General features: G+C 44.2%; 4 protein-coding genes across 10 annotated transcripts; 2 read left to right on the top strand and 2 right to left on the bottom strand.

Moving 5' to 3' along the window:
- Positions 1-1855: 1855 nt before the first annotated feature.
- SPATA6L (spermatogenesis associated 6 like) lies at positions 1856-53816 on the bottom strand. 6 transcript variants are annotated; one of them, XM_039230827.1, is made up of 14 exons: positions 53678-53815; positions 49437-49574; positions 46426-46474; positions 43051-43092; positions 31031-31155; positions 22777-22854; positions 18947-19186; positions 15965-16067; positions 12399-12433; positions 12141-12182; positions 11432-11628; positions 7852-7945; positions 6362-6464; positions 2001-2082 (listed from the first exon to the last, which is right to left on the bottom strand). In XM_039230827.1, exons 1-13 carry the CDS (start codon positions 53714-53716, stop codon positions 6375-6377), a joined length of 1272 nt encoding a protein of 423 aa, XP_039086758.1. In that variant the 5' UTR covers positions 53717-53815; the 3' UTR covers positions 2001-2082; positions 6362-6374. The 6 variants fall into 6 exon arrangements, with proteins under 6 accessions (XP_039086760.1, XP_039086758.1, XP_039086764.1 ...); XM_039230833.1 differs by lacking the exon at positions 53678-53815 and adding an exon at positions 50211-50256; XM_039230831.1 differs by lacking the exon at positions 53678-53815 and adding an exon at positions 49669-49738.
- PLPP6 (phospholipid phosphatase 6) lies at positions 49844-51971 on the top strand. The gene is made up of 2 exons (XM_039230834.1): positions 49844-51244; positions 51508-51971. The coding sequence occupies exon 1, from the start codon at positions 49893-49895 to the stop codon at positions 50766-50768; it is 876 nt and encodes a 291-aa protein (XP_039086765.1). The 5' UTR covers positions 49844-49892; the 3' UTR covers positions 50769-51244; positions 51508-51971.
- Positions 53817-65980: 12164 nt separating the features above from the next.
- On the top strand, positions 65981-90987 carry CDC37L1 (cell division cycle 37 like 1). The gene is made up of 7 exons (XM_039230854.1): positions 65981-66264; positions 70410-70691; positions 73774-73867; positions 80545-80660; positions 81032-81154; positions 85332-85496; positions 89358-90987. Exons 1-7 carry the CDS (start codon positions 66133-66135, stop codon positions 89457-89459), a joined length of 1014 nt encoding a protein of 337 aa, XP_039086785.1. The 5' UTR covers positions 65981-66132; the 3' UTR covers positions 89460-90987.
- A 3366-nt stretch (positions 90988-94353) lies between these two features.
- Positions 94354-110315, bottom strand: AK3 (adenylate kinase 3). 2 transcript variants are annotated; one of them, XM_039230809.1, is made up of 5 exons: positions 110072-110315; positions 102085-102204; positions 100967-101139; positions 100049-100167; positions 94354-96086 (listed from the first exon to the last, which is right to left on the bottom strand). In XM_039230809.1, exons 1-5 carry the CDS (start codon positions 110220-110222, stop codon positions 95966-95968), a joined length of 684 nt encoding a protein of 227 aa, XP_039086740.1. In that variant the 5' UTR covers positions 110223-110315; the 3' UTR covers positions 94354-95965. The 2 variants fall into 2 exon arrangements, with proteins under 2 accessions (XP_039086740.1, XP_039086741.1); XM_039230810.1 differs by lacking the exon at positions 110072-110315 and adding an exon at positions 109737-109974.
- Between the last annotated feature and the right edge of the window lie 33005 nt (positions 110316-143320).

The raw sequence follows: 143320 nt of genomic DNA on the forward strand, positions 1-143320 counted from the left end.
TCTCTTCTCCGGCTTTCAGCCAAGAAAAGGCCTATGTGTTACATAAAGCATTTCGTTGACCTTTGGGAAACAGCCAACGTGCTGAAAATGACGCCCGCTTCTGTGTCCTGGGGGTGTCCGAGACTTAGAGCTGTCAGTTTGTTATTTTGACATCTCAGGAGTCATCAGAAAGGAAAAACAGTGTGTCACACAGAGGCTGTAGCCCAGTCCTCAGAAAAGGACCACTTACAAAGCGTGTGAATAGCTGGAGGAAATCAGTTCCAGAGAATTGGTAGCTCAAGACGGTATCATTCGGTTTTTCTGAAATGGTTTGAGAAAGACTCCTTGATTCCATTCAAGGATAAGATCTTGGGGGTGCGTTGGTGGTTCAGTGGGTTAAGCGTCCACCTTCGGCTCAGGTCGTGATCTCACAGTTCGTGAGTTCGAGCCCCATGTTGGGCCTCTGTACTGACAGCTCAGAGCCCGGAGCCTGTTTCAGATTCTGTGTCTCTCTCTCTGCCCCTCCCCCACTCACGCTCTGTCTCTATCTCTCAAAGATAAACATTAAAAAAATTTTGTTAAATATTCAATGCCCATTCTTAAAGTTGTTTTGTTTTCAAATCAATCTTTTTTCTCAGCTAACTGTATTGCTTAAATTATTCTTATTTTACCCTTTTATTTCTCAAGGAATTATTTCCATTTTAAGGAATCATATTGTGGCCAGGATTGCACTTGAGGTGTTTTGCTGTTGGAGCTTATAATAATGTGAATAATTCTGTGACGGATTGGGACTTCTTTGGGAAGATGTGTGTCATCAAATATGATACAAATTCCCTCCTGTCTTGTGTCAGTTTATCATTCCCATTTTGACTTCGCAACTGCAGATTTGTCAAAGCCTGGACCGTAGTTTACAAGCAGGCTTGATGGGCTCTTGGTTTGCAGAGGCCTCTGGGAAAATCCGCTTGGTGGAGCCTGGGCCCTCCAGGCAAAAGCCACCCTACAAAGAAGTATTTTCCCTAAGGGCATCTGGCTGACCCAAAGTTAGCTGAAACTACAGACCCTGCATTATAAATAAGATTTTAAAAATGAGGGTGTACACATAGGCTTAACATAGAAGAGGGCGGTTGGTTTTACACGCGTAACTGGAGAAAATAGCAGCTTCCTCTAGCTCAAGTAAAATGTACATCAAGAAGGGAAGGAGGGGAGGAGGCAGATATGGAAGGAGGGGGAAGGAAGGAAAAATGTTAAGAACTTTTCAAGAGGGGCACCTGGGTGGTTCATTTGGGTAAGCATTCAACTCCAGATTTTGGCTCAGGTCATGATCTCACAGTTCGTGACTGCGAGCCCCATGTCGGGCTCTGCACTGATGGTACGGAGCCTGCTGGGGATTCTCAATGGGAGGGGATTCTCTCCCCGCCCCCCCCAAAATAAACTAAAAAAAAAACTTTCCAAGAACACGTCGGCTGCCACAAATGAGGAGCACCTGCAAGGGCATCGGGTGCTGTTCGAATCCTCCAGGCACACCCTCCAAATAAAAAGCACCTGCCACCCCACCTCGGCTATTTTCAAGTCCAAGCTCAAAACAACCACATACAGGGGTTCCTGGGCGGCTCACTCAGTTAAGTGTCTGACTTCGGCTCAGGTCATGATCTCACGGTTTGTGGGTTCAAGCCTCACGTCAGGCTCTGTGCTGACAGCTCAGAGCCTTGAGCCTGTTTTAGATTCTGTATCTCCCTCTCTCTCTGACCCTCCCCTGCTCACGCTGTCTCTCTCTCTCTCTCTCTCTCATAAATAAATAAAAAACATTATTTAAAAAGAAGATTCAAAACAAGCACATACACAGGCATATCACAAACTTTCCAGCTGGACAAGGAAATAGGAGCCCCACACAAGGAACACTTTAATCAACGACTCTTACCGAAGTACAGAAGACTGAGCACAGGGTTTGATGTAAAGGGGGTGAGACACTGGTGATTCCATACACATAACAAACACTGTCGTGCATTTCTTTCAAACGGCGTGTCAGTGGACTCGATGAGTGAGTTCGTGATGCTCCTCCAGCTTCCCCTGTGAAATTGGAAACGTCACACACCGCATGTGGCCCTGAGAGAAAGGGAGATGATTAGCACCAAGGAGAAGAAGGCGATTTCACTCGATCCTAATCTAGGCATGTAGCTCTTCCTGAGACCACTTGGTGTCCGAGCCCCCTCGCCATCCCTGCAGGGGGAGGCGACGTGAGGTAACCTGACAGAGCAGCTGCGTGACCTTGGGCGGGTTACCTGACTTCTCTGCGTCCCATCAGGATGATGAAAAGCCGAGGTTCTGCCTCTCAGTGTTCCGGTAAGGAGTGAGCACTGTCCTTGGCACATAGCCAATGTGCAGAAACTGAGCTGAACTGTTAAACGTGCCCCAATCAATTCTACTCTATGGCGCAGGAACATGTATTTGAGCACAGAGAGAGTCAGCACAGGACTGGGGGTGTTCCAACCCCCACCCCCCCCAAGCCGCTTGCAGGATTCCCAATCCTGAATGTTCATCAGGATCTCCCAAAGAACATTTATAACAATACCTATTCCAGGCACCACCCAGAGATTCCAATTCGATTGGCCCAGGGTGGGGCCAAGGCATCAGATTTTTTTCAGAGCCCCCCAGGTGATTCTGACGCTGAGGACCGCTGACCCAGTGATGTGGGTGCACAGTCACTGCCTGTGTGGTCCGTCAGACCGACAAGACCAGAGGTGTGTCATTATCCATTGCACCAGTCCCCTTAAGCCACCAGATAACACGTCCCTCCGAAGCTGGTGACTGAACCAGGGAGAGGGGGCCCCCCAAGGTTGGAGATGAAGGGGCCCCTGTGACAGGGAGTAAACTGACTCCTGCCCACCCAGTGTAGACAAAGTGAGGCTGAAAGCTGTACCAGCCACTGACTCAGGGCCTGGAGGCCTAGTGAGCTGAGGCGGATCCGAAGCAGAAGCCAGCATTTTAATTCATTTTTGTCCTTTTTTTGTCTCTTGTTTTATTTCCATTTTGCTATTCTTTGTTTTTAACATTTATTTTTGAGAGAGAAAGAGAGAGAGGAAAATTGCCAGAGAGAGAGGGAGAGAGAATTCCAAGCAGGCTCCAAGCTGTCAGAGCAGAGCCTGACATGGGGCTCGATCTCATGAACTGCGAGACCATGACCTGAGCTGAAATCAAGAGTCGGACGCTTAACCGACTGAGCCACCCAGACGCCCCTGCTATTCTGTAATTTCAGAGGGGTTTTTGTGCTCCCGTTCTTGTCTGCGTCTGAGGATATGAGGCCCGCCCTCTGGCTGGCAGCATTCCCTGTGGACTGGCCTCACTCTGGACCAGCCATCATGCTGGAACATTCCGTGGGCCAGAGTTGGTGCCGCCTGGTCCGTCTCCATCCCCTTCCTTGGAGGGTTTTCACAAGGAAAACTGACTATGACACGTGGCTGTGGGAATGAGGTGCTAAGTGGATGTTCCTTTGGGAGCACAGGCAGCGGCCTGAGGGGACCTGGGGGACCAGGAAGGTCCCGGGCGACGGCCCTGTCACCTCGCCCTTGAAAGTGGAGTCTCAAGGTGCACGTGCCAGACGCGGGCAGTCAGCTCCCGCACTTGGTAAAGACTGAGACACAGAGACGACCTTGTCTTCCCAGAGAATGAGGGGTAGTTGGGGAGGGGGTAGTCGGAGAGGGGGTGGGGAGGGGTGTACGGGATGGGCTTTTGTTTTTTGTGGGGGGTTTTTGGTGGCAAAATTCACATAACACAAAATTTTATGTTCATGGTTTATACAATTTTAACCATTTTAAAATATACAAGGGATCATCTGTTTTCTACCAAAAGTACCAAGTCGCAAGTCATCCAGAATAAGGAGAAATAGATGTACTCTAACCCCTCCACCCAATTCGTCTGCCCGTTCCTTTGTCAGACAACTGGATTCACTGTTTCTGGGTCAAGAATCACCGACCCTTTTGTGGAAGGAGGCTACGGTTTCATTTCTCCCAGCCTTGAGATCGCTTGGAACCCGGGGGGTGGGGGGGCGGGGGGCAGCTGATCAACAGCAGAGGAGTGGAAGTGGCGAGGGCAGGCAGTAAGAATTGGGGCTCCAAGCAGGAGACGGTCCCTGAGGAAGGCAAGGCTGGGGACAAGCAGAGGAAGCCCACGGGGTCTTCTGCGGATGCTCCTCTCTGGACTGTCTTCCTGACCCACGGCGGGGACTCTAGCGTCCCATTTTAGTGGCCTGATCTTGCCTGTTTGGATCCTCCCTAGATTCACTGAGATACTCAGCATCCTTGTAATACATGCCCTGTTTGCTTCAGATGAGCCAAGGTCACCTGTGTTTCTCTGCACCCATGACCACTTTCACTGACACAGCCTCCTGGACCCCCGCCTCCCCAGGAGTGCGTGACTCGAACAGCGGGGGTGACAGAGAGTGGAATGGAGCTCTTCCCAGAAGGCCTAGGAGAATATTCCAACCCACTGGGTGGGAGCTCGTGTTGAGAAGGAAGCCTATTTTCCTTTTTTTTTTTTTTTTAAAGTAAACTCTACCCCCAACATGAGGCTCAAACTCATGACCCCAAGATTAAGAGTCGCAAGCTCTACCAGACTGAGCCACCCAGGCGCCCCAAGGAAACCCACTTTCCAAGAAGCTACTCATTTTGTTTTCTTTCCTTCGCTCTCTCCCCTCCCATCAGCATCCACATATCAGCTGATTTTATGGAACTTGGTGTCACCCATGTTGAAAGCCGACACAACTTGGCATTCGGTAATTATGTGGGCCCTGTTCCCGTGGTGGTAATTACGTGGGCCCTGTTCTGTATAACTGCCTAATAAATGCCGAGATGATGATTTCGGCAACTGCAGAGTCAGTGGCCCAGAATCCATCCTTTAATCTGCCAAGCAGAACGTTCTGAGGTAGAAGCTTGGAGAATGGGCTATTACTGAGCTGCTGTCCCCACTTCTTGGTGCTAAAGGCGGTGAGTCCTGGCCAGCCCGGGGAGTGGGGGGGGGGGGGGGGCAAGGCGATTTGTGCCCTAAGGCGTGAGTGACCCTCGAGCCAGATTTTCTGGAACTCAACTACAGTGAAAACCTAAGATATCATCCCACAAGCCTTTATGGTTTAAAAAGACTCAGAATTATTTTGATGCTGCTAGGATGCCAGGGACTACATAACACCTCCACATAGGATCCTCGAGAGAGATGTTCAAGGGCACTGTCCCCAGACTCTGCTCGGATTTCCAAGGGCTCTGCTCTTTCTCCCCAGGGCTCCTCTATCACACACTCTAGGTTTGTGGAGGTCACAGAATGTAATGGTTTTAAGGCATGATTGCGGAAGCCAGACTACCCAGGTTCGTATTCCTAGCCACGCCATTCACCGGCCATCTGACCTTGAGCTCAGCACCTAACCTCCCTGTGTCTCAGTTTCCCTATCTGTGAAATGGGACTAATGACAGAACCCACTTCACAGGGTTGCTGTGAGAATTAGACGTTCACTCATCTAATGCAAGGTGTTCGGACCAGTTCCTGGCACACAGGAGCCACTTCATGAGGAAGAGCTATTCTAATTGTAGGCCCAGCTAGCAAAGGAAAAGAAGAGAATTCACTCCACCATACGGCCAACTACTCACCATATACCTGCATCCCAGCATTGCCTCGTCACCTCATTCAACACACACTCATAAAGGGATCCTTAGCCGGCCCCAGCCACAGTGGAAGGTGATCTGATACAAGCATGGCTGCAGGGTGGTGGTGTGGAGGGTAGGCGCCTGCTCAGGGCACACACCTGCTACACGTAGTTGAATTCATCTATGTTAAATGGGCTTCCACTGTCAGGTGCCAAGGTCTGGCTATAAAACAGTGAGCAAGAGAGAGTCCCCGACCTTGGGAAGATTTCATGCAAGTAAGAAGGGGCAATCAACCCTTTATAAAACAATCAACCCATATAAAAATATACCAGCAAATTGTGTCATGCTTTATGAAAGAAAAGTGCAGAGTGCTGAAAGGGTATCCTTTGATACCTTTATTGGTCATGAGACCGAAGGATAAATAGCAGTGACCCAAGCAGGGTCAGGAAGCAGTATTCTAGATGGAGGGCAACATGTGCAAAGACCCTGTGGCCGGAAGAGGACCTAGAGCTAAAAGAGGTACCATTAAATAAGAGGGTGGGAGAGAGGGGAGAGAAAGAGAGACAGAGACAGAGACAGACAGGGCTATAGCAACCACAGACCTGCGCTGTGGTTCTACTGCGTGGAAGAAGAATGTGGTTCTTAGGTCTCCGCCCCGCCTCCTGTCCACCACATTTTCTAGTTACTTCATGTTGACAGCGGGAAATTATCTAAGCACATCAAAATAAGAAACAGCACTTAAGCTGCTCACTTACATAAGACAACAGCTTAAAAATATCTCTGTTCCTGCACTGGGTATTGCTTCAGCGGGTAACTTGGTCTTTCAAGGATATACTTTGTTTCAGAGATAGGATATTCCTATAACAAAAACAAGCCCAGCAATTGCATTAATCAGAGTGTCATATAGATCAATTACCCAGACGTGTGCTTCTGCATGGAAGAGGCTGGGGGAGTGGGGGGGGGGGGGAGCTAGGTGACTCAGACCATGAAGCAAAGGATTCCTGACCTCAGCTCAGGTCTTGATCTCAGGGTCATGAGTTCAAACCCCCGCACTGGGCTCACACTGGACACGAAGCCTACTTTTAAAAAAAAGGAAAAGAAAAGAGGCCCGTGGCCCACGCATGCCCCGTACATGGGGTTTACTACATACGTAAATACATACAGATACTTTCTTCTTTTTTCCCTTCTTTTTCTTCCCCTCCCTTCCTCCCTTCCTTTCCTTCTTTTTGCATTCTGAAGGGATTCCCTTCCTTGAAAAGATTGGAAATAACAAAGCAAAACCAATGACTTTGCCGAGAGGAAGCAAAGTAATTCACAACCTTCTCCATGAAAATCAATATCCATCTATTTATTTTTTTATTTAAAATTTTTAATTTACTTTTGAGAAAGAGAGAGAGAGAGAGAGCATGAGCTGGGGAGGGACAGCGAGAGAGGGAGACCCAGAATCTTATGTAAGCTTAAGGCTCTGTGCTGAGCCTCAGCTCAAGTCTGACACAGGGATCGAACCCACAAACCGCGAGATCATGACCTGAGCCTAAGCTGGATGCTTAACCGGCTGAGCCACTAGGTGCTGTAATATTCATTTATGAGTGATGCCCTATCAATCTAGAATATGCCAGTGTGTACATAACTCAAGATGACCACTTCAACTACTACATGGTGTCTGGGGCACTGCCGACCTCTCACTGGAATTATTTTGAAATGGCGACAGGCCGCGTAGCTCGTGGCTGCACCCTGCAGTAGACAGAGTACTGGGTATATCTGTCTATGGGTTAGAAACATGCCCCACGCCCCAGAAGTCAAACAGCCAAAACATTTTATTAACTTTTAACATTTTCCCCCAAACCACAGTCTGCCCTGGGCTCAGATTCCTGTGCACGGTCCACGGGGCTGTGCTTGGGGTCAGTGAGGGGTCCTCCCTCCGTCCTTGAAAGGACCCTGCTCCCCCGTGATGCAGGACCTCTGCCTGCTGCATGCTGAGCTGCAAAGTAGCTGCTTCTCATGGATCAGATGGAACCTCCCGTGTCTCTTCCTCAGGGAAGCCCACCTTGATTCCCAACCACGTCAATAGCCCCTTTTGGACGCTCTCAGGACACCATGTACCCTCCTTGGTAAGTGTCACAATTTTACATTTATTTCTACAATTACTGGATTAATGTCTGTCTCCCCCACACCTCCTCAGAGACTGTAACCCCCCAGTTCCCATGTTACTTTGTCAGCGATTTTGTTTTCTCAGAAGCCCTACCTTGTTCAGGTGTTGCTGAGCTCTGTGGGCTGTCAGGAGGCTGCACACCCTTTCGTGGATCTTCCTCCATGTGGACTGAGAATAAAGGTGGAATCTACCCAGAAAATGAAACAGGTGGGAGTGTTAGGCAGCTTCTAAAAAGGATACGTAGAGCACAGAACACTGACACTTACAGCTTAACAGTAAGAAAAAGCAGTAACAGTATCCATAGTGTGGTTTCGGTGTCTTTGTCAACCCCTATGCATAAGATACACGGTGGCGAATAAAAACCACCACAGTGTGGAGAACGCCTGTGTTTGGGGGCGTGGCTCTGAGGGATTCTTTTCTTCTTTGTACTTTACCACCCATTTCAGATATTTCACTAAAGAATAAATCCTGCTTTCACGTTGAAAAATTTAATCTGCCAATGTTTAACACGAAACGTAATCCCAATTGTTTTCCACCACAAGGATTTTTTTTAATGTTTATTTATTTTGAGGGAGAGAGCGTGCGTGCATGCGCATGTGAGCAGGGAAGGGACAGAGAGACAGACAGAGAGGAAGAGAGAGAGAGAATCCCAAGCAGGCTCCGCTGTCAGTGCAGAGGCCAACACAGGGCTCGAACACATGAATGATGAGATTATGACCTGAGCCAAAATCAAGAGTCAGACACTTAACTGACTGACTGAGCTACTCAGGCGCCCAGGAATTTATTGCTTATCTCATTTACTTTAGGCTGTGCGGACCCAAACTTAATCACATACCTTAGGATGCCTTTAAGTTCCTCACATAGGATGCATTTTCCCCCTTCCACATCCACCAGCACTGCTCCATAGGCCTGGAATGCTGCCACTCCCACCCGATCCCCAGTATCTCAGCAAAGTCTCCCCTAAGCCCCCTCCTGTAGAGGAAGTCACCTCCCCCATTACATGCACTTCGAGTCCATTTATCCATCATTCATAGCACTTCACCCAGTGACATTTTGTCATTATTACGTTAATCTCTGAAATTGGCAGAGTTGGGGGTGGGGGCAGGGTGCCTGAGTGGCTCAGTCAGTTAAGTGTCAGACTGGCTCAGGTCATCATCTGACAGTTCGTGGGTTCAAGGCCCACATAGGGCTCTGTGCTGACAACTCGGAGCCTAGAGCCTGCTTCAGAATCTGGGTCTCCCTCTCTTTCTGCTCCTCCCCTGCTTGTGCTCATTCTCTCTCTCTCTCAAAAATAATAAACGTTAAAAAAAAAAAATCTATGCTAGGGTTAAAAGAAAAGCACAAACACTGTTCTCTAAAAATTCCTAAAGAAATTTAGCAATATGTTGAAATCATTCTCTTTAATTAATGTATAATAAACACTGGACACTCCTGGGAAACCAAATGGCCTTTCCATGACTGTGTTGTCCTTTGTCACAGTTGACCATGGCCTTATTTACAAACTCATAGTCCAATGAGTTACAAAGTTCTCCATTTAGAGTGACTCTGGGCACATAGAATTTGCTGATTCATCAGAGGTTGAGGATAAAAATCTGATCTACACCCCAATGTCCTAACTCCTGAGAATGAACTTGAAAAAGCTCCTCACTGCCTTCCCACAAAGCCTAAACTCCTTAGCTTGGCTTCCACGGTCCCTTGGACCCTCAGCCTTGGCACCCACCATTCCCCCACGCTGCTCTAACTTCTAGAAGCTGCCAGTGTGCCCTGTGGCTTCTCACCTCCAATCCCTCCCCTCCATTAACTCTACCAGAATCTAATCCCCTCCCTTCAAAGCCCACATGGGAAACACCACCACCTCCATGAAGCATTCCTTCCTCGTCCTTCATACTCTGATAGCATTTGGTCTACACTATTCTCCAAGTCCTGCCTTGTAGAAAGCTCTCTGCATACATGTTTGTTTTTTACATCCTCTGCTAAGTTGCAAGTTCTCAGAGATCAGGACAAAGGTCTTGAATGTTAGCATTTCCAGGGGCACCTGGGTGGCTCAGTCGGTTAAGCATCTGACTTCAGCTCAGGTCAGGGTCTCATAGTTTGTGAGTTCAAGCCCTGCATCAAACTCTGGGCTGACAAAACAGAGCCTGCTTGGGATTCCTTCTGTGTCACTCATTCCCCCCCCCCCCCCACCGCTCGCTCGTGTTCTCTCTCTCTCTCAAAAATAAATAAATAAACATTTTAAAAAACAATAATAAAGTAAATCCTAGGGATGTAATGGAGAGCATGGCAACTATAGTTAATACATTATTGCATATTTAAAAGTTGCTGAGAGAATAAGCCTCCAGAGTTCCCACCACAGGAAAAAAATATCTGTAACCGTGTATGGTGACGGGTGTATACTGGATTTATTGTGGTGAGCATTTTGTGCTCTATACAAACAGAAACAAGATGTTGTACGCCTGAGACTAATATAATGCCATATGTCAATTATTCATTTTTTAAAACTGTCTTAAAAATATTATCTACAGTGCCACTTCCAGTGTAAGGTGACCACACTGTCCTGGTTTGCTAGGGAGTAAAGTGTTTCCCAGAATGCAGGACATTAAGAGGCAAAGTCAGGGGCGCCTGGGTGGCTCAGTTGGTTAAGCATCTGACTTCAGCTCAGGTCATGATCTCATGGTTCATGAGTTTGAGCCCCGCGTCGGGCTCTGTGCTGATGGCTAGCTCAGAGCCTGGAGACTGCTTCAAATTCTGTGTCTCCCTCTCTCTCTGCCCCTTCCCTGCTCTCTCTCTCTCCCTCTCTCTCTCTCAAAAATAAATAAACATTAAAAAAAAAAAAAAGAGCCAAAGTCGGAATTGTCCCAGGCCAACTGGATAGATGGTCACCGTACTAGAGAATATGATTTGGAAAATAGTTTCTTCTCTCAATTTTGGGCCTGCCTACCAGATATGTGAAATTGTGGGGGGTTTTATTATTTGTGACAATCATATAAATAAACCCAGAAAAACATGTCTAGAAAGAGAAAAAATATGCCTACATGTTGATATTTCCTATCTTTGAGTGGCAGGACTATGGGTGATTTTTTTCACCCCTTTTTGTTTTTCTGGAATTTCCCAACTTTCTATAGTGAGCACTTTTGTAATGCTGAAATCAAATTCCTGGGGTGCCTGGGTGGCTCAGTCGGCTGGGTGTGTGACTTCAGCTCAGATCATGATCTCAGGGTTTGTGGGTTTGAGCCCCACGTAGGGATCGGTGCTGACAGCTCAGAGCCTGGACCTGCTTTGGATTCTGCGTCTCCCTCTCTCTCCACCCCTCCCCCGCTCACACTCTGTCTCTCACTCTCTCTCAAAAATAAACAAACATTTAACAATTTTATTAAAAAATAATAAAGAAATCAAACTCTTGAGGGTTTAAACTTACAAAAGATAAAAATGGATAAACAGTATGTATGTCGAGTGAGCTATCTGTCCCATTTTCAACATACATTCTGAGAGATGCTGTCCACAGGCAAGAGAAAAGGCTCAATCCTTCCTTCTGGGAAAATTTGAAAAGAAACAGTGATTTTTCATATCACCAGCTGAACCCTCCTAAGGAAGCAAACTGATGACGTGACCAGCCTGTACTCCCACTAAACCACAACACACTCTTCAAGCAAACAGACGGGTGCTGGCCGCCGACCTTTCTCGAAGAAGGGGCTGATCCAGAAGACGACCGGACGATCTGGAATGCTGGTAGGTGGCAGAGGAAGCTTCCGGGTGGAAATCGGCATCTCCTTGGTTACTGTAACTGGGTGACGGTTTTCCGAACATACTTGAATCTGAAGCTGATGGTGATTCTTTCCTTAAAATAATCCGTTCATCTGGCTCTTTGATAACCTAAGTGACAATGCATATTATTCCTTAGTTGTAATTTTGCTTTCAGTTTGCTTAATTTAGAGCCGGGGGTGGGTGGGATGAGGAAGGGGCAAGCTAAGTGAGGACATGCCCCCAATGAGCTCCTGCAGTTACAGAGCAGCAGAAGCAGGCGATACTAGAAACAAAATGCTCAGGAGTCAAGGTCAAAGGAAAGAGAACCAAAATTCTCCACGTTTGGTGTATATTAACAAGCCACAATAAACTCATGCTCTGGGCTTTGATTTGAGAGGATACAGGATTATCATGTTTGGTAAAGATACAATTTTTTAAATAAAAAATTTAAAGGCCATGGCATCAAAAGCTCAGTAGACTCCATTTGTCTGCCTACATCTATTTTCATGTTGTAACACAGAAGTGTGAGCCCTTCACCTTGACAAACCAAACTTCAAGAGCAAGTGGTTTACCACCTCTATGTATTATTAAAAGTATTTGATTGGAAAAAAAAAAAAAAACAAAGCAAAAAAAATACCTACTGGTAAAGTAGGTACCGGGGCCTTCGACGTTGGTGATTCGTTCTACAAATGGAAAGAGCTTATATGAGGGGAACAAAGCCACCAATCCAAAGCGTACACGGTGGCGCCTGGGCGGCTCTTAAATTCTAGTGAAACTATAGCAATTCCACAAGCAGCACTTGCTAGAAATATCCCTTCCACCCCACATCGGGGAACGCACAAGAACCGACGTCGGAAGCTGGAAATAAATCATTTCACAAATGCTACTTCTACAATTACCTTTATGTTAGCGGCAAGGCTGTCAAGAGAAGCAGCTAGAAGAAAGAGGAACAGGTGTTTCAGTGACTCATTTTTACCAGTAACCCCTAAAATTGTTGTTAGGTTTCTTCCACAGCAGCACAAAACGATGACACTTGAATGAATTATTAAAGAATCTAAGTGCTCCCTTGTAAATGACACTGTCAACTTTTATGCGTCCCTTGAGTCACAGCAATACTTCCTCGGAGGTTTTCTGCCCTCTTGAGGTCCAGTGAAGTTATATGATTAATGACAGCACACAGGGACGTGGAAAGGGCAAAGGAGGGTCTAAGGTGAAGCAGTTAGCTCAGTAATCCTCACGCAGCCTGGAAAACAAAACTCAGATTTGCCCAATTGCCCAGAGCCGAAAAGAAAACCATGTGACTCTCATATAACATCCATATACTCTGCCTCTTCTGCCATTCCCTCCACATTTGGCCTACGTGGAGATCCTATTTATGCACAAGTCACCGGCATACTTGTCCACGGTAGACGCGAATGTTAAATGGAGACAATGAATAAACAAGAGCTTGGGAAAACTTATCGCAGGAAAGGGTAAGTCATTAGGATCAGCCTAAGCCATCAGGAGTCAGCAGGTAGACCGCGCGCCAGGGGATGGTAAGAATGACTAGAAGTGCAGTAATACATACACACAGGCTAAATCAAGACTAAGTTGGATTCCTCCAAATTCAGGGAAAAAATGCTTTTGGAATGAGTATTTGCAAGTCTATCCCAAGGACACCGTGGTTTCCCCGCCCTGTGCAGCGACAAGGGCTTTTCGTGGATTCCTAACGTCCCTCGGCCACTGGCAATAAGAAGGAAGATACGAAAAGGGCCTTTTATTTATTTATTATTTAAATGTTTTTCTTTATTTCTAGGAGAGAAAGAGAGAGACAGCGTGAGCAGGGGAGGGTCAGAGAGAGAAGGAGTCACAGACTGAAACAGGCTCCAGGCTCTGAGCTGGCAGTCAGCACAGAGCCCGACGCGGGGCCCGAACCCACGAACCGCGAGATCATGACCTAAGCGAAAGTCGGACGCTTAACCGACTAAGCCACCCAGGCGCCCCCGAAAAGGGCCTTTTAAAGACTGGTAATCGTCACATCCCCCCCGCATGCACATGTGTGTGTGTGTGTGTGTGTGTGTGTGACTATCTCGTCCCAGCTCTCCCCGCTGAGCAGGGAGCAGCCAATACTAATGGCCTATCATCTTGCTTCTCCAAGTGCAGCCATGCACCAGCCGTGTCGTTATTACCAGGAAGCTCGTAAGAGAAGAAGGCTCCCAGGCCGCACCCCAGCCCTCCTGAATCAGAATCTACAGTTTAGTAAGAGTCCCAGGTGATTCAAAGGCACATTCAAGTGTGAGAAGCCGCTGCTTTGTTCTGCCTCAGGCCTGGATGAATGAGCTTAGGGTGACCTAAGCCAAGGTCTGGCTTGGGACCTCCAGGGATTGGAAGGGTCTGAGAGCCCAGAGGTCTGAACTTCTTCTCTAAAGGCAGGTGTGCCTTGCACACTCTGGAACTTCTCTGGAACCTCAGTTCTCCACCCTCCAGGATTAAGAAGACAAAGAGATGGGGCGCCTGGGTGGCTTAGTCGGTTAAGCATTTGACTTTCACTTAGGTCATGATCTCGCGGTTCGTGGGTTCGAGCCCCACATCGGGCTCTGTGCTGACAGCCAGCTCAGAGCCTGGAGCCTGCTTCAGAGTCTGTGACTCCCTCTCTCTCTGACCCTCCCCTGCTCACGCTGTCTCTCTCTCTCCTAGAAATAAAAAGAAACTTAAAAAAATTAAAAAATTAAAAAAAAAAAGACAAAGAGGCCGATACCATGTGATGCGTGAGAGTCCTGTGGTGACTGCGCCAGCATTAAGCCCAATGCGTCCCCGCCGGGAAAGGACACTTGCCATTGCCCGATCCCACGGTAATAGGGAAGGCAGTTGCAGCTTTTATAGGCTACGCGGGTGATTTTCAATCCAAAAGACTTAAATTAAATGTCAGAGGTGATAAAGCACTTTCTGCTTCAAACCCTGCACTCTGTCCTTGGCTGGCTGCTAACAGTCACCGTGAATCACTAAAAGACTCTGTGCAGCCACTTAAAAGTGTAAGCCGTTAAGCCTAAAATAGGGAACGTGTTGTCAGGGATGGCCTGGGTCCAGTTCCACCAGGAGTCAAGAAAATAGGCCAGCATTGCTAGCCGAAGAATTTTTATCAGGTGCAGGAATGGATGGATTTCACTGCCGTGACCTTCGGGGCTGACACATCACAAGGTAAATGCCACCAAGAGACACATTAACTCACCGACTCTCAACATTTGGTTCGGGGACCTCCCCGGGGCTCACCGACACCTTCCGGGAAATCTGCAAAGCCAGAACTGTTCTCATAATACTAAGGCGCAAGTTGTCTTTCTCTCAGTCTCTCACGAGGGAATTTTCCAAAAGCTACATAATGTGTCATGACATCACCACTCCACGCGGCTAACGGAACATGTGCTCGTTATATGCCCGTGTTTTAACAAATGTCTCTGTTTCAGTTTCTAATATGCTAACTATTAATAGATATCATCCACATAAACAAAAGCTCTTTGGGGTCCTCAACAGTATTTAAGAATGCAAAAGGGTCCTGGGGCACCTGGGGGTTCAGTCGGGTAAGTGTCCGATTTCAGCTTATGATCTCACATCTGGTGGGTTCAAGCCCGGCGCGGGGCTCTGTGCTGACAGCTCAGAGCCTGGAGTCTGCTTCAGATTCGGCGTCTCCCTCTCTCTCTCTGCCCCTCCCCTGCTCATGCTGTGTCTCTGTTTCTCTCAAAAATAAATGAACATAGAAAAAATGTTTTTGAAGAATGCAAAAGGGTCCTGACAGCTCCAGGTGAGACTCTCTGCTTTAATGGCTTCAGGTCAAGCTGGTGCCCCTCTTGCTGACCTGGCATCTTGTAAAGCAAATCCTTGATCTCCACCAATCCGCCCCGCCCCCCGCTCTTTCCCATCTAGAGAAATGGCGAGCCTCCTGGGTCAGCTGTGTGCCGTGCACACCAGGACAACCCCCCGCTCCTCTGGCCCTGGGCCAGGCCCAGGGCACAGCTGCTGATGGTGCCACTCAGAGCATCTCCTTCAACAGCCGGGGGACCAGGAAGGGGACACTTCTCCCCGGCCTCTGCTCTGGGGGAGCAAACTCCCTTCCCTGCAAACTCCACAGCTGGATGGCACCTGACAATTAGGCAAAAGAGTTTCTAAAGAAACTTTGGATACTTCAGAATGAAAGAAGATTTAGGGGGCGCCTGCGTGGCTCCGTCAGTTGAGCATCTGACTCTTGGTCATGATCTCATGGTTTATGGGTTCGAGCCCCACATCGGGTTCTGTGCTGACAGTGCGGAGCCTGCTTGGGGGTCTCTCTCTCTCTCTCTCTCTCTCTCACTCTCTCTCTCCCCCACCTCGTGCTGTCTCTCTCAAAATAAATAAACATTAAAGAGAGAGAGAAAAAAAAAGAAAGATTTAGAAGGAGGATGCATTCCTTCCTACCGGGGAATATATAGGAGTAACAAACAAGAAACTCCAGTACCTCTTCTCCCTGGAAAAGGTGAGTTTGAAAACTTGGATCTTCTCCTAGACTTCCGGGACGGAAGCTCTGACATATTCTCACCAAAAGGCTTTGCACTGTCCACCTGAAAGAAAGGAAAGAAATCAGATTTGAGCCCACCATAGCTTGTGTTACCCCCTCCTCAATTACCTGAATGCCTTTCTCCCCTTAATCGTGGGCCACGCAGGTAAGAAGAGAAGGTTGGGGGGAGGCGCCTAAGGGGCTCAGTCAGCTGAGCATCCGACTTCGGCTCAGGTCATGATCTCACGGTTCATGAATTTGAGCCCCCCCTCCGGCTCTGTGCTGACAGCTAGGAGCCTGGAGCTGCTTCGGATTCTGTGTCTCCCTCTCTCTCTGCCCCTCCCCTGCTCGTGCTTTCTCTCTCTCAAAAAGTAAATAAACATTAAAAATTTTTTAAAAATAATTTTAAAAGAAGAAGAGAAGGTTGGGAACAAGTTATCCCAACAAAGGAAGCCGTTTGTCCTATCTTTGCTGAGGCTTCAACAGGAAGGTATGGGCTAAATCTTAGCACCCAGAAAAGAGTAAGTGAAGTTTATTTTGAAATCTTTCAAAACAGGACAGTTTCATGTTACTAAACAGGGGGCAGTGCTGGCCTAGGTAGGGTCCTCCTGAAATCGGGATTACCACAAGGTGACATTTCAGCCTTCCCCATGCCCTTCCAATCAGAATGTATGTACCCTTAAAAAAAAAAAAGAAGAATAGTGGCAGCCACATTATTTTAATTAAGGTGACCTTATTATCCTCAGTTGGACAACATAATCTGTAAACAGGTCCAAACACTTGAAATACAGAACTCTTCCAGAATTCTTCGGGCATAGAGTTGCTGGATTTTTTTTTTTATCTTGCTTGTTTGTCATTTTTTTTTAATTTCAAGAAGGCAGGTTATAATGTTATCTTCATTCTACTTTCAGAATTATATTGATTAGAATTTACTGTCTTCATGACATTAAGTCCTCTAAATTTTAATGCTCCTGCGTAAAGAAACGTCATTTGCCATCAGGAAGCCTGACTACATAAAAGAGTTCCTACATATAAAGCATTTAGAAAAGAACTTGTACATGGTAGAGGCTGCACAAGTATTTGTTAAATAAAATAAATACCAAGGGGCTCCTGAATGGCTCAGTCGGTTAAGCATCCAACTTCGGCTCAGGTCATGATCTCACAGTTTGTGGGTTTGAGCCCCGCGTTGGGCTCTATGCTGACAGCTCAGAGCCTGGAGCCTGCTTCGGATTCTGTATCTCCCTCTCTCTCTGACCCTCCCCTGCTCACGCTGCCTCTCTCAAAAAAAAAAAAAAAAAAAGAAAACCAGCAAGTTTTATTCCCTACGAAATCTACAAGATTTTAAGATTATATAGCCCAAAGCATCTCGACTACAGCTGTATTTCACAAAATGTATTTCAAGTGAAATGAAGCAGACTGTCCAATAAACTCAGTTCAACAATATGTAAAGATTGGTTGCTAGGTTTTTACCATTTTTACCCAGGTTACCATGAGTTAACCCCAGGTGCTCTAGCCAAGTACCATCTCTGTTATACCTTCAAACCTGCTCTGCGCACAGTCACCTCAATCAGTAGCATGATGACTTCGGGGTTGGCCACGCTTTCATATCTTTTTTTTTTTTTTTTTGTGAGAGAGAGCACGCTTGAGCAGGAGAGAGGCGCAGAGGGAGAGAGAGATAGAGAAAGAGACAGACAGAGAATCCCAAGCAGGTTTGACATGAGGCTCGATCCCACGACCCTGGGATCATGACCTGAGGTGAAATTGAGATTCAAAAGCTTAACCAACTGAGCCACCCAGGTGCCCCCTCACACCTATGTCTCATGCACCAACATCATCACCAGTGACTTCTTTAAGCCAAGTTATCAATTTGACGGTAATATCGACAGTTAAGTATTAGGAGTTTGAACGACTCTGGGAGAATAAATCATTAACTAGAATGTGGAATAAAGAATATGAAATAATGCAGGAAAAGCTTTTAATGTAGTATTGACCAAATATATTGAGAAACCAATCGGTATATACAGTATAATTATAACTTTGTGGAAAAAATAAAACCTTATGAACATTTAAAAAGTGAAAGAAAATGTTTCTTTTATTACACTGGTAGCTTATAATCTTTTTTAAATTTCTATATTTTCCATTACTTTAAAATTTTTTAATGTTTATTTGAGACAGACAGAACATGAGCGGGGGAGGGGCAGAGAGAGAGGGAAACACAGAATCCAAAACAGGCTCCAGGCTCTGAGCTGTCAGCACAGAGCCCGACACGGGGCTCGAACCCACGAATCGTGAGATCATAACCTGAGCTGAAGTGGGATGCTTAACTGACGGAGCCACCCAGGCACCCCTCCATTACTTTTATAGCAGTCAAAACAATTTAAGGAGGCTATGTAAGCTGCTGTGATTAAATTCCCCGCTACTTCCTGAGGGCTAATCCTAAGAAAGCTTTCATTAAGGGCTTTGAGTAGGGCACATCATTGCTCCTTCCTGCAGACTCGTTTTTCCTGCTTTTTAAAGTAAAAACAACATCATTTTTAAAACTCGGGCCGTTTTCTTTAAAACTGATGAAGCCTCAGTTTGCAATGGGGACAGAGCACATGTTGGCCTTCGTTATATGTCTTCTACCGCTGTCGCCTGGCTGATTCTTCTGGATAATGTCAGGTTGTCACATGCAGGCATCATCCTGTATTAATAATTTCCAAAAATTAAAAATAGGGATGACTGACATTTATTGAGCAAGTCCTCTGCACGAGACATCGTCGTATGGCTTTCCTGACAATGACTCCAGGAAGCAAACTGCATTTAATCACAGGTACGATTCAATTTGAATTCCTTCTTTATTTAATATTATAACCCATTTGGCTTTCTGGCCCGACCTTCGCATAGTCTGCCCTCATTCGTACCTTCACCCCTCCGAACTCAGAAAAATGATTTTAGGCTCACATGTCTAACTACAAATGGGGGTTTGCTTTCCCTGGAGATTCTGAAATTGTTTCTGAGGCTCGGTTGAGCCGGCTGGTCCTGGAGGAAGCGTCTGGAGGGGCAGGGCGAGGGGGCCCGGGATTGCGTGCTTTGGGGCACTCGGTTGAGATTACTGTCCTTTGGCTTCATCCTCATGTTATGTAAGGGGAAGATTGGCCCCTGTGATGTAGATAAAGGCTTTCTTGATTTGTCTCTTTCTTCCTGAAACCAAGAAGAAACAATGTTTTTACAAATGAACACAGAGAAAAAAGAAGAAAAATCCAACCAGAATATAACTGTATTTAATTGAACTTGGCTTAAATAAACTAGAAGAGTGAACATCTCAGATTTGCAAAACAGGAACTTAGAAAGGGTAGTATTTCTACTTAGCTTTTCTTCACTTCAGCTTAACATCACTAGTATTTATAACTCACTAGTGTAATATCTTTCAATCAATAACGGTGACATTTATTTGTATCGGGGAGAAAGTTGGGGGCACCTGGGTGGCTCCGTCGGTTGAGGGTCTGACTCTAGATTTTGGCTCAGGTCATGATCTCGCAGTTTGTGGGTGTGAGCCCTGTAGACAGGCTCTGCGCTAACAGCAGGGAGCCTGCTTGGGATTCTCTCTCTCTCTCTCTCTCTCTGCCCCTCCCTCCTCTACCTCACTCTCAAAATAAATAAACAATAAAAAAAAAAGAAGAAAGTTGGAAGGTATCAGACACTTCTCCCCTATCACAGATACATGACTGACAGAGACGGAGATAAAGAGAGAGAAATGGAATCCGACACACACCCCACTCCAGCAATTCCACATCAAGGGATTTATTATAAGGAAATGATTACGGCTATGTGTATAGCTACAAACATTCTTATAACCGTTCAAAACAGAAGTCAGCTGTACTGGTGAGGAAGCAATTTGCTCTCTGCTCCGAACCCACCTTGCTCGAATACTCCGCTAGGCGGCGCTGCGGCAAACCCCGTGTGCTTTCCTAGCCGCTCCGGCAGGCGCCACCGCTAGAGGGCGCCGGGGAGGCTGCAAGCCAGGAAGGGGAAGCCAGGCTCCCAAGCCCAGGGCTGCCTTGCATTGCTGTCAATGTCACCCCAGTCACCACCCTTCACCTTCCGAGTGCCAGAGGGGCCAGGTTTATCGTGTTCCTCCCACAACCCCAGCGCTAGCCTCCTGCGCCCCACTCCCACCTTCCAGCACCAGCTGGCCAGAGTCCTCCCTCAGGGCTCTGGGACTTGGGGCCCAGGGCCCTTCCCCTTCAAGGTCCTGGGTCACCAGCGGCGAGTGGTGTCCGTCACACAGGTCTGCACTGTCCTGCCTCTGGATTCCTGAGGAAGCACCCAGGAAGCCGGCCCTCCCCAGGTCTGGGTCCCACTGCTGTTGCGTTTGGTCTCCTCCTCAGGCTTCTATGGTCTCTATGACTCCATTGCTTCCCTTTGTTCCTCCAGCCCTAGGGCTGGAAGCCGCTTCCTAAAGTTCCCACATCTGTCACTTCGATGTCCCTTTCACCCCTGAGTCCTTCAACCCGTTTGTCCTGTGACTTCATTTAAAAAAAATTTTTTTTTAATGTTTTATTTATTTTTGAGAGAGAGAGAGAGAGACAGTGTGAGCAGGAGAGGGTCAGAGAGAGAGGGAGTCACAGACTGAAACAAGCTCCAGGCTCCAAGCTGGCAGTCAGCACAGAGCCCGACGCGGGGCTCGAATCCATGAACTGTGAGATCATGACCTGAGCCGAAGTCGGACACTTAACCAACTGAGCCATCCAGGCGCCCCTGTCCTTTTACTTTAAAACATTAAATCTTTTGGAGCGGCTGGGTAGGTCAGTGGGTTGAGTGTCCAACTCTTGATTTCGCCTCTGGTCATGATATCACGGTTCATGAGTTCAAGTCCCATGTTGGGCCCTTCGCTGACAGCGTGGAGCGTGCTTGGGATTCTCTCCCTTCCTCTGCCTCTCCCCCGCCCACACAGGTGCCCGTGCTCTCTCTCCCTCTCTCTCAAAATATAAATAAACTTCAAAAAAAAAATAAAAGATTTAACCCCTTTACTAAAATAACATGTGCAGTATGTTTTCCTGACTACTGTATCAGTGAAGAGCCCAATAACAGGAAAATGGCCAATTTACAGTACTTCTGTATAACGGACTCTGATGAAGCCATGAAACACTGCCTGGTGTAAGAATACTTAAGGACGTGAGGAACATGCTCATGGCATATTAGGTGGAAAAGGAAAGATGCAAAATAATATGCAGTATACCATGATCTCAATCTTCTAACATTAAAATCGTGTGTGTGTGTGTGTGTGTGTGTGTATGTACAGAAGAATATGCTCAAAAAAAGAAGTCATGCTCATCTCTAGATAATGACAGGCAATTTTTATTTTATACCTTTTGCTTATCTGTATTTTCTAATTTTCTGAAATAAATGCTTTTGTTATAAGAAAAAAAAACAATAAAAGCTATTACTTTAAAAAGGTAACATTTGGGGTGCCTGGGTGGCTCAGTTGGTTAAGCATCGAACTTCAGCTCAGATCAATATCTTGCACTCTGTGAGTTCAAGCCCCATGTCTGGCTCTGTGCTGACAGCTTGGAGCCTGGAGCCTGCCTCAGATTCTGTGTCTCCCTTCCTCTGCCTTTCCCCTGCTTGTGCTCTGTCTCTGTCTCTCTCTTTCAAAAATAAACATTAAAAATTTTTAAAATAATAATAAATAAAAAGTTACCACGTAAAGACCTATATTAGGAGATAAAAGCAAAATTAAAATGGTGGAGTGGAAAAGAAAGATAAATTGAAAATGATCACCTTGCACCTGTATCAGCCTGGAAAAAAATAGTGGGTAAATAAGGAAACGGGGACACCTGGTGGCTCAGTTGGTAAAGCATCCAACTCTTGATTTCAGCTCTGGCCACGACCTCATGGTTTGTGAGTTCAAGCCCTGCATGGGGCTCTGCACTGACAGCATAGAGCTTGCTTGGGATTCTCTCTCTCTCCCTTTCTGTCCCTCCCCCACTCATGCTGTCTCTTTCAAAATAAATAATCTTTTTTTTTAAAAATAAAGAAAACCTAAAAAGCAGCTAATGACTTCCTTAAAACTAATCACTGGCCTCCCATTATATGAGTTATGATGCCCAGAGGATGGATGTATTTGCACAGATTAGTGACCCTTTTCATTCAGTAACCCCTTAAACCACAGCCTACATTTTCAAGGATTTTCCAGGATGTCCGCCAAGATTTGGGATGACAAGCAAAGGAAAGCTTTACAAATTACATTCAGTCATGCTTCAGATTGTTCTAGAAAGGGTTTTAAATGATTAAAAATTATGAGCAATAAGGTAAAAGAAACAGCAAAAGCAAGGATGATGGGGGAAATCGGGGCTGAACAAGAGAGTGAAACAGAGGTGGTGTTCCAGAATGCCCCAGGACCTTCATGGACACCAGAGATGGCCCCAAATGCAGCTTGGGGCACCAGCCTCAGCAAAACAGGGAAGGAACACTCATGTTGAGAAGATCAAGAGCAAAAGTCATGAAACACTAGCAAAAAGGCTAACTAGCCTACTGATGTCAAACTTGTGCTTTTAGCTTTTGTATCGCTTTTCTATCTGCTCCTCCACACACCATGAGGAATACATGTCAGACACGGTTTAATAGGACAGGCTGAACCGTCCAAATATAGAAATTCAAACCCAGCCATGAGTCTCCAGGTTTCTATTCACCCAGTTGCATCTAAACTTGGTAACCGAGTTTGAGCTGAGAAAAAAATCTGTGGAGAATATTCCTGACAGATCTACCACTGGCTTCTTGATTATACTTACAAGAAATCTGTTTCTAGGCAGGAACACGCATTCTCTGATGGCTGTCCTTGTGGCAAACTCTATTTTGGGAGCAATGCCCTAAAAATGAAGTAGCATAAAAGCAGCAAATAAATTACTGGAAACAGATCCTTTGCCCATCCCATTCTAACTTGAAACCATGTAAGAACCTAATTACTCTTTTGTGTAGATGGCATAGCCCATACATATCACCTAAAATATTCATATGGGGCACCCGGGTGGCTCTGTACGTTAGGCATCCGATTCTTGGCTTTGGCTCAGGTCACCATCTCACAGTTTCTAGATGGAGCCCTGTGTCAGGATCTGCACTGACAGAGCGGACCCTGCTTGGGATTTTCTCTCTCTCCCTCTCTCTATGCCCCTCCACCGTTCATGCTCATACTCTCTCTCTCAAAATAAAGAAACATAAAAAAAAAAGTCTTAATAAAATAAAAATAAAATATATATGTAACAAATATATATGCAATGGAGTATTATCCAGTGTTAAAAAAGAAGGCAATCGTGCCATTTGTGACAACATATAAGAATCTAAAGCGCATTACGTTAAGTGAAATAAGCCAGACAAAGAGAGACAAATATGGTGTGTTACTTCTACGTGGAATCAAAAATCATCAGACTCATAGAAGCAGAGATTAGAATGTCACTTGCCAGGGGCTGGAGGCTGGGGGAAGTGGGGAGATGTTGGTCACAGGGTACAAAGTTTCAGTTAGTTATACAAGCTGAACAAGTTCTGGAGATGATCTGATGGACAGCAATGTAACTATAGTTAATAGTATTGTATTTTTGAAAGTTTCTTTTTTTTAAATGTTATTCATTTTTTAGGGGCGCCTGGGAGGCTCAGTCGGTTAAGCGGCCGACTTTGGCACAGGTCATGATCTCACAGTTTGTGGGTTCGAGCCTGGTGTCGGGCTCTGTGCTGACTGCTAGCTCAGAGCCTGGAGCCTGTTTCAGATTCTGTGTCTCCCTCTCTCTCTGATCCTCCCTGCTCACGCTGCCTCTCTCTCTCAGAAATAAATAAGACATTTAAAAAAATTCTTTAAAAAATATTATTCATTTTTGAGAGAGAGACAGAGACATAGTGTGATTGGGGAAGGGGCAGAGCGAGAGGGAGACACAGAACCCGAAGCAGCTCCAGGCTCTGAGCTGTCAGCACAGAACCCAACACGGGCCTCAAACTCACGAACCATAAGATCATGACCTGAGCCAAACTGGGATGCTTAACAAACTGAACCACCCAGGTGCCCCTATATTTGAAATTTTCTAAGAGGGTAGATCTTAATTGTTCTCAGAAAGGAAGGGAGGAAGGAAGGAAGAAAGAGAGGGAGAAAGGAAAGACCAAACTAGTAATAATAAGTGATGCATAAGTTAATTAGCCTGACTGTGGCACTTAACTTCACAGTGTATATCAAAACATCCAGTTGTGCACCTTAAATGTATACAATTTTTATTTGTTGATTATAATACAGCAGGAAAGCGAAAAAATAAAATATACGCATAAGAAGAAGTACCACACACTACGTACCACCTATCACGTGCGAGGCCCTGACCCATCCAGTCCTCACAACAGCCCCGTGAGGTGGCTCCTGATAGTCTCCACCTTGTAAATGAGTAATCTAAGACACAGAAAGTTTAAGTGACCTCCCGCTAGCGATGGCAGAGCTGGTCCCTGAACCCAGGCATTCTGGCTCCAGTGTCCACGCCCTTAGTTACTCTATTGAAAACACTGAACCACAGGGGTGACTGGGCAGCTCAGTCGGTTAAGCATCTGACGACGACTCAGGTCATGATCTCATGGTTCAGGTTTGTGGGTTCAGGCCCACAAGGGGCTCTGTGCTGACACCTCAGAGCCTGGAGCCTGCTTCAGATTGTGTGTGTGTGTGTGTGTGTGTGTGTGTGTGTGTGTGTGTGTCTGCCCCTCACCTGCTCATGCTCCGTCACTCTGTCTCTCTCAAAAAGTGAATAAACATTTAGGGGCGCCTGGGTGGCTTAGTCGGTTAAGCGTCCGACTTTCGCTTAGGTCATGATCTCGCGGTTCGTGGGTTCGAGCCCCGCGACGGGCTCTGTGCTGACTGCCAGCTCAGAGCCTGGAGGTAGTTTCAGAGTCTGTGTCTCCCTCTCTCTCTGACCCTCCCCTGCTCGCGCTGTCTCTCTCTCTGTCCTAGAAATAAATAAAAATATTTTTTAAAAAAAGTGAATAAACATTTAAAAATTTTTTTTGAAATAAAAATAAAATAATAAAATAAAACACTGAACCAAAGGGGCGCCTGAGTGGCTCAGTCAGTTAAGCGTCTGACTTCAGCTCAGGTCTTGATTCCACAGTCTGTGAGTTCAAGCCCTGCATCGGGCTCTGTGCTGACAGCTCAGAGCCTTGAACCTGCTTGGGATTTTGTGTCTCCCTCTCTCTCTGCCCCTCCCCTGCTCATGCTCTGTCTCTGTTTCTCTCAAAAATAAACAAACATTAAAACACTGAACCACAGAACTGAGTGAGATTATCTAGGAGGTGGGATAGAGGTTCTCCTTCCCTGCCCACTTGCTTTGAAAAATGTGATTCGTATCTTATACCAAATATTGATGCTCATTAGCTCTATTTCCAAACTCTCCATTTTGTTTCATGGGTTGACACTTTTTTTTTTTGGATCTGTGCCATACTGAACACTACACACACACACATGCACACACATGCACACACTCAGTAATAACAAGGAAGAGAGTACTCATGCGTACAATCACATGCGCGACTCTCACAGGCATTGTTCTAAGTGAAAGGAGCCAGCCTCCAAAGGGTGCAGACCATGATCTTCTGAAAAAGACGCAGCTACAGTGATGGAGAAGAGAGCAGGGAGACGGGGGGTGTACGGGGGAGGAGGCACCCATAAAGGGATAAGGGCAGGGAGATGGGGGGGTGATGGAAGAGTTCCATGTCCTGATCATGGTGGTGCTTTCACAAACCTATACACGTGTTAAAATCCAAATAACTGCACATCAAGAAAATCAGTTTTGCTGCAAGGTCATTTAAAAAAAACAAGTATCCGGGCACCTGGCTAGCTCAGTCGGTGGAGCATGCGACTTCTGATCTTGGGGTTGTGAGCTGGAGCCCCATGCTGGGTGTACAGATTACTTGAAAATAAAATCTTTAATTAATAAACAAATAAGCAAATAAAATTAAAATGCCATTATCCTTCTTTAAAAAAACTAAGGCTTTAGAGAGACAGAAAGCCATTGTCCCAAGGTCCCACCGCTTCTATTTTTTTTAATTTTTTTTTTTTTTAGTGTTTTATTTATTTTTGAGAGAGAGAGAGAGACAGCGCGAGCAGGGGAGGGTCAGAGAGAGAGGGAGTCACAGAATCCGAAATAGGCTCCAGGCTCTGAGCTGGCTGTCAGCACAGAGCCTGATGCGGGGCTCGAACCCACGAACCGTGGGATCAGGACCTGAGCCAAAGTGAGATGAGTACCTGATGAGCCCCCCAGGCGCCCCCCGGTCCCACGGCTTCTAAATGGCAGAACAGGTACAGGACCCCGCCGGGACTGAGTTACAGTATCCCGGGTGTCCTCAGGGACTCACCTGCAGCCGCCACGCGCCCCCCCCCCCCCAACAAGACCCTCCGCTCTTCCCTCCCCCGCACCACCACCTGGCCGCGTCTTCCTTGTCCTGGGTGTGCTTTCCCTGCTTCCCTCCTGTCCAAGCCCCCCCCCCCCACTGTCTCCCAAAGCCCGTCGTCGCCCTAGCGCCTCCAGGCTGTGACGGCTCGTGTCCACGGCCTAACACACGGGGGGTGGGACACAGCCATGTCCCATTTTACACGTGAGGGAACGAGCTCGGAGACGTCAAGTCCGTCCACGGTGACACAGCTGGGAATCCGTGGGGCCAGGGGTCCGCTCGTGTGCTGGACGTGGATTCACTCCCGGGCACATGCGCTCCTCTTGTGCACAGAACGCGTCCTCACCGCCACAGCCTACATCCTCAGCATCTTTCCTTTTTTCCTTTTTGCTCTGCCTCTAGAATGCGGAATGCCCATACAAGCGGCAGGCCTGGACCCGAGACTCAAGGTTTCTGGGCTTGCAAGCCCATGAGCCCGATTGCTGCAGAGTCAGGAAATCGGGGGCGGGGGGTGTCTGGCAAACGGCGACCCGCGCAGCCTCACCTCTGGCTGGGACACTGCCCACATGAAGAGGAGAGTTGGGGAAACGCCAAGGTCCACAGCGCTATCGGTTGGAATCACGAGACCTCAGGTGTGTGCCAAACTCAAGTCCCCCGGGGCCCGGCCGTCGGAGCCCGAACGAGTCCCCACGTGAGCCACAGACTTGTGCAGTTTTTCACGGCCTCACAAGGAGGCAGTGTCATCCCTTGAATGACAGTTTAATAAACTACAACAGCTCACGATTCCCGTGAACCTAACCATACGCCAGGTGGAATGCTAGACACCGTACATACATCTAAACACTACACGGGAACACTATTATCCATCCATTTCACAGCTGGGAAGCTAAGGTACACAGAGATTAAGCAATTTACCCAAAGTCACAGTCACTGAGTGACCAAGCTGGGACTGAACCCAAATGACCCGAGTCCACACTTTGCACACGTGGCTGCTTAGCAGGACTTCAAACCGCTGGTCCGCTTTGCCTGGAGAGGAGGAGAGGCGCCCCAGCAGCAAGGAATCCACACCTCGTAACACAGTCCTGTTCACCTCCTATAACCTCCAGACCTGACACTGACTGGCAGATAATAAGGAGGAATGTATTTTCTTGTTCTCAGCAGCACTGATTTTCGCGTGATAGTTTAGAGCTGAAATTCACAGGCTCTATCTTGTCCATTTCCCTTAGCAAGAGGATGAGGGCAATGGTGGCTAGGTCAAAAAATGGATTCAACAGTACAAGGTTTCTAGAATCACAGCACTAAAGAAAAAATGAAATTATTAACTAGAAGTTAATGATGAAGAAATAATATTCTTTCTGCTTACTGTACAAATTCAGTCTCCCCCTAACAAGAAAACAACTTATATTTTAAAAAAAATTCTTGGGGTGCCTGGGTGGATTAGTCAGTTAAGTGTCTGACTCTTAATTTCAGCTCAGGTCATGACCTCACAGTTTGTGAGTTTGAGCCCCAAGTCGAGCTCTGGGCTCTCTGTTTGGGATTCTCTCTCTGCCTCTTCCACTGCCCCTCCCCCCTCAAAAATAAATAAACTTAAAAAAATTGTTGAGGCACCTGGGTAGCTCAGTTGGTAGAGCATGTGACTCTTGATCTCGGGATCATGAGTTCAGGCCCCACACTGGGCATAAAGCTCAATTTAAAAACATTTTTTTTAAATAAAATAAAACAAAGAGTGCCTTGGTGACTCTTTTGGTTGAGTATCCAACTCTTGATATCAGTTCAGGTCATGATCCCCGGGTTGTGAAATTAAGCCCTGTGTCAGACTCTGCACTGAGCATGGAGCCTGCTTGGGATTCTCTCTCTCTCTCTCTCTCTCTCTCTCTCTCACTTCCCCTCCTCTCTCTCAAAATAAATAAATTTTAAAAATATAAAAATAAAATTAAGTTAAAAAACAAACAATTCTTGACCTCAGCAGAAAAAGTGGGGAGAAAAAGCTGTTAAGGTATCAAATAAAATAAAACGAAATACAGAAATACAAAGAAAAAGTCACATTTTAGTGGAGGAAATAAATCTACTTCTTAACGAATTAACAACTTAGAGAAAATAAGTGAATGATTTGCCTGACCCACACACGTAATTCACACTCAAGTTCTATGATATAAATTTAGAGAAAGTGGACAACGGGAAATAAACATGGGAGAATTAGCATCTCACAGTAACCAGGAGTGTGCAAACTTTGAAGTCCGACAGGCGAGCATGCTCCATTATTCATCAGCCATGTGTCTTTGAGCACATTCTTTTTTATTTTTTGTAAAGGTTATTTAATTATTTTGAGAGAGACAGCGTGAGCAGGGGAGAGGCAGAGAGAGAGAGAGGATCCCAAGCAGGCTGTACACCGTCAGCACAGAGCCTGATACGGGGCTCGAACTCACAAAACTGTGAGATCACGACCTGAGCCAAAACCAAGAGTTAGACCTTTAACTGACTGAGCCAGCCAGGTGCCCCTCTTCAAGAACATTCTTAAACTCTCTATGCCACTTTCCACATCCGTAAAATGAGGAAAAGAATAGTGGTCACCTTGCAGGGTCAAGGAGGATTGAACGAGATACCACGTAACAGACTCAGCACAGCACCTGGCATCTAGTGAGTGTGCACTGAATGTCCGCTATCATTAAACCTGGGGCAACTGGTGTTATGTTACTTTATAACATTTGAGAGAAACTGAGCTCCTCTATCTTTTCACAAATTGTTTAAAACACAGTTTCATTAACTTCACTGATACTCTACCTCTAATGTGTGATGATTCTCCCCTGTGGTTTTAAAGCCCTTTCTCTACATTTATGAATAACTGTAAACACAACTTCCCATACATTCTTCTTCGTACTTATGCGCATAAAGTTAAACAGAGACAACACGGGGTGCCTGGGTGGCTTAGTCGGTTAAGCGTCCGACTTTCGCTTGGGTCATGATCTCGCGGTTCGTGGGTTCAAGCCCCGCGTCGGGCTCTGTGCTGACTGCCAGCTCAGAGCCTGGAGCCTATTTCAGAGTCTGTATCTCCCTCTCTCTCTGACCCTCCCCTGCTCACACTGTCTCTCTCTCTCTCCTAGAAATAAATAAAAATATAAAAAAATAATAATAATAAATAAATAAACAGAGACAACACTTGGGAAAATATAAGAACGTGTGTTTCTCTGCGTCTCAACACTCAGCTGGATACCAGCCCAGTGTTTGTGGATGGCTTTTATTTAATAGAAAACTCAGGCAAACCGAAGTTAACGTAAAGAGTATCCCTCACGTGATTCTCACCAGTTTTATCCTTTCAACTCCTGAAGGGAAATACGCCAATAACTCAATATAATAAAGGCAAGCGTTGTCATGAGTACGATGGATATAAGTGATATACAAAGAGTATCTCTGAGGGGAAAAAAATGGTGTCAGTGATATTCACCAAACCCTCAAAGATTATGGAGAGTTAGAGTTATGGGCATTAGCAATTCTGATGAAGACAACTTTTGATGAATGTTTGCTGTTTGAAGTATTAGAGCTAGAAGTTCTGGATCATAAACATCACAGAAACAAGGGTCCCGTGTTCTGTATATTCTACGCAGTATTCTCAGAAAAATGGGAGGCAATAACATTTTATTAAATTATAATAACAGAGATTCGTGGAGGAGTGACAGAAAGACTGAGTATTAAAGATGCTTTTTATCACCCATAAAGATGCGGCCCTCACAACAGAGGCCATCCAAGAAACCAGAATGTTGAGAAAGCTGTCCCAGCTGCTGCAGAGTTAGAAACTATCACAGGTACCATCAGAATGAATATTTTGAATTTGGGTTCAGGTCATGCCCCCCAAACAGACTGTCATCTGAATAACTACTGTGTCTTTTAAGATCCTTCAGTAATGTCACTGTGAACCTCTGTCTCTTTCCCTTTCCTGTAAGTGGAGACTGTGATATCTGCCTTGGCTGATGCAAGAGCTCTGAGGAAAATAACTATCTTATGAAGAACCAAAAGCTCAAAATAAAAACTCTATTTTGCTTTCATTATTACTCTGAAAGCAATGGTTACAATTCAATAAACTGGTCTAGGGGTGTTTGGGTGGTTCAGTTGGTCAAGTGTCTGACTTCAGCTCAGGTCATGATCTCGCGGTTCATGAGTTCAAGCCCCCCATCAGGTTCTGTGCTGACAGCTCCAAGTCTAGAGCCTGCTTCCGATTCTGTATCTCCCTCTCTCTCTCTGCCCCTCCCCTGCTTGCACTCTGTCTCTTTCTCTCTCTCAAAAATAAATAAAACATTTAATAAATAAATAAATAAACTGGTATCAAATCTTTCAGTTAGTCTGCATTCAGAGAATGTAGAAAAGCGTCCTTATAAGTATGTGACAGTGTGACTATGGCAATGATTTAGCCTGGCTAGGTAAGACCCCCACCCCTGAGATCAGTAGTGGGAATCAGTGTAAGTTGGTATTTTGAATGGGGCTTCTGAACAGGGCTGCTAAACACAACAAGGGAAATAAGCCAGATGGAAGTGACCTGCCCAAGTCCAAGTCCAAGATGGAAGTGACCAACCCCCATCGGAAACAAAATGTCCAGGTCCCAAGAATCTCTCCCAACAGAAGTCCAGCTGGGCACGAATCACTTACTGGAAAACCTGCAAATGTCTTCATGAGCACCTCCCTGTACATCCCAGGGAGAGAAGGGGTCAGCTTGGGCTCAGGGAAGAGAAAATCTCGTGTGTTTTCTTCATAGCAGGCCAACTCTTCCCACGCTAGAATGAAAGGAGAAAAGCCATAGTAGATTTACATCCTGAAAATGATCTACGTCCTTGAGTTTAACAAAATGAAAGCTCAGACAGGCGATGGCAGACATAAAAACTCAGATAAGAACTCAGATAAAAACAGACATTGTGGGGGCCCCTGGGTGGCTCAAGTCAGTTAAGCGTCCGACTTTAGCTCAGGTCATGATCTCGCGGTTTGTGAGTTCAACACCCTGTCGGGCTGTGTGCTGACAGCTCAGAGCCTGGAGTCTGCTTCAGATTCTGTGTCTCCCTCTCTCTCTGCCCCTCTCCCACTCAAACTCTGTCTCTCTCAAAAATAACAAATAAACATTAAAAAAAATAAGCATTTTGATCAAAGCACCTCTTATTTAAGAGGTGGACTAGAACAGACTTCTACTAGTTCTTATGTCATGGATAAATTTCAAAACCCTCCCAAACTCATAAAAGAGAGGGAGAAAAATATCTACAGGATCACTCCATGTAACAGAACATAGAGAAAAGTCTCTTTTCATCCATCTGTCTGTCCCTCTATCCATGCATCCAGCCACCCTTTCCTTCTACAATGTTTTCTAAGGAGCACTTTGGGCCACGTCCTAGGGACAGAAAAGGAGCCAAGCAGGCAGCGCCCTGCTCAACAGAGCTCACGGCGTAGACTAGGGCTCAGCATGTCCTCTGATGCAGATGTATCCTGATGGCCCACAGCACAGCCAAAGCTGTGGCCCTTACTTAGCACGGCTGGTAGCAGCCTCGGGGACTCTTCCAAAATTTGTGGGGACATTTCATGGGCCGGAGTCCAAGGGGCCAGGGTCAAGGCACTGCAGCGCTCCAGACTCTTGTAAACAACATTCTAATGTCGTAACAGACAATCTTCTAGGCGAGAAGCCGTTTTATAATTAGCGGAGCCTGGAACTTCACTGCTACATGTCAACGGAAAGCACTTTCTTTGCACGATTTTAAAATACACTGAATTTTCAGGAATGCAGGTACCATGTGAATTAAGGGACAACTGTACTTGGCTGTGTTTGGGTCTTTACTGAGCCCCTGCTGGCATTTTGAAAATCATGCCACATCTAAATACTTCCTTATGCCCAGCGTTTATGTATTGATACACATTCCGTTTTATTTGCAACCATTTTCCTTTAATTTCTCCCTGCGTGCAGGGATTTGTTTAAGTTGGTTATATTAAGCACAGTTTTATTTCCGTATGGCGAAAGGGATGCTACCAAACACTCACTACCAAAAGAAGATCTTGGGGCTAAGACAACCGAGAATCACTGAGCGAAGGATGGAGAAGCCACCCTCTGAACACTCCTTGTCTACACAGCAGGTACAACACAAGAGGTTCAGACTAAGTAAGAGTGGCCCCTGTACGGAGTACTGCCAAAAAAGAAGCTACAGTCAACGAGGTAGCTTTACTGTTTGGAGACTGCCATTCTGTTTGTGAGAAGTCTGATGAGGGTGGATTTCTGCCACATCAATGGTAGAAAACACCTGATGTTATCGAGTAGGATGGATTAATTTCTTCCTACCTATTCTTTAATATGAATGTTTGGGGGGCGTCTAGGTGGCTCAGTTGGTTAAGTGTCTGACCTCAGCTCAGGTCATGAACTCGCAGTCTGTGAGATTGAGCCCCGCATCAGACTCTGTGCTGACAGCTCAGAGCCTGGAGCCTGCTTCAGATTCTCTGTCTCCTTCCCCCTCTGCCCCTCCCCTGCTCATGATCTGTCTCTCTCTCTCTCTCTCTCTCTCTCTCTCTCTCTCTCTCTCTCTCTCTCTCAAAAATAAATAAAACCTAGGGGCGCCTGGGTGGCTCAATCGGTTAAGCATACAACTTTGACTCAGGTCGTGATCTTACTGTTCAGGAGTTTGAGCCTCGCATCGGGCTCTGTGCTGACAGCTCAGAGCCTGGAGCCTCCTTTGGATTCTGTTTCCCTCTCTCTCTGCTCCACCCCTGCTTGCACTCTGTCTCTCAAAAATGAATAACCATTTAAAAAAATAAAAAATAAAATAAATGAATAAATAAAACCTTTTTTAAAAACTAATGCTAACTAAATAAATATGAATGTTCAGGTTCTACATAAGGATCCACGTGCAGAAAGAACACGTCCGACGGCTTTCATCGTAAGATCATGTTTCCTCGCCCTTCCCCTCTCGGACGTGCTCCGGCCACAACGGATTGATGGTGTCTCTCCCCCTCCTCTGCCACGTCCTTCCTCCGCCTGGGCTGTTCCTTCCAAAATATCCTTTCTTCCTTCCCATCCGGTTGAGGTCCCCTTCATCGTTCAAGCTCGGCTTTCAATGTCTCCTCATGTCTCCAAGGTATCCGGTCCAAAACAGAACCTTGATTTTCCCCCCACAAATAAGCTCTCCCTGAGTTTCCCTTCCGAGGAGCCGGGACCACGTGCTTGAGCCACACATCCAGGCTTTTCCCTCGATTCCACTCCTTCGCTGCTCACGTTAACCCATTAGCCAGTCCCGTCGGCTCCATCCCCGAAGCAAAGCGGCAGTCTGTCTCCCTTCTCCATCCTTCCAGCCACTACCTGGTCCCAGCCGCGCGGCCTCCGTCCCGGCCACAGCCACGGCCCCCAAGCTGGTCTCTCTGCTTCCGTTCCTGCCACACTCACCCCTGTCCTCCACGCGGCGCGATGTTAGGAACACATCAGACGGCGCCTTTCCCCCCCTGCACACCGTCCAGCGGGCTTCTCATCACACTAGGACGCAGCCTAAGCATCTTACTCTGGCCTTCAAGGCTCCTCGGTCATCCCACGTCCCCCACCGCCCTTCCCGCTGCCCCTCAAACACACCAAGCTCGCCTCTACCTTAAACGTTCGCCCCTATAATGTTCCTTCCCCGGGTCTCCGCGTGGCCGGCCCCCTCCTATCTAATCATGGGCCTCGGCTGAAATTCCGTCTGTTAGAAAGGCAGTATTGCCCTTGGGACCTGCAGCCCATTAGGTACCACCAAGCAGGCTTCATTCGGGCACGTGTTTCTGATCTGTTTCCATCAACGCGCCATGGAGGCAGTGCCTGTCTGCCGTGTTCCTCTCTCTATCCCTGGCAGGGCTGTGCCCAGACAGGGGTGAATGCGGGGCAGTTGGCGGGAGCGGGCCCAGCCTCACCTGGAGAGGGGCCATCGGTCAGCGTCTCCCATAGGTCCCTTGGGATGCCATTAAAGAGAGACATTTTAAAACTGTGTTTCGGTGGCAGTCAGAACAGAGTGGTAAAGTGCGGCCTCCCGGGACTGCCCCCAAGTGCGTGCCTGGTCACAGCGGACACTTGCTAAGTGCTTCCTGAGGGGATGCTCGTGAAGACCGACATGGGGTGATGTAAGGCCCTGCTTATTATAGTAGCTGCTCAGTTAGCAGTAATCACCCTCTCTGAGACTCCGTTTCCACCACCATGAGAAAAGGGTGGAAAATTCTCTGAGGGGCGCATGGGGGGGGTTGGGTAAGCAGCCAACTCTTGATCTCAGCTCAGGTCTTGATCCTGATCAGGGTCTTGATCTCAGGGTTGTGAGTTCAAGCCCCGTGGTGGATTCCACACTGGGCATGAAGCCTGCTTAAAAAAACATTTTCTTCCCAATTTTCACTGTTCATTCATTTCTGAATCGTATCTTTTCAATTGTTTCAATTTCTTTTCATTCATACGTTGAAGAAATACGCGTAGAGAATGTACCGTGTGCCAGGAGTCCCAGACCCTGCATGTACACTAGCGAACAAAATGGGTCCTATTCCTGTCCTCCTGGGGTTTACAGTCTACAAGTGTTAAACAATTGTACAAACAAGTGTACAAGGTACATTGACGATGGAGAGAAAGGATGGGAGGCAGCGCAAGGCGGGCACAATCCCAAGATCCATCTTAGGATCAATCATTTACCAGTCTCATCCTGGCCACCTGTTTTAAGCAGTGCTCCTTTGACAGTGCTCCCAGTGAGGGGCATGACTTCCCCACCTCTGCCGGCGAAACAGACGTCCTTCAGTCTGAGGTCTCACAAGTGCCACCTGAAAATGGGAAGTGATGTGACAGTCTCCTCATCCACCACTAGCAGCGAAACCCAGCTTTCTACTGAGGGCCACGGTGCGGTGGGTAAGATCCGTGTCCGGCAGCCACAGCTGCTCCAAACCCCGGCCTCCCCGTTTACCAGCTGTGGGACGAGGAGCACAGGCCGTAACCCCCTACCTCCAGGCTCCTCAGAGCACACGGACATCACCTGCTATTATCATGACTACCCCGTGACAGCCACCCAGTAGAGACCCCAGTGCCATCCTGGTCTCTGGACGTCACGTGTTTTCCGCCACGTGCTCCTGCTGGGAACACCTGCGTGCGTGGCTGGTACGATGCCTTACACACTGGCTGTTCTTTTCTCCTTTCATCGGCGTTTGGCTAGCTCTTGTCACCGCATCCAAAATGACAGCTGCCACGTCACCACTTGCACTCAGCAAGAATGAAGATAAAAGTAAGAGGCCAGAGGACTGGAGGCATGCTCATCTACTGCCTTTGGAATCACAGGAATGAAGAAATTGGAGAAGAGATAGAAAGCTGATGTGCCTCAGTTCTCTCCCTGGTTTGATCATATTCTAGAGTCCTAACTGCCACGCAGTGTAAAATTGTCGGCACACCCACGGGATGTGCAAGCAAGAGCCGAGGTTATACACAGGCTGAGCGATACTCATAGGCCACATGATATGTCTGAAGGAAATCCGTGTTCTGATAGGCTAATGGCACTGACAAGGACATCATCAATGGCGTCAATGAAAAACCTCTCCCCTAAAAAGGAAAAAGAGGACTTCAAGGAAAAAAAAATTCTTTTGAGAGAAAGCAAGAGCAGGGGAGAAGGGCAGAGGGGGAGAGAGAGAATCTCAGGCAGGCTCCACGCCCAGTGCAGAACCTGACATGGGGCTCAATCCCATGACCCTAGGATCTTGGCTTGAGCTGAAATCAAGAGTTGGACGCTCAACCAACTGAACCACCCAGGTGCCCCCAAAATTAATCATTTTCATAACAATATTGTTCTGAAAATCTAACACAGCACACCAGAACTGACAGCGTGCTTCCTATTATGGAGTCTTGTCTGACCCCTTCACTCCTGATAAGGAAACTGAGGCTCTGTGAATAGAAGACACTCATGATGCCACACAGCAAAGCAGGAATCCAAAACCATATTTTCTGAGGCAGGAGTTCTGTTCTTGCTGATGCCTAGTAACCACCACTACAAAGTATAAAACCAGACTCGGATTGAGGAAACAGGTGCCCACTAACATGGCATTTTACAACTGGACTGAATACAGATGACTTATCCCAGAGAAGACGTTTTCTCTCTAAGAGATCGGTAAAAAGAAAGCTCCCAGTCCAACAGGATTACACTGCTGCCCCCTGTGTCCATTCGCTTTTTTCCCAGCTTTGTAAACAACCAGAGGAATCAAGGGCTTCGAAGTCACATCTTCGGACCTCTTCATTCTTCAGCAGTAAAGCTGTATGTAAATCTAAGGTACTTGTATCATTAACACATGGTCATAATATGTTTTTTGACGATAAGTGTGTTTGAAAGTAATGTGAGGGGCGCCTGGGTGGCTTAGTCGTTTGAGCGTCCGACTTTCGCTTAGGTCATGATCTCGCGGTTCGTGGGTTCGAGCCCCGCGTCGGGCTCTGTGCTGACTGCCGGCTCGGAGCCTGGAGCCTGTTTCAGTCTGTGACTCCCTCTCTCTCTGACCCTCCCCTGCTCATGCTGTCTCTCTCTCTCTCTCCTAGAAATAAATAAAACATTAAAAAATTTAAAAAAAAAAAAAAAGAAAGTAATGTGAATAAATATCAAACCATAAGGGGCGCCTGGGTGGCTCAGTCAGGTAAGCGTCTGACTTCGGCTCAGGTCATGATCTCACAGTCCATGAGTTGGAGCCCAGCACTGGGCTCTGTGCTGACAGCTCGGAGCCTGGAGCCTGCCTTGGATTCTGTGTCTCCCTCTCTCTCCGCCCCTCCCTGCCTTGTGCTCTGTCTCTCTCTCTCAAAAATAAACAAACATTAAATTTTCTTTTAAAAACACAAACAATAAAATAACATCTACAGCAAAATGAAATGGTAACAATTCAGCCAAGTGAAGGGTTGGTCCCTGTGAACATGAATGTGACCTATGTGACCCCACAGTGCAGCCTACATGACACAAATCATTTTACTTAATTATCTGCTCTCAAGACCCAGCAGAGCAAAAGGGCTCACAATGACCCTGGCACCACTGGTGTGATCCCGGGGAGCACACCCTCAATGAACACGATGTACATATTAATGGATCCATTTGTAATGCATCTGAAGCTGAGTGAAATTGTTTTGAGCAATTCTAATTTAATTCCACTAAAATTGCAGTCTGAAATTGAAGGACTATAGACAAAAGGAAAACAAGTATAATACAGCCTCCACTTTGTATCTGAGTAACTTCTGAGCTACAGCCAGTATGCATGCACCCGGCCTCAATATTCTCCAATCATCATGGCTTTGAACTATTCTTGCAGATAGATTTCTGGTCATGTGGAAATACATGGTTGGGGCATCTGGAGGGCTCAGTAGGCTAAGCATCTGACTCTTGATTTTGGCTCAGGTCATGATCCCAGGGCCGTGGGATGGAGTCCCACACCAGGCTCTGTGCTGAGCGAGGAGCCTGCTTGAGCTATTCTCTCTCTCTCTGCCCCTCTCCCATTTTCATGTTCTCTCTCGAAATAAAAAAAAGAAACATATGGCAATCTAAGATACACCAAACTTGAAAAAGCAAGTTGCAGAATATGTATATTCAATGAATATATATCCTGAATATACATATAATAAATGCGGGATATTTATAGTACATGTATGTATACATATGTATATATCCTTTTTAGGTTTTTAAATGTATTACATATACTAAATACATTTTAAAACATCCAAAAAGAAAATTATTAGTAATTGTTGTCAGGAGCTGTTGATGAATGTGGCTTTTGACTTTTTATTTTATATAACTTTGTGTTAGTTTAATTTTTACAGTGAGAGTATGTAGATATTGGGTTATTTTTTTTTTTTTAATGCATGTAGAATTAAGTAAGGTCAAAATGGGTCTGCTTCTATTTTATTAACATACTGAAATATAACTTGCCAGTTAGCATTGATACATAGTTGAACAAAAAACTAGGTCAAATAAGGAAAAAAAAAAACCTATGGAAAAAAATGCAATGCCCTGATTTTAGCCTGTCACTTTAGGCTGAAAAACATTCAGTAAGAATTTCTGGAAGCAGGGAAGAGGCACCTCCGGGCTTCCTTCTCTTCTGTCTACCTAAGTAAGCCCCTAACACACAGGGGAGTTCCCGTCCTCAGATCCACGGAGAGTGGGGCTCTTCTCTGTTTTCAAGGCCTGCCTCTACCAGCAAATCAAGATGCAGAAGAAAGAGCCACAGATTTCTGGGTCAGCTCCACCCCTCCGGGCCTTGATCTGCCCCAGGCAGGGCCACCCCGTGCACAACTGTGATCCTCATAAAAGCCTCCATGGCTTTAGCTCAGGAATCTGCCAGGTTCGCATTCCTTCCCTCATGCTTTCTTGAGAAGAAGAAAAATTCAAACAGTAACATATCAGAACATACAAAGAAACAGGGAAATACATATGCAGTAAGCATAACTTATTAAAAACTTTGGTAGGGGCGCCTGAGTGGCTCACTCGGTTAAGCGTCGACCTCGGCTCTCACCGTTAGTGGGTTCGAGCCCTGTGTCAGGCTCTGTGCTAAATGCTTGCTTAGAGCCTGAAGCCTCCTTCAGATTCTGTGTCTCCTTCTCTCTCTGACCCTCCCCACTCATGCTCTGTCTCACTCTCTCTCTCAAAAAATAAATAAATGTAAATAAAAAATAAAAAATAAATAAAAATTTTAAAAAGTCTATTAAGATTAAAAAAAACTTTGGTGAATATATCGGGAATTTATACCAAACGCAATGTGAACATCCAGGCATCATTTCATAAGTAATCACAGCTCACTGAAAGTCATGTTATACAGAGGAGAAGAAAAAAAACAAATCATGAGAAAATGGAAATTTTTTAAGAAGTAAATTTTAAATCTGAGGTTGTCACAAATAACATCTACACAAAAGAAGGGGCCAGAAAATATTCTTTACTTTAAAGAAATTATTATATACTTTGCAAACACAGTTAATTCAAACGATAATATCCAGCATTAGCTAGGAGACGGGCGGTGGGCATCCCATACACACTGCTGAATTCAGGAATTACAAAAGTTTGGTGGCGATCAGTTTACTACCAGGTTACAGATGTGGATGGATGGTTTAGTCGAGTCTTCGCTTATCCATGGGGAATTACGTGCCGAGGCCCCCGCAGCAGATAGTATTGAATCCTACATACACTGTGTTTTTCCCTATACATACATACCTATGATAAAGTTTAATGTATAAACTAGGCATAGTTGGGGGCACTTGGGTGGCTCAGTGGGTTAAGCATCCGACTTTGGCTCAGGTCATGATCTTGCAGTTCATGGGCTCGAGTCCCACATCGGGCTCTGTGCTGACAGCTCAGAGCCTGGAGCCGGCTTTGGATTCTGTGTCTCCCTCTCTCTCTCTCTGCCCCTTCCCTGCTCTCTCTCTCTGTCTCTCAAAAATAAATAACATTAAAAAAAATTTAAAAAAAAAAATTTTTTTTTAATAAATTAGGTGTAGTTAGAGATTCACAACAATAGCCAATGATAAAATAGAATAATCATAACAACACACGGTGATAAAAGTTATGTGAATACGATCTCTCACAAAATATCTTTTTTTTAATGTTTATTTATTTGAGAGAAAGAGAGCACAGAAGGGAGAGACAGAGAGTGAGGAAGACAGAGGATCCAAAGTGGGCTGTGTGCTGACAGCGGGGCTCGAACTCACAAACCGTGAGATCATGACCTGAGCTGAAGTCAGACACTTAACTGGCTGAGCCCCCCGGGCGCCTGTCTTGCAAAATATCTTGCTGTCCTGTACTTATCCTTCTTGTGATAATGTGATTTGGATTTGAAAAAATGCCTCCGTAATGAGATGGAGCGAGGTGAACGGCGGAGCAGTCAGGACTCAGGGCTGGGCTGCTGCTGACACTCTGACTGCTTCCAGACAACGGCCGTGGTAGGTGACCGAAACCACAAGAAGCAAAACCGCGGGTGAGAGGGGACTACTGTCCTTCTATTCTTTACATATGTACCAAGAGAAAAAAATTATTGTTTTTTATTTTTGAGAGAGAATGAGTACAATCAGGGGAGGGACAGAAAGAGAGGGGGACTGAGGATCCAAAGCAGGCTCTGCGCTGATAGCACAGAGCCCGATGTGGAGCTCAAACTCACAAACCATGAGATCACGACCTGAGCTGAAGTCAGATGCTTAACCGACTAAGCCACCCAGGAAGCCCTAGAAAAAATAATTTTTATAAATATAGGAAAGACAAGGAAAACCTACATGTTCAACAATATCATTTGAAAGATAATTAGAACATTCTGGAAAAACACATAGCTAACCTTAACCCTAACCCTAACAACAATACACAGGTAAAAAGCAAAACCCCAAATACTATGTCCCTACTGCTTAGAGACTTCTAAGGACACATAAGTAAATTAATGGATTCTTTAATACCATTAAAAATAATGATGTACATCTATGCTTTTAGAAATGACAATACAGGGGCGCCTGGGTGGCTTAGTTGGTTAAGTGTCCGACTTTCGCTTAGGTCATGATCTCACGGTTCGTGGGTTCGAGCCCCGCGTCGGGCTCTGTGCTGACTGCCAGCTCAGAGCCTGGAGCCTGTTTCAGTCTGTGACTCCCTCTCTCTCTGACCCTCCCCTGCTCACGCTGTCTCTCTCTCTCTCCTAGAAATAAATAAAAATAAAAAATAAAAAAAAAAGAAAGAAATGACAATACAACACTGATGTGTGATAGAGGGAAGCCAATAAGAGAAGAAAATGTATGTGACACTATTACATAGAAATTCCATATCTAGGTGCTCTTCTGTCCAGAGACAAATATCAAGAAACATGTTCACTGAATTATAAATAGAGGTTTTCTCATCATTTTGGAATGCTTTTTGCAACAAGTCAAACCATAAAGCTATTTTCATTTTTGGAAAAGAAAAGGCAAAAAACAGTAGATCAGAAAAGAATTAGAAATGTTCCTGAGTTTTAATGTTTATTTATTTTTGAGAGAGAGAGCAAGCGAGGGAGGGAGGGGTGCAGAGAGAGGGAGACACCGAATTCGAAGATGGTTCCAGGCTCCGAGCTGTCAGCACAGAGCCAGACACAGAGCTCGAACTCATGAGCTGTGAATCATGACCTGAGCCAAAGTCGGACACTTAACCAACTGAGCCACCCAGGTGCCTCCTAAGTTTTAAATATTCTCTCATTCTCTCTCTCTCTGTCTGTCTCTCTGTCTGTCTCTAATTCTTTTTGGATCTTTGCTGGCAAGAACTGTCTGTCTGTCTGTCTCTCTCTCTCTCCCTCTCTCTCTCACACACACACACACACACACGACTAAAATCACCAGGTAACCAGCCACACTGAGAAACTAGGTATGAGAAGTGATGCCACGATGTATAAGCTCAGGTCAGGCGTCCTGCCATTCAAGACACACAGGAGGCAAAGGCCCCACAGAGTGGCTTCCTCCTAAAGTCTCATGATTCTGGCAAGAACTGTTTCCATAAAAGGGTCAGATAGTAAATATTTTTAGACTTTGCAGACCGCATGGTCATAAATACTCTCAACTCCAGCATAAACAAAGGCAGCCACAGACAACATTGAAATAAATGAGCATGGCCAATGAAATGTGAATTTTACATAAATTTCACATCACTAAACACTCATATTTAAAAACTTTTTTTCCAACTCTTCAAACCTCCAAGAACCAAAGACAGTTTGGCAGTTCCTTAAAAAGTTAAACACAGAGGTGCCGTATGACACAGATACTCTGCTCCTAGGTATAAATCCTGAAAACACATACTCACACAACAACTTGTACGTGAATGATGACAGCAGTGTTATTCATAATATTCAAAAAGTGGAAACAACCCATCAACCAACAAATGGATAAACAAACTTTGACGTGTCCATATAAAAGCACATGACGCACCCAAAACAAGAAACGAAGTAATGCTGACAGGCTACAAGGTGGGTGGATCTTGAAAACACACACAGTGGAAGAAGCCAGACACCAAAGGCCACATATCGTTTGATTCCATTTATGCTAAATTTCCAGAATAGGCAAAGCCAGAGAGAAAATAGACTAGTGGTGGCCAGGGCTGTGGGAAGAGGGAATGAAGAGTGACTATTAATGACTACAATGGGGGTTTCTTTGAGATAATAAAAATATTCTGGAAGAAGACAGTGGTGATGGTTGCAGACTTTGTGAAGACACTAAATCAACTGAGTTGTACACTTGACAATAGTGAGGTTTAGCGTACATGAATTAAATATACAGTATATGAATCTCAATGTGTGAAAATATAGAAATTTAGTTCACGAGTCGCACAAAACAACCCGTGCGCTGGATTTGGCCTGGAACCTCCAGTTTGCAAGCCCTGTTCTAGCGTCTAACACAGAAGATAGTTTCGGGTTCGCCAACAAAGTCAAAGGCAAAAACTTGAAAGAAACTGAGCCATGCTTTTCTTATTTGATGATGATTAAAGTTATTAAAAAATGGAAAGCCAAAGCACCTTTAAGTTATGCTTACTGCCACCAGACCCGTAAAGTTACTTCTCTGAGAATGGACAAAATTCAACAGACAGGTAGGGGCTGGGGGAGAAGTGAGTGTTCTAGAAAGCACGACTTGTAAACACCAGTCCCCATTCTGTCGTGCCAAAATCCCTTCAAAATTAAAACGAGCTGATTTAGAAACACATTTACTGGCACATTACCTGGAGATACTAGCTGTATCAATTCAAACCTGGTTAGGAAACCTAAAATAGAAAAAATGAGATTTTAATACTTTAGAAAATTGCCAGAGTTTTTCATAATTGCTAAGTTTAAAGCTGCTATAACATCCCATTTACAATAATAATAATAATAATAATAATGCCATACCAACAAAGATTCAGGTATTTCTAGAACCAGTAATCCAAGGCATAGAGTGAGAGTAACTAAGTTATAAAAATAACATTTTGTGCCCTGAAATGTATTGATGACAGGGATGTAATATTTTCTCTCTTAAAAATGTATTCATAAATCACTGCCATAAAAATCAACTTCTCATTTAAAACATTCAAAATCCAACTCTTGTCCATTAACCTATACAAGTTTATCATGCTTAAAACAGTATGCTCTCTAACAATATAAATGAAACATAAAATATAACACTTTTTATACTCCCTGAGCCCAAAGCATATTAATAGTGAATCCATGTACAAAATCTATAAGGACAAGAATAAAATTCAAATATTAAAGTAACTTAAATGGTATAACAATAAAAAAATCAATAAAGATAATTCCCCCAAATTATAGAAGTGAAGACATTTAAAAATAGACAATAATGATGGCAATTATAGACAATGATAGGTACTAATCTATATTATATACTTGAAAGTTGCTGAGAGTAGGCCTTTAATGTTCTCACCACAAGAAAACAAATGGTAGTTACGTGATGTGATGAGTGTGTTAGCTAATGCTGTGGTACTGATTCTGCAATACCTAAGTATATCTAATCCACATGTTACATACCTTACACTGACATAATGTGATACGTGAATTATGTCTCAAAAAAGCTGGAAGTCTATCTACAAGAAAAGTAAAATTCTCCCTTTGGAGACTTATGAAAAGCATGTGAGTGCATGAGGACTGAATTTTAAATGCCAAGAAACTGACAGGTAAGACAGTTTGTAATTTTAGGTTTTCCAAGTAGGACAATAGTAATGTTAAGTCCTTCATTTGTCTCAGGCTCTAAATTCCTTACGTTCAGTGAGTTCTCACTATATCCCATGTTCATGGATTGGAAGACTTAATATTGTTCAGAAGGAACCATTCCTCAAATTGATCTACAGGTTCAGTGCAACCCCTATCATCATCCTAGCTGGCTCCTTTGCAGAAACTGACAGGCTGATCCTAAAATTCATACGGAAACCAGGAAAATCCAGATAGCAAAAACTGCCTTGGAAAGAAGATATAAGGTGGAGGACTCACATTTCCTGATTTCAAAACTTACTTACAAAGTTACAGTACTCAAGATTGTATGTTACCGGATCCACAGAATAGAATAGAGAGTCCAAAAACACCCCGCATATTTAGAGTCAATTGATCTTCAACAAACGTGTCAAGACTATTCAATTGGGGGAAGATACTCTTATCCACAAATGAGACCAGGACAGCTGGATACCCAGATGCAAAAGAATGAAGCTGGACCCCTACCTCATGCTATTTACAAAAGTCAACTTAATATGTGTGATAGGACTAAATATGAAAGCTAAAACTATAAAACATCAAAAGCTCAAGTAACAAAAGGAAAACAGATAAAACAGAATTCATCAAAATTAAAAATGTTTGTGTTTCAAAGAACACCGTCAAGAAAATGAAAAGATAATGGAAGAAAGAATGGGATTTGTATCTACAATACACAAAGAACTCAATACATTACAATTTTGTAATATATTACAACTCAATAGTAAAAAGCCAAATAATCCAATTAAAATATAAGCAAAAGCTCTGAATACACATTTCTCCAAATAACATATACAAATAGTATAAGCACATGAAAAATAAGCACATGAAAAAAATGCTCAACATCATCAAAACCACAATGAGATTTCACTCATGCCCACAAGAAAGGCCACCAATCATAAGGACAGGTAATAAGCGTTGACCAGGATGTAGAGAAATGGATCCCTCAAACATTGCTGGTGGGATGTAAAATGACACAGTTGCTTCGGTCAAGTTTCTCCAAAGATTAAAAAGAATTACCAGACGACCCAGTACTTCCACTCCAAGGTATAGACACAAGAGAAATGGAAACACATGTCCACACAAACACACACACAAAAACTTGTACACAAGGATTCACATCAACATCATTTGTCATAACCCAAACATGAAGACAACTCAAATGAATAAACAAAATGTGGCATGCCATACCATGGAACACTACTTGGCCACAAAAAGAAATGAAGTACTGACACATGCTATAGCAAAGATGAATCTTGAAAACATGCTAAGTGAAAGAAGCCAGTCACAAAGGACCACATATTATATAATTCCACTTATATGAAATATCCAGCATAAGCAAATCTATAGAGACAGAAATATTGGTTAGTAGTTGTCTAGGGCTGGGAGTGATAAGGAAGCATGGGTTTAAGGTTTCTTTCTATGTTGATAAAAATATCCTAACATTAATTATGGTGATGTTTGCAAACTGGTGCAGCCACTCTGGAAAACGGTATGGAGGTTCCTCAAAAAGTCAAAACTAGAGCTACCCTATGACCCAGCAACTGCACTACCAGGTATTTACCCAAGGGATAAAGGTGTGCTGTTTTGAAGGGGCACATGCACCCCAATGGTTATAGCAGCGCTAATGACAATAGCCAAAGTATGGAAAGAGCCCAAACTTCCATCAATAGATGAGAGGATAAAGGAGATGTGGTACATATATACAATGGAATATTACTCGGCAATCAAAAAGAATGAAATCTTGCCATTTGCAACTACGTGGATGGAACTAGAGGGTGTTATGCTAAGTGAAATTAGTCAGAGAAACACAAATATTATATGACTTCATCCATATGAGGAATTTAAGGTACAAAACAGCTGAACATAAGAGAAGGGAAACAAAATTAATATAAAAACAGGGAGAGGGACAAAACATAAAAGACTCTTAAATTTAGAGAACAAAACAGGGTTGCTGGAGGGGTTGTGGGAGGGGGGATGGGCTGAATGGGTGAGGGGCATTAAGGAATCTACTCCTGAAATCATTGTTGTACTATATGCTAACTACTTGGATGTAAATTTAGAAATTAATTAATTAGTTAATTATTTTAAAAATTATGGTGGTTACATAACTGTATGAAGATACAAAAACCATTACATTGAAATATATAAACAAACAAGTGTACCATCCACTAAATCCTATCTCTATCTAGACAAGGGTTTGTAACAGAATCAAAAACATGATTCATATTTGATATAGACTCTCTTGGATATGAATATGAATCAAAATGGAAATGTCACAACTTAGAATACAGAGTTTTCTATCTGCACACACACAATTACAAGCACCTGATGGTTTTTTGTTTTGTTTTAAGAGTACCTACTTTCTAAAATTTCTGCTACAGCCCCAGGATCTATTGCATTTTCAAATACCTGCAGGGGGAAAAATGGTGAAAATAAATTTTCAAAGATTAATATATGCTTATAGGAACTGTAGATTATATTTTCCCAAACAATTAACACATGTCAATTCCAGCCATACAGTATGTTAAAATTCAACAGGAGTATCTTTAACGAGTATGTGGTTAAAAGTTCAACAAATGACGGGGCGCCTGGGTGGCTTAGTCGGTTAAGCGTCCGACTTTCGCTTAGGTCATGATCTCGCGGTTCATGGGTTCGAGCCCCGCGTCGGCCTCTGTGCTGACTGCCGGCTCAGAGCCTGGAGCCTGTTTCAGTCTGTGACTCCCTCTCTCTCTGACCCTCCCCTGCTCACGCTGTCTCTCTCTCTCTCCTAGAAATAAATAAAACATTAAAAAAATTTAAAAAAAAAAGTTCAACAAATGACTACAGAATGAGAATAAACACAATACCAAGTACAAGGAAAATGTGAGTTAGCTGACTCTACCACATGCTCAAAATGTCATCAACTTGACCTAGCCTTACAGTTTATTGCTAAAAGCACATCTGGCATCAACCTCAAAGAGTCTTGCTTAAGTATCTAGAAAAACATTCTGCATACCATGGACACTCATTAAGTGATGTTAACTGAATAAACGACTCTAGCAATTGGTTGTGATAAACAGGAATCTAAGTACAAATTCTATCTATGTGTAACACAAAAGGAAACCTATGCACTAGCAGTACACTCCTACAGAATCCAAAATAACAAGAGAGAGGGAGAGCCTCATAAGTTTAAAGTATATCATAAAGCACAAGACAAACGTTGTGATATCTGTCGAGCCAATGCCAAATCTGCTTATCTTGTCCTTGAGCTAAATGTCTGGGACAGGACTGAAATTAAAAGCATCCCACGCCCCTCTCCCTAAACTCTGGAAGCCTGCACGAAACAAAAGTTTTAAGCAGAGTTTGGTTTCAGGCACTACTGTTCTGATTCAAATGGTATTTAAACATAAGCCAGGTTAAAATCTGCTCTGGATTCAAAGCCAGGTCTGCTTTTAACTACAAAAGTGGAGGCTATCCCCTATAATCCATTTTTGCCTTCCTGACCTAGATGTATCAAGCAAATGTGGGTGAGGGTTTTTTTCCCCCAAAACTATTTCAATAATGGCATCCCTTCACTTCATCTATGTCTAAGGATTTTCTCAAGTATGACCATGGGAAGTAAATGATCAACGTAAACTGTTCAAACACAATGTCTCATACATTCCTTATGAGTAGTTTATTTATCCAAATGTTTTGGAGCATTCAATTCTGGGTTACACAGAAGGTCCAAAGACGAGAAAATGTTTCTTCCACCTGCTGCACACGTTTGCAGCCAGACAAGGGAACAAATGCAAGAAAGCTGGAATATTCTGAACCCAAACAGCTCACACACGAGGGTTCAGATTTTTAAATAACCACATGTTACAGAAAGAAACATGGTCCATGATACATGCTTGACCAGCACTCTCCAAGGTACTGCTTTGCAACGGGGGTGGGGGAAGGGTGGGGAGGGCATCTAGAGTCTGGTGTGTCTGAAGCTCATCTTCCTTTTCTACATGTCAGGGATGTTGGACTCGATGACCTCCAAGTTCATTTACAGAATTATCATTCTGTGCTTCTCTGATTTTGTATCCTTGGGCTTCTTATAAAAAGATTTTTAAAGTCTTCTAGAGAAGCAAACTTGATAAACTAAAAAGGAAATTCTTAGGGGAAAGAATAGACTGGATTTTCACCATCCACTTCCTACCACTACTAATATCTAGTAGAAGTAGGTTCCTTCCGATCCTGACTATACGTTCCAAGGTAATAGCCATTTATTCCTCTCTTATCTTATTTAACCAGTTTGGTAGACTCTATCTAAATAAACAAGCCGTAATTTACAAAAATATTATCTACAGCCCTAGCCTTTTGGAAAATCAATCCTCATCTCGTCTCCCATTCTCAGATGGAAACAGGTCATTTTCTGGGCAGCATAATCCAGACCTTTACAAGGGATGGGCTCTAGCCTGGAGCCTACCCATATTTATCCTGTCTCTCAAAGAAGCAGCTCAGTGATATTGTTTTGAGGGGAAATCATTAGATTCGTCAAGGTTAAAACTGATTTCACCTCCAAATTCCAAAACAAAAACTTCCAAAGGACAGCCAATGATTCATAGTAATGAACTTAATATTCTAAACTGAAGTGGGAAGCAGGTTGATAAATGTTCTATTAATATCATGTTCATATTCATTGGAATGAAACCTAGCCTTTATCACTGTAGCTAAATAAACCAGGTATGACCTAAGAATACTCACAGGCTTGTTTTGTTACAGGACTTCAGGCACAGGTTTTACTAATTGGAATCTAGTTTTTTCATTATTTCTCCAAGTCTACCAAAGTTTGTTTCCAAGGTCTAGTAACTTACTGATAATCCCTGTCATAAATGTAATGCAACTGCCTCTAACACCTCCAAGAACATTCAGAAAATGTGCTCTGCTCCAGTTAGAAAAATGCCACGGGAGTTCCAAGAATAGAAAACATCCACCAGGGTATTGAGCGCTAGGTTGACAGCACTTGGCTCAGACCTGCACTGCAAAAGCTAGTCCTCCAACTATGGTGTCGCACTGTGCTGAGGCGGCTTCAAGTCCTTTTTATTTTGTTTTTATTTTTTTTATTTATTTCTGGGAGAGAGAGAGACAGCGTGAGCAGGGGAGGGTCAGAGAGAGAGGGAGTCACAGACTGAAACAGGCTCCAGGCTCTGAGCTGGCAGTCAGCACAGAGCCCGACGCGGGGCTCGAACCCACGAACTGTGAGATCGTGACCTGAGCCGAAGTCGGATGCTTAACCGACTAAGCCACTCAGGCGCCCCAGTTTTTAAAAGAAAATGTACAAAATAACTTAATAAGAACCGTGCTCTTCATCAGACGGCAACATTTAAATTTCTCCGTTTCGCCGCGAGAAAGTCAAGATCACCTTTTCAAACCTCATGCTCTGCTGAATCACAATAGGGAACAGCGAAGGAAAGCAGTCAGTCTCCAGGTACTGATTCAGGAGGTACACCCCAAGGTACACATCTTGCTTGTCGGGAAGGAACACCCCTGGACAAGAAATCTTAAAAAGAAAGAAAAGGGAGTAGAGAACAGGGTTTGTTTTGTTTCGTGTTTGAACGGGAGCGCTGGTTCCCGCCCCGTCACCTGTCACACACCTGCACCTTCCTCGCCCGCGGCCTCCTTCCCCAAGTGCAACTTCCGGCTTCCTCCCACGTCCGGCCAGGTGTCACAACCGTCCTCCCGCCGGCCCCGCGCCCCGCCCCTTGCCCCGCCCCTCGCCCCGCCCCCCGGGGATGGCCGTGCGGAAGCGGAAGAGGCTGCAGGGCCGCGAGCCGCGCGCTAGGCCGGTCGGGCGCCGGGGTCCGGGCCCCCCGCCGCGATGCCGAGCCCCCGCAGGAACGCGGACGGACGCCCGCTGGCCGCCCCCGCCTCGAGCAGCAGCAGCCCCGGCAGCCCGGCCCGCGGCGGCGGCGGCAGGTTCGAGTTCCAGTCGCTGCTCAGCAGCCGCGCGCCGGGCTTGGACCCCGCCTGCGGCCGGCTCCGCGCGCCCGAGAGCCCGGTGCACCGCCGCGGCTCCTTCCCGCTGGCCGGGGCGGGCCCCCCGCAGGCGCCCCCGGCCGCGCTGCCCGACGACGACCGCATGGACCTGAACCCGTCGTTCCTGGGCATCGCCCTGCGCTCCCTGCTGGCCATCGACCTGTGGCTGTCCAAGAAGCTGGGGGTGTGCGCCGGGGAGAGCTCGTCCTGGGGCAGCATGCGGCCCCTGATGAAGCTGCTGGAGATCTCGGGCCACGGCATCCTCTGGCTGCTGGGCACCCTCTACTGCCTCTCCAGGAGCGACAGCTGGGCCGGGCGCGAGGTGCTCATGAACCTGCTCTTCGCCCTGCTGTTGGACCTGCTGCTGGTGACCCTGATCAAGGGGCTGGTGCGCAGGCGCCGCCCGGCCCACAACCAGATGGACATGTTTGTCACCCTCTCGGTGGACAAGTACTCCTTCCCCTCGGGCCATGCCACCAGGGCCGCCCTGGTGTCCCGGTTCATCCTGAACCACTTGGTGCTGGCCATCCCGCTGAGGGTGCTGGTGGTACTGTGGGCTTTCATCTTGGGCCTCTCCAGGGTCATGCTGGGGCGGCACAATGTCACCGACGTGGCTTTTGGCTTTTTTCTGGGCTACACGCAGTACAGCATCGTGGACTATTGCTGGCTTTCGCCGCACACTGCCCCGGTCCTCTTCCTGCTGTGGAACCAGCAATGACACCGGCTCATTCATCAGGGCACCAGGAGATGGAAGGTTTCCACGTGTGACCATGTGACAAAAACCAGCAGCTACTCCTGCTCTCCCCTTTAAGGACATTTCAGGCTTCTTCTGAGATTTCAGGTGTCATACCATCTTGACGGCTTGCTAGGCCAGAGAACGTGCTGGCCATCAGGACCACAGCCATATAACAGCCGAAAAAAAGGCAAAAAAAAAAAAAAAAAACACCTCTCTATTATATATTTATTCAACAATGATTTATATCTCCAGGACAACTGCAAAGAAAACAAGCTGGGGTGATTATAATATTGCTGTTTTTAAAAGTTGACATCAGTAAATTCTGTGTTTTGTAGTTATCCTGTAACTCAACGTATCACCTGTAAAGTGAACTTCGTGGAAAAAAAGCAAAACATGGTCTTCATTCTGTAAATGTACATGCAGATGAGCCACCTACTAAGCCTAGTTCTTCTCCTGAGGTAGATTTTAGACAGCATTTTAAGAGTCTAAGACATAAGTTTTTCTTACTGAATCCCTGAAAATCTGTTGCCACAGTATCTTCTTAATCCTGATTTTCTTGATAAGCTTTTTTAGTTGATCGTCTCTTCCATCTTTGTGGATTGGGGAGCGAGAAGAGAGATTACAGTATATATCGTTCTTTCCTTTCCCTCTACGTTCTCAAAAAATCTTTAAATAGGTGTTTATTTCCCAGTACTCTCTAACAGTACCTTTTTGCATTCAGAGAACAAGCCAAGAACTTACTTGAAGAAGCAGCACTTAATGTAGATATGGGCATATCTACAGTGCCCATGGAAAAAGATGGGACTGTGACCAAATGCTTAACTCTGTTGACAACAAATAGCATGGCATGAGACAGGGCAGAAGAACTCATTGAGGACGTCAGCAGCTGAGAGTCTGGGCATGGGCTTACCATGTATATGTCAGTGGGCCACTCTGGCCGGAAATGGGACTGTTCTGCCCATTACCTCTACTGATAAAGAATGATGCTTCTGTACTAAGGTAACAAAATAGGAAAATAACTCGATTCTTTGCAGTGCAAGGGCATAAACTTTCTCATATGTACCACAAGGATGACCCTGTATAGTATAGTTTTTCATATGGAATTCCATTTCCCCGTGTACAGCACACTTTAGGTAACAGTATTTGACTTGAAACTCATCAGGGGAGCCCCCTGCTATACCAGGCACAGGCTCTGATTGGGTGGAAGTGTGAACTTTCTGAGTGTGAGAGGCACACTTAAAGAGGAACTCCTCAGAGTAAAATAAAGTCCTTTGCATCCCCACAACATCCTGAACACGGACTACCTCTTCTCTCACTGAATCAGCCCAACTGTAAAGCTCTAAGTGGTTTGCTTTATTGTTTAATCTTAGAGAGGTCTTTGTTTCAATCCAACAATATTCAGGCCAGCTATTTTTAGAAGCAATGACATTTATTGCCTTTTGCAGTGTTCTTAAGTCTCAATATTGAGGGCTCAAAGCTAGGCTTATCTTCTGCTCCCTGGTTATACTTCTGGAATTCCACATTTCACTTGTTCGGACCAGACTCTGCAGGCTTTTAAAGCACAGATCAATTCAACTGACGTTCCTTGAAGCACTCTAAGTACTGTAGAGTAGAAAACTGATTTTACTGTAATCATACACTGAGGAATGCTTTTTAAAAATTAAAATAAAATTAACCAGTAATGTTTGAATGAAGCGAGATGGAAACTTGCTTCATTTTTGCCTTGATGAGCAGGAAGGCTGATTTATCACTTAGCTCCTCAAGAATTCCTTCCTCTTACTGCAAAGTTTTGAGAGTTGGCACTTGCTGTAGCACAGTTGATAAGAGTCTGGTCCTATTTGCTCTTAGCAAAATGGGACAAATCCAGGAAATTTTTTTCTTCTGGATCTGCAGTATGATGAAACTGTAGCACCTGCCACTTGTATGGAGGCTGACAGATCTTCCATGGCCATAACCTGACTGCACTGTGTTTGTAAATCACGGCCAGCGGAGACGCCCTTACAACTGACAGGCAAAGCTGCCTGACGGTCTGTCACCAACTTCAGATGGAAGGATTGGAAAATACAAGCTGAATTAAAAGAAATGCCTGATCTCAAACAGGAACAATGCAGTCACTCTGCCACAGCACCTCACTTAAGTAGGATTCAGTGGACAATTATAAAACAAGTGTTGGTTGATTGACTTCCCTTTTGGAATTAGCAAGCTAGAGCCATCTCTAGGGGAGATACCTTAGAATTTATTCAGTTGGTTCATAGAGGTGGCAAATTATCAGGAAGTCATTGGGCTTTATGAAATTAAACTCTTCCCTTCTTATTTAAAGGAAGGTGTTTTGTTTTTAATTCTTTCACAAATCTTTATCCTGGAAAAAAAATAAAATTCTTCTTGGACTTAATGCAAGGTTATTATTATTATTTTAATTTTAGAGAGCGCACGCAGGTAGGGGAGAGGGGCAGAGGGAGAAAGAGAATCTTAAGCAGTCTCCTCGCCAAGCACAGAGACTACAGGGGACTCCATCCTATGACCCTGGGATCATGACCTCAGTGAAAAGCCAAGAGTCAAACATTCAACCAACTGAGCCACCCAGGCGTCCCCGTTAAAGTAACAGAAAATTTTAGGCTAAAGCTAAGTCCTTGGCGGGGGGGGGGGGGGGGGGGGGGGGGGGGGGGGGGGGGGGTGGAGTTGGAAGGGGCTGGGCTGAATTAAAACTTAAGAAGTCAGGGAAGACCAATGTAGAGGATCTTAAGGACAGAGAGGTACGATCTGGCCCAAAAGACAATGATGTGTGTGGTGGTGAGGTGGGTAGAGGTGGTGAAAATGATCAGGACCATTTCGGAACCCTGGGCAGAGACTGGAATCTGGGGCACGAGTGGAGGTCGGTCGACTTCTCTTACCGCCCGGATCTGGAGTTCCACCACCACCTCCAGAGGCATGGTCCCCTGCGTGGGCGAAAAGCACTGGAATGAAAAGATCCTTTTGTGCTGAGCCTTGGACAGATTTTTCTTACTTTAGCTCAATCCCGAGGGCAAACGTTCCCAGCAGCTTCCCCAGGCCCTTTATCCCCTGGGTCCCCCCCCATCCGTCCCCCCGCCTCCGCCCCAGCCCAGGTCCCTCCCACCGGGATGGGTCTCACACTGCGCGAGCCGGAGCCAGAGCTTCCAGAAGGCGGACGCGTCGCGTTGCCATGAACGCTCCGACGCGCAACCTTCCACGGGAACGCGTGCGGAGGCTCTGCGCATGCGTGCGCGCCCCCGCGGCCGGGTCGGAAGGCGGCGCGCGCCCGAGGCGGGCTTCCCGGGCTTCCCGGGCTGGGCGCTGGCGGGAGCGAGACCCCGAGACCCCGAGACCCCGAGACCCCGAGACCCCGAGACCCCGTCGGTGCAGGCTCGGCGGCTGGGTCTGGAGCCGCCGAAAGAGCCGCAGGTTCCTTTCCCCCGACCTTTTCCATCACCTCCCTTTATGTCCCCATCGCTGTGTTAAAAATGTTCAGAGTCCATTCTGAAAGGGGAATATGAGCATTAGCTCTCTGATCATTTAAGTGCTACCCATTTTTAGTAGCTCTATGACTCTCAAGCCCCAGAATTTCATTAACAGTTCAATCCATAGAGTAGCCTGTCCCGAAAGGTGCTCCCTTGCTTATGAAATGTTATGTCCTTACGTTTGGTTTGGAAAACATGGCCCCCTTCAATAATAAGAAATTAACACGTGTGCTTATTAGAAATACAAGGATAATTCCCAAAGAGGTTTAAACCTTTGGTTACCCATGTTAGCCGCAATAGAATTATTTGTCAGTCTCTCTTTTCCGGCGTTTACTTCACCTGAGGCACGCAGGGAATTACATGCTCTCCCAGTGGGAGAGGGCCGCACCTTAGAAACCATCCGAGTGGGCAGGCAGGGCAGAGGTTAAGCACCAGTAGGGGAAATTGCATTTCTGTCCAGTCACTGTATTTCATAGACAAAAACAAAGGAAAGGAGGAGGGAGTGGCTGCTTCTGGCCAATGCTGTCCCTGGAAAGAAATCTTCAATTGTGATGAGTCATTTATTACTAAACTTTTGGAGACGTATGCCGTTGCAGAAATGCAAGTGCGCATGAGTGTCCTGAGACCAGAGATAGGCATTCGCTTTGGTAACTGGAGTTCCTTTCCCAGAAACAGAGACTCCGTAGGATGAAGGAGGGTATGTTACGCCCTTATCCAGTCCTTGTTGACCTCTGTCTGCATGCCAGGAAACACGCCGCGTGTGCTTGGGTCCCTGCAACATCCAGAGAACTGATTTGTTGGCTCAGGACAGTGAGCCGGCACCCAGGCTAGAGCCTGTGCCAACTCAGGAACACGAACTATGTTGACCCGTCACAGGTAAGTCACCACCACTAATGCTAAGTCATCAAGGAGAGCAACAACCAAAACAGATGAATAAATAAGATGGATAAGTGAGATGAAATAAATAGATGAATAAATGAGGGGACAGAGACACAATGGCAGGGAGGAATCAATCTTTACTGAGAATCTGCAAAGCGCTAGGCACATTGCATATGCTCATTCATTTTATCTCCACATTAACTCTTGGAGGAAGGTAATTCTTGTACAGATGCAGGATCTGAGGCCAAACAGCTTTTCCCCCAAGGTCACACAGCAAAAGGGAAACAGCCACCCTTGAATCCAGGTGTGCCCTGCCACGTCACTGCCCCTGTGGCATAGAAATCCTGTTGATCTCGACAGACACACTGTCCTCTCCTGTGTTCTTACTGGTCTTAATTGGAGTCTGCTTGCTTGGCTCCTAGAATACAGCCCTTTTCTGGTTTCCCTTCAACTCTCTGGCCATTCTTTCTCTCTGTTCATCTTCCTCTGCCTGGCTATGCAATGTTTCCAGGTCCTTTACATAATCTATGCCCTTTACCTGGGGTGACATACAATATACATATGGGTAAACACATGTATGCAGATTTACATATCTCACCCAGGCCTTCTGACGAGGAATCTCACTACTATATATTTATATTTATACTTATATTTATATTTATTTATCTCCTCTTTGTAGCAGCTGCCACAATAGCAGTTTCACATTTGTTCCTGTGATTGTTATTTACCTCCATAAACTGTGCACTTTGCCTGGCTAAGGGTTTGTATTCTAAATACCTAGCTTAGTAGATGCTCAGTAAATAGCTCTAAAGAGATGTTAACTGCAGAGCTGGTCCAGCCAGTCTGTTGAGTTCAAGGTATGTGGGGGAGGGGGTTCCCACTTGTTGGAGGAGGTCACCAAGAGGAAGGGACCACTGGCTGACCCGCAGGCTGGACCAGGGCAACTGGAAGCTCCTCATCCCCCTCCACCATCCTGGGAGTGTACATTCTACCCACCATTCCCGCAAGCGGGAGTTATTTCAAGAACACAGGCGTTGAGAGAGCAAAATGCTGATGGTAAATGTGTCTGAACCCAGTTCCAGCCTCTAAATAAACTTCTAGTTTCTGGTGGGCGGGTGAGACATCTACTCATCTGGTGGCCGCCCAAGACAAGCCTCCTGTGTGAGTTCCCCGGCTTATTCAAACTGCCAGCTACTCACCCTGTGTGGCCTGCCTCCTCCCTCAGTCTCCTCCATATCTGGGAGCCACTTTCAGATTTCACCCAGGGAAGCTCCGAGTTTGGGAACCAACACCACATTGGGGCAGACTAACTAGCACTTTGTAGCTGGCACTTTTTTTTTTTTTTACAATTTGTCTTTATTTTTGATATACAAAGAGAGAGAGAGAGAGAGCAAGGGAGGGGCAGAGAGAGAGGGAGACACAGAATCCGAAGCAGGCGCCAGGCTCCGAGCTGTCAGCACAGAGCCCGACGCGGGGCTCGAACCCAAGAACTCTGAGATCATGACCACTTTTTTTTTTTTTTTACAATTTGTCTTTATTTTTGATATACAAAGAGAGAGAGAGAGAGCAAGGGAGGGGCAGAGAGAGAGGGAGACACAGAATCCGAAGCAGGCGCCAGGCTCTGAGCTGTCAGCACAGAGCCCGACGCGGGGCTCGAACCCAAGAACTCTGAGATCACGACCTGAGCCGAAGTTGAACCGAGAGGTCATAACCAACTGAGCCACCCCGGTGCCCCCTTTGTAGCTAGCTCTTTGCAGTTTCTCAATAAAGATTGATTCCTCTCTTCTATTATGCTAGCTACTTCTGCTAGTCTGTCGTGGAGGTTTATCAACTGAATTGATGAGGAATATTTATACTCTGTTAATTTCCCCCACTGTGGTCACCTGAGCTACCATGGAGATGTGGAAGTTTCTGTCATGCATAGTGCCTCTGTCCCGTCTTGCAGAGTAGTTCATCATCGAGACTGCCACCTTGGTGACAGAAAACAAATCCCACTGAACCACTTCTATCCCCACAGTGTTTCTGTGCTGCAGGCTGGTCAGTAGTGATATCAGCACTGCAGAAATGACACATCAGCACATCCTGCTCACATCCTGGCCGCTGCCAAAAAAAAAAAAAAAAAAAAAAAAAATTGGCACATGTCCCAAATGGGAATTTTCCAAAGAGTTAATTAGCAAAGAACAAAGGTGTAACAGATAATTATGGTTGCAAATTTTCCATTTAACTAAACACATGAATTACAGGACACTAAATCGTAAACATTCCTCAAATAATGTAGAAAGGAGTATTCATATGGAGAAGGGAACTGTATATGTTTAAAAAAAGGCTCTAACCTCAGGGATGTTGGTAGGAGTATAAATACATATTATGCATTAATTTTCTATAGTTGTTGTAACAAATTACCACAAATTTAATGGCTTAAAACCACAAATTTATTATTTGTTACTAATAGTTTTGTGGGTCAGAAATCCAACCCTGATCTCATAGGGCTAAAAGCAAAGCTAAAAGCCAGGCTGCATTCCTTGTCTTTTTCATTTCCTTGTTTTTCCAGCTTCTGGGGTCACCTGCATTGCTTGGCTCCTAGCTCCCTTCTTCCATCTTCAACGCCAGCAAATTTGAGCTAACTCCTTCCATGCTGCCATCTCTTTGGTTCTCTCTTCCACTTTTAGGGATCTTTGTGGTTACTTTGGGCCCATCCAGATAACCTAGGATAATTCCCCTATCTTTGTTTTCATGTTCATTTATTTATTTTTGAGAGAAAGAAATAGGGCATGCAGAGGAAGGGCTGGGGGGGGAGGGAGAGAGAGAGAGAGAGAGAGAGAGAGAGAGAGAGAGAGGATCCTAAGCAGGCTTCACGCTGTCAGCACAGAGCCCGGTGCAGTTCCACAAACCTTGAGATCATGATCTGAGCCAAAATCAAGGGCCAGATGCTCAATGGACTGAGTCACCCACCAGCCCTGATAACTTCCCTGTCTTAAGATCTTGATTAGCAACCTTAATTCCATCTTAATTCCCATTTGCCATGGAAGGTAACATATTCATAGGTTCCAAGAATTAGGACGGGGATATCTTTGGGAGCTGTTCTTCTGTCTACCACGTATAACCTCTCTGGAGAGCACTTTGTAAATGTCTGAAAAATTTTCATTTGACTCAGCAATTCTACTGCTAGGAATTGGTGGGTATGGATATATTTTCACACACACACACAAATACACTGCAGCATTATTTGGAGTTTAAAAAAAAAGATACTGGGGGTGCCTGGATGGCTCAATTGCTTGAGCATCCAACTTTTGATTTCAGCTCAGGGCATGATCCCAGGGTCATGGGATCGAGCCCAGCATCAGGATCCATGCTGAGCATGAAGCCTACTTAAGATTCTCTATCTCCATGCTGAGCATGAAGCCTCCTTAAGATTTTCTCTCTCTCTCTCAATCTCTGTACCTCTCTCCCCCACTCGTACTCTCTAAAATAAAAAATAATAGGGGCGCCTGGGTGGCTCATTCGGTTAAGTGCCCGACTTCAGCTCAGGTCATGATCTCGCAGTTTGTGGGTTCAAGCCCCACGTTGGGCTCTGTGCTGACAGCTAGCTCAGAGCCTGGAGGCTGCTTCGGATTCTGTGTCTCCCTCTCTCTCTGACCCTCCCCTGCTCACGCTATCTCTCTCTCTCTCTCTCTCTCAGAAATAAAAAAAATAAAACATAAACATAAAAAAAAATTTTTAAAATAATAAAATAAAATAAAAAATAATAAAAAAGATACTGGAAACCACCTAAATGTTCATTATGTAGGGACATATTCAATCAATTACGGTTAAGCCTCAAGATGGAATATTATGCAGTACGGACAAAGAATGAATCAGAGCTTCACATCCCAGCTAAATACTCCCTAAAATATAGAACTACGGGGGCAAAAAGCATTGAGCAAAAAATGTGTGGAATATGATGCCATTTGGAAGAGACAGGGCATATATGTACATACAGGCTTAGAATATTCCTGAAAGGATACACGAGAAACAGCTAATAGTAGATGCCTCTAGGGAGGGGACCTGGAATAGAGAGAGAAGGAACTTCCTTTTTAATGACTATCCTGAGGTATTGTTTTAAAATAGTTTTGCCAAGTATTTGCATTATCTAGCTCAAAAAGGAAAACAAATTAAAACAGGTAGAAAACATAAAACAATAAGAAGGCTAAATCTGGCTACATTAGGAGGACCAGGAACTGGATTCTTCAGCTCTCTGGGCTGCATCATACATACTGCATGTCAAGGAAACATCCACCCAGGTGGCTCTTCTGCTTCCAGCGCAGGATGTCTTCTCTGGCAGTCCCTGGCTGTCTCAAGGGTCCTACAGCTCCTGAAATGATGGACAACTTTTCCTTCGTGTGCGTATATGCATTTCTCTGGAAAGAGGCTGTAGTTTTTCTCAGAGTCAATCTGGAAGGGATGGAGTTAGTCAAACCAGGTTTTAGAATCCGTGTCCCACCCTCCATCCCGCCGTCAGTTCCTTGCACAGTAAAAAGAAGGGCCACCAGGTTATCTGACCGGGCAGCAGATAAGGAAAAAGGGGCTCTTCTCTCCAGAACATTCATGCCCACTTATTAGAGCAAAGTGTCTCTCTGAGGGCAGCTCTATTCAATAACAAGAGGAAAAGGCCTCCAAAGTCCTATTCTGGGCCATTAGTTTATGGGTGGACTCAGATCCATTCATTAGGCCTACATTCTTTTGATACAGTGAATTATTCATTAGCAAATGTGAATAACACCAGCAGATCGAGTTTCCAAAGTGAGTTGTTCATTTGTGAGAAATGCCTGAAAAGAAGAAAAGATCCTAGTATTCGAGAAACAATCTGGATTATTTCGGTAAAGATGCACTTTTGGATCACTGATTTTTTTTTAAAACACAGACCCAACCTCAAGACCCAAGAAATAATTGTTTTATATCTGCCTTCTCTAAAAGCTTTCTCTGAAATGCTAACAGTTTAGTTTTCTTACAGTTTGATAGACGAGAAAAGTTTACCTTCCTAACTTTTACTATGAATGTATAACAAAGCTCAGTGAACTATATGCTGGGCCCTTTCCTCGAGTCTCAGAAACTGCATAAAGATGACGTTTACATTTTTTAAAAAGTTAAAGAATGCACTGATTAATCGTCACTGAAAGTGACATCATGTCTCCCTATGTGATTCGTAGAAAGCACCTTATGCCAAGAAAGCTAATGTTGAATCTAATCAAGCCATTTGGGCCGCATTGTCTAATAAAATTGCCACATATAGCTATTTAAGTTTAAATTAACTAAAACTAAATAAAACTTAAAATTCTATTCCTTACTCACACTAGTCACATGTAAAGTGCTCAATAGACACATGTGGCTAGTGGCTACTATACTGGACAAGGCAAGTAGAATATTTCCAGCATCACAGAAACTTCTATTGAACAGTGTTGCTTTAGAGCTAACTTAACTTATTAAAGGAAATATGGGAGGGAGGATAGAGAAACATGTTTGTGACAATACAAGGAAGCAAACAGATATATGTGGAACATGGGACATTCTATAGGACAACTGATCCAGTTAGTCTACAACAAGTCAATGACATTGAGGAAGGAAAAAAAAAAAAAAAGGAAAGGGTCAGGGGATATGCTCTAGATTAAAAAAATATACTTCAGAAATCTGACAACCAAATGTAACGTGGACTTCATTGGGACCTTGATTCAAACAAACCAACTTAAAGAGAATATTTGAGACTATTAGGAAAATTTGATTCTGGTATGGTCATTGGATGATACCAAGTCATTAATTTTGACAGGTATGATAATGTTCCTGTGTTGATGTAAGGCAAATATCAACATTGTTTAGAGATGCATATTAAAAGTATGCAGTAGTAGGGGCGCCTGGATGGCTCAGTCTGTTAAGCGTAGGACTTCAGGTCAGGTCATGATCTCACAGTTTGTGAGTTCAAGCCCCGTGTCAGGCTCTGTACCGACAGCTCAGAGCTTGGAGCCTGTTACAGATTCTGTGCCTCCTTCTCTCTCTGCCCCTCCCCCCCACTTGTGCTCTCTCTCCCTCAAAAAAAATATTAAAAAAATAATAAAGTATGTACTAGTAAAATGATCTGATGTCTAAGATTTTGTTTTCAAATTCTCCAGCAAATGAATAAAATGAACGGATAAAGCAAATGTAGCAAAGTCTTCATAATTGTTAATGTGAGTGATGGATATATCGTGGTTATCATAATTCTATATTTTTGTGTATAAAAATATTCATAACAATTTAAAGATATTTAACATACACTTAAATAAGAAAAGTGATCATATCCTTATGTGAGCCTCTTTCTGTCCTAAAATAACCCATCAAGAGGATTCTTAGTGGCATCACAATGAAATGCCCTACAGTAGAATGCTCACATACACTTAAAGAGAAAACAGGGTGGATCCATTTACCTCAAATGCAGATATGAAAATTACTGAGGTGTATAATACTTTACAAGTAATTCAGAGGGAAACCCACTTAAAGAAAAAAGAAGCACTGTATGATAAGAATAGTGGCCTTTGCATAAACATACAGAACAGGAGCTGGCAATTTGAGTATTTCTTTAAGTGCACATACTTCTCCAGAATTTTCCCCAAGTATCAGGAAAGCTTTCAAGGAAGGAATTAGATCGCAATTGAACAGCTTTTAACAATCTTGAAGTCATTTGGGATCTGGACTTGCACATGGGATCTATTTCACAAACTTTATTAGAGTTTATGAATCAGATTCATATGTTACTCTTTGGCTTCTACTTTGATTCACTGACTTTTGTAGGCTCAGTACTTATTTACTACCACACAAACTCTTCCACGAGGCCTGCCCTTGGGCATTCTGGACTACACAGTCCATATCCTTGCATTTTAAAGTAATTTCTTTTCAAGAAAAACTAATTTGCTCCTTTGAGTTTCAGCTGACTGGTTCCAAGTCCATGGGGGCAGTAGGCTAATTATGACCCAAAGCAGTTTCCAAGGAATTACATTTATTATCCAATATAAGAAAGCAGAAAAGAGTTTGATTTAGTTCCAAGACTTGTAAAATGTACCCACTCTTAGGATGAGCACTGGGTGTTATATGTAAACCAACTTGACAATAAACTATTAAAAAAATAAATAAACAAATAAAATGTACCCACTGAACCTGGGCACGGGATTTAGGCGCCAAAGTCAGCAATGGCTAAGATGATGTCATTATATCCACCCTTTCTTCCCCTACCAAAATACACCCCGCTTCATTCCTTTTTCTCCCTCTTCTGTCTTTATCTAATTCTACACCTTTCCTCTTATCCTTGTTTCCGTTCACTCATCCCTCATGCATCTGTTCAACGCCCATTTATTGAATACCTACTATATGCTAGGTACTGTTCAGGACAACGAATGTACAGTGGTGAACAAGAAAGAGTCTATGTCTTTGTGGGCTTTATATTCTAGTGGAGGATGAAATATAATAAGTGAACATAAGATAATAACAGCATGATAAGTACTAGGCAGGAATTTGGGAGTTGGGAGTGAGAGAGAAGGTGATAGCTTAGAGAGGGAATAAGAACCTAATTTGGACCTAGTGGACAGATCAGCCTCTCTAAGGGTACGACATTTGATCTAAGACCTAAAAAGAAAAGCATGACTGCTAGCTGGACTTTTAGGTACTAGAGAAAAAATATCCCAGTGATGGGAACAACAAATGTAAAGGGCCATGAGTCAGGGAGGGAATGGATATGTTTGAGAAACTGAAAGGAGGCCAATGAGCATACTAAGAGAGAGCTGGGCGGGGGGCAGAAGGGATTAAGAGGTGACGCTGAAGAGGTAGCTGGCATTAGATTACATGGGAACTCAAAGTTATAGCAGACAACGTGATTGCCTACCTAATAGCCATAAGACCTCTTCCTTGCTAACGGAGCCCCAGTTTTACTAGGGTGGCAATGGATCTAGTTCTGAGGAATGAATCATAATTTATTTAAGCCAGTTCTGGACAATGAGCTATAAGGGGAAATCACTGGAAGCTTCTGAGAAACATTTTATGTCTAATAGTAGAGCCACAAGTAAATAAAGCTGTTTGCTGCCTCGCTCTTCCTGTATTGGCTGTTGTCATGTTTTGATGTGATGTACAGAGCTGTGGCAGCCATCTTGCACCATGACAGGCCTGGGAATGAGGGTCAACAGACTTGGGATGGTGCAAAGCATAGAAAGAACTGGAGTCCTTGATGACATCGCCAAACCTCTAAGCCAATCCAGAGAACACCTATCTTCACCCTTTTTTGTTAAATAGAAAATAACTCTCCTTATGGTTTAAGTTTCCGTTAGCTGGGGTTTCTGTTATTTGTGCTGAAAGCCCTTAAATGAGACAGCAGGGGTGTGGCACCATGTGATTTATAGACACATACTTTCAAATCTCTTTGGCAACTGTGTGAAGAGATTTGTAAGGAGCAAAAATGAAACAGAGGCATCAAAGACTAGATAAGAGTACTAGTAGTGTATAGTGGTCCTGAGGAAGGACCATGGTGTCCTGGGCTAGGGAGGAAGCATGACAGCTGGAGAGTAGGCAGATTCAAGAGGTGTGTGAGGGAAACAATAACAAGATTTGCCGTTGGTTCACGTATGGGAGGCGAGAGAGGGGATGAATTAAAGCCGCCCTCTTTTGGAATTGGTGGTAGTGCTGCTTATTGATATGGAGAAGATAGGAAGAAGTTTGGGGAAGGAGCGGTATCAAGAGAGGCTTTTTAAAGGAAATGTTAAATTTAAGATGTGCATTCAAAGGGAGATGTCAAGTCAGCAAGCAGACATATGAGTCTGAAATACTGGGGTTAGGTCAGGGCTTGAATTTCAACTAGGGAGTTGTCAATACACAGATGTTATTTAAAGCCCCAGGAACAGACAAGGTTCTCTCCACTAGCCAAAATATGAGGAACTTTAAAATTAGAGGTCATTTAGAAGGGGAAGAGACTGCCAAAAAGCCTGAGAAGTAGTGAGAAAATAAGAGGAAAACCAATAATAACAATACCTAACAGTTATATTGAGCTCACCTTAAAATTTTTTTTTAATATTTTTTTGTTTTGTTTTTGAGACTGAGAGAGACAGAGCATGAGCGGGGGAGGGTAGAGAGAGGAAGACACAGAATTCCAAGCAGGCTCCAGGCTCTGAGCTGTCAGCACAGAGCCCGACACCGGGCTCAAACTTACAAACTGTGAGATCACGACCTGGGCTGTATTCCTATGCTTAACCGACTGAGCCACCCAGGCACCCCTATATTGAGCTTACTTTTTTTTTTAATATTTTTTATTTATTTCTAGGAGAGAGGGAGACAGCGTGAGCAGGGGAGGGTCAGAGAGAGAGGGAGTCACAGACAAACAGGCTGACCTAAAGGAAAGTCGGACGCTTAACCGACTAAGCCACCCAGGCGCCCCTGAGCTTACTTTAAGCCAGGCACTGCTCAAAGCACTTTGTGCCTTCATGGAAACAGAGAAAAAAAAGTGTTCTCCCTTTCTTCCTCCCTGTTTTCTCCTCTGGCTTTTTCTAACCCAAAAGGTTTAGGGACAGTGCTTCTCAACTTTTATTTGAAATTATTAACGTATATATGCACTGAAAAATATCCAAACAGCTTAACATAGGAAAGCCAAAAATGAAAAGCAAAGAAACTCAGAAACGTTCCTCCCAGCCTCACCCACCATCATTAACAATTCTTGAAAAAAAACCAATTCTTGTTTACCCTCCAGGACAGAGATCACACAAATTGGACCATTCTCTTGAAAGGTATATATAGATATGCACACAAGTATATAATACTGGAAGTTTTTTAACTCCCCACATTTGTATATTTGTATGCACTGTATCAGTACATACTTATCTACTCTTTTTAAAGACTGATAATAGTATTGTATTAATATACTATAATTTAAGTTCCTCTATTGATGGGTAATTAGATTGTTTCCTGGTTTTTTTCCCTTGCCACGTACATAGACACACACACACACACACGGAATGCTGCAATAAACATCTTGGTAGATAAATCATTGGGTACTGGACCAAAATAACAACTGGATAATTCCCTGGTAGTGAAATTGCTGAGTCAAAGCCCTTAAGCCACTGACATTGTCAAACTACCCTCTCCAAAAAGGTTACACAAATCACATGCTTTTTGAACAAGCATTTCCTCACATCTTGTCAGCACTCGGTATCGACCAACTTCAAAGTTCGTCGATCTGTGAGATGGAAAAAAATGGCGTCTCGTTTTTATCTGGGTCTCTGTGGTACGGGTGCTACCCAAACACGCTTTTACGTTAGGCCCCCTGATCACAGCTCGTCTCCTAAAAATGTGTGACGTGGGCCCGCGGCGGGTGTCTCCTCGTCTTCAGGCCCCGGAGAGAGAACCAGAACACAGGCTTCGCGCCCCGCCCTCGTCCTCGTCAGCCGCCCTTCCTCGGCAACTTGATCGTCCACGCTCTCCTCCTCCCGGCCACGCTTCGCCCAACTCACGACGCTTGGCTCTGCTTTTCCAAATTCTCCCCCATTTTCCGCCCCCCCCCTTGCTTCGGAACTGCTAGTTTGCAGACCCACGTGGAGAAAGGAGCTGCCGTCTGCCCGCCACTCGCGAAGGGGACAGGGCACGTCGCGGTGTCCGGGACAGTAGGCCACAACTAAACACTTCGTGCCCCGCAACGCCCTCGGGGCTCCGCCGGCAGCGCCCGAAGGTTTCAGAGAACGCGGTCTTCACCGAGAAGCGCGGGGCCAGCCCCTTCACGCACGCCCGGAACCTGCCCCCGCCCCACCCCCAGCAGGAAGTGACGTATCCAAGCCAGGCCGTCTTCTTCCGCCGTCCGCGGCCCAGGCCTGCGCGGGGTGTGCGTCGGCACCGCGGCCGGCAGAGGCATTCTGGGTAACGGCCCCGGCCGGCTGGGGCTGCTGGCTCCGCGCAGCAGGTTCCGCTCACGCCAAGTCGGTTGGCAGTGGCGGGTCTAGGGCTGGGGGCAGCCGGACATGGAGCAGCCGTGGCCGCCGCCGGGACCGTGGAGCCTCCCTCGGGCGGAGGGTGAGGCGGAGGAAGAGAGTGACTTGGACGTGTCCCCCAGCTCGCCCCGCTGCCCGCAACTGCCGGGCGGCGGCGCCCAGGTGAGAGGGGTCCCGCGTTCGGGCGGGGGAAGCGGCGTGTGATGGGGAGGCGCCGGCCTGGGGAGCGGTGCGGCCCTGCCCTGCGACCCTCCCTGTGCCCTGTTCCGCGTCCCCATCTCACCCCCGGGGGTCAGGGGCTTGATGTCATCCCACGGCTATTGTAGCATCTTCTTGAGGGCTTTAAGAAGAGCTGGCCATACATTCCCTATCTCCACCTCCACGCACAGCTTTTTACCTTGGCTCTTGGCTAATTTCATCCCATCCTGGGGAGACGTCCTGGCTCCCCCCCCCCCCGCGCCCAGCACCCAGATTTGGGGCGGCTAACGCTCTAACGTTGACCCTTTGTCTCCTCGTGCGTGTTTTTATCCGAGCACTTTATTCTCCGGAAGGCTCTATTACTTGTGCATACTTCATAGTTAGCATTGAATGGTTGGTTGTGTTTCAATAGTTCACTGAGCTCCTGACTTTATACAGATTTAGGATCCGGTTTCACTGACTTTGGACATCTGCATAAATTCCGTACAACCTCGCTTTGGAGGGTGGTGTAAATCTGTCGCATTAATGTGACCATTTCCCCCCTCCTGTTATGTTTTTAGTTTTGCTCCACATCATTCTCCAGCGAAAACATACAGGCGCACGTTTGCTGTTTTCTTCGGAGTTCTTCCTCAGATTCCTGGTGCTACTTGTGGTTTTCAATCCTGCCTTCTTCCCTCTGAAACTTACCCAAACGATGTACCATTTAGGATTTTTTTCTGGGTCCTATCTTAGGGAGTGTTTACATACTCATCACCTTGTCCTGGTTTCTCTCCTAATCTGGGTGTGTTTTGGAAGAATAGTTCAGGAACACAGACTAAATAAACACTCACATCCAGAGAAACGGGTTATAGATGTGCCTACTTTCCAGGCTTCTTGCAAAGCGGGGTCCCTGAGAGCTTCACTGAATTACCAGCTTTTCTCTAGGCTCATCCTGCTGACTGTTGGTGAAGATGAGTTACTGAAATCATGTGCTAATAAGTGTAAGGTCCTGTGCCCTGCACACTGCGTTAGTTGGCTTCACGGAGAAAAATGCTGTTTCATAACCCCAGACTGTACTTGGGCCAGCCAGTCTCTGGGAAGGTGCAAGACCTTTTTTAGGAGGACAGAATGGGAGTCGGTAGGTTAGCAGTCACCCCCTAATTATGAATCGTTAGTGTCATCTTTATATACGAAATGTGTTCTCTGAGCATATAATGAATGTGTTACGGAGGGGGAGGAATGAATAGCAGCTGCTCTTGTCAGTTTTGAAGGCATATGGAGAGAATAAAAGGTCTCCAGAATTTCAGCGCCTTGTGGTTGAATCACAGAAGTAACCTAAGATAAACTCTGAACTTTTATTATCTGTGAGGGGTGCCTGGCTGGCTCAATCGGAGGAGCATGCGACTCTTGATCTCTGGGTCGTGGGTTTGAGCCCCATCTTGGGTGTAGAGATTATTTTTTTTTTAATTTTTTTTTTAATGTTTTATTTATTTCTAGGAGAGAGAGAGAGAGACAGCATGAGCAGGGGAGGGCCAGAGAGAGAGGGAGTCACAGACTGAAACAGGCTCCAGGCTCTGAGCCGGCAGTCAGCACAGAGCCCGACGCGGGGCTCGAACCCACGAACCGCGAGATCGTGACCTAAGCGAAAGTCGGACGCTCAACCGACTAAGCCACCCAGGCGCACCGGGTGTAGAGATTATTAAATAAACTTGAAAATATCTGTATATTAACTTTTTACTTGTGCACTTGGAATTAGAAGCTTATTTAGCTGGAGGTAATTTTGTAAGTAAACAGGTTTACCTTCTTCATTAGATGTGATTTCTCTGAGACTCTATAGCTACTTAGTGGCGGAATTAAAACTAGCACCCACTTCTGACTCCTGCTACAATGTTTTTTCCTACCTGCTGCACTTCCCATCCTGTGATGTAATGTAAAACCATAAGGCAGAAACTACCTTTGGTGTTAACATTTCGCAAAGTGTCTAATTCTAAATATGTCCACGTGTTTATAACCAACTTACTTGTAACTTGCTGGCCTTAGGACTTAAATTTTTGGATCGGAATATTTGGAAAGAATGAAATGTTAAATTAAAAGTATAAGCATTTTAATAATTTTTTCAAAAACAGCTCCGATTTAATTTTACCAGACATGGGGAATCTAGACATCTTCATGTCATATGTGATGTACATTCTGAGATCCAATTAAACTGAAAGGCAATTCAGGATTTAGAGATCCGGTTTGAGCATTTTTAATTGTAAAGTGATATTAGTAAACCTAATGCCAGCAGTTCCTTTTTTGAATTTATGTTCATTAAAATATACTCATTTTAATGGTCCCCTAAAACCTCAATATATTCACAGGTAAAATATGACCTTTTTTTTTCTTTTTTTAATCATCTCAGTGCATGTTGGATAGTTTGCTCAGATGCCAGATGTTGTCTGTGTAGTCTGTGGAGAAGAATGTAAACATGAATCATTTTTAGAATTTGGAAATAAGATTTCTGTGTTTGATTTGAAACCTGAATATTTGCTCCCACATAATTTGAAAATGCAGGGTATTTCCATTTGTCCGTATGCCTTTCTTAGAATACTTTTGTCTTTTCTTTTTAAATAAATTTTATATAGCTTCATTTTTCTCCGCCCCCCCCCCCTTTTCTTTTTTCTTGGTTGATTAGGACCTTGTGGTAAGGGGGCTCAAAACCCACTAAAATGAGTAAATAAAACCTGAATAGCAACAATGTCCATATTTGCTGCAGTAGAAATCTAAGACTCTGCTCAAAAGTAAAGACCTTCAGTGCTATTTGCCTCAGTATTTTTGCCACCACTAGTCTGTTACAAGAAGTGAAGAAACCATTTATTCATCTAAGATTTATGGAATTTTAGCCCTTGAGAAGCTGATAGTTGAGTAGACAATTAAGCATAATATTGTGTGAAAACACCACTAAGAAGCATGCAGACCTTGGGTGGGAAAGGAAGGAGTTAGAGAAAATTTAAGGAAGTGATGCCAGAATCTGGAATGGAGATAGGAGTTGGGGGGTGCAGGGTTGCCACACTGAAAGGGGTGGGGGACAGAAAGAGTAAGCAGACCAGGAGAGTCACTGGAACTGAGTCTACAGAGATAGTAGGAAGTGAGATCGTGAAGGACTGTATTTGTGCTTTATCCCAGGACTCTTAGGAATGAGTAAAGTGATCAGATTTGGTTTTTGGAAAGATAACTCCATGTCTTGTAGAGTAGAGATGACTTTCAGATAAGAAAGGCTGTATTTATATAGTTGAGGTTTGAAATTATTAGGACTTGATTAGTGATGCAGATGAGGGAACAGATCAAAGTAAAGTTGTTCTGAATACGTCGTTTGAAATTGGTCTGCATTTTGGCTGAGAAGTCAAAGAGCGTAGCTTCAGCTTTTGTTTTATAGAGCTGAGGAATATAAGGAATTAAACACTCACTGAAGTGCCTTACATGTAGTGGTTCGGTAAATATTATAACTAATTACTGTTGCTTCTGAGTGGAACAGTCATCAGGGTGGACCAGTTTTGTTGTTGTTGTTGTTTTAAAATAACTTTGCCTATTTTGACTAGGATTAAGTTAAAGACTATCTATCTGTGTGATAGAATCTGTTATAAATAGAAATTCCCAGTAAGAACTTCTCAGATCACCACGGTTTGAGATAATACAAAAAGAAAATAGAAACCAAGAAGGGATTACTTCTAAATAAGAGGTTCTTTGCAGTAAAGAGCTTCTAGAACAACACTCTAAAAATCTGGTTTTCGGCCTGCTGTAAGGTGATGAACTAGATTTAAGCTGTTGTTCTCAATATTGTGCTGTTTCAGGACTCGGAAGCTATAAATCAAATGTTTCTTGAGCACCAGCTATATGCAGAACATTGTGCTAATTTTCAGGCTTTTTGCTGCTGTTAGTTGTCAAGGGAGTGGTACAGATTAACAAAGGAGCTTAGACTCCAGCTGATGAAAGAAAGCCTGTGATAGAAAAGTGTAATTGCATACACAGGGGCAGAGTACCTGTGTACCAAAAACACCATACAGAAGTCCTTGACCAAAAGAAAATAGAGTCACACTGCACAAACATATCCATTGCCTTCTTGGTTTCTTACAATATTGTTTTGTATCCAGATGTATAGCCATGGAATTGAATTGGCTTGCCAAAAGCAGAAAGAGTTTGTCAAGAGCTCTGTGGCGTGCAAATGGAATCTCGCGGAAGCTCAGCAGAAACTTGGTAGCCTAGCCCTGCATAACTCGGAGTCCTTGGATCAGGAACATGCCAAAGCACAAACAGCAGTATCAGAGCTGAAGCAACGTGAGGAAGAGTGGCGGCAGAAAGAAGAGGCTCTCATACAGAGAGAGAGAATGTGTCTGTGGAACATGGATGCCATTAGCAAGGATGTTTTTAATAAGGTAAGACTCTTGATTGGATCGTAATGAAAGAAGAAACTGAGTGTTGGTACAGACAGGTTGTGCACACCTGGTAACAAAGCAGCAGAATGCTGTGAATTGCGTACAGTTTTGACAGCTGATGAAAGTGTTGGTTACAGGGAACCTGTGTCCCCAGTAGTGTCAAATGTGCGTGGTCGTGACGTGACTGTGTGGCACTGGGTATGAAGCGTAGCGCACTGACTGTAAGCGTCAACTCTGGAATCACACTGCCTCAGAATCTCCGCTTTGTCACATGCTGCTGGCTTTGTGACCTTGGGCAAGTCACTTACCCTCTGTAAGCCTCAGCTTCCTCGGTGGTAAAGGGTGGGATGAAGACTGAATATGGTAATGCCTTAAAAGCCCATAGGATAGGGCCTGGCATATGGTACCGCTCAGATGTTACGAGAGCTTTCTGCTGTTCTGTCGGCTTGCTGTCCGCTTTGTAACACTAATGTGTAGATACTGGATTTATTAAGTAGCCTTTTCACTGTTACTTACCAGTGTGTATTTAGTAACCCGAAGGTAGTAATCCATAATCCAGATTGAGCGTTTCCAGCGTTACCGAGAGGACTAGTACAGTACTTTGCCATGTTAGTAGTTATTAAGAGTAGTGTTCTGTTTCTCCCTGGAGTATGTAGGCTTTATTCTTTGACTATTGTGTCTGAAGAAAAAATGGGCAATGAAATTCATTTTTACTCATCGGTAAAGTAGTACTTCTTTTTCTTTGTACTAAACTTAACTCTTAAAGCTTCAGGGATGGACGGCTCTTTCTTGTGTAAGTCCATATTCACTTTATTTTTAACCATCATTACTCTCGATTCTCAGTCTGTAACACTATTTGTTTCTGTGCCAGCAGCCGCTCTCAGCCTCCCCTCTGAAGCACTTTTAATTTCCTTCCCCGAGACCAGCCCTAGTTCTACTGCAGCAGGTCATACACACAGGTTAAGTGCACACCAGTAGTTCAGTCAGTGCCTTATTACATTGAGAAAAATTGTGTGAGTGCAACATGCTTATTAAAAAAAAAAAAAACAAGGGTGCCTGAGTGGCTCAGTCAGGCATCTGACTTGATTTCGGCTCAGATCATGATCTCATGGTCGTGAGATGGTGCCCTGCATTAGGCTCTGTGCTGGGCATGGAGCCTGCTTGGGATTCTGTCTCTCTCTTTCTGTCACTCTCTCCCTCTGTCTCTCTCCCCCCTCCTCCTCCCTTTCCCCTCCCCCCTCTCCCCCCTCCCCTCCCCCTTCCCCTCTCTCCTCCTCCCTCTCCCTTTCCCCCTCCCTCCCCTCCCCCTTTCCCCTCTCCCCCTCCACCTCCCCCTTTCCCTCTCCCCCCTCCCCCTTTCCCTCTTCCCCCTCCCCCTTTCCCTCTCCCCCTCCCTCTCCTCCTCTCCCCCTCCCCCGCCTTCCCTCCTCCCCATTTCCCCCTCCTCTCATGCCCACCTCCCCCCATCCTCCCCTCAAAAAAATTTAAAAACAAAACAATACACAAGTATGTAAAATAGAATTGAAAGGCTTCCTTCACTTCCAGTTTCATTTCCCCAGAGGTAAGCACTGTTAATAGTAAATTGTATCCTTCTAGACTTTTTATGTATTCATGCCAGTATATATTTATTTACCCCCCAACACACACCAAGATCATTCTTTATCTGAATGATTCACATACCTGTGTGTTTATATATATTGTTCTAAGAGGTGTGTCTTCATGGCACTTACTTTATTTCTGGTTTGCGTTTATGCACCGTAACTATTAAATAATTTTTTTCTTTTAGAGGGAATGGTCAAAGCAGTGTTTCTTAGTTTTACAAAGTTAATGTCTCCAAACACAGTGGTCACAAAGAAAAAATTTTCATTTGTCTCTGCTATTAATTGATTTTTTTGTTTGTTTTGTGGTTTTTTTTGAACTTGGGTTATAACATAGCCTACATTTATACCACAGATTAATTAGGATTATCTTTATGTTCCAGTCATTTGCTCAAAACCGTACATTGATTTTGTCTGGGAGCTTGAGACTTGAGAGGACCGGTCTAGACCTGTGCTGTCCAGCTCGCTAGCCACATGCGCTATTGCGTGCTTGGTGTGGGGCTAGTGAGACCTGCTGGAAGTGAAAAGTACATACCAGATTCTGATAACTTAGTACCAAAAAGAATAAAATATTTCATTAATAATTTTTTTTGTCTTGCTTTCCTGTTGAAATCATAAGTTGGGTATGTTGGGTTAAATATGTTATTAATTTCATCTGTTTCTTTTTGCTTTTTAATGTGGCATTATAATAGAAAACTTTATATTTATGACGTGGATTATATTTCTGTTGGACAGTGCTAGTCTAGATGGCAGGCTATATAAAAGAAAAATGCTTTTATTTTGAAACATAAATTTGTGTGCTTTCAGATTATAAACTGGCAGAGAGCTGGATTGCAATGTTCATTTTTGGCAGTAATGATCTCGAGGTTTAAATGTGATCACAGAATGTTCTGAGAAACTGTCCTGCCAGTTTTTCTGGCTAGATAAAAACTTCATCTTGATCTGCTTTATGCCTTATTTAATTGAATAAGCACTTCCTTAATAAAAATTTGTACTTGATTTCAGAATCAAATTGTTTGGCTTTTCCTAAGAAAAGTTTACAACAAAGGGTCTATTTTAGGCTTATGTCTTAGCAAAGAAGTTATATCAGATATACTTTATTGGCTATATGCTTTGAAAAAGTTTCTTTCCAGCAAGAACTCCAAAGATTCGACTAGAGTTGCAAATATTTAATGGGAATAAATAATGCAAAATGTATATTCGTGTAAAGGATCTCTCTGTGCTTTAAAAGGGAATTTTTTGTATGATTTCTAAAATTCTATAATTTTCACACACGTTTTTAAAAACCTGATGAAACTCTAGTACAGAAAATTTTAACTTTTTAATCGAGTTTAACAGATAAGTTTAATGATATAATATCAATATAATATTGTACCATCTCTTTATAGTGTTTATAAGAAGGATTGCTAGGCATTCGGTATCTGAGAAAGAAGACTCAGGCAGTATATAAAGTGTGATTTTAACCTTAAGATTTTTTTCCTTAGAGTTTTATTAATCAAGATAAAAGAAAAGAAATAGAAGATGAAGATAAATCAAAATCATTTATGCAGAAATATGAACAAAAAATCAGACATTTTGGTAAGTCTACTGCTTAGTTTCCTTCTTTTATAAAGTGGTATCATAAATATGTATACAAAAAGTATATTTATTAAAATGGGAACCAAAAAGAATATAAGTGACAAAGCTCTGTTTGGGTAGCCACCGTTGGCGCAGTTGTATGGCTCTTGTTTTAGACTTTTTTTTTTTTTTTTTGATAATAAGTTGACAGCAAACTAAGTTGTGAAGAGAAGCAAAATTCAGTCTGTTACTATGTATTGCTCCCCTCTAAGACCTAGTCTTTGTTTACTCCAGAGCCTCTTTCCCTTTTCCAACTGGTCTTTGCTTTTTCTCTTTTTCCCTCTTTGCCTCCATGGTTATTTTATGGTGATACGGTTAGCACTCATTATTTTGAGGTTTTAGAAGAATTGCTATATAATTCTATATAATGCAGATCCTTCAGCTGCTACTCAGATAAATAGAGGAATAGAAATATATATACGGAATACTGAGAATGAGTTTTCCCTGTTGAGGAAAAACAGCGGGCTTGGGGTCGATGTGAGGACCTCGCCCAGGAGGTGAAATCTGAGCTAGACTGAAGAAGGTCCCCATGTAGATGAGGGCGCGGCGGCGGGCGCAGAGTCTGGACATGGCACGGGGCGCCGCGCAGGCAGGGTGCCGCTCCCGGGGAGAGAGTGCTTCCCTAGTAATGTGTTAATTTAGTAAACGTAGTTTTCGTTTGTAATATGTTAATAAGCTTATTAAGTGACACTTGGAAATATGTTTCCAAAGGTGGTTTTTTTCCCCTAAGTATTAAGAATTTCGTTCATCCTTCAGTTAGTTATGTTAAAACAGTGGCTACAACTTTGGATTTCCCCCCCCTTTTATGTAGTTTATTCATAAAGGATTCATTTTTCTCTTTTTTAAAAAGAGAAAGTAGGCTGTGTATTCGAATTAAGTCAAGAATAGAACCTGAAGAAATGAACAGAGTTTACTTTTTAAAATTTTGTTAACGAGTCTTAGTTGTGCTACTATTTGCCACTGCCTCCTGGAGTCCTTGCTTCCTAGGCCTGGGTGTCCCGCAGCGTGTCGGAGGGTCGCAGCCTTCGAGCTGCTCTCATCCAGACGGCACCCCGGCTGCTTTGGAGCCATGAGAGACCTATTGCTGCAGAACAGTTCCCTCACTGCTGCTGTAAACGGAGTACTTTAATAAGAAGCGGTTTTGCGTGGGAAATAACCCAGCCTCACGGGGTGTAACCCATCTGGCACTACAACTATTTGAGTCTTCAGTAAGACACATAACCATTCCATGACACCTGCTTCAGGGTGGGGATCTTTATAGGACCAGTGAATTTCACGAGCCTGTTGTCTTCATGTCTTTTGTTGCGGAATGAATCTCTGGGTCAGGAAATAATGTGGTGTGGGCAGTAAGTCACTGAGTAGGACTGCAGATCCCTAGAAACATGGATAGAAGGTAGAAGCATGGCACTGCCACGCACTGTTTCTGCTCCTGGCGGTTTAGGTGTTGGGAGGCTGCCCTGGAATATCCTTAATGGGGAGACCCCGTGCCATTGAATGTCTGCATAATGTCAGGCGTGCCAGGGAGACCGCTGCATTTATAAAGCTTATGCAAGCAGGGAGGCGGCTGAGGAAAAAGGCTGACTTGACATCACACGTAGAGGACTAGTAAGGAGGGGTTTTGCCGTTGCCTGTTGGGTCTTCCCAACACTAGTGGTGTTGGGTGTCTCATCCCGTAACACTAACCAGAGCCTTATTGTCTTCAGAGCCAACCAGACCTCATAGCTACTCCCAGGTTCACACTGTGCCTGTTTCTTAATGCAGATGTACACTGGCTTTTTCCTTGGAGGAGATATCCTACTTGCCACAGCTCCTTGGTCCCTAGAAATGTTAGTGAGGCAGTAGGCTCCCAAATTTTTCACATGTTTTTTCCTCCTTTCCGGCCTGCTTGTATCTTACCAGGACATCTGGGATACCTGCCGCTTCCGGCTCACCAGGTTCCGTCAGTCTGAAGCGGACCAGCTGGCACGCATGCGGGATGATGGGTGGTGGATGTCCCTGTGGACTGAATGGTGCACAGAGCAGACAGGAGCTTAGGCAACACAGTGAAAGTTTAATGTTGTTCCCGCTGGGCGCAAGCAAATGTTTGTGGTGCTCTGTGCTTATTATGGTGGAGGGGAAAGCATTTGTCAGAATTAGGACTGCATTGATAACACTTCTTCGAAGTAAGCACATCTGGAATAGCAGCTGTAATTAAAGCTTCCAGCAGAGGCTTTCCAAACTTGGGTTGCATTCCCAACTCTTGGAAGGCATGGGCCTGAGAGCCACAGGCCTGTGAGTGGCTCCAGGGCCTGACACTGGTACTTCTCTGCGGTTTCACGTGTGCTTAACATTTCCATCATGCTATTTGTTGACTGTCTTACTTATGTGACTTTACCATCTAATGATAAATGGTACAGCCACATCGTGGAGTATTTTTAAGCAATGAAATCTTGGATTTCCCCCCTACATTTGTATCTAATTTATTAATTTAGTTAATTCATGTTTTTTTAATATAAAATACCAATTTAGCAACAGAGTCTGTTTTCTTTTCAGTTTCACAGAAGTTTTATTCCACATCCTGTGCATCTTTGATCTCATTTTCTTTGTGATTATCAGAGCTGCTTTTTGATGATCTAACACAGTTTCTCATGGCACATCATCTGTTCACCTCCAGCCACAGTTAGCTGGGATTTAACATTTTTGAATCTGCGTAGGATGGTGTCAATGGAATTTTTACTGAAAGCTGTAAATGTTTGCATAAATACTATGACGGGATCTTTCTCATTTGTATTGAAGGTAGATATTCCATCTCCTCAGTGTAAGCACTTACATACTGCTTTTCAAAACCACATTGATATCCTCCTTTTTGAAAAACATTTAATATATTTTTTTAATTTTTTAAATGTTTTATTTATTTCTGAAAGGGAGAGAGAGGGACAGCATAAGGAGGGGAGGGTCAGAGAGAGAGAGGGAGACACAGAATCTGAAGCAGGCTCCAGGCTCTAAGCTGTCAGCACAGAGCCCAGCGCGGGGCTCGAACCCACGAACCGTGAGATCATGACCTAAGCTGAAGTCGGAGGCTTAACCGACTGAGCCACTCAGGCGCCTTGAAAAACATTTATTATTAAAAACTCCTGAACAGAACGTGGTGTGAAATGAATAGAAAACTAATATGCATGATATGATTCTAATTTTTTTTTTTTTTTAATTTTAAGTGTTTATTTTTGAGAGAGAGATAGACCGCACGAGCAGGGAGTGGGGAGGGTCAGAGAGAGGGAGACACGGAATCCGAAGCCGCTCCGGGTTCTGAGCTGTCAGCACAGAGCCCGACGCAGGGCTCAAGCCCAGGAACTATGGGATCGTGGCCTGAGCTGAAGTCGGACACTTGACCGACTGAACCACCCAGGTGCCTAATTTTATTCCTTTAAGTCATTAAAAATTAAGCCCCGGGGACCCTGGGTGGCTCAGTCCGTTAACTGTACGACTCTTGATCTCAGTTCAGGTATTGATACCAGGGTCATGAGTTCAAGCCCTGCGTTGGGCTCTGCACTGGGCATGAAGCCTACTTTAAAAAATCCCAGGGGCGCCTGGGTGGCTTAGTCGGTTGAGCGTCCGACTTTCGCTTAGGTCATGATATCACGGTTCGTGGGTTCGAGCCCCATGTCGGGCTCTTTGCTGACTGCCAGCTCAGAGCCTGGAGCCTGTTTCAGTCTGTGACTCCCTCTCTCTCTGACCCTCCCCTGCTCACGCTGTCTCTCTCCTAGAAATAAATAAAAAAAAAAACATTAAAAAAATTAAAAAAAAAAAAAAAAATCCCAGAAAATACATTAGAGGGTTAACATTCACATTAATAATCTCTTGTAGGATTGCAGATGGTTTTTCTGGATTTTTCAAATTCTTCACAATGAATATACATCATTTTTATAACATGAAAAAATATTTTTAAAGGGTTTATCCTAAGAATTCGAGGATGCCTTAACATTGCAAAATTTATTAATATGATTCATTATATTAACAGTTTATAATAGTATAACCATAAGACTTGGTGATCAGTTTGATGTGGGAGGAATGGAAATGTCTAGAGGAATTTCTAGAATTCTTGAGTGGGTGACATGGAGCCTCCCAAGCATTGCAGATGGCAGGGAGAGAAAAATGGGTTTGATTTCAAATAAGATGAGTTTATGTGCAAACGTGTAGGTAGAAATCTCTGGTGGTAGGTGATTGGAAATTCAGGAGATCTGGGGCTCAGGAAATACAGAAAAAGAGGTTATTTAACTTTCATTGAGAAATTCACAACCTTGTTGGGATGTTTTTAGCACTAGGAAAATCATTAGTAAACTTTGAAGGATTCAAATCTGTTATTGTATAAGTATAATGCAAAGAGAAAAGGGAAATCAGTAAGGTCGTGTGTATTACGTGACCATTTTAGGAATCAGGTGGAATATTGAGAGCTGATGGATGGCTTGGGATTTAGATGTTCAGGAAAATACATAGGTGAAAGCACATAATTAAAGTATTTTAATTCATCAAAATAAAGTTTTTCAAGCATTCAGAGATTGGTTGGCCAGTTGAAATGACTATATTAGTCTTCACCAAAGTATTTAATATTTGCTGAAAGAATGAATGTGCCCTTTTGTGTTGTTACTGCCTAGTATGTCCCCTCTTGTCAGGCACTGTCCCAAATGCTTCATGTGTATTAACTCATTTAATTCTCAACAGAAAATCTCTGAGTGAGATACTGTTTTTAGCCCTATGTTACGGAAAAGGAAAAGGAGGCATAGAGCTAGCCAAGGCATAGGAGGGGTTAAGGCCAGAATCCGGACCTAGGCCGTTGGTTTCTAGAGTCAGCTTGCTTCAGTTGCCATGAGAGATTGTGCTACTCTGTTGTTTATTAGTTTGTTTGCAAATTCCAGAATACCCTTATCGTAATTTCAGTTGTGTGGTTCCACTACAGCCATTGATTTTCTTGAAGTATTTTGTTCATAAAATTTCACACTCTTTCCACAAAGGTGTGTATGAACTCCTGTAACCTGACGTCTCAATTTCATGATAATCAGTATGCATTTTTAAAATCAAATGATGATAGGTATTTCTCAGATAAAGAAAAGCTGTGGTCAACCTCGAGTGTTAATTTTGTCTTAGGTATTAAATGGATAGTTTGAAATTTTTAACATTTAATGACACCCTCGTGATCCCTATAAATGTTACTCACCATTTCATATTATCCTTTCTCTAAAAGAAACCAAAATGGATAGGATTTGGGTGGCTCAGTAACTCACGATGCTGCCATGGAGAAGTAAACAGAAGCAGTGCTCTCTGTGTGGATGGTGGGTAGAGTTGAAAATACCTCTTCAGGACTGTAACAAAGCTAGCGCAAAACTGCTTCATAGGATTTATTTTATGGCCTCAAGTGTAGGAAATAAGGATTATGCTTTCTTTAGCTCTGACCTTCAGAAGTTATTAGACTCTTTAACTGTAGCTTGAGTAGTAGTTTTAAGTAACTTTCAAAATCATTGTTTCTCAGAATTTAAAATGCCCTAAACACTATATCCGAAGCATTGGGAAAATACTTTATAAAGCTTATGAAACTCTTTATGAGAGATGCTTCCTCACTTTTTTTTTTAATGAGAAAAATTAATCATTTATTGTCAGTTGATTCCCATGTGTTGCTAAATGTGTGTTTGTCAATAAGACATTTGTCCTCAGTTTTGTTCTTATTTGTGTTCTAATGTGGAACTTTAATATATAGAAGTTCAGTTTGTATCTAGAGGAAAGATTTCACTGCCAAACTTGAGACCACATTCTAAGATTTCCATAATGATTCAGTGACATACAGACTTCTTTGGATGAGTCTTAACAGTCTAAAGCTAACATTGTTATACTTAATTTATTCAAGTGTAAAACTCACTGGACAAAATTAAAAGCTGAACGCTCCACTGGTTCCATGATGGTATTGACTTTGGACCACATTGCTTGTTCATTTGGATAAAGATAAAGATACACCTTTAGTGGAATTTGGATTAGCTTGGTATTTTGAAGCAAAATGGCATCTGCTTTCAAGTATGCTTAACTAACTAAAAGGTTTTATTTTCTGTGTGTTATAAACATGACTAAATGGTTAAAGTATGTTTAGTATTATAGTAACCACTGGATTGATTTTCTGTGCTGTCTACATTTGGCGTTATCAATTTAGACATTTTTTTAATAAATTAGAGATATTGTGGTTTTTCACATTTATTACGTCTTTGTTTGCTAAGTACAGTTTCTTGAGGTTTTGCTTTCTTTTCCATGTTTCTAATAGGAAAATTTGTATTCTGTGAGTAAATAATACCGAGTGTCTTGAAATCACATGTGCTTACTTCAGCTTAGGATGACTAGCTACCTCAGTTTGCCTGGAACTTCAGGCATTCCTCAGACGCAGCATCTTTGGCTTTAAATCAGTCACCCTATTTTAACCTAATTATTTGAAATAAAACTTTCTGTGAATTTTGGAAGCTATATCCAATATATTGGGTATTGCTTTAAGAGTTTTATCCTTGTTTGCTCTTTTACCATAACATATTGCTGTAGTAATATGAATTGTCTTTAATCATTTTAAAATATAATTTCTTTGTTTATAAGAGTGTTTGACAATTGTGATTTAATCCTTTATTTTACAGGTATGTTGAGTCGATGGGATGATAGTCAGAGATTTTTGTCTGACCATCCACACCTTGTATGTGAAGAAACTGCTAAATATCTTATTTTATGGTGTTTTCATCTAGAAGCCGAACAGGTATTATGTGAACCTTGAGTTTCTGGGAACCTTAATGAAATTCTGGTATACTTCTTTTGTTTTTTGTTTTTTTATGTTACTTCCTTTAAATTGAAAACAGGAAAATTATAAAATGGAATTACAATTTTTTGTCTTTAGATCTACTTGAGTTTACTGTGGGGATGTTTATGGTTGCTTTAGTTAGCATATGGAAACTTTTCCAGTAGGCAAGTTTTGCCGCCTCATTTCTTTGTTCCCATATGCCTAGTTGAACCTATTTGAAAATCATGTTTTAACCTATTCGAAAATCATGTTTTAAAATCCAGATAGTAAGCACAATATCAAATATATTTCCAGAGGTATTTCTTGGTAATTTTAATGTCTGTTTTCAGAAAGGGGCTCTAATGGAACAAGTAGCACATCAAGCTGTTGTAATGCAGTTTATTATGGAAATGGCCAAAAACTGTAATGTGGACCCAAGAGGGTGTTTTCGTTTATTTTTCCAGAAAGCCAAAGTAAGTAGCTATTTAATGTTTTTAAATGGGAAGATTAAGGGGCTCCTGGGTGGCTGAGTCAGTTGAGCATCTGACTTTAGCTCAGGTCATGATCTCACAGTTCGTGAGTTGGAGCCTGCTTTGAATTCCGTGTCTCCCTCTGTTTCTGCCGCTCCCCAGCTCACACTCTGTCTCTGTCTCTGTCTCTCTCTCAGCAATACTAAAAATAAATGAATGGCAAAGTTAAGTCTTAGCTGAGACTTCTTTGGTCTGTATACATCAAAGGAAGCCATCCAACCAGAATGCAACAGGCTAAACCCTATAGATTTTCTAGTGGGGAAAAAATTACATTGCTGATTTCATGCTAATTTAAACTTAAGGGAGCTCTATAAAAGGCTGTCTACACTGCAGCGTACACTTGTTCAAATGAATATTTGTGTTCAGGAAAATTAGAGTGCTGTATCGTTTAGTCAGCCAGTAAGTATTGACTGCCTACGAATGCAAGGACTGCAGCTTATGATGCTGAGAATATAGTGTGGGTACAGTATCCTCCGTGTATATAAACTCACAGTTTAACAAAAATAAACTAAAAAAAAAGAACTCACAGTTAAAGAGAAATTACTTTTATAATGGAAAAAAACAGAAACAACCTAAAACTTAACGACTAGAGGAATGGATAAAAACAGTCTGTGGTACATAAAATATTATGCAGACCTTAAAATTCTGTTTAAGGGTTGCCTGGGTGGCTCAGTCAGTTAAGCGTCTGACTTCGGCTCAGGTCATGATCTCGCAGTTTGTGGGTTCGAGCCCCACATCGGGCTCTGTGCTGACAGCTAGCTCAGAGCCTGGAGCCTCCTTCAGATTCTGTATCTCCCTCTCTCTCTGACCCTCCCCTGCTCATGCTGTCTCTCTCTCTCTCTCTCAGAAATAAACATTAAAAAAATAAATAAAATAAAATTCTGTTTAAGAATTTTTAATGATCTGAAGAAATGCTTTGCTGAAAATCAAAAGAAGTTCTATGTATTGGCCATATTAAAGAAAAATAGACACGTCTAGAAAGATTAAATACCATTTCACACTCATCAGATTAGTAATGACTGAAAAGTTGTACAAGAACAACAGTAAGAATTCACATTCACTCTCATAGAGGTATAAATTGGTGCGTCCGCTGTGGAAAACTTGCTAGTCGAGTTGAACAAGTGCTGGCTCCTGGCCGTGCTCCTCGGCATGGAGGCTAGAGGGCAGCTTTCCCGGCTGGGGTCCCAGGGCCTGTGTCTGCAGGGCCTGGCTGCGGGAGGCCTGGAGTCAACGCTGCTTTCCTGGTGACACGGACGTGTTGCTTGTTACAGGAGCAGATGTGGGACTCCAGCTGTCTTCTGTTCAGTCACACTTGTCACTAAATACTTTTGTTTCAGAAATAGGGTTGTTTTTTTTTATAAAAGTATTATAAATGTTAACATGTAATGAGTTTGTTATCATATTTTAGATAAGATTTTTTTTTAATTCCTGGGTTTTCATTGCTAACACAGTGAACACTGACAAATAATAGCCCACATAAATAGGAGCTCCTTGGGTTCCTCAATTTTTTCAACAGTGTGAAGGGAGTGGGGGTCCTGAAACCATAAAGTTTGAGAACTGCTGCCCTTGAGAAACACTCTCCATGTGCCCCACATACCTAATGTTCAGGGGAGAATTGTTCATGGCAGCGAAAGCCTGGGAGCAACTAAGTGTCTCTTGACAGTAGAGGGAATAAACTGGGGGATATTCATTTGGTAAAATATTAACCAGCATCACCGTGGATGAACAAGCAAGAATATGGGGGAAGAGAAAAGTCACAGAATGATATATCCAGTATCTTTTAAAAATATTTTATATTTTTTATAAAGTTCCAAAACAATCAGAACTGAACAGTATGCTATTGAAGGATACATGTGTAAGCAGTAAAACCACAGAGGCAAAGGAGTGACTGAAGAAGAAAGTCACATTACTGGTAACCTCAGAGAAGGGAAAAGGAACACTCTTGGGAACTGATTTGTAAGATGCTAGTAATGATCCACTTCCTAATTTCTTTGGGTACATAGTGGGATTTTGTTCCATAAACTACATACGCATTTAACATGCTTTTTTGTATATATGATACATTTCAGTATACACAATTAGATGTTAGAAGGAAATATACCAAAAGTTTAACTTTGATTATACTTGGATGGGAGAATTATAAGTGATTTCCATTTTCTTTTTTATATACTACAGTGAACATATTTTCTTTTATAAACAGGGGAAAATGTATTAAGTTAAATGTATTAAGTTTTAATGTATCAGAGTGATAGTAGCTCTACCTTAAGTGCTCTAAACTTTTCTAAAGTGCAGCCTAAGTGGAAAAACTTCCCCAAACGGTAGATTTTTAATGAGTAAATGATGGAGTTGGCATTTTAGTTATGCTTCTGATGACTACTCTAAATTTCACTTGACACATAAGTATAATAGAAGCCATACTTTCTTTTTTGCCTTACATTATTGGTTATGCTTGGACTAGTGCTTGTTAATAGAATAATGGAATATAGCCAAACTGTGTCTATCCTTTGAAATTTACTTTGTCAAAATAGAACTGAAAAGTCTTTAATCTTAGCACTGTGTTGTTCATAATTTTTTAAAATTAAGGAATAACTAGCTTTCTTAGAGTGCTTGCTTTGTGCCAGGTACTATTCTTATAACTTTACATGGATTAGCTCGTTAAATCCTCCTAAGATTTTATGAGGGTTATTATTTCTATTTTACAAGCTAGGAAAGTAGCATAGAGAAATGAAGCAAGCGACCCATGGGTTACTTACAGCAAAAATCAGTCCAGTCTCTCCAGACCTAAATGCCTAGGCCTTAGGCACGCAGTATAGCCAGCCGTTGTGCCACTTGGTTCCTTGAATAGCTAGCTGCATAGCCATTTGAGAAGGGGCACCTCTGGATATGTAGGCTAATGTCCTGGGTGTCCAAACAAGTGCCATTTATTGATTAAGGTGAAATGCTATAATTAAGGAAATGGCTGTTAAATTCATAAAAAGAGAAAATGGCAGCACAAAATGTTGTCTGCATGGTTAGTATGGATATAATGTTAATAACGAGTCCACATGGGGGCGCCTGGGTGGCTTAGTCGGTTAAGTGTCCAACTTTCGCTTAGGTCATGATCTCGCGGTTCGTGGGTTCGGGCCCCGCGTCGGGCTCTGTGCTGACTGCCAGCTCAGAGCCTGGAGCCTTTCAGTCTGTGACTCCCTCTCTCTCTGACCCTCCCCTGCTCACGCTGTCTCTCTCTCTCTCTCCTAGAAATAAATAAAAACATTAAAAAAAATTTAAAAAAAAATAACAAGTCCACATGACCTAGACGGCATTAAAGAAAAAATAGCATTCCACACAAATGGGCCCAGGGATATCATGGGATGATAGTTTGACAAAATCTGTTCCATCATCGGAGCTTAAAGCCTAAAGTCCTGTTAGTGTAGAGGAGACCTAAGTGGAGGCTACTGCCAATTAGGTGTTTTACATCAGAATCTTGCTTGTTTTGTGTACATGATTGGAGGGAGTTTCCCTCCTGCAACGTAGTATTCATACTTTTTTCTCTCCATAACATTGAAAAGGTATTTGCTTCACTAAAACACTAAGGTATTTCCATAATGGAGGTGAATATTGAATTTTACTTGGTTTTCATGGTTTTACAAATAGGGAGTATAGAGATGGAGGGTTACTATAGACAGTTATTTTATAACTTTATTATAATTTATAATAGTTATAATTACTATAAACAGTGAATAGTGCCCCATCATTAATTGATGGAGAATTAGGAGGTTTTAAGACTAGCCCTTGGTTGTTGTTGGCAGTGGGAAGGAAGAGAATGAATGTGACAGGTTCAATGAGGCGTGCTGTGGATCCTGTCAAGAGTCAAGAAATATCAAGAGTACCTACTTTCTTTTATTATATTTGTGTGTGTGTGCACGTGTGTTGTTTATATTGCTGGCGCAGAGGGAGATGGAGGAAATCAATCCTTAGTATTCACAGATTTGACAGGGATCTTGGTGGTTTCTCCATAAATTTAAACTGTTCACCTTATCTTTACTTTCTCCACTTTAGATCTGATATATGTTTGTTAAAATTTACTGTGTGGTCTGGAAGTCTTAAAAAACACAGTTCATGGTCTTTTTGTGTTTTCTAGGCAGAGGAAGAAGGTTATTTTGAAGCATTCAAAAATGAACTTGAAGCTTTCAAGTCAAGAGTCAGACTTTATTCTCAATCACCAAGTTTTCAACCTATGACAGTTCAGAATCATGTTCCCCATTCTGGTGTTGGATCTATAGGTTCATTAGAATCCTTACCACAAGTAAGTTGGAAAAGTAAATACTTTATAAATTTATTAGTTCACATGATTTTTGTTCTTTTGGACTATTCTTACATGTAATATATGAGATCATTATAAATATTGTTGCCTCAAAAGAGAACTCTCATCTCGTGCTATGTTTTGTCACTAGATTTCTTCTCTCTTTTGGGTATTTAGACACTAAATTCCACTTCTTTAAGTATAGAAGAGTTGAGTTGTACCTAAGCATTGTTTATTTTGCTTTGTTTTGTTTGGGTGGTGAGGGGAGAGAATATCCCAGGAGGCTCCACGCTGTCCATGCAGAGCCTGACATAGGGCTGAGTCTCACGACCTGTGAGATCATGACCCAAGCCAAAATCAAGAGTCGGACATTTAACCGACTGAGCCACCCAGGCCCCCGTACCTAAGTGTTCTTAAGGGCAAGTGTTGCCTATTGGTCATCTCAGTCCTCAACGTCTTAAGGTGGCTCCTGAGGACACCTCATTCTCAGTAGAACTGTGCCGTGAGGAGCTTCTTAGGACAAATTAGCTTCAGAGCATACGTAAGCGGCAACCAAGGTGATTTGTTACACGAGTGTATTTAATATTATCTTAAGTGTTGGCGTTGCCTGTCAAACATAACGTGTTTAGTACATTAATGCACCTTATGCTAAGCTGCTCTTTCTAGTAATATTCCACAGCTGTCTGGGCCTCTGATGTGAGATCAAGATCAAGTTGTGTGTCTAGCATGAAAGATTTATGTCAGAAGGAGAGGTTAGACCACTCGTTTGTTTGATACTATGGATTACAGTTTTAAGTTCCCACGACAAAATCGCCGCCTCTGCTGATTTTAGTGGCATTTTAATTGAGCCCAGTCATCTCTCCTGTCTAGACCCCAAGATTCTAAAACCAGCTTTAGTCAGCTTAGTCTGTTGCCTGCATAGTGGAAAGGGAAGTCTCATTCAGAAGACACCGTGACGAGAGCCCTGTAGTTTTAAATCTCAAAAGAGGTAGGAATTGAGATTTTCAATATCTGTGTCTATAACTCTATAATTTCACCATTTCACTTACATCAATTGAAGGCCAAAGTGACAGTTTAAGGAAAACAGATGATAATATTCAACCAGAAATAATAGTTCTCAAGGATAGAAATAATCAAGGTCTTGATTTTTACGTAAGTAGTAATGCTGTCTCCTGGTTAGATATAGAAACAATATTCCCGCCTCTGTCCTACAGAGTGTATCTTCATGTCTTTAAATATGGTAATGATTTTCTCTTCTAGTCTTTGAGAAATCGTCCACAGCTGAGTAGTCTTTCCAAGGGAATTCTATGACTGTAGGCCACTGCCAAGTCCAATACATGAATCTCTTAAAATTAAGATATCACATAATGAGTACAAAGGAGAAAAGAGTTCGAGGGATGTCTTTGGTTCTAAACATAAGAGAGAAAAGATCAAGGCGCCTGGGTGGCTCAGTTGGTTGAGCGGCTGACTTTAGCTCAGGTCATGATCTCGTGGTTTGTGGGTTCGAGGCCCGCATTGGGCTCTGTGCTGGCACCTCAGAGCCTGGAGCCTGCTTCTGATCTGTGTCTCCCCCTCTCTTTCTGCACCTCCCCCACTTGCACACTCTTCTCTCTCTCAAAAATAATAAACATTAAAAAATTTTATTTAAAAAAAAGAGGGAAAAGATCTACATTAAAACAGAACAGGCCTGTATCATCAGAGAGCTGCTTCTGGTGCTGAGACAACTAAGTTCTTATCACAGATATCAGTAGCATCTGAGGTCTGCTGCTAAGCACCCCTTGCTGTCACATTTGTAAGGTGCAGGGGCTGGGATTATACAGTTTTGACACTTTTAAATGGCTGATATTATCAGGGTTGTTCAGCCTTAATTCATCTGGGCTAACAGACTCTTCCTCATGGTTGGAAAAGTTGAGCATCTTGGGCTAATCCTCCTGAGGGAGGGAAGGGCTGTGTAAAGTTTCAGCTAGATGCGCAGAGGACTGTCAGCTGGTTGAGGGAAAACTTTTGGAAGAAAAGCGTACCATAATGATGATATCCCATTTTTATTGTATCAGTTTGTAGATTGCAAAACGCTTTTGTACGTTGTTTCATTTAATCTTCTCAAAGCCCTGTGCTTCGGATTCATTTGTTTTTATGGATGAGTGAACGGAAGCCCATGGAGTTGGAGCAGTCTGCCTGAGTCAGTCAGTAGCCGGTGCAGCTGATCGCTCAGGTCTGGGTCTCTGTCCCCTGCACTCACGCACCTGCACGCTGGACACAGGACACATAGGCCCCATCACTGGGACGAGGGTGTATGTGCTGGGAATGCTGCTCGAGGAGCATACGGGGCAGTCCGTTCAGTTTGAGTTTGGATTAGGTTTTCGTAAGTGTCCTCATAGGTTTTACACTCCCTGGGGAGATGCGTAGCGAGTCGTGGAGGAACGCCCTCCTGTCCAGTCTTGGTAGAGTAAGTGGAAGCTCCGTTCTGAGGGCCTTTGGAATTGCGCTTGCGTTGTCAGGAAAGGTCTTAGCTCTGTTTCTTTGGAGAATGGGATAAAGTAATGAAAGTTAAGTAATTGTTTATAAAACTTAAATTTGGGTAACGCTTTAGCTTTCTATTTTTTTTTTCAGTTGGAACAATCTTGTGACATAAGTCACATGCCCTCATCCTTAGTTTTGAGAGAACTAAGCCAAGGCCTCTTAGAGGTGTTGTGACAGTTACCTTGGGTTTTTCCTGTAGACCAGCTTTTAACCTTACTACGTTGTGCTAAGTTTCTCTTTCAGGACTGCGTTGCATTAGGTGGTGGAGGCAGGGCTCGAGCTGAGGTCCAGCGTCCCTCAGTCTTCCGACCTCAGCTGTTTGTGCCGCTGCCTTCATCAGGACTGGATTGGGAACAGTCTAACTTCTGGCTAGCTTTCTGACTCTTAAAATAATGGAATCACACGTATTGTACTTGATTAAGAGGATCTTTTGAAAATCCTGCCTCCTTATGAGATGGGAAGGTTTAAGGCATCTATCCCTTTGGGCTATTTTCCTCATTGGTGTTCATTAAATAAGCAGATGAAACTGGGTGGTGACGTGGCAAAACGCGGAGTAGCTGACAGACGTTCAGAACAACTGAATAGATAAAGTGGAATTCTTAGGGAAGAATTTCCTAAAGTGCTGGGTCTTTAAGGGCTTATGTCCCTAGTCATGGTGCTTTAACAAATACCAGTTTTGTTTTTGCATTTATTAAGTAAGGTTTTCTTCTTAGCTTTAGAAATGGACAGAATATTGAGGAGTTAAAAAAATCAAAATTAAAATGTTCTTTTATTCTCAGTTTTTAATATGTGGATCTAAGTACCTCTTAGAAGGTTAGGAATTTCTCATTTGAGTTTGTTTCTAACCTTTGAAAAACCAAAATACACTCTGAAGGTAACTATAACTTTTACTCAGTAATTGTTATTTTTTCCTTATTTAAGTGTTTTGCATTTTTAATATTTACTGTGGTAATTAGATTGTAATCTTGAAAACGCATTGCTGACTCATCATATTTATCTTTTAAATTATCAGTAGCTTTGTACATATAATTATATGAAAGATGTACCCTTATATGACTAAATAATTTAAATTGCACCATTTTGTTAAAAGGAAAAAAAGTTTATTACATTTCTGTTTTTAACATGTATCATTCCATCTTTGCCACATCCTCTTTGAATGGTCCTGTTTTTTTCTTTTATCTTCATGGGTTTCCACCTAAGTTTGACTTCAGAGTCCATTTTCTTTCCCACATAGTTCACTACACTGCAGACATCTAGACAGTGTGAAACTGAGCATGTAGTTGCATATCCTGACGTAAAACTGGTTATCATGCATGGTTTCTTCCCTCTGGTTTTGTTTTCCAGAATCCAGATTATCTTCAGTATTCTGTCAGTACAGCTCTTTGCAGTTTAAACTCAGTGGTACATAAAGAAGATGATGAATCCAAAATGATGGACACTGTATGATTTGGTTAAGACTGCTGAGGCCAAGTGCTATTTTGTTACAAGAAAGGAAGAACTTGGCTATTTTCTTGACACTTTTATGGGTGCTGCACTTTATTTTTGTTCGGTTTTGATGGGAGGGAAGAAAAGAGTACTGAAACGTTTTGTAAAATTTTTTTTTATGTGCTGCTAGGTTTTTTGTTTTTTTTTCTGAAGAGAAGAGAGTGGTACCATATGTTGTGGGAAGTCAAACTGGACTTTTTTTTTTTTTTTTTGGCTACTAAATTTGCCTTTAATCTTATTGTTCTCAATTTTGGAATCAAAGTAGGAAAATCTGCACAAATGCAATGTTTACAAGAACTGGTTGATTCTAGGAGGCGTCTGCTACAGTCCCTTTTTTATATGGATATGTACTGTCCTATTCTCCAAAAATAATTAAAGATAAAATGTACTTGTATCCTGCTAATTTAGCTGTCAAATTTGGTGTTTCATCATATTAAAAGCAATAAATCAGTAGTGGATAATCTTTACTAAATAAGCTGGGTGGTAAACATTAAAGTCTTTCCCTTTAAAATATTACATTTGTAATTTCGACACCATCAGTTAAATCTTTGAGTATAATATCATTTTTTATACATACTGACTTTACCCCCTATGTATTCTCGAAACTGTATTACTTAGAAGTTAATTTTATCCTGTTGACTTCTTAATATTAAGGATTATAGTAATATAAAAAGTGATAAAGCTAATCTAGATTTTTTTTTTAATAAGATAACTTCAAGCTCACTCTTAATTTCTTTACTTGACATAGTCTGTGATCTCTCAGGGAGCAAGTTTTAAAAGAATACTAATGGCCTATAAGAACAAACAGGAAGAATAATCTGACTTTTAAAATCATGGTTGGTTGGTTCATTCTGATGTAGCCCAAGGACTTTTTTTTTTTTAAAGGCAGGAGAAATCTTGAAGACCTCACTGCCTCGAGCTACCAACTACTTCAAAGAATTTGGTGATCCTTGTCGGTAATGATGGCTTTCACTACATTTGTCCTCTCTGTCCTTAGGTCAGTTCATAGAATGCTTCTGAGCTTTACTACTTCCTGTGTAAGTCACTTCAGATGTGCCAGGGCGTTTGACGATTTGTTTGACTTGGAAGTAGCTGACAGTGCTTGTGCAGTCCTTATTATTGAGGAGGACTCCTCTGCGTGGTGGAGTGTGGGCTCTGGGGTGGGGCCGTGTAGTCTTTGGCTGATCCCACTGAGAGCAGCAGCACGCATCTGGAAGACAGCTGACTGGCATGGGGAGTACACGTCCCAGTTTGAGAAACCAAGTAATGCTAAGGGACCCGTGTGGTGATCAGACCTGTGACCGTGGGCTCATTTGCACCTTGTTTTAGCTGAGGTGATGAGGCACGCGGTACCCATAGAAATGGACTGGAATTACTGAATCACACTTCTGTAACATCACAATCTTCCTGGTTTTCAGAATAAAACGTTTTGTGCTTTTGATATAAATATATACTCTATAATAAAATGTTTGACTAATTTATATGGTAATATTCATCAGCCTGTAATTTTTTTTTAACTAATGACCTAGTTATAGAAGCTTTTTGTTGTTTTCTGTTCTGGAGCAAGTTCTCGTTTTTCCCTTCCTAATAGAGAATGGACCCAGGAGGGATTCACAGAAATGTTACTTTCCATTCCTCAACTCCACCTTTCCCCAGGATTTGCCTGGAATGCATCACCCCGATTGTTTGGGATTTCATTTGCCTTCTTTAAGTTAAAGGAATCCAGGACTGATGGACCGGGAGGAGGTACGTGACGAGCGCACGGAGAGGCTACTCCTGCGGGGCTGTGCCTTCAGCTTTGTTCTCTGAAGCAGGGATTCTGGAAGAGCGGTCTCCGGAGCGGCTCTTGATGATCTTACTCTGAAAGAGAAGTGTTTTGTGTCTTGTATGTAAGTGTGATCGGTTTACTCTGGGAACCCTGAAGGAGTGCCGTAATATGCACTGAAAGACTTCAACTTGTACAGATTTATCTGTACTTTAGTACTGAGAACAGTAAATTGATACTCTTTATTCTTCTTCATTTTGCTGTAGTACCACAATCTACTTTTAAGAAAAATGTCCTCTTTTCTGTTTCTTAAGAAATAATGAGTGTCCTAAGCAAGGGGATAATTCACATTTCAAATTGAACTTGGATGGGCTCTCCAGACAGATGAAATGTCCCAGCAGATGAGTGAAGCAGCTTTGGCATCAAAGGATCCATCAAAGATTTTTGTTTCGTTTGATAAAATTAAGCTTCTGATAAAAAGATTTTTTTTTCTTAATTAAGTTGCTACCACTTCATTTATTGCCTGTTAACTCCGAGTCATTTTATCTATGGTAGTGGAGATAATACGGATTTAAAATTATTTTTAAGAAAAAGAGGGTAACATTCTCATCCAGTTACACAATTAGTAGGCTCTTTCAAATTTTGTGTAATAAGGTCACAGTGTCCTATAACTTCCCTTCAGGAAAATTGGGTGTTCTTTAAGACTAACATTCCTGTTCCTCTTTTAAAAGTGAATTAATGGGGCGCCTGGGTGGCTTAGTCGGTTAAGCGTCCAACTTTCGCTTCAGTCATGATCTCGCGGTTTGTGGGTTCGAGCCCCGCATCGGGCTCTGTGCTGACTGGCAGCTCAGAGTCTGGAGCCTGTTTCAGAGTCTGTGTCTCCCTCTCTCAGTGACCTTCCCCTGCTCAAGCTGTCTCTCTCTCTCTCCCTCCTAGAAATAAATTAAAATATTTAAAAAAAAAAAAAAGGTGAATTAACAGTGGCACCCGGGTGGTTTAGTGGGTGAAGCGTCTGACTCTTGATTTCTGCTCAGGTCATGATCTCACAGTTCCTAGGTTCAAGCCCCGTGTCAGGCTGTTTGCTGACAGTGTGGAGCGTGTAGGGGTTCTCTCTCTCTCTCTGTCTCTCTCTCTCTCTCTCAAAATAAATGAACTTAACCAAAGAACATGAATCTGGTTTGCAAGTGGATTTTCTTGCAGGATGAAAAAATTGTGGGTTTCGGCAAAGGGATCCTGAAGTTAACCTTGGGGTATTTTCAGAGAAAAATAAAAAGATGTCAGTTTACTGTTCTCAAAATCAGTCACATATTTCAGTTCTTAAATTGTGACAGGGATGCACTTGTTAGATTGGAGCTCAGGCTGTTCATTCGATTTTGCCACTGTATCATATGCATTTTAAAAATCCTGAAACTCCTATGTTCGATTTCTTCATCTGTAGTGGACATTTGTTGCCACGTCACAGGTCTCTGAGAAGCAGACTCATTGCAGAAGTATTTGCTTACTTACTCTTAAGCTGATGGGGAGGGGCGTTTACAAAGATGAATAAAATGTTGGTTATGAATTAATTGTTTAGCATCTAACAGTGAAGTCGAAACCATTCTCGTAAGCCTTAAAGAATTAGACTTGAACTTTTCTCTGAGTATGAAAATGAGTAACCTTTCTGAGTAACAAAGATTACTGGATCGTTCACTTGGTTTCTTAAAACAGCATGATTCTTCCTGCTGTTTACTCTCGGAACACCTAGGAGTCCTTTGGTAAAATATGAAACATCACCAAATTGATTTCCTTGGGTAAAATCCTTCCAAAGTATAATTTGGCATGGCAGTTTAACTTTACCCAGTGCTACATATATGGGAAAACGTGATCACTTGTGAGTTTGCAAAACAAAACTATAACAGGGAGAGTGAGGTATGTGCTCTACAAAGCATTTTGGGTCTTACTATGTTTAAAAATTTTTAAACCAGTAACTTCCAAAGTCAAAATCTTGAACTGCAAAGTTAAGAAAGCTATTTATTTTGTCAATGAGAAGACACAACTTCCAAACATGTTTTAAAATACAAATTTATTTTTTTCTTTTAATTTCTGAGAGACAGACAGAGAGACACAGCATGAGCAGGGGAGGGGCATAGAATCCGAAGCAGCTCCAGGCTTTGAGCTGTCAGCACAGAGCTCGACATGGGGCCCAAACACAAGGACTGTGAGATCGACCTGAGCCGAAGTCGGACGCTTAACCAACTGAGCCACCCAAGCGCCCCAAATACAAATTTATTCTTGATTTTGGTTGCAGGCATTAACAGAAATTTAAGGTGTACAGTTACCATGGTTTGTTGTTAACATAGGTCAGTTTTGTCACAAACTGCTGAGTGCCCCAGATATTTTGCTGGAATGCCACTGAAAACACCAGCTGGAAAATTAGCTGTGGGCTGAGGTTTAGTAATTTGAGCCAGTATTTAACCCATTTCAAATGAAAAGTGAGAATATTTGCGGATGGTACTAACTGCCAATTGGCATTTCCACAGCACATTCTACTTCTGAAAGTACCAGAATGCCTGGTACCCAGAAAACAGGGTCGTGGCTTGAGGTACTGGTCTCATCAGCCTTTTAACTGAGGCCCGGGAGCTTCTCCTAGCCATGGCATTCAGCTCTGGACATATTTCCACGTGGGACATAAATCCTAATGATGGTCACTGAGCTTCTCAACAATGACAGTCTTCGTCAGAGCTGTCTATGACATCAACTCAGCATAAAACAAGTTCTTAATAAAGCAAAAAAGTAATAGTGCAAGCATTTCCCAAAGTAGCGGATGTACGTGCAAAACTTCGGTTAAGTGTATTGAGGGTAGGGAGGGAATGGTTACAGGAAGGTCTTACTTTTCCTTGCCATGTTCTTCTACCCCTCTTCTTGAGTTCCGAGTATGCCCAGTGTGCCTGCAATACTATAGCAGGAGATGTAGCTTAACATGAAAGTAGCCTGTCTACGTACTGTTTTAAGACAGTTATTAGAAAGCAGTCACTAACTCAGCAGCCCGGGGACAGCAGGACAGAAGCGTGGGACGGAGTCAGCACTGTGGAATACTAGACACGATACCCACACTTCTAAAATCCAACTTTATTGTAGTACGTTAATACTCGTGTACCTGCTAACCCAGTGACAATTCCTAAGCTTAGTAGTTCACAAGTTTTAGAAAGCACATAATGACATTCAAATAAAGCATTGTAGGAAGTTTCATAAAGAAATGTTTACTGTTCTTTTTAAAAGCCTTGGTCCATTCTGAAAGATCAACATTGAATTTTTAAAAATCAAAAGAAAATAAACCAAGTTTTCCCCTACAAAATAGCCACTTGCTGGCATGTGTATTTTAAGTCCCGCAATAAAACGGGCCAGATGTGCACAGGCAGTCAACAACAGCTTGTTCGAGGACTCGTTTCATTTGATTCAGCACCAGGTGAAACGAGTAAATAGCCACTGAAGACGTAGTTGCGCTTCCCCTCCCCCCTCCCCCATTGCGCCGCTCTTCCCAGCAGGCCACGGGACAGAAGCGTGCACCCTTGCTGCCCCACGAAGAAATCAAATAGTCTTCACTCTTCGATGGCTGCCGTCTCATGGGGCAGCGGGGAAAGCTAGCAGGTGTCCACTTCTTTGATGAGGAGCAAAGACCTTCAGCAAACTCCGTCACCTTCCCGGTCCTTTTCAACCTTTCAGGTAAATCCTTAATCGCTACACCTGATTACTAAGATTGTTCCCTGTGTCAAGGGGCCGCTCCCCAGGCATTCCTGTGTCTACTTCCTGATGACCCCATATGCTTGCTTCACTTAGGCCATGGCTTTGCTCTTCTTTTTGTACTTTAACTGGTTACTCTTCAAGGCAGAGGTTAGTTACATAGTGATCAAAAAGAGAAACTGGCAAGTGGCACATATTTCTTAACCTGAGTAATACCTGAAAACATAAGACTGTAATTACGTTTTCTGTGGACGATTCAACTTCGGCGTTTTTGGAAGAACTTCTAATATCACTTTCTAACATTTTTCCTCAGTACACGTATTCTCAAAAGACAACATGTCATAGTAACATAGTATTTTCCTGTATGCCAGTTTAATACAGTTTTATAGCAGACTGAAAAATCTGAGTAAACTGAAGGCGTGTTTAACAACAAAATAAACACGGGGAAGAACAGCTACACTTGTAAGTTTCCTAGTATAAAGGCAGCAGTGACTTTGCATCCTGAAACTAACGTGCACTTCCAGTTGCTTGTGTCCTGGAATTTGACAGACCTAGTGTCCCAAAACCATGTATCACGATGCCAGTGAGGCCGGTGTTTTTGGCAACAGTCTACGCAAATTTTTCTGATGAGATACTTTCCATAGCGACCCAGAATTTTTTTTTAGCTTTTCCAGAAAAATGAAATTTGTATCACTTCCTCTTCTGAACAAAAGTTCCATTACTAACAATTGCTCTTTTAATTCTCCTTTAGAAGATTTTTCAAAAGTTAAGACGTAGCTGATATTTTTTAGCTGCACGCCCATAGAAGATAAGTGGATAAAGCGCACTGGACGGAAATATGAATCTTCGTCATTGGACATATCCTTAATTTCCAGAGTAAAATCGGTACAACTGAAACTAATGTAATTTCCAAAAAAGTTCCTACATGCCAGGCTCCAGCCGCAGAGCCCCTGCTCATCAGACTGGTTTTATGCCCTTTTCCTCATGGGGTAACGGACGCCTTCTGGTTTACTTGTGGGGCTCTGGTTTGCAGGAAAGCATAGACGTAGGGCCAGATCTTGTTGGTTTCTGTCCCGGAGAATGTTTCCAGCACCCCCTTTTTCCTAAAGATGACAAAAAATACAGGTCTGACTCTTCATAATGAGCTTTTTCAAAGTGATTCCCCACACCCCCTCCATGTTGATTTATTTTGAGAGAGAGAGCAGGGGAGGGGGAGAGACCGGGAGACAGAATCTGAAGCAGGCTCCCACGGAGCTCAAACCCACGACCCATGAGATCATGACCTGAGCAGGAACCAAGAGTCAGGTGCGTAGCTGATTAAGCCACCCAGGTGACCCTCAAAGTGATTCTTAAAAGATGACGATGTGGGGGGCGCCTGGCTGGCTCGGTCGGTAGAAGATACGACTCTTGATCTCAGGGTGGTAAGTTCCAGCCCCTTGAGGGGTAGAGTTTACTTTAAAAAAAAAAGTGGATTTAGGGATCTCAGTAAGTAGTCTGATCAAGAGAGGCATTGGCTTAGCACTGGTTAACCTAGGTTTTAGTTTCAGCTGTGCCCTCTGGCTTCCGGAAATGGTCACTTGAAAAATAGTAATCAGTTATTGAGCATGTGGCTCAGTGTTGTAAATATACTAGCTCGCTTAGCTCAATCCTTTCTAAAGCTCAGATTCCTTTTGTTACTGATACGACACTGTGTTGAGAAAGTACTAGCCCGGATCACCAGACACGGTAGGTTCCCAAACCTGGGGCCTGTAAGATACCCTTCCTTGCCTCTGTCTACTTACCCACTTGCAAAACCGCTTTCCAATACTTGCTTACGCTTCCTTTCTTTTTGCCTAACTTTTTTAGTTCCTCTATGCTATGCTTTCAGCATTTTAGAGGAAATGGTAATAAGTATTTTTATCGAGTTTCCTTTTGTGTCTCTCCATTTTTTCCCCAGGCAGATTTGTCTGGCCTGCCTCCACACCAGCAGCCAGTGTCTGTTTATTCCTCGGGGTAAAAGATCAGAATCTTGGGCTTGCTTTTCAAAACACGGACAGGCTAGCATTCGTCCCCTTGCTCACCCTCCTCCTGCAACCCACCCACACGGCGTCTTCAAGGCTGAGCTCTGCTTGCGGGGGAAACAGGATCCTCACACCTGTGCGACCTTTCACCTGGTTTTCAGAGGCTTCCCTGGGGACTAAAGCATTCCTCTCTTGATACCTCATCCAATTTGTCAGAGTTAAGAGTGATTTGAAGTAATTCCCACTGCTTGGTAAGAAACACCTGCTAAGGAGAGACACTATGCAAATAGTGTATTCTCTGCATAACAGAAGCCCTCCTAAATTCACAGGCATCTGGTCAAGCTTTCAAGAGAACAAGCTTCTTAACTGCAGTGGCTTCGTGAGGAGCCCTCAACTTTAAAATCAAGCCAGTGTTACAAGTGAGTTAATTAGGTAGGGCAAAAGTATAGACACCCATTACAATCCTAAAGCTGTACCTTGGATGGATATTTGCTCTTTTAATTTCTATGTAATAAAACCTGCTTCACCTGTAGGCCTCTGAAGAGCAAGAGCACAGAGCTGTTTGTTAACACAGACCTAGTTACCCTGTAGATGTCCCACTGCTGAAAGAGTTTTAAAACAAATACAACTGTCAGTATTTAAAATATCAATACAGGGGCACCTGGGTGGCTCAGTTAAGCGTCCAACTTCGGCTCAGGTCATGATCTCACGGTTCATGGGCTCGAACCCCGCATCGGGCTCTGTGCTGACAGCTCAGAGCCTGGAGCCTGTTTCATATTCTGTGTCTCCCTCTCTCTCTGCCCCTCCCCCACTCATGCTCTTGAATTCTTGAAAGAGTTCAAGAATAAACATATTTTTAAAAAGTAAAAAATAAAATACCAATGAATATTGATATTCCATATACCACTCTTAGTTTCTGGTTAAGTCCGGCCCTAGTTCTGCGTGCAGGAGTTTAGAAGGAAAAGCTTCATTTAATGTCAAGAGGTAGCAAAAGCTGGAAGCCTAGAAAGACCAGGGTTATCTCCTAAGACGGACGCAGATCATTAGGTTTCCTCTCTGCAGCCTCCCAACCCCGCTTCCCACGTCTGGACAGAAGTACCCCTGCTTCCACGGCATCAGGTGGTCACCTCCATGAACAGCCTCGCAGGGTTCTACTTGCTCGGCAACAATGCCTTCTCCCTGCTGCATACTTTTGAGTGAATGACAAAACCCCTTTTGGGAAACAACACCTTCACCAAACCGGGTCCATGTGATTTGGGCGGACTCTCCGCTTCCCAGCTTCAAGAATGGTCACAATCAGAGACAATCAGTGCCGACCCGAGGGCTTCTGCTGCCAAAGATGCTCTCTTCTCTGCTCAGTAGCTCAGCAGGTAGGAGAGAAGCTGGGGTGTCAGGGGCGGGGGGGCTCACCGGGAGACAGCCCACCTGAGCGCGAAGCAGACGCGGAGCAGCAGAGCTGAGTGTGGCCAAGGCCCGAGTTCGTCGCTGTCTCCACACGGGACCCAGGAACTATCTTTGGACTTTGTAGTTACACTAGATTCCCCTTTCGCTTAAAGCTGGTGTGAATTCGGTTCCTGACTGAGAGCAGCACGCATCACATGGTAACTACGACCCACCTGGCTCTCGGCCTCCCCCACATTCAGCAGCTAGTTTCGTGGGGTCCGGCCTTGATCCGCGCGTACCAACGTCTGGCACGGTGTCAGCAGAGGGACTAACAGCAGCTACCCCCGAGTGACTTATTAGTGCAGGGCTGCTCAATTCCCTCAAGGACCCCATCCAGTAGGGGCTATTGAGGACCGCTCTGCCTTTACACACACGGAGAATGCGTGGCACAAAGGCTGCGTGCTTGCCCAGGGCCACACACACACACAGCTGGTGACCAGCAGAGCCAAGCTCATTATGTGAACCACAGAGTTACAGTAACAGCGACTCCTGAAAGTGCCCTTGTAATCGTGCCCTCCAGAAAGTACTACTAGAATAGTCTGGAGACTGCCGCTTCAGATTTCACCGCATACCGGCCCCATTACACCACCACTAATAAGAGCTAACAATTACCTAGGGCTCCCTATGGGTCAGACACAATCCTAGGAGTTACACACTCTTAACTCACGCTCTCGACCCTCTGTTCTTACCCCCAGTTAAGCAAGAGGTGAAGACCCGGCTAATGAACAGTGAGCTGGGATTTGAACTGAGGCAGCCTGGCCAGAGTCTGCTCCAGCCCAACACCGTGCCGTCTCCACACTGAAGCACTGCTCCGTTAGTGTGTGTGTGAAGGGCAAGGGGACAGGGCCCAGCCTCCGTAAGCAGAGGGAAAGACTGAATCCGGAGACAGAGTCCTAGATTTCTTCAGGAGAGTTCCCACATTTGTTGTGGGATATGAACTTCCTGAAGAGCAGACAGAATTGTTAGAATATAAGCTTTGGAAGACTGTGAGCCCAATGCTGTGGGGACAGGTAGCCGCTTGAGGCCTCTCTGCGTCCTGCAATGGCACAGGCAGTGGGCATTACTCGACTTGCCTCCCCGGCACTCACGGCAGCCGCCCTTCACCTGCCAGCAGGGTGTGGGTGACATCGGTCCACTCCCAACTCCAGGTGGGGACCAACCAGTTTACTCCCAGCCAGGGGTTGGTTCCGGAATGAGCAGCAACCTAAGCCTAAAAGAGTCAGTGCAAGATGCTCCCTGGACACAATGGCTGTGTTCAAACTGGTGCAATCTTCACGACGTGTGGGGCTTTTGTTCATGTGGGGGAAAGCTGACCCCCTCAGGCCTCCATGAAAGAGGACGCCCTGCCTGTTTCCTGGCTACAGTGTGTGACCACGCATGGGGAGTCTAAGGACAAACCTAACAGCCGGCGGAGAGAATGCCAGAATTCTGGTCAAACCTCGTGGTGACTGAAGCCCAACCCACCTCCAGGACTTCTCTGTTACACAAGCCACTACATTTCCTTGACCGTTCAAACCAGTTTGAATAGGATCTTCTGTGTGTTAGCATTTCAGCTGTAAAGCATGGATAACTGACTTCGCATTTCATCACGTAAGAGAAGTTCTGAAAAGCAACAGACTCACTGGTAATATTCCAGGACTGGCTGTGTTTGGATTTCATACGCCTTCAGTCTCTTGACAACCGTCTCTGGCTTATCATCCTCACGCTGAATGAGAGGCTCTCCGGTCAGGTCATCAATGCCCTATGTAAGAGTTGGGAGAGGCTAGTACCAAACATATCAGTTTTAATGAGTATTTTTATAAGCAGGTAAGTGGTTCTTAGACATCTGTATGCAAGTACCAAGCACAAAAGTGTGCTTTTCAATAAACAGAAGCAAATCCAAACATAGATCATTTTGGAACACAGGTCCTTGAGAACCCAGGATCATCTCCTGAAATCAGTCCTCAGAGTAAAAGGTTTTCTGAGCAGCCTCTAAATAATTTCATACGTAGACAGAATGAGTCAGCTGCAGACTGGGACTCTCAACTGCAATCCATCAAGAAGTCAAGGGGTCACTAGTCCTTATTACCCCAGCTCCTAACACACTGCCTAGCACACAGCAGGAAATCTGTAAACACTTGTGAATGAGGACCAAGCCCCCACTGCTCCTGGGGATTCCGTTACCAATGGGCTGAGTGGACTGGACTCGTCCACTGCACCAAGGGACCCCACAACATCCCCCGCCCCCCGGGACTCAGGAGCTTTGGTCAGACATCACAAAACTTCATCTGTCGGGGGAGGGCATTAAGGAGGGCACTTGCTGGGATGAGCACTGGGTTTTGTATGTGACTGATGAATCACTGTTCTACTTCTGAAACCAATACTCACTATATGTTAACTAGCTTGGATTTAAATAACATTTTTTAAAAACAAATAAAATACAAAATAAAAAAATAAAAAAAAAATAAAAAAAAAAAAAAAACTTCATCTGTGAGGGCAAGAGGAGGCAGACACCCGTCTGCCCCGCGAGAGGCCAGGCCAGTGCCACCACAGCTACTAACCACAGTTTTGGGAGGGTTGAATTCAATGTTGTAGACGCGGCCGCTGGCGGGATGAATCCAGCGAGCCGTGAGCCGTTGCTTAATGACCTCAAAGGGCACGTTCAGATTGATCACTGTGTCTATCTGATAGGCTCTGTCCAGGGCTTCTGCCTGTGGAAGTGTCCTTGGAAAACCTTTACAAATTCAACAGCAACAAAAGAATAGGGGGAGTAGGGGAGTGGGGGGAAGAAGGGAGAGGATTAATTGATGTTGAACAATCTGAAAAAAAGCCAATAGTACCAGACAGGTTGATCACAGCTGTAGGGCAATTATGATGGCTGACTGTGTGTCACCTTGCCTGGGCCACCGTGTGCCCGGGTACTCGGGCAAACAGTCCTGTGGGTGTGTGGGAGGGGCTGTGCCTGGATAAGAGGAACTGAGTGAAGCTGACCTTCCCCCTGATGTGGGTGGGCCTCATCTAAGCCGCTCAAGGCCTAAACCAAAAAGGCTGACTCTCCCCACAAATAAGGGGAAATTCCTCCTGCCCGGCTGGCCTGGGGTTGAGACTAAGACCCTGGTTTTTTCCCACCTTCAACTCGGACTGAGGCCAGCTTCTCCTGGGAGCCAGTCCTTCACACTGGGGCCAGATCACCCGTCGGCTCCCTTGGGTCTCTGCACGCTCACCCTGCAGATCGTAGGACTCATGGGCCGCCATCATCGTGTGAACCGATTCCTCAAAATAAATACCTCTCTCTCTGCCCCCCAAAACTGAGTATCAACCTGTCCTCCAGGGTTCCACACACCCCTGGCTGGGGAAGGTTCACAGCTGGCCTGTGAATTACTCTCCACGCTTCCTTCTCCCTTTTCTCGTGACCCTCCCTCATCATACATAGGATGTTCTCGAAGGAGGAGGAATGAACTGGTCACATCTGAAAGGAGCACAGAAATCGCGTAGTCCACTGACTTTCCCTTCAGATGAAGAAACAGGTCCAGAGGGCAGGACTGGCCCAACGCCTCAGGGCGGTGATGGCAGCATTCAGGGCCCCTGCCCGCCACATGTGCGCCTGCAGCCGCGCCATACTCCTTCTCTGCCCACGCTCCTCATTCCGGACAGCTGAAGTGCGCCCAACGCCACTTACCATCCAACAGCCAGCTGCACTGGGTGAGGTTTTTCAGCTCGTGCAGAGCCAGCCGCGTCATGACGTCATCTGGGATGAGCTTCCCTTGGTCGATGAAAGTCTTGGCTAACACACCAATTTCTACAGCAGAAGAGGGAGACAAAAAGTATCAGCAAGTGTATTTGTTTTCTCCCATTCAAGGCCCCTAGGAAACCGCCACGGAGGCGGGACCTCTGCGTAGCACACCCATGTGAAAATGTGCATTGTCCATAGAAGTTACAAAACAATCACCTATTTCAAAGTCTGTATTGTATAAAAGTATGTAAATGCAAATGCATTTATAAAAATAAATATATAAAAATATATAAATGCAAATGCATAGACAGAAAAAAATAATGGAAAGCTACAGACAAGTTGTTAATAGTAGTCATCTCGGGAACGCCTCGGTGCTTCAGGTGACTGAGCATCTGACATCGGCTCAGGTCTTGATCTCATGGTTTATGAGTTCGAGCCCCGTGTCAGGTTCTCTGCTGTCAGCACAGAGCCCACTTCAGATCCTCTGTCCCCCTCGCTGCCTCTCCTCCCAAAAGATAAATATTTAAAAAATAGTAGTCACCCGTGTGATATAAGTGATTTTTTTTACATATTTGCACTATTATGTATTTTATAAATTTTCTACCAGAAAAAAAATACAGAATAATAGAAATAATTTTCTTTTTCTTTTTTTTTTTAAGTTTATTTATTGTGAGAGAAAGAGTGAGAGCACATGCACGCATGAGTGGTGGGGGGCAGAGGGAGAATCCCAAGCAAGCTCCCTGTTCAGTGTGGAGCCCAGTGGGGACTCAATCTAATGACTGTGAGATCATGACTGAGCTGAAAGCAGGAGCCACCCAGGTGCCCCTGAAATGATTTTCTTTTTATTTTTTTAAATTAATTCATTGATTTTAATTTTTTTTAATGTTTGTTTTTGAGAGATAGAGAGCACAAGCGGGAGACGGGCAGAGAGAAGGGAACAGAAGGTCTGAAACAGGCTCTAATGAGCCTGACGTGGGGCTCAAACTCACAAATCATGAGATCATAAACTGAGCCAAAGTCGAATGCTTAACTGACTGAGCCACCCAGGCGCCCCCAATTTATTTTTTTTAAGTTAATTTATTTATTTTGAAAGAGAGACACAGTGTGAGCAGGGGCGGGGCAGCGAGAGAAGCAGGGAGGGAGACGGAGAGAATCCTAAGCAAGTTCTGTGCTGTCAGCTTGCAGCCCAACTGGGTTCTTGATCCCGTGAACCATGAGATCATGACGAGAGCCGCAGTCAACAAACACGTAACCAACTGAGCCACCAAGTGTCCCAGAAATGATCTGCTTTTTAAATAAGAACTTGAAATAGTCATTATTTGTAAACGGCTCACTTTAGGTCCTTCTATCGTGCTATTAATGATAACATCCTGTAAAACAGACGCTACTGTCACAATTCAACTTTTGCTACATTAGCACAGGGTTCTTGTTACATTTTATTAAACACCCTGGAAAAGAATTATGAACGGTTTAAATGGATTGCCCATAATTCTATGTTACTCTTATGCAACTATATTTTAATTTCTTCATCGTCTCTCACCAAGCTATACTGTATACATTCAGAATTATAATACCACTGCAATCTGTGTATGTGTATGTGTGTGTGTGTGTATATATATATATATATATAAAATTGTTTTGTTTTAACGTAAGCTCTACACCCAACGTGTGGTGTTGATCTCTCATGACCCTGAGAGATCAAGAGTTGCGTGCGCTACTGACTGAGCCAGCCAAGTGTCCCTGTGCATGCATAGTTTTGTGTTCTTCTTCCATAACATAACATTATTTTGTAAATATTTTTCAGTGATTTTACATGGTCATTTTTGGTTAACTACATCAACATATATCCAAATTTGATATATAAAGACACTCCACTATCATATATCCAAGTTTTATATATATATATATATATGTATGTATGCATGTGTGTATATATGTATGTGTAGGTGTGTATATATGTATGTATATGTGTGTATATACGTATGTATATGTGTGTATATTTGTATGTATGTATATGTGTGAATATATGGATATATGTATGTATATGTGTGTATGTACACGTGTGTATATGTGTATGTATATGTGTGTGTATGTATGTATATATGTGTGTGTATGAAATTATTACAGCAAGACTGGCGGACATTTAAATGATCTAAATTGGTCTTGGTTTTGCCCTAATACTGCTGCTTCTGAAGATCTTAACACCCCTTCTTTTTTTCTTTTTCTGTTTTTTGAATTATTTCTGAAGGATAAATTCCTAGGAGTCAGATTAAAAGGTCAAAGGATAGGACTGTTTCCATAGTTCTTGGTATAAACTGCCACACTGACTTCAGAACAGATTCCAAATTGTCATATTCATGGACCTTTGGGTTTTAACTGAGCACATCAACGGCAAGGAAATGACAGGTCCCAGGGTTTATCAACCGCCTCGGCCACTCATGCTCCATCTGTCTCAAAAATTAATAAACGTTAAAAAATTTATTTAATAACAAAATAAAATAAAATAAAAATAAAAAACTTAGCAGTGCATTTTAATTATATATTTTTTTAATTTTTTTATAGTTTATTTATTTTTGAGACAGAGAGAGACAGGGGATGAGTGGGGGAGGGATAGAGAGAGAGAGATTCACAGGATCCGAAGCAGGCTCCAGGCACCGAGCTGTCAGCACAGAGCCCGACGCGGGGCTTGAACCTACAAACTGCGAGATCATGACCTGAGCTGAAGTCAGACACTTAACTGACTGAGCCACCCAGGTGCCTAGCAGTGCATTTTTAAAAAGAAATGTAAACTACTCATCTGAAAACTACAACATTATTGAAAGAAATTAAAGACCACCTAACAGGAGAAACATTCCACATTCAGGGATTAGAAAGGTTAATATTATGATGGAAATAATCTCCAAAAATGACTAACAGATTTAATGCAGTCATATCAAAATCCCAGCTCGTGTCTTTGCAGACACTGAGAAACTGATCCTAAAAATCACATGGAAATGCAAGGGACCCAAAACAGCTGAAACAATCTTAAAAAACAACAAAGTTGGAGGTCGCACACTTTGGATTTCCAAACAGCAATTAAGACTGTGTGGTCCTGGCATAACAACAGACATATACATTAATGCAACAGAAATAACCCCTTACATTTATGATCAATTGGTTTTTGACTACGATACCAAGACAGTTCGATGAAGGGAAGAAGAGTCCTTCCAAATGAATATCCAGGCACCAAAGAATAAAGTTGGAACTCTACCTCACACTGAAATTTGGTAGCAATCACAGACCTAAAGCCAAGAGCTACAACTACAAGACTCTTAAAAGAAAACATGGGCATAAATCCTCATGACTTTTCATTAGGGAATGGTTTTTAATTGTTTTAATGTTGGTTTATTTTTTAGAGAGAAAAAGAGCATGAGTGGGGGGAGGGGCACAGAGAAAGGGAGACACAATCTAAAGCAGGCTCCAGGGTCCCAGGTGTCAGCACAGAGCCCAATGGAGGGGGGGGTGTGTCCAAACTCAAGAACCGTGAGATTCTTCGGCTCAGGATGCGATCTCACGGTTCATGAGTTTGAGCCTAGCATCGGGCTCACTGCTGGCAGCGCAGAACCTGCTCTGGATCCTCTGTCCCCCTCTCTTTCTGCCCCTCCCCAGCTTGTACTCTCTCCCTCTCTCAAAAAACAAAACAAAAACACAAGTTTTTTTTTAAATATATATATGCCAAGGACAGGGCTACAGCTGATTAACACTATTCCCACCAAAATTGCTCTTAGCATTGTGATATAATAAAGTACATAAAAACATGTTGAAACAAAAAATAGGGGCGCCTGGTTGGCTCAGTCGGTTAAGCGTCCGACTTCGGCTCAGGTCATGATCTTGAAGAGCCAAAAATTAAGTCCTCCATTAAGAGAAAACACCGGGCTGCACGTAGCCCCAGTCCCGGTTCCAGGAAAAGCCTGAGATTGTTCAAGGCTAAAGCCATCCTCAGACAGCCCTCAGATCAGCTAATCAAAAAGAAAAAGGAAACACTCCTATGGTCTGAGTCAAGGCTGGGAACTGCAGATACAAACTAGCCAATTTCTCACCGCTTGCCTGAACCCCGCTTGCCTGAACCCCATGTGGGCCCTTTGAACTCACCTCATAATTGGTCATTTTCAAAGGATTCTCAAAAGTCATGATTGGGTCCCACCAAAAGTAATGAACACCTCACAGACACTGAATGGTCACAGCTGTAATTGTAATTGGTGCTTATGTGATGATGCTACGTGTACTGTAACACCCCCATCCCTTTACTCCTTAAAAACCCTGCTCGCTATTCTTGGCTTCACCTTACTGCTACGACACCGACATCGGTAGGCTGGTCAGCCCCTGCTCGACACTGACACCGGCAGGCTGGTCAGCCCCTGCTCGAGCTTGTAATAAAGACCCTTTTGTATTTGCATCGGTGCCGGCTCCTTAGAGGTCTCTGGGACTCGCGATTCGGGCACAACAATCTCACGGTTTGTGGGTTCGAGCCCCACGTTGGGCTCTGTGCTGACAGCTCAGAGCCTGGAGCCTGCTTCTGATTCTGTGTCTCCCTCTCTCTCTAACCCTCCCCTGCCTGCAGTCTGTCTCTCGATCTCTCAGAAATAGATTTAAAAAAAATAAAAAGCAAAAAAAAAAAAAAAACTAGCAGAATGACAGGGGATGAGTTAAATGATAGCTTTATACCAAATTAAGGGCTTACCAAAAACAAAACAAAACAAAACCCAATTCTCAAATAATAAAGACTCAAGTCAACATGGTAGTTATCTCTGGAAGGCAGGAAGGAGATGTGACTGGGGTCACATGGAGGGTCCCCAAAGTACTGGTTTTCTGCCTGGTGGAAGGTGAAAGGGATCTCATCTTATTTCTCTTCTAACCATACACAGACAGTAAAATATTTTCATGCATGGGTTCCTTCACACGAATTATACTGCAAATAAAAACCTCCCTTGACCTTTGGTCCGCCATCCAACCTTCCTCCAGCGTCTCCTCTTCAGTGAAGAGAAAGGGTTCCTAACCAGCTCTGCGCTCCTCCCCTTCCAGCTCTGCTTCGGGAACCACTCTCAACCCCAAGAACCGTACAAAGGCCCACCCGGGTCTGGCATCCCTTTCTCTCCGCCCCCCCTTCCTCATTTCCACTAGCCCCTCAAATCTCGCCCCGCCTCGCCCCCGCCCCTCCCCCGCCAGGAGCTCCAGACTCTGGGTCCCCCTGGCTTTGCCCAGGTCCCCTTCTGTTCTCTTGCCTGATAAGCTCCTACTCGTCTTTCAAGATACATCTTTCAAGATACACTTGAGCAGCTTGTTCTGCAACTGTTCTGCAAGACAAACGTTTCTAGTAAACTCTGACTTGATAAACGAGCGAGGTCTCGCAATACGAGTATTGGGTGACGCCAAACCTCACATGATCAAACTGAGCCAATGGCTCTTGAAATTCGCTTTGATATACAAGGGCCTTGGATCACAGACATGTTCCTGGAACAAATTATGCTCGCGGACTAAGGTTTGGCTGTACAAACAAATGCAACAGAGAAAAGAGAAAGAAAAAAAGCATACAATTATAGTGGTTTCTGGGCGTTGGAATTAGGAGGATTTTAATTTTCTGTTGTGTATCCTCATGACATGTTTCTCTTCCTTTATAATAAATATACTTCACTTCTAGTTTTGTTTTTTTTTTAAACAGAAGACTACAGCTCATTTTTGGCTCTGATCCTGTGGGAAACAAACCAATCACACAGAGGGGAGGCGGGGGGAGGAGCGAGGGAGGGAGAGGAAGGAGAGAAATACTGGAAGAGAAAACGTTGGGCGCCAGAGGCAAGCTGGTGCTGCTCCCCCCCTCCCCCCTCCCTCCCGCCTCCCTTCCCCCCTGTGGAGCCCGACAGAGGGCAGCAGGCCTGTCCAGGGACCTTAAGGATACACAAAGAGCAATGTTGCTTCTTTTGAAAAAAGTTTACTTAATTGGCTTTAAATTCAATTTTTAAAAAACCTTTTATGTTTTCACAAATTAAGGTGACTTTAACTCTCTGCTGAAGGCGTTCTTTAAGCACATGTTGCACCTCACTGCTCAAGTCCGTTTCTGCGAGCCGGGGAGGGATTCCGCCTTCCCACTTGGATAACCTTCCCTCCACCGTGTATCATTCTGGAGGCTGCTTCTCGTTACCTAACTACTGAAGCATGTTGCATCAAGAACATTTAGCAAGCAGGCCGAGGGATTTAACCTTACTTAGAAGTGTTACCTAACGACAAAACACTTAGAATTTTTTAAAAGACCAATGTTAGAAGAGAAAAATGAAAGCAGTGGTTCGCTAGAAAGGGGCTGAACGCAGAAATCCAGGAGACGAACTAAAAAGACTGAGCTGGTTGTTTTTCTCCCCTTAAGCGTCTGTGTCTGCGTTTCGAAACAGACAAGAACCCCACCTAGAAAAAAGCTAAATGCTCTTCAATAGGGGATTAAACAGACCTTAACAGGTTCATGGATTCTTGAGTTTTGATGCGGAACAAAATCCTAGATATAAAGTGAAAATTCGCTGGTGCAGAATGCAAAACACAGTATGAATGCATATTTCATAAAATATGTATATACACACACCAATATATACACACATACCTATACACACCTATGTGTGTGTCTTGTACACAAATACACATTTCTAAAAGGAAACACAAGATCCTATTTCCCCTGGAAAGAATGGGACTGAGGTAAGAAATAAGACAAGACTTGACTTTTCATTTCATGTGCTTCTGTTGTTTTTCCAAGTCTTCTTTTACCTCTGTAACCATTACTTCTATAATCTTTCAAAAGGAGGTTCAGGGGCATGTGGGGCCCCCAAGTGGCTCAATCGGGTAAGCCTGACTCTTGATTTCGGCTCAGGTCATGATCTCAGGCCCCAGACTCCTCTGAGCTGACAGTGCAGAGCCGGCTTGGGATTCCCTCTCACTCCCAGCCCCTCCCCTGGTCTCCTTACCTCTGCTGTTAAAATACATAAATAACCATTTTAAAAAATAAATGGAGGTTCAAAATGCGTTCGGTTTTGGAAAATAAAGGTCAGCACTTTTGAGGGGGGGAAAAAAACCTCACCCTAGTGTTGACTTTGGAAAAACCCCTTTCCTGGGGCGCCTGGGTGACTCAGTCTGTTCAGCATCTGACTCCTGATCTCAGCTCACGTCTTGATCTCACGGTCCTGAGTCCAAGCCCCGCACTGGGCTCCACCCTGGGTGTGGAGCTGACTTTAAAAAGGTAAGTAAATAAAAATAAAACATAAATACATAAAAGCAGCCGTCTTAAGATAGGACTTGCACTGACATAAATTTCATCCACTGTAGAGAGTTTGTTGACTGGATTTGGTGCTGACTTATCAGAGTTTATCTGGCATGAGAAGCAAAATTTCAGAGAAGTATACACAAGAGTAGCTTTCCTGTCTAAGAAATCTCTGGAGTATCCAAGATCCAAGCCAATTTTTGGGTCTATAACGAGCGTAAAAAAAAAAAAAATACTCGAGTCTTCAGATTATGGAAGAAAGGTCAGAACCAGAAAATCCGAGTGTAACTAGGGAAAAAAAAAGGAAAGGAAAGGAAGAGCAAACCTTCGGGTCAAAGTTCAGATCTCCGGGTGAAAGGGCACGTGGGGCGCAGCCACTGGACCCGAGGGAGCAGCAGCGCCGGAACTGGACGTCCCTCTCCGGCCAAGCCGTTTACTATGATCTTTGAACTTTGAACTCGTCCTGAATCCGGAGTCTCCTTCCCAGTAACCAGGCGGAAGCCGCCCCTGGACCCCGGAGGCTGGAACCTTCGGGGCGCAACGGCTCTGCAGCCCGAGGTCTCCCCTCTGCGCGGCGGGAGGGGGGTCCTGCACGCGCACCCTGGGACCCGCATCCCCGCCCGCGAGTCCCGAGCCCGGCGCCCCGGCCCGGGCTCCCACCTGTGCCCCGAAGCATGTTGTCTCGGAGCAGGTCCCCGCTGGAGAGGTGCTTCAGCGCGAAGTGCTTGGTGATGCGCGACGACACGGTGCCCTTGCCCGAGCCCGGCGCCCCCATGATGACCGCGCGCAGCAGCCGCGCCGACGCGCCCATGTCCGCAGGGAGCGGCCGGGCCGCGCGCTCGCCGAGGTGCGCCGTGCGGGGAAGCCCGGCTGCGGGCGGGCGCGCCGCCCAGGCGCTCCCGGAAGTGAGGCGACGGCCACCGCGCCCGCCCCCAGCGCCCGCCCCCGCGCGCCCCGCCCCGCCAGGCCCTCGCCGCGGCCCCCGCGACCCCGCCGGCGCGCCTCCGCCCCCTCCGCGCCGGGGGCCCCGCGCCTCCCCCAGGCCCACCCGGCCCCGCCCCGGCGCTCCCTCGCGCCGCTCCGCACCCCTGCGCCCCGCACCCCGCTCCGGGTCCACCGACTGCCCCCTCCTCCCCGCAGCCCGCACCTCCCTCCCTCCTCTGCTGCCGGGCGATCGCTCCTCCCCTCCCCCACCCCCCGACTTGCTTTAGCGCCGGTTTCTAAGGTACGTTGGTGGGCGTAGAATCACAATGGGTGACTAGGGTCGCTTCCCGCCCCCGCCGCAGGAGGGGACGCCCAGCCGAAGGCGGTGCGGGGCTCCGAGTCAGCCCTGGGGGGGCCTCTGGTCTCCCAGGAGCGCACTTGCACATTCAGGAGTAGCTGCGGTTACTTTTAGCGGAGTCCAGAAGCGCTGGCTCCTGCACAGGCCCCATTATCTGCTTTCGGCAACGCATTGATGCCATAGGTATACCTTCAGTGCCTACTACGCGCCGGATAAGACACTGAGCAGCCTCAGGAATGCGCTGTTGAACAAGACGAAGTATCTGTTCCTTGAAGTTTAAGGTCTAGTGGTGGAGACAGATCATCGCGAGGAAACAAATAAATGAACGAGATAATTTGCGATCAGTGCGATGAACAAAACAGAACGCGTGAAAGCGCGGAGGGAGGCTGTTTTAGATCAGGTGGTCAGTGCTTCAGGAACTGCTGCTTGGAAGAGATGGCGTTTGCTTTGGGTATTGAGCTAGAAGGTGGAGGGAGAGGGCCACGGTTAGGGGGGAAAGCCCTAAAACTTCAAATGTTCCAGGAATAGAAACACAAGACTTTTTTTTTTCTTAGTAATCTCCACACTCACGGTTGGGCTCGAACTCCTGATCCTGAGATCAAGAGTTGCATGCTCTTTGACTGAGTCAGCCAGGAGGCCAAGGCAGACATCTGCGTGCCTGTTTCATCTGTAGCATGGGCGTGGAAGATAGGTATGGGCTGTTAAAATAATGTGTGACCAGTACAGTGCCAGCCACAGGGTAAGTGTATGTGAGCTGGGTGACTGGATTGGGGGGGGAGGGGGGGTGGATTTAACGGTAGAAGACACTGAACTTAGATGGGGCGCCTGGGTGGCTCATTTGGCTAAGCATCCTACTTCAGCTCAGGTCACGATCTCACAGTCCTTGAGTCTGAGCCCCGCATTGGGCTCTGTGCTGACAGCTCAGAGCCTGGAGCCTGCTTTGGATTCTGTCTCTGTCTCTGTCTCTGTCTGTCTCTCTCTCTGCCCCCTCCCTCCCACCCTCCTTCCCCCTCTCACAAATAGACATTTAAAAAAAACAAAGAAATTGAATAGCTTATGATATTCGTGATTAAGAAAGAATGAAAACAGGGGCACCTGTGTGGCTCAGTCGGTTGAGTGTTCACCTTCGGCTCAGGTCATGATCGCACAGTTGCTGAGTTCGAACCCCGCGTCCCGCTCTGTGCTGACAGCTCAGAGCCTGGAGCCCCTTCGGATTCTGTGTCTCCCTCTCTCTCTGCCCCGCTCCCACTCGCACTGTCTCTCTCTCTCTCTCTCAAAAGTAAATAAACATTAAAAAATAAAAAATTTTAAAAAGAATGAAAACAAATGACTTACACATTCAGTGCATGATAGTTAGAAAAAGGCCATCAAAATAAGCCAAGGAAAGCAAAGGAAGGGATTATGTAAGGGAAACGAACATAAACGAAAGGAGTGGAAAACTTGCGAAACTGAACTGACAAAAGAAGGGAAAAGTCTGGGCAAGTCCACCTGAAGGTGTAGAGAAACTCCTAATCTGCAGTGGGGGAACATTGGGGCTTTCAGCTGCAAAAGGGCCCTGAAAGAAAATCTTGAGGGGGTTTGGTTTAGGGGAACAAAAAGGTTTAGACAAACAAAAGAGCGGAAGAACCATCCGGGGAGAAAAAAAGCGGAGTGTTGTGGTCACGTCAACAGGCCCCACAAAGCTGCCAACTAATTGCCGCTTTGCTGGAGTTTGTTGATTACAAATGAGTAAGAAAGTCATTGCCAAACTGGGAAACGTGCCGGCAGCTGGGGCCTAACACGGGTGTTCCCGGGGCCTAGTGCAGGCGGGGCACTGAGTACCTCGGGGGGGGACCCATGTGGACGAGAGGTGTAGGAAGGGCTTGTGGCCGGGGCTGGCCTCCAGGACTCTTGCAGAAGTCAGGGTCCCAAGAAGCCCGGGATGGACCCCTGTGGCGGGAGGCCGGCTGTCACAGTCATCGGACAGCATTACCTGCCCCCCCCCCGGGGGGGGGGGCAGGTGAATTCCTCGGCGCGCAGGGCTGCCCAGGAACAAAGGAAAGGCACAACTGGCCAACTGATGCACATCACAGCCCCGCAGGACCTGAGTCTCCATCAGTTTACTAATATCTTAGTAAATTACAAGAAAAAGGCAATCTTATCAATAGCCTTATCTCCAGAAACTCAGTGTCCTGGAGCCCCTAATATCGCCCTCCCCTCCATAGTGACTGGGGAACGAAGGCAGGAAGGGAACGGCAGGTAAAATTAAATTTCCTTGTAACCTGCAGCCCATTGACAAATCCCGGAGACAAACAGTGTAAGGTTTCTCCGGGAAGCCCCTGCCGTCCTAATCTTAGTCTTACTAGAGGAAGAACAACCTCAGCTTGACCCGAGCAAGGCCTCAGGTGTCCTAGGAGACCTCGTTAGCATAGAAAGTCTCTCTGGAGGCCTCCCGTTTGACTTGACCTCCCCAGCTCCATAGTATATAACCAGTCACTCTGCACAGCCCCAGTGCCGTTCTTTCTGCCCATGAATTCTGTCCCTGTGCCTTTAAAAAACTTCTTTAAAAATAATTTTAACATTCCTTTTAGAGAGACAGAGCACGAGTAGGGGAGGGGCAGAGAGAGAGGGAGACACAGAATCCGAAGCAGGCTCCAGGCTCTGAGCTGTCAGCACAGAGCCCGACGCAGGGCTCGAACTCAGGAGCACTGAGATCAAGACCTGAGCCCAAGTCGGACACTTAACTGACTGAGCCACCCAAGCAACCCAATAAAATAACCTTTTGCACCAAAGAATTTTTTCTTGGCCGTTACCTCCGAACCCGTGTCCGTCCAAAACCTCATCACTGCAACTTGTGGCCACATGGGTGAACGCAGGGGTAGGTGGATAGAGAGTGGACAAAATGTGCGCCCCACCCCCAGCTGCTAACAGAACAGAACTGTCATTCACTGAGATGATTTGGGGAGGATTGTAAGGGAAACAGACGTGGGGGGAGAATATTAGAGTTGTTTGGGGATACATTAAACTGGGAAGCGGTTAGGTGTGCAGATTGTGAGTATGTAATGCAGGCCCAGGCTGGAGATATAAAATTTGGGAATGTTTATTTATTTAAATTTGAGAGAGAGAGAAAGCTTGCAGGGGAAAGGCAGAAAGAGAGAGAGAGAGAGAGAGAGAGAGAGAGTCTCAAGCGGGCTCCACACTCAGCGAGGAGCCTGACATGGGGCTCCATCCCTGGGACTATGACCTGACCTGAAACCAAGAGTCTGACATTTAACTGACTGAGCCACCCAGGCGTCCCAGGAGTCATCATTTAAATTCTCAAGATAGTATAAACTAAGGGAGTGAATTGAGAGGAGAGGAGAGGAGGTCTGAAATCTGAGTTCTGGAGCTCCCCAACTTTCGAGGCTGAGGAGGAAACACAGAGAGAGCCTGAGGGGAAGAGGTAAGTTAGGGTGAATGTGGTGTCAGCTGGAAGGCAGCCAGTTGTGTTTCAAGGAGGGAGTAATTAAATGAGTCAAATTCTGCTGACAGGTAGGACTGACAGGTGCCTGAAAATTATTTCTAATTGCACAAAACAAACCTCCTATGAAATAGATTCGTTTTTATTTACAATGTATAGTTGAAAAAATCTGGGGGTGGTTTTGCCCTCAGATCCCATAGCTATTCAGTAACGGAATTAGTGATTTCAAAAATGCTAGATGAAGTTTCCATAACGCTTTCTGTCCGAGGAAATTTCTGGGAGTAGAATTCAACTTCTCCAGAACAAGAACATCAGTGGAAACAGAAGTAGAAGATCTCAACTAAAGTAGCGTTACGGACCCTACAGAGAAGGAAGAAGTCAGAAAATACAAGGCCATATTTTAAACTTTTTTTTTGATGTTTATTTTTGAGAGACAGAGCAAGAGCGGGGGGCGGGGGGAGCAGAGAGAGAGAGAGAAGGAGACACAGAATCCGTAGCAGGCTCCAGGCTCTGAGCTGTCAGCACAGAGTCCGACACAGGGCTCAAACTCATGAACCATTAGCTTATGACCTGAGTCAAAGGTGAACGCTTAACCGACTGAGCCACCCAGGTGCCCCAAAGTCATATTTTTTTTAAACGCTTCGCAAAAGCAACAGAAGAAGGAACCTTGGAAGATTAAATCAGTGAGAATATTTGGGAAAGCGCTGAGAAGGAAGAAAATGAGGCTAGCCCTTCCAGTCATTAAAACATTATAAGGCCTGTACAATAAGATTATGGTATTGGGGCATGAATACATAGATCAATAAAACAGAGTAGAAAATCCAAAAATAATTACATCTGGAAATTTAATATGTGATGAATGTGGCATCTCCAATCAATGGAGGAAAAAGACTGTCTTCGTAAATAGTATGGGGGCAAATAGATAACCAGACAGTCATATCCGTTTCTCCACACAAGGTGAATTCCAAGTGGGTCAAAGACTTAAAACACTTTTTAAAGAAACAAAGCTATGTAATTACTAGAAGGAAGTAAGAGCAGATTCCTCTGTCATCAAGGAACTGGGGAAACTTCCTTAACACAAAATCCGGAGGCAGTTAAGGAAAAAACTGGAATTTAGACTGTACAGAACAAGAGCAACAATAAAAGTTTTGCATCATCCAAACACATCATAAGCAAAATAAAAAGACAAGTCAAAAACTGGGTAAAAGTATTGCCAACGTACGAAGGATTAGTGTCGTGGGGTTGTGCCCTGGAGGGCAAGCAGGACTCCTGGCTCACGGTCTTTGCCAATTGCCATAGTGTAAATCCTCCCAGCACAGATTTTAAGTTGCCAAAACACACTCAACTGTACTAATGTGACATCAGGGGGTCACAGAATTCCTGACGATTTAACAATCAGCACGTATAAGCTGGCCCTGAGCACATCACCATTAATATCCTTCATAAATACATGAAGGGCTTCATACAATGGAGAAGAAAAGGAAAACCATCACCTTGTGGAAAATAGACAAGAGATACATACACACACGCACACGAAACTAAAAGATCTTTAAATATGTGAAAAGATGTACAATCACACAGAAGGGAAAGGCAAATGAAGACTGCAGGAAGATTCTATTCCCCAACTCTCAGACTGGCAGAAATCTAAAGGTTTAGACAGTAAAATGTGTTGACCAAGTAGTCAGGGAACAAGCACTTTGTATATTTTGCTGGTGGGAACGCAAAAAATGATACCATCCAAGGGGAGGGAGATTTGGCACTGTCTAGCAAAACTGCACATACATTTACCTGTCGATCCAAAAATCCCACTTCTAGGCATCAAGCCTAAAGATCCACTGACCAAAATACAAAAAGATACATAAGGCTACCCAGTGACCACTATTTGTAATATCAAAAAAAGGGGAAACAGTTTTTTTTTTAATTTTTTTTAATGTTTTATTTATTTCTAGGAGAGAGAGAGAGAGAGAGAGAGCGTGAGCAGGGGAGGGTCAGAGAGAGAGGGAGTCACAGACTGAAACAGGCTCCAGGCTCTGAGCTGGCAGTCAGCACAGAGCCTGACGCGGGGCCCGAACCCACGAACCGCGAGATCATGACCTAAGCGAAAGTCGGACGCTTAACCGACTAAGCCACCCAGGCGCCCCAAAAAGTGGAAACAATGTTAATGTTCATCCATCACGGAATGATTTCATAAACCAGCACCCATTCACATTCTACAATTAGTATATAGCTCTAAAAACAAATACAAACTATCTCTCTATACTACTATGACATGATATCCAGAGACAAAAAGCAAGGTGGCCAAACTAAGGTAATATACTACCATTTAACTAAAAGGGGAGGAGGAAATGAATATACCACATTTTAAGATTTTCTCTTTTAGTAATCTCTACACCCAACAAACGTGGGGCTAGAAGTTACAACTCCGAGATTAAGAGTTGCATGCTTTACCGACTGAGCCAGGCAGCTGCCCCTACCTTATATATTTAAAAATATATATAATATATTTAAAAAAAAAATAAGCCTGGCTGGCTTAGTCATAGAGCATGCAACTCAGGGCCATGAGTTTGAGCCCCACCTTGGGCATAGAGATTACTTCCAAAAAAAAAAAAAAGGGAATAGGAAGATAAAATAAAAACAAAGTTAAAAGAATAAATTAAAAAACAAAAGAAAACCCTGATTGCCTCTGGGAGAGGAGGGAATGGAGCAGAGAGAGAGAGATGGAGATCAGACTTCTCTCTGATTATGCTTTAAAGGTTTGACTTTGTTAATTATGCAATAAGATTTAATTTTTCAAAAATGTTTTCAAAGGCAAGGCCTACGAGTCAAAGGCAAAAATGAAACATATGAACTTGGTTGTGTAATGACCTTATTCTGTCTATTTTTATAAACTGCTACTGTTCTTTGAATAATTTGCAAAACTAGCTTCTTTTGCTGCTGAGGTAACACATGTTCTGAAGTTTTCTCCTGGAATTTTCTACACTCACATATCTAACTCTGGAGTTCCTTCCTAGTGACAAGCACCATAACCTTGCCCATGCGAGGTACTTCCTAGTCTCTTTTCTCCTAGACGGAGGCACCCTTTGTCCTTTGAGACAAAACCGTTTGTCCTTTGAGACAAAACTACTCCCATCATGGCACTGACTTGCCTTCAGAAACAAGACACTGTGTTTCTCCTAATAATGCTCCATCCGGGGCATGTCTGTCCAGGACCGAGGGATAAGGTAATCATACACCCATGAAGGTAATCTTTCTCCTTGCAGTTTGCATTTCCTGGATCACAGGATTTGTAGTTGCAAGTAGCTAAGTTTGACTCTCACAGGCTGAGGGACCTTGAACAAAGTGATTAATGTCTCTTAGCTTCGGTCCCCTCATTTTTGAAACAGGGGAAATGTAACACCAATCTTATGGGGTCATTGTCAGATTTAAGTAAGATTATGTAAATGTCAGGCATCTACTTGGTGCTGCTTCTTGTCCCCCTCTCTGCTTCCCTTATTTCCCACTTTCTTTTCATTCAATCTTCACGTCCTTCTTTCATAAAATGAGTGAGACTAGGAAACTTTGAAGACTCTTTTCAAACTCTGAGATCTTTAGAAACACTGACTGGGTGCAGTGCATTTAGATGGGGACTTGTCTGTTAAGGATTAGAAATCCAAAAATAGGCATAGTAGAAATGTGCGTTAGAGGCCAGTAGTGATCTTAACTGATGAGGAGTTTAGGACCTAATACGAGGGGAAGGGTTCCTGGGTGGAACTATTTTAGGGTCTTAGTAATATTGGAAATTCTGAAGATTTAAGGTGCCCAGGGTGGCTCAGTTAAGTGTCTGCTTCAGGTAAGGTCATGAACTTGTCGTCCATGAGTTCAAGCCCCGCACTGGCTGTGCTGACAGCTCTGAGCTTGGAGCCTGCTTCAGATTCCGTGTTTCCCTCTCTTTCTGCCCCGCCCCCACTCATGCTCTGTCTCTGTCTCTCAAAAATCAATAAATGTTTAAAAAAATTTTTAAAGGAAAGTAATTCTGAAGATTTGTCCAAAGGAGGGGAGGAAATAGAAAAGTGAGTGAAGGCGGTAGGGAAAAAGAAATTTGGAAAGTAAGGAGAAGGTTAAAATGAAGTCAGATCACAGCCAGCGTTGGTGAATATGTGGAGGAATCAGGATTCCTATGCACTTCCACTGGGAATGTAAAATGATGCAGTAATTTGAGAACAATCTGGCAATTTCTCAATTAAACATAGAATTACCATATAACCCAATTCCTCTGCTAGGTATATACCCGAGGGAATTGAAAACTTATGTCTACACAAAAACTTGTACATGAGTATTTATAGCAACACTGTTCATAATCACCAAAAGGTAGAAACAATTCTCACCTCCTTCAACAGATGGATGGATAAACAGAATGTAGTATATTCACATAATGGAATTTCATTTTTCCAAAGAAGACGTGCAGGTGGCCAACAGGTACATGAAAAGATGCTCAACATCATTAATCACCAGCGGAGTGCAGATCAAAACCACAGTGAGAGACCACCTCATACCTGTTAGAACGGCTGTGAGGTGAATGGCTAAACACCAGAAATAACAAACATTGGTGAGAATGTGGAGGAAAGGGAACCTTTGTGTCTCATTGGTAGGAATGTAAATTGGGGCAGCCACTCCTGCAAACCACTATGGAGCTTTCTCAGAATATTAACAAATAGAAGTACCACACCATCCAGCAACTCCACATTTGGGTATTGGTCAGAAGAAACAGAAACGCTAATTCAAAAGGATATATGCGCCCTCATATTCTTTGAAGCATTAGTTATAACAGGCAGAATATGGAAACAACCTAAGTGTCCAATGATGGATGAATGGATGAAGAAATTGTGGAATATGCAATGGAATGTGGTATATACAAAGAAATGCTACTCAGCCATCAAAAACAATGAATTCTTGCCATTTACTCCAACACTGATGGGTCTTGAGGGCATTATGCTAAGTGAAATAAGTCAGAGAGAGACAAATACCATGGACTCTCTCTTCTATGTGGAATCTCAAACAACAGCATCAACAAGCCAGGCTCATAGATACAGAGAACAGACTGGTGGTAGTTGCCAAGGCAAGGGTGGAGAGGGGGAGAAATGAGAGAAGGGGCTCAAAAGGGTAAAAAGAAGAAGAAGAAAAGAAAAAAAATAAGAGGGGAAGTTGCCTTCCTGATTAAAATGCAAAACCCCCAAAACAAAAAATACCCTTCAAAGTGGGGTGCACTGGTTAACACGAGAGTCGTCCATCCATATGATGAAATGCCGTGTAATGTCATTCAGAAGGAGAGAGGAAGAAAACAGAAGGAGGAAACCTTCTTATACTGTTACTAAAGTTTTCCAAGATGTAAGCAAAGTTAATTAACTAAAAAAAAAAAATAAAATGTGATCTATTGGGGTGATACAACTCTAAGACATTAATGTAATACCTATGCATGTAAGACGTGGGGAAGTGTTAAAATGAGAAGACGTAGGAGATCTCTAGGTAGATAGATAGATAATGTTCTTTTCATTCACATGTGAAATATTTACAGTGATCATGTTCTGAGTCACAGCAGGATTCAACAAGATACCAAAGAGCCAATAGCTTACAAGACAAAAGAAAACAAACACGCCTAAAGTTACCATCATACTTAATGGTGAATATATTCTCCCAAATGTAAGGAACAAGACAAGATGTGTCCCCTCATCATGTCTGTTTCCCATTGCTCTGGAGGCGCTGGTCAGTGCAGTAAGGCAAGGAAGACTGGGAAGGAAGAAACACATCTGCCTCGTTCACAAATGAGGTTGTACGTAGAAAATCCTAAGGAATCTACAAAAAAGCTACTAGATCTCTCTGCCCTTTCCCCACTCACGCTCTGTCTCTCTCTCTCTCTCTCTCTCTCAACACATGAATAAACATTAAAAACAATGTTTTTAAGCCACTAGAACTGATGAGTTCTAGTTGCAAGATTCAGAGTCAAACACAGAGAAACAATGGTATTTCTGTACATTAGCAACAGACAATTACAAATAAAAAATTTTGCAATCACAAAGAATGAAATCTTGCCATTTGCAACAACGTGGATGAAACTAGAGGGTATCCTGCTAAGTGAAATTAGTCAGAGAAAGACAACTATTGTATGACTTCACTCATATGTGGAATTTAAGATACCAAAGAGATGAACATACAGGAGGGGAAGCAAAAATAATATCAAAACAGGGAGGGGGACAAAACAGAAGAGACTCTTAAATACAGAAAACAAACTGAGGGTTGCTGGAGGTTGGGGTGGGGATGGGTGAAATGGATAAAGGGGATTAAAGAAGACACTTGTTGGGATGAGCACTGAATGTTCTTCAGAGGGGAGGGAATCACTGGAATCCACTCCTGAAATCATTATTGCACTCTACGGTAACTAACCGGGATATAAATTAAAATATATAATAATAAAATAAAGGAGTTTTTTAAATGCCATTTGAAATAACGTTTTTTAAATATGTATTTATTTTGGGGAGAGTGCAAGTGGAGGAGGCGAGCGAGGGGGACAGGGGATCCAAAGCGGGCTCTGCACTGACGGGCTGACAGCAGCAAGCCTGATGGGGACTCGAACTCACGAACCACGAGATCATGACCTGAGCCCAAGTCCAACGCTCAACGGACTGAGCCACCCAAGTGCCCCTGTAGGAACATTAAAATAAATATTAGGAGTAAATCTAACAAATTGAATGCAAAGACTGAATACTGAACATTACAAAATATTTCCAAGAAAAATTATAGACTTAAATGGTTAGACGTTCTCCATTCTCCCCCAAATCATCTATAGATTGAACATAGCCTCAGTCACAATGTCAGTAAGTTGTTTGGGTTTTTTTTTTTTTTCTCTTTAATAGACATTGATGGGCTGATTCTAAAATTTGTAGAGAAATGCAAAGAATCTAGATCAGCCAAAACAACCTTAAGAAAGAAAAACAGAAATGGAGAACTATACCCAATTTCAGGATTTACTGTAAGGCTATAGAAATTAAGACAGTGTGGTGTTGATGTAAAGATAGGCATAGGGTGGAACAGAAGAGGGGGTCCAGAAATAGACTTACATATAATAACGTCAATTCATTTTTGACAAAGAAGAAAAGGATAGTCTTTTTTAACAGCGTTGCTAGAGGGGCGACTCACACAGTTAGTAGAGCATGTGACTGTTAATCTTGGGGTTGGGAGTTTGAGCCTTATGTTGTTGGGTGTAGAGATTACTTAAAAAAATAATAATGTTGCTAGAGTAATAGGATATCCTTGTGGAAAAACATGAACTCAATTCTTACCTCACATCGTATGCCATAATTAATTAAAAATGGATCATATACCTCAATATAAAAGTTAAAAATTGTAAAATTTCAGGGCACCTGGGTGGCTCAGTTGGTTAAGCATCTGACTCTTGATTTCAGCTCAGGTCATGATCTCACAGTTTGTGGGTTTGAGCTCCCCTTCAGGCAGAGCCTGCTTGGGATTCTCTCTCGCTCTCCCTCTCTCTCTGTCCCTCCCCGGCTTGTGTGCTCTGTCTCTGTCTCTCTCAAAATAAATAAACAAAAAAAAAAAAAATTATAAAACTTCTGAAAGAAATGTAGGAGAAAACCTTTGTCATTTTTGTTTAGGTAAAGATTTTTTAGGACACAAAAAGAATGAACCATAACAGAAAACCCTTATAAACCGGACTTTATTAAAAATAAAAATTTAGGGGCGCCTGGGTGGCTTAGTCGGTTAAGTGTCCGACTTTCGCTTAGGTCATGATCTCGCGGTTCGTGGGTTCGGGCCCCGCGTCGGCTCTGTGCTGACTGCCAGCTCAGAGCCTGGAGCCTGTTTCAGTCTGTGACTCCCTCTCTCTCTGACCCTCCCCTGCTCACGCTGTCTCTCTCTCTCTCTCCTAGAAATTAAAAAAAAATTTAAAAATTTAAAAAAATAAAAATAAAAACTTAGTAGGGTGCCTGGGTGGCTCAGTCAGTTGAGCACCCAACTTAGGCTCAGGTCATGATCTCACAGTCTGTGGGTTCAAGCCCCACGTCTGGCTCTGTGCTGACAGCTCAGAGCCTGGAGCCTGCTTTGGATCTGTGTCTCCCTCTCTCTCTTCCCTTCCCCAACTCACACACATGCACGTCTCTCTCTGTCTCTCTCTCTCTCAAAAATAAATAAATGTAAATTAATAAATAAATAATAAAAACGTAGGCCCTTTGAAAGACAATGTTTAGAAAATAAGAAGGCAAGATAGACAGGGAGAAAATCCTTGCAAAACATATACTGAATGAAATGCTTGTATCTGGATAGATAAAGACCCCTTAACACCTCAATAATAATAAAACACAATCTGATAACAACAGAGGCATGAAATGTGAACAAATACTTCTTCAAAGAAGACATATGATTAACATATAGGCACTTGAAAGATGCTTAACATCACTGATCATCAGGAAAATGTAGGGGTGCCTGGATGGCTCAGATGGTTAAGCATTAGACCCTTGGTTTCGACTCAGGTCATGATCCCAGGATGGTGGGATTGAGCCCTGCTTAGCATGGAGCCTGCTTGAGATATCTCTGTCTCTGTCTCTCTCTCTCCCTCTGCCCCATTCTCCCACTCGATCTCTCTCTCTTAAAAAAAATTTTTTTAAAAAGAAAAGGAAAATGTAAAATAGTGTCATAATTAAATACCAGTGTATACCACCAGGATAGCTAAAATTAAAACAAACAAAAAAGAAGAAAACAAAAGCCTCACCAGGTAACACCGAATACTGATGAGGGTGTGAGGCAAATACAGCTGATGTCAACACAGAATGATACTGCAACTCTGGAAAACAGCTTGGCAATTTCTTATAAAGTTAAATACACACCTACCGTAAAACCAAGCAATCCCTCCCATAGGTGTTTACCCAAGAGAAATGCAAACATATAGCCTGTATTAGTCTGCTTCAGTGGCTGCAGCAAAATGCCACAGACTGAGCGGCTTGCGGTTTTGTTTTCTCACAGCTCTGGAGGCTGGGAATCCGAGATCAAGGAGGACATTGGGATTTACGTCGGGTGAGAGCCCTCCTCTGGGCTTGCACACGGCCGCTTTCTTACCCTGTCCTCACATGGTCTCTATCCTGTGAGTGCGGGCCATTCTAATGCGACAGATGCGTGCATTTGTTTTCTCACTTTTCTGTTTCATTTGAAAAAGCTATAATGAACCCGTATGCTTTTTATCTCCCCAGTCGTGTTGAGAATAAAACAAATCCAATTTAACATAACTTCACTTTATTTATTCATTTATTTTAGAGAAAGAGAGTGAGCAGGGGAGAGGGGCAGAGAGAGAATCTTTTTTTCAAAAATTTTTAATGTTTTATTTATTTCTGAGAGAGAGAGAGAGAGAGAGAGCGTGAGCAGGGGAGGGTCAGAGAGAGAGGGAGACACAGAATCCGAAACAGGCTCCAGGTTCTGAGCTGTCAGCACAGAGCCTGATGCGGGGCTAGAACCCACGAACCGTGAGATCATGACCTGAGCCAAAGTCAGACGCTTCACCGACTGAGCCCCCCAGGTACCCCGAAAGAGAGAGAATCTTAAGCAGGCTCCACACTTAGCTCAGAACCTGACACGGGGCTTGGTCACACGACCCTGGGAACATGACCTGAGCCGAAATCAAGAGTCGTTGCTCAACTGACTGAGCCACCCAAGCACTCCCATAACTGCACTGAAAACAAAACAAAACAAAACAAAAAAACACAATGAACGCAGTGGATTTTTTTCAGCCTATTTTTTTCCAGTTTTATTGAGGTATAATTGACATAATCACCTTTTTATTATTCATATTGATTCATTTTTTGTTTGCTTCTTTCAATTAGTATTTACGGAATGTCAGCCATGGTTTTAGGAATATAGCAATGAACACAGCAAAGCCCCTACACTCAAGGAGTGTTCCTTCTAGAGAGAAGTGGGTAGTAATGCTTGCTGTGAAACAGCTAAAACAAATAGTAATACTATAATAATAGTAGTAGTAATAAAAGGAAAATTTTAGTCTGTGAACAACTCTTTTAAATTATCAATATGTCTTTTCAGTCAGTATGTGCAACCTCTGCCTCCTCCAATATTCTCTTCAGAAGAATGGGGTGCACAGTACACAAGTTGGGTCCCAGGCCTCGTTCTACAGGCCCAAACAGACACGGAACCTTGCTGGGCCTCCCTCTGCTCCGTAAAGTGGTGATCCCACGGCCTCAGAGCAGGTGTGAGGCCCTTCGTGATGTGGGAGCAAGTCGTCACTGTGTAAATGTAAGCCTCTGCCCACAAATAAAATCTTTTATTGGAAGTGGAAATTCTTTTTTTTTTTAATTTTTTTCAATGTTTTATTTATTTCTGAGGGAGAGAGACAAAGAGACAGTGTGAGCAGGGGAGGGTCAGAGAGAGAGGGAGATACAGAATCTGAAGCAGCTCCAGGCTCTGAGCTGTCAACACAGAGCCCGACGTGGGGCTCGAACCCACGAACCATGTGATCATGACCTGAGCTGAAGTCCAGGATGCTTAACCGACTGAGCCACCCAGGCGCCCCATGGAAGTGGAAATTCTCTCTCTCTCTTTTTTTTTTCTCTTTTTTTTTAATCTCCCCACCCCTAATCTTTGGCTCAAGATTTATTTTTTTTATTTTTTTTTATTTTTGTTTTTTGTGCTTTATTTATTTTTTAATGTTTCACAAATAGTTTATTGTCTAGTTGGTTTCCATATAACACCCGGTGCTCATCCCCACAAGTGCCCTCCTCCATGCCCACTCCCCTCCCCCCCACATCCATCAGTCCTCAGTTTGTTCTCAGCATTCAAGAGTCTCTCATGGTTTGCCTCCCTCCCTCTCCCCCACTGTTTTTCCCTTTCTTCTCTCCCATGGTCCTCCGTTAAGTTCCTCCTAATCCTCCTATACGTGCAAACATATGATATTTGTCCTTCTCTGCCTGACTTATTTTGCTCAGCGTAACACCCTCGAGTTCCATTCATGTTGCTACACATGGCCGGATTTCATTTTCTCACTGCCATGTAGTATTCCATGGTATAGATAAACCACATCTTCTTGATCCATTCGTCCGTTGATGGACACTTAGGCTCTTTCCATGTTTTAGCTATTGTGGAGAGTGCTGCTATGAACATTGGGGTACATGTGCTCCTATGCCTCAGCATTTCTGTATCCCTTGGGTAAATTCCTAGCAGTGCTATTGCTGGGTCATAGGGGAGTTCTATTGTTAGTTTCCTGAGGAACCTCCACACTGTTTTCCAGAGGGGCTGTACCAGTTTACATTCCCACCAACAGTGCAGGAGGGTGCCCGTTTCTCCACATCCTCGCCAGCATCTAGAGTTCTCTGATTTGCTCATTTTAGCCACTCTGACTGGCGTGAGGTGGTATCTCAGTGTGGTTTTGATTTGTATTTCCCTGATGAGGAGGGATGCTGAGCATCGTTTCATGTGTCTGTTGGCCATCTGGATGTCCTCTTTGGAGAAGTGTCTGTTCATGTCTTCTGCCCATTTCTTCACTGGGTTGTTTGTTTTTCGGGCGTGTAGTTTGGTGAGTTCCTTATAGATTCTGGATATTAACCCTTTATCTGATATGTCATTTGCAACTATCTTTTCCCATTCCGTTGGTTGCCTATTAATTTTCTGGGTTGTTTCCTTGGCTGTGCAGAAGCTTTTAATCTTGATGAGGTCCCAACAGTTTATTTTTGCTCTTGATTCCCTTGCTTTTGGGGATGTGTCAAGTAAGAAGTTGCTGCGGTGGAGGTCAAGGAGGTTGTTTCCTGCTTTCTCCTCTAGGGTGTTGATAGTTTCCTGTCTCACGTTCAGGTCCTTTATCCATTTTGAGTTGATTTTTGTGCATGGTGTGAGAAAATGATCTAGTTTCATTCTTCTGCATGTTGCTGTCCAGTTCTCCCAACACCATCTGTTAAAAAGGCTGTCTTTTTTCCATTGGATATTCTTTCCTGCTTTGTCAAAGATCAGTTGGCTGTATACTTTTGGGTCCACTTCTGAGTTCTCAATTCTGTTCCATTGGTCTATGTGTCTGTTTTTGTGCCAATACCATACTGTCTTGAGGATGACAGCTTTGTAGTAGAGGCTGAAGTCTGGGATGGTGATACCTCCCGTTTTGGTTTTATTTTTCAGTATTACTTTGGCTATTCGGGGTCTTTTGTGGTTCCATACAAATTTTTGGATAGTTTGTTCTAGTTTTGAGAAGTATGCTGGTGCAATTTTGATTGGAATTGCATTGAATGTGTAGAGTGCTTTAGGTAGTAATGACATCTTAACTATATTTATTCTTCCTATCCATGAGCATGGAATGTTTTTCCATTTCTTTGTGTCTTCTTCAATTTCCTTCATAAGTTTTCTATAGTTTTCATCATACAGATCTCTTGTATCCTTGGTTAGGTTTATTCCGAGGTATTTTATGGTTTTTTGTGCAATTGTGAATGGGATCAGTTTCTTGATTTCTCTTTCTGTTGCTTCATCATTGGTGTATAAAAATGCAACCGATTTCTGTATGTTGATTTTGTACCCTGCAACTTGGCTGAATTCTTGGATCAGTTCTAGTAGGCTTCTGGTGGAGTCTGTCGGGTTTTCGATGTAAAGTATCATGTCATCGGGAAGCAGAGAAGTTTTAAAAAGTTAATTACTCAAATTAGTCCCAGTTGTTGGAACTGGGGTGCCTTGGGATGCCGGGACGATCGGCACGTAACGGGAAGGGTCTCAAGAACGACCCGGTTCTGGGCTCCTGGTGCTTGAAACAAAAGCATGAGAAAACACACAGACCAGCACAACCCCGTGCAGAACGGCCCCTGCAGACGCGCTGTGCTCGCAGCCTCGCTGGGCGCCGGCCGCCGGGGGCAGCACAGACTGCGCATGCGCAGGGAGACTGTTTCCCCAGGAAGTGCTCCGTGAGCCGCGAAACACGAGCGTCGTGAACTCTGTTCGAACTTGCTCGTCCTCAGCAGGAAAGGCCCACAGCCGGGGCCGGAGCCCCGCGCAGGGAGGGGAATGATCGCGGCTGCGGCGCCGGCGGTGGGGGGGGAGGGGGCTCCGCCTGTCAACCGTCCGCCTCGTGCTCAGGGCCTCATCTCCCGGCTCGTGAGTTCGAGCCCCGCGTCGGGCTCCGCGCCGACAGCTCAGCGCCTGCCGCGGATTCGCTCTGCCCCTCTGCGCGCGCGCGGCTCGCGCGCTCTCTCTCTCTCTTTCTCAAACTAGAGAAATAAACTTTGAAAGGAAGAAAGGAAGTGATGAGGTCTCGGGTGGAAAATTCTAAGCCGCTGTGACCATCAGGTGCTCAGACCGAAGTCACACCCGAGGGGACGGAGAGGGTGGGAATTTAAACGAGGAGGAAACTCATAAAGCAACGGACAGAGAGAACCCGAAGCAGGGGGGAGCCTGGCGCTGCTGAGCCTCCGACTGCGCCGCGGATGAAGGCTGCGCTGGCGGCGTGCGACAGGTCCCGGCGGGTGTGTGACAGGTCCCGGCGGCGTGCGACAGGTCCCGGCGGCGTGCGACAGGTCCCGGCTGCCTGTGACAGGTCCCGGCGGCGTGTGACAGGTCCCGGCGGCGTGTGACAGGTCCCAAGATGCACAGGAGGAGGTGCCGTTTCTGTTATTCTTCCTGCTCCTACTCCCCCAGGACCCACTGAAGCTCCTGGTGCAAGGGCTTATCATTTATACTTCATTTTACAGTTTTTAAAAAATGTTTAGTGTTTATTTTTGAGACAGAGAGAGAGAGAGAATGAGTGGGGGAGAGGCAGGGAGAGAGAGAGGGAGAGGGAGAGAGAGAGAGAGAGAGAGAGAGAATCCGAAGCAGCTCCAGGCGCTGAGCTGTCAGCACAGAGCCCAGTGTGGGGCCCAAGCTCACAAGCCGTGAGATCATGACCTGAGCCCAAGTGGGTGCTTAAGCAATTGAGCCACCCTGGCACCCCATTTTATGGTTTTTAAAATAAATACGTACCTTTTAAAATTCTTTTTATTTTTTAAGTTATCTCCATCCTCGCTATGGGGCTCGAATGCATGACCTCAAGATCAAGAGTCTCACGCTTTTACCAACTGAGCCAGCCAGGAGCCCCTCCCTTCACAGTCTTGAGAGCACGTTTTCATTTTATGGTTATGACAACTGGGTAATGACTGGGCGCAGGTCCTGACATCCCCATTTTACAGACAGAAAACTGAGAGGCAGCCGCTTTAGGTGATTTACTCAATGTCAGACAAGCAGGCAGCAGAGCTTTCTTTTTTTTTTTTCTGACTCCTGACCCAGTGATCTCTCCACTCTGCTGTCTAGACTAAAGCAGGTTTATCAGGTACAACTGAGGGACGGATAAAGGCCCAAGAACTCCCAGAAGAAGGGAAAGAAGACCCGCTCGCTCCTGTGGGTCCTTTCCACCCGGTGAATGGCCTTGGGGACGCTGGTGCTCTTAGGACGTTTGGAGGTCAAGTTGGGCTCACTTCTGTGTTTCAAGCATGTAATTAAACTTAGCTTTTTGTTGGGCCACTCTGTGGTCAGGGCCATGGGTTGAGCTTGGCCAAGGGGAAGGAAGGGTATAAGCAGAAGTGGGTTGGCCACTTGCCACTTTTGCGGCTCTTCTAATGGTCCTGACAGCAAGCACCCAAAGTTACCTCTCAGCGGCTACAAGTTGGGAAACCTCTATAACAGTTGCTTTTTTTTTTTTTTAATGTTTAATGTTTATTTTTGAGAGAGAGACAGAGTGCCAGGTGAGGAGGGAGAGACAGAGAGGGAGACGCAGAATCCAAAGCTGTCAGCACAGAGCCAGATGCGGAGCTCAAACTCACAAGACGTGAAATCCTGAGCTGAAGTCGGACACTTAACTGGCTGAGCCCCCCAGGCACTCCGCCCCCCCCTCCCTCCCCAGTGATTGCTTCTAACAAAGGCTGAGAAGGCCTGGTGTGTTGTCAGAGACCTAGACTACCTGGCCCCTCGTGCTGTGTGGTTCAAGCAGCCTGGGGCGGAGACATCACAGTCTCTTAATAAGGTTAAAAAATGGGCCAGAAAATGTTTTCCTAGATCAGTGGATTAACCAGCACTTGTTGCAACAGTGGTCTCTACGACAGCATTCGTATCTCAGTGACACACAGCACTTGCTGCTCATGAGCCTGTGCTGATTGCTCTCCCCTCCCCCAATTGAGGCTGCAGGTCCAGCCAGGTCTGCTCTCTGGTGGGCGTCGTTCTAGAACCAGTGGCCAGCACGGTCGTGGCCGGTGAACTGCAGACGCACAGAAGAGCAAGCCAAACCTCACGGGCATATTTAAAGCCTCTGCTTACGTCACAGTGTCACCAACACTGCACTGGTCAGAGCGAGTCATGGATGCCGGACAGGGGAATGTACTCTGTGCCACTGGGGGGTGCCTCATAGTCATTAAGCAAAGGACACGGATGTGTGATTCTAAAACAGAGACCGAAGCATTGGGAGCAGTGGCCCAATGTGCTGCAACCAGTTAGAAATCTGGCCATAAATACCAGCTGACATCAACTGAGTCTTAAAACCTGTGAGGCACTTTTTAATCCATCGAATTATCACAACAACCTTGTGAAGCAGATACTATTAGGATCCCTATCTTAGAGATGAAACACAGCCAGGCAGTGGGGTTAGGGAACTAAGATCACACGAAAGTGGTCGAGGAAGGCGGTGACAGTTACGTTAGAAAGGAACGCTGTTCATTTCCTCTCTCCCTTTTGTGTGTCTCCTATTCTTTTCCGACCCTCCCCAAGCCTGTCCCTCTCTCTGTGTGCTTTGTCTTTGGAAATGATGGCATCTGGTCTCCCAATCCAGAACCCTCAGCGTCACCCCTGGGCCCCTCACCAGCCCCCTGCCCAGTGCATCTGTCCCCAGCTCCTTCCGCGCCTGCTCCTCCTCTGGGCCCTGTGCGAATGTCTTCCAGGTTGCTTGCCTGTAATGCAGAAATGGCCCGGTCATTCTCTTGCTTAGAACGTTCGCACATTCCTCAGCGCTTTTAGGATAAAGTTAGCATTCAGTATTCCAGATCCTTCCTTTCTGACCGGCCGCCACACTTTTCTCCAGCATCCCGCACAACCTGTGTGCTCTTTCACGTCCTCTCGCCTTTGTGGATGAGGCTCCACCCTCTGGATCCTCTGCTCCCCTCTCCACCTTGCCAGCTTCTCTCTGTCCAGTCTTACCTTCTGGGAAGCCTTCACTCTATTCAGTCATCTGTCCTCTGCGTCCCTGGTAGACTCTGTCTACACATTGTGGCATTTGCCAGGCTACATTGTAATAATGGATCCCACCATCTGCTTCTCTAGCATTACTCTTTCTCCCCGTGTGATTTGTGGACTCCCTGTTTCAGAATCACCTGGGAAGCTTGTTTAAAACGTAGGCTCCTGGGATCTATCTTAGACCCACCCATTCAGAATTGTCGCAGGGCAAAGCCGGAGAGTCTTCATTTAAAAAAATCCCCGAGATGATTCCGACTTGGGCCAAGTTTAACCACAACTCTAGACAGGAGAGTGGCCATGCTTTGTTGGACCTCTATCGCCTAGCATTGTGCGTGGCGCAAAGTAAGCACCCCGTGAATGTGTTCTGAGTGAGTGTAATGAGCTGCTCAGCTCTTGGGACAAGGTCAATGCCCAGCTGCCGCGATTCCAGCCGCCAGCAGATGGCGCTGTGTCTACATAAATGCTTTCGCGTTGAGTGGGCGGAGGAAGACGGGAAGTTTTGTTTTACTGGAAATGGAGCCTCAGATGCTGCATAATTGAATCTATTATATTTTTTTCCTGCTCAGTTTGCCTACTATTGTCCCACTTGCATGAATAAATTGATTTCTGACGGGATGAAGACTTGGGCAAGGAGGCTGGTCACAGAGGAGATCTGAGTGGGCAATGGAGATGGGAAGGATATTCGTAATTACCCTCATTTCCAGACTCCGTGACGGAAAGCTGCTCCTAGCGAGAGCACTAAGTGTTGTCAAATTACCCAAAGCATTCAGAACAATATGCCATTTCAGCGAGAGGGTGGGGCCATCCTGTAATTTCTGTTAGTCATCTGCTGTTTTCTTTATGGACCGTCAGATGTCTGTATGATTAACCTTTTAAAATCATTTCCCTCCAGTCCAAAGTCTGAAAGCCCGAGTCTAACTCGTGGGCTGAGTACTTTGCTCTCCTAAAGGCCAAGGGCCCCATAGAACCTTCCTCCCCCTTCCAGCCTCCTCTCCCTTCCTCCCCCCAGGGGCATCCATGTGCAAAAAACTGATAGGGCTGGCCTGGGGCTGGGGAAGGAGATAGGGGCGGAGCTGTTTTCCTCCGAAGGGAACTAGGGGTGGGGTTCGCTGCCTTCCCAGCTCCAGGCGAACAGGAGAGGGAGAGAGAGAGAGAGTGCCCACAGGAGCACAGTCTGAGTCTTCTTGGGAAGGCACAGCTTAAAAGGATCACACAAATTAAGGATAATAACCACCAAGTAGAAATAACTCCCAAGTTCTGAATGATCCAGTATAAACTAGATGGAAGTGCTTCAAAGGAATGAGAGAAAATACAATATAATTCTCATATAATTCACCTTTTTTTTTTTTTTTGGTTTTTAATTTAATTCCTTGAACAGTCAAGTTCAAAAGTCATAAGGCGGGAGGCCAGTCAAGGTTAGGTCACAACAGGAGGCAAAGGCATTCTTCCAGGCCTCCCCCCCCCCCCCCCATATGGGTCTGACCGTCCTCATGATGCGGGCTGGGTCCACAGCTACCTCTAGATGGAGTTGGCGGCCCGGCCAGGAGGCTTGGGAGCGCCAAGCGGGAGGACACTGGGTGGCAAATGTTTCTGTCTTTGAGACGAAGCCTGGGCAGAAGGACCGCTCTGGGCGTGAGGGAGCTGCGCCCTGAAAGCAGAAGCCCTCCCACCTACGGGGAGCACCTGTGGTCTCCGGGGAGACGGAACCCCAGGCCTCGGAGAACACAGTGTGCACATCCTGGGCACCTCTCCAGGAAGTTCAGGGCCTCACCCTGGAGGCTGGGGTCAAGTAGCCAACTAGGAGCAGGTTCCCCAGGCCACACAGCCAGGGATGCAGGGACGCAGATCTGGTTCAGCTTGTCCAGGGAGGGCTGCTCGGAAGGGGGCAGGGAGCCATCCAGCCAGAGGCCCTACACCCGGGGGACAGGCCCTGCCCACAATGCTGGACTGGACCCGATGCCGGGATTCAGTCTCAGGATGGCCATGACCGGCCAACGGCTGACTCTGCCTCTCTCTGCTCGTAGCAGGTAGAGCGCACCCTCCAGGTCAGAGAGAGGCAGACCTAGGTTCTGCTGATTGACAGGAACTTGCGGGGGTGGGGGTGGGATTGGGGGGCAATACTTCCCCTCAGAAGGAATCCCAGTCTTGGAAGAAGGGGAGGGAGGAGTTCCCCTTCTCTCTACTCCACAGATAGTCTAAAGAGGGTGCCAAAAAGGGGCACCTGGGTGGCTCTGTGGGTTTAGCATCCGACTCTTGATTGCAGCTCAGGTCATGATCTCGTGGTGAGATCAAGCCCCACATTGGGCTTTGCGCTGAGCATCGAGCCTGCATGGGATTTTTCTTTCAGTCTCTCTCTGCCCCTCCCCCACATGCATGCATTCCCTCCCTCTGTCTTAAAAAAAAGAGGGCACAGGGGTGCCCGGGTGGCTCAGTCAGTTAAGCATCTGACTCTTGATTTTGGCTCAGGTCATGATCTCACAGTTCGTGAGTCTGAGTCCCACGACAGGCCCTGCACTAACAGTGCAGAGTCTGCTTGGGATTCTCTCCCTCTTTCTCTCTCTCTGTCCCTCCCTTGCTCACACTCCCTCCTTCTCTCAAAAAATAAACGAAAAAAAAATTTTTTTAAAGAAAGAGGGTGCCACTATACTAGATGGGGGTCTTCAGTCTAACGCTCTCCCAACTGAGATATTTTGGCTGCTTAGATGGGGGGGGGTGGGGACCTTCAGAAGAAATCCCTTCTCTCTGCTCCTCCTGCTCACGCTAGGGATGGGTTAGGAGCAGATACTGCTGGGGAAGAATTGTGGCCGGGTTCTTCCTCCCCTGGAGGCTACAGAGGATAACTCAACAGTCCAAGGTCAAAGTCCTTCTGGGCTGGATCCCCAGCTAAGATGAGGACTGTTCAGCCACTGGCTGTTCAAAGGATCGGATTCTCTCTGGGAGAACTGGGTTTAAGTGGAGGGTCTGGGGAGCCTGCTCCCTGGTGCACGTTACTATAGCGATTCTGGGGCTGGTTTCTCTTCCTTCTTAGATGCTTGGTTAGATCCAACATAGAACTGTTGCTTTCAATTCTCGGATCTACTTTTGTCTCATATTCCTCATCTCAGAACTGTCACTACCATCTACCCAATTGTTTAAACCAGAAAGCTGGGGGCGCCTGGGTGGCTCAGTTGGTTGAGTACCTGACTCTGGATTTTGGCTCAGGTCATGATCTCCCGGTTTGTGGGATGGAGCCCTGCATCAGGCTCTGTACCGACAGCGCGGAGCCTGCTTGGGATTCTCTCTACCTCTCTCTCTCTGCCTCTCTCCTGCTCGTGCTCTCTCTAAATAAATAAATAAACAAACAAACAGACAAACCAGAAAGCTGGACATGATCTTTGATTCAGCTCTTCCTGTACCCCTTTGTGTCATCTGTCTTCACTGCCACCACATTAATCCAAGCCATCACGTTAGCTGCCCAACGGCAGGAGCCTCTTTTTTGATCTCCCACCTCCTCTCTTGCTCCCCGTCCCCGCCAATCTACACATCGCCCAGCAACCACTCACCCGCCGTGGTTCTCGGGCACAGCACCCTGGTTATTTCCTTCAGGCACTTGGCACAAGTTATATGTTTATTTTGTTGTTCATTTTGTTGTCCACCCCTCGCGTCATTGTATCCTTCCTGCCCACACAGTGCCTGGCACAGAGTAGATAGTAGCTTTTAGATGAATGGCGGGAGGCCAAAGAGTTTACATTTGCAAGGAGGAGTTTCACACATTTTAGCAACAGGACTGATAAAACATAGATACGTGTTAGAGCATCAGAGGGAACGATGCGGCAGCTGGATGGACACTGATGCAGCCTTGTTACTAACAGCTTCCCAGCTGATGGGGCCTCTGGTAATGTCATCAAATGCAAGAGGAAGGGCTGGAATCCTAGAGAGAGTTTAAAGGAGCAATTCCTATCTTTCCAAGTAAGTAGGGAAGGAGAGGGGCGTTGATGTCTGATAAGCTAGGAAAGTAGTGTTACTTCATCTCCTTGAAAAAATAATTGCATAACTAGGGAAACCCTCACATTTGAGAGGAAGATGAGCTGTTTTTAGCCATGTTGAGTTAGAAATGACTGAATATTTCCTGGGGGCTACTGAGAACAGCTAAACTTCTTTGACAATTTGGTCATCCATGACATAGTCATAAGGTATTTGTCTTGATTTCCTTATATGGAAAGTCAAGGAATTGAAATAAATTCTATAATTCTAGAAAAAAAGAGAGAATCAAAGCCTCAAAATTCTAAACCTTGTTACATTCTAAGGAAAGGCCAAATAGTTTGGAACTACAATTTTGTTACATTAAACGTGACCATTAATGGCTATCCCATTATCTATTGAATATGCAATGATTTTATTGTATGAGTACCTGTCATAACTAATTAATTGCAACTTATGTATATTTTTCTGTGTTTTTCAAATATTCTTTGACAACACGTGGTATTTTTATTTTTATTTTTTTTAATTTTTAATGTTTTATTTATTTCTGAGAGAGAGAGACAGACAGACAATGTGAGCAGGGGAGGGTCAGAGAGAGAGGGAGACACAGAATCGGAAGCAGGCTCCGGGCTCTGAGCTGTCAGCACAGAGCCAGACGCGGGCCTCGAACCCACGAACCACGAGATCATGACCTGAGCCGAAGTCGGACGCTTAACCCACTGAGCCACCCAGGCACCCTGGTATTTTTATAAATCAGGGGGGAAATGGGATACTTTTTTTTAAAACAAAAATATAAAGACTTACTGTGTCAGTTTCTAAATGAATAGCTTTGGGGTAAGCCCTTGCCTTTACACACCAAACATATGTAAGCGTAGAAGTTACTAAATGTTCCCAGAAATCACTGGAAATTTCCCTCCAAGAAGTACACACATGCTGATGTTTCTTGGAATTCTCTGCAGCTGGTTTTCCTTCTCTGGTTTCAGACTGCTTAGTCTCAAAAATCACTGGGCTGGGATTATACAGTAACCTCATTGTTCCAATAATTCTCCCTGAAGGCAAAATGCAGGGATTTGTCCCTTTTTTGTTATTAGAGTCCCAGACCTCACTATTAGCTATTCTTCTCAATGTGGTTTTGCTCTCTTGGAGGATCTTCACAACAAAAGTGTCTTTTAGGGTTTTGTTTTACTGTGGGAGGGTTTCCATTTAAGCAGCAAGCAGCATGGGGAAGTAGCAGTGGTGGGTGAGGCAGGAAGAATAGGGAGAGAGGAGTGGAGAACATTGCTTGCCAAATTCATAGTCCTCTTGGTTGTTAGACTGAAGAATGGCCCAGAGGTGGGTGACTGGGAAGGAATCATCTGGAAATAATGACATTGAGGATTAGTGCAAAAACCTGTGCATATTTCACCATGAGAAGAAGGTAGTGCACTTGGACTCTAGCAAGAGGGATTAAATTTAATCACAGAAGTAATGCATCACAGTAAGAGGAAGAATGATGTCAACTGATATTTAAGGAACTTTTGAATAACTAAAGTTGTCAAGAAATGGAGCACACTGCTTCATGTGACATAGCTGTATGCCCATGGAAATTTTCAAGAAGATTCTGGAAGACTGTCCTCTGGGAATGGTACTGGAAGACTGTGTGTTGGAGAGACCATTGGACTTTATTTCTAACACGGGCTGCATGTCCATGGTGGATTAACTACTGGATCCTATTTGTCCTCACTCTAAAACCCAGACTAATGGAACATCTACTAACTGGAAAAATTCCGGTCACCATGGAAAAGAGAAAGAGGAGCTTCAGTTTGAAAGCGACACATGTAATTTCTTGCTTGCATTTCACCGGCCAAAGCAAAATGCATGGTCACACCTAAATCAGGTGGGCAGTGACATGAATGTGCCTTATTTTAGTTGGCAAACAGAAATGGCTTATAATGTAAATGGCATATAGCTTATAATTTTTATTTTATTTATTTTTTTTGTTTTTGTTTTTGTTTTATTTATTTCTAGGAGAGAGAGAGAGAGAGCGTGAGCAGGGGAGGGTCAGAGAGAGAGGGAGTCGTAGACTGAAACAGGCTCCAGGCTCTGAGCTGGCAGTCAGCACAGAGCCCGACGCGGGGCTCGAACCCACGAACTGCGAGTACATGACCTAAGCGAAAGTCGGACGCTTAACCGACTAAGCCACCCAGGCGCCCCAATAGCTTATAATTTTTAAAAACTCAGATGTAAATAGAATTTTTGAAACCTTTCATTGGGCTTGACAACAGTTTGTCCTTGGTGCTCTTAAATAGTTTCAACATTATTGCATTTAGAGGGCAGGCTCTAGGACCCAGAGTTACGACGTGGTCCTAACTCAGCAGTTGTGTCTTTGAAAAGGCAGATTTCTGAAGTGGAAACAATGGAAATTCACGTATCAGAGAAGGGGTTGGTTTTCTGATGCAGAGCTTTGCATTGGTATTGTTAGGATTATTGTTTTGAGACTATTTTTCATGTTTCGTGGGAGCAAGCAGTTGTTGGAGATGTTGGAAAGCAAAGTTTTTGCCATGGGATCAAAGAGATACAAACATAAGAACAATGAGGTTAATTTCATTCCATTTGAATCCTGATTTTGAATTGGAAGTACCAGTATGAACTCAGTATATCTTATCTTCTTAAAAAGGAAATAAAGCATTTTCTAGCTCTCCCTACTGAGAAAGCCTAGAAATAAAAACAGAGTTGCTAAGAGTGCCCAGGTTATGGCCTCTAACGACCACTTCCCACTAAAAGAAGTCAAGCTTCTTGGAATAATGGCTGATTCCAGATTAGGCACTGGAAGTACACACGTTGAGCCTCGAATATCATGTCATCCAAGAAATCAAGAAATTTATCAGGGAATACTTAAGTCACGCAAAAAGGCTCAGTGACCAAGTTGAATAGTCTCTTCCTGGAGAGAAGGGATATCTGGAACATTTTTAAAAATACAAAGTAATGTGGATTGAAACACACTGAATGTGCTTGAATTCATGAGCTCATATCTTTGCAAATCCCCAATGGACACTTTCGCAGAACTACTTATTCTAAAAACTGGCAGATAAAGGAAAAGGAACAGAGATCTTCTCTTTCCTCTATCAACTGCACCTTGGGTAACCAAATAGTTGATGAGAGAAAGCTTCTCTTTATGCAAGTTTTCCAGTTAATAAATGAAGAAGAAATAATTGAATAAGGACATGACTGTTTTGCAGCGTCTAATGGATTAATGGCGGTAGACAATGATTATCTAGACGTTTATGCCTCATGACGGAAGTGCACATCCTATCTATAAAGTATACCTCCTACAAAACAAAACAAAAAAAAAATGGAAACTGAATCTTAGGAATTCTCTAGATCAGTGACTCTCAACACTTGGCCTTCTAGGAGACATTTGGCATTGTCTGGAGATATTTTTGATGGTCACAATTGGGAGAGAGTGTGCTACTAGCATCTTATGGTTAGAGGCTAGGGTTGCTGCTGAACCTCCTATATGGCATAGGACAATCACCACTGCCCACCCCCCCCCAACCAATGAAGAATCATTTGGCCCCAAATGTCAATAGTGCCCAGCTTGAGAAGTCCCACTTTAGATTAAATAATCAATTTATATATAATTATATATACAGTGACAGAAGAATATGTTAAATGACATCTTAGAGATGCATTCAACAAAATCAGATCATAGGAATCTCTATAAGATAATCAAAGGACCATAAAACCTTGGATTGCAAGTGACTTGTTCTGTGAATGCTCCACAAGACCAGCAAACATTTCTTTTTCTTCTTTTAAAAAAAATGTTTACCTTTGAGAGAGAGACAGACAGATAGACTTTGATCAGGGGAGGGGCAGAGAGAGAAGGAGACCTGAATCTGAAGCAGGCTCCAGGCTCTGAGCTGTCAGCACGGAGCCTGATGTGGGGCTCGAACCCATGAACTGTGAGATCATGACCTGAGCTGAAGTCAGATGCTTAACCAACTGAGCCACCCAGGCACCCCATTTCTTCTTTTTTTAATTTTTAAAAATTGTTTATTTATTTGTGAGGGGGGAGGGCAGAGAGAGAGGGAGACACAGAATCTGAAGCAGGCTCCAGGCTTTGAGCTGTCAGCACAGTGCCAGATGCAAGGCTCGAACCCATGAAACCATGAGATCATGACCTGAGCTGAATGAGCCACCCAGGCACCCCTTGACCAGCAAACACTTCTAATAAATTTTAACTTGATAAAGGAGCGATGTCGTGCAATATGAGTAATACATGACACCCAATGTTGTGTGATCACAATTGAGCCAATGTATCTTGAAATTCACCTTGATATACAAGTGCTTTGGATTACGAGCATGTTTCTGGAATGAATTATGCTTGCAAACCAAGGTTTTACTGTAGTTTCTTTAGTAAATAAAAGGATACTTATCTTTTAGAGATATATACTGAGATATTTGCAGATGAAACATTATGATATCTGGGATTTCCTTCAAAAAAATTTTCAGTGGATATGGGTAAGTGGATGTGGGTCTAGATGAAATCAGACTGGCCACAAGTTAAGTGTTGTTGAACTGGGTAGATAAGTATATGAGGGTTCACTCTCTGGTATGTTAGAATTGTGCACAATAAAAAGCTAATAGATTTTAATAATTTATTATATAAAGTGATGGTGATAACAAATGATAGGGTTTTTTTTAAATGTTTTATTTATTTCTGAGAGAGAGAGAGACTGACAGTGTGAGCAGAGGAGGGTCAGAGAGAGAGGAAGAAAGACAGAGAATCTGAAACAGGCTCCAGGCTCCAAGCTGTCAGCACAGAGCCCGACACAGGGCTCAAACCCATGAACCGTGAGATCACGACCTTAGCGGAAGTCGGACGCTTAACCGACTTAGCCACCCAGGCGACCCTCAAATGATAGTTTTTTAATAAATGTTCTTTACTTTAAAAATTAAAGTTAGCATCTTTTTTTTTAGTTTTATTTATTTAAGTAATCTCTACACTCAATATGGGGCTCCAAGTCACAACCCTGAGATCAGGAGTCTCATGTTCTTCTAACTGAGCCAACCAGGTGCCCCAAGAGTAGCATCCATTTATCAGTGTAGTAGTTATCTATTTCTTTTTTTATTATTTTTAAATTTTTTTATAGTTTATTTATTTTTGAGACAGAGAGTGACAGAGCACAAGTGGGGGAGGGGCAGAGAGAGAGGGAGACACAGAATCCAAAACAGGCTCCAGGCTCTGAGCTGCCAGCACAGAACCCAACACGGGGCTCGAACCCACGAACCGCGAGATCGTGGCCTGAGCTGAAATTGGATGCCCAACCAACTGAGCCACCCAGGCGCCCCAGTAGTATCTATTTCTGCATAACAAGTTGTTCCCAAACTTAGCAGGTTCAAACAGTGTTATCGCATACAGTTTCTGAGTAACAGGAATCTGAGAGCCTCTTAGCCATATGGTTCTGGTTCAGCATCTTTCACAGTCAAGACAGTGGTGGGGGCTGTAGTTACCTGAAGGCTTGACTAAGCCTGGATGATCCTCTTTCAAGATGGCTCACTCACATGGCTGTTATCTGGTGGCCCCAGTACCCTGTTACATGGACTCTCTATAGTGCCACAGTGTGTCCTAATGACATAGCTGGATTCTCTCACAGCAAGCAACCCAAGAGAAAGAATAAGCAAGAGGCTGCAGTGCCTCTTGTGACCTAGTCTTAGAAGCCACACTGTCACTTCTGCCATATTTTATTCATTAGAAGTGAGTCAGTAAGCCCAACCCATACTCAAGGGAAGGGAAATTAGGATCCACCCATTGAAGGCAGTTATGAAGAATTGGTGGACACATTCTAAACCACCACAACTGACCTCTCTCTCACTCTCTTTTTTTAAACGGTCTATAACATCCAGAAGTGATAGAAGCGCTAGTCTCTAATAAACCTATGCTAATATAAAAAAGATATATCAACTTCAATATATTGAGGGATTATACCTACATTTTATGAGGTTAAGTTTCCTCCTTATTATTAGAAGATTCAATATAAATAGAACCCGAATAGTATATAGCATTAAATTATTATCAAAATTTCTTTAATGTTTTATTTATTTTTGAGAGGGAGAGAGAGAGAGAGAGACAGAGTATGAGCAGGGGAGGGGCACACACACACACACACACACACACACACACACACACCCACACAAGCAGGCTCCAGGCTCTAAGCTGTCAGCACAGAGCATGACGTGGGGCTCAAACTCATGAACCATGAGATCATGACCTGAGCCAAAGTTGGACCCCTAACCAACTGAGCCACCAACTGAGGTGCCCTAACATTAAATTATTTTTAAAGGTAAAATGATATATCAAAACAATTTGAAAGAAACAAAGAAGGATGAAGATTTTTAGTTAAGGGGCACCTGGGTGGCTTAGTTGGTTAAGCGTCGAACTCTTGGTTTCAGCTCAGATCATGATCTCCCAGTTTTTGTGAGTTCGAGCCTCTCATCAGGCTCTGTGCTGACAATGTGGAGCCTGCTTAGATTCTCTCCCTCCCTCTCTCTCTGTACCAACCCTCCCCCCCACTTGTCTCTGTCTCTCTCAGAATAAAGAAACTTAAAAAAAAAGGATTTTCAGTTAAGAAAGTACTGAAGGATAGGATCAATTCTGAAGGGTAAGTTCATTTGCTGCTATTACTCAAATTCCTCTCTGGAATTAAAGGAGAGCAAATGTACGATGTTGTTCCAAGCAAATGAACAAAAACCAACTCTTAGCTTCCAATTGTCTAAATATCCTCAGGTTCATCGTAATCAGAAACATTCACAGGAGGCTGCATGTGATCCCGTGCTCTCCTTTCTAGGCGATCATATCTTCTGCAAACTGCATGATGTAAGCCACACAAGAACCCTGCTTCCTCTCTGCTCCTCAGGCATTCACCCTAGTCCTGCAGGGACGCAGACGTGCGTAGCCTTCCTTTTGCAGGTGTTTTTCCTCCATCATAGCAGAGAATCCCATAAACAGTAGCTTCTGGACCCCACACAGCATAATCACATGTGCACTTAAAGGTGTGCATTTAAAGACGCATTTCTAAAGCCAGCCCCACACCCACCAAATCAGAAAATCTTAGCTTGTGGCCCAGACTTATGCATCTTTAATAATATCCCCCAGGTGAAATTTCTTTGCACGGTGAAGCTCGGGAGCCACTGGATTGGGCTGTGAACAGCCTGAGAACAGGGGCTGAGTCTTACTCAGCTCTGCATTCTTAGTCTCTCACCTGTACTCTTACATCTTCCCCAGGCATAGGCAACCCTAGCACCCTCCTAGGCGTTAGACAAACATTTGTGCAATTGAACTGCTTTGGAAAAAGTGCCACTTTTTTTTTTTTTAAATTTTTTTTAATGTTTTATTTATTTCTAGGAGAGAGAGAGAGAGAGAGCGTGAGCGAGAGAGAGAGAGAGAGAGCGTGAGCAGGGGAGGGTCAGAGAGAGAGGGAGTCACAGACTGAAACAGGCTCCAGGCTCTGAGCTGGCAGTCAGCACAGAGCCCGACGCGGGGCCCGAACCCACGAACCGCGGGATCATGGCCTAAGCGAAAGTCGGACGCTTAACCGACTAAGCCACCCAGGCGCCCCAAAGTGCCACTTTTATAAAATTTTAACTGCGCTAATTCATGAAGAGATTCTCTGTTGATGAGACTCTGACCTTGTTAGGTTTGGTGAGGTGACCATGTACTGCTTTTGCCAGCCTAGCATCTGTTATCTCTTGTGATGATAGCATATAGTTTCCCTTAGGGGAGCCAGGCTCCCTCTCTCAGGCTCCATTCCTGTCATCTGAAAGACACTGACAAGACTTTCTCTACAAAGGAGGAGAGCATGTGTCCCAGGTTTGGCCGATCATAACATATATTCCTCCAGACTATTGTGAGAGGTTCAGAAACGGGTATGTGACTCTACTCTGGATTTGCTGGTGCCATTAGGAAGGAGATTCCCTGCACTGCGTTTGCTAAGCTAGTGGACCAGAAGTCTGGACTTTCCATGACCATCTTTGCCTCCACCTCATCTACTTTTGGTCTCTACAGATTTGTCTGTTTGGACACTTCATATAAATGGAGCCACACAACACGTGGATTTTTTTTTTTTTAAGTAGATGGCTTCTTTCACTTAGTATGATGTTTTCAAGGCTCATCTATAATGTAGCATGTAGTGCTTGATTATTTTTTATTACCAACTAATATTGCACTGTGTGGATATACTGACTGACCTATCAGTCAGTGGACATTTGGGTGCCCTTTGACTTTTCGTGGATCAGTAAATTCCTTTCTATGGTGAAATATTTCTATAACAGTGAAAAAGATGGAATGCAGACAATTCTGAATCAAATATTGGAACATGGAACTTGATGAGTGACAAGTATGATTTGACAGAGACAGTGAATAAAACATGAGGATTTAAGACAGGGGCGCCTGGGTGGCTCAGTGGGTTAAGCATCTGACTTTGGCTCAGGTCATGATCTCACAGTTCATGAGTTTGAGCCCTGCTGTGCTGATAGCCCTCTGTGCTGATAGCTCAGAGCCCACTTCGGACGCTCTGCCTCCCTCTCTCTCTGCCTCTCTTCTGCTCATGCATTCTCTCTCCCCCCCTCTCTCGAAAGTAAATAAACATTTAAAAAAAGAAGTTATAAAAAAGGACTTAAGATAGTCCTAAAAAGTCAGGGAAGTATTGTTTATGTAATAATGTTACATTTGTGTATTAGGCGTAAATTCACATTTAAAGTTTCACAGTTATAAATCACGATGTTTCATAATCATGATATGGCTTCAAGACTGGCAACTGGCGCTTTGAAAATTCTGCTCTGAGTGTTTATCACCTGCTGATCCTCCGCTTCATGTCACTCTCACTGTCCGTGAAGGTGATTTGGGGTTGTCTGCAAAACAAGACTCAAGTTCCTCACTTCGCCCCCGTCCCAAAGGCTCTAAAACAAGAACACAATCATTTTCAATGTATCAGTGTTTTTACTGCTAACAATCATAGGAAGACAGATGTTCAATATCACAATC

Source organism: Hyaena hyaena, unplaced genomic scaffold, assembly GCF_003009895.1.
Source record: "Hyaena hyaena isolate Hyena2069 unplaced genomic scaffold, ASM300989v1 scaffold_51, whole genome shotgun sequence".
Taxonomy (NCBI): Eukaryota; Metazoa; Chordata; class Mammalia; order Carnivora; family Hyaenidae; genus Hyaena; species Hyaena hyaena.

Excerpts from the sequence above, each read along its gene's own strand:
- CDC37L1 (XM_039230854.1), top strand. The coding sequence starts at position 66,133 with ATGGAGCAGCCGTGGCCGCCGCCGGGACCGTGGAGCCTCCCTCGGGCG. Across the intron at positions 73,868-80,544 it reads ACAAAAAATCAGACATTTTG|GTATGTTGAGTCGATGGGAT; the intron begins GTAAGTCTACTG and ends TTTATTTTACAG. Across the intron at positions 81,155-85,331 it reads TATTTTTCCAGAAAGCCAAA|GCAGAGGAAGAAGGTTATTT; the intron begins GTAAGTAGCTAT and ends TGTGTTTTCTAG.
- PLPP6 (XM_039230834.1), top strand. The coding sequence starts at position 49,893 with ATGCCGAGCCCCCGCAGGAACGCGGACGGACGCCCGCTGGCCGCCCCC.
- AK3 (XM_039230809.1), bottom strand. The coding sequence starts at position 110,222 with ATGGGCGCGTCGGCGCGGCTGCTGCGCGCGGTCATCATGGGGGCGCCG. Across the intron at positions 101,140-102,084 it reads GTGCAGCTGGCTGTTGGATG|GTTTTCCAAGGACACTTCCA; the intron begins GTAAGTGGCGTT and ends GAATTTGTAAAG. Across the intron at positions 100,168-100,966 it reads TCAACCCTCCCAAAACTGTG|GGCATTGATGACCTGACCGG; the intron begins GTTAGTAGCTGT and ends ACTCTTACATAG.
- SPATA6L (XM_039230827.1), bottom strand. The coding sequence starts at position 53,716 with ATGCCTCTGGAGGTGGTGGTGGAACTCCAGATCCGGGCG. Across the intron at positions 11,629-12,140 it reads CCCCGGTACCTACTTTACCA|GTTATCAAAGAGCCAGATGA; the intron begins GTAGGTATTTTT and ends ATTGTCACTTAG. Across the intron at positions 7,946-11,431 it reads CAGCCCCTTCTTCGAGAAAG|ATTCCACCTTTATTCTCAGT; the intron begins GTCGGCGGCCAG and ends TTTTCTGGGTAG.